Source organism: Manis pentadactyla, chromosome 3 (genome assembly GCF_030020395.1).
Source record: "Manis pentadactyla isolate mManPen7 chromosome 3, mManPen7.hap1, whole genome shotgun sequence".
Lineage (NCBI taxonomy): Eukaryota > Metazoa > Chordata > Mammalia > Pholidota > Manidae > Manis > Manis pentadactyla.
This window is the reverse complement of record NC_080021.1, coordinates 191,099,340-191,243,518: the sequence shown is the minus strand read 5'-3', so window position 1 is coordinate 191,243,518 and position 144,179 is coordinate 191,099,340. Positions and strand designations below refer to the sequence as shown.

Sequence of the window (144,179 nt, the reverse complement as noted above, 5' to 3'; positions counted from 1 at the left end):
ATAGGACATTGACCCAGGCCCTGTTCCTTTATCTACATGTTGTTCCTAAGAGACTTCAAGGCATCCTGTGGCTTTGGAAACCATCGAAATTCCAAGACTACCACATCTTTCTTGCAAACCTCACCTCTCCCCAGGAGTCCAGATTTGTAATCCAAGTTACCACTTGGAGCAGGGCAGCAAGTAGGATCCCCTTTACCAAATATAGACTTACCTAAGCCTGGTTTTGTCTGAATGTATTACCTGTTGAATTAGTCTATTTTTGAATTGTTCTGTGCTCCCCATGTGTGCTGATGAGGTAGCATCCGATGAAGGTGAGGATGCAGTTGACAGAGTAGGCCACCATCTCCTTTATGCATTTATTCTTTCATCCAAATATAGCTATTGGCCTAACCTAGAATGTGCCTGTTGCCATGCCAGTCCCCAAGGTGGGTAAGACATGTTTTATTATGTGCATCTAATAGATATCTCAGACTCCACAGACACTTGGGGACCCCTGATTTCCTCACCTCATCCCACATCAGCATGTCCCTATTCCCCCCAAAAAATCACTCTGCTCCTTTGCTCATCTCAGTAAACTGCACTGTCATGTACCCAGGTGCTCACATGAAAAACCTAAGAGCTTACCTTGCCTTCATTCCTCTTTTCCACACTCCACACAAATCCTATAAGGAGAAGCAAACCCTATCAGATGTATCTTCAAAACACACCCAGATGCATCGACATCTCCCCTGTTCTGCGTCCTCTGCAATCCAAGCCTCTGGCCTCTCCCACATGGAATACTGAGACCACTTCCAATGATCTAGTCCCCACACACCTACCAGAAGTACATTTTAAAATGTAAATTAGACCATGTCACTCCCCTGCGTAACACCCATCAATGTCACCTTGGTGCACTTAGAATGAAAGTCAACCTGGCTTTCAGAAACCTTCCCACTCCCTAACTCTCCATCCTTGTCCCACGGTTGGCTTGCTGTGTGCCAGCCATGCTGGCCTTCTTTTCAACATGCCAATCTCCATTTTATATTAGGGCATTTCCACCAGCTTTCTTCTCTCCCTAAAACTCTCTCCCTCATCTTCTTTCTCAACCCTTTAGGTCTCATCTCAAGTGTCACCTCCTCAGGGAGGGTTTCCTGACCACTGTATATAAAATAGTCATCCAATCATTCCCCCAAAAGATATATTTTAATTCTTTGCATAGCATATATTCCTATATAATATTTTTCCTATTAGCTTATTCTGCTCCATGCCCAACCCCAGGAGAACATAATACTCATGACAGTAGGGACTTGTCCTTTTCACTGCTGTGTGCCCAAATCGATGTGTGCCCAAATCATTGAAAACTGCCTAGGTGTTCAACAAATACTTGTTGTATCAGTGAAACTTTTCTCCAAGACTGTCATTGCTGCTCTAATCTAGTCATTACTACAAGATGTTTCACTGTGATTATTCTTATCAAGCAGCATGATGTCTGATTGCCCTTTGTTACTTTTCTGTCTCCTCTATTGTCTTTGAAAATAAGGATTATGAGACTGGTGCTGTGGCGATACACTCCGGCCAGTTAATCACTGTATCTTAATGAATAACTAGATCAACCGACCAATGAGTCAATTAACAAATCCACAAATCAAAGAATGAATTCGTGAATGAATGAAAGAGGACAGTAGCCCAGCTCTGTCACTGCATTCTTACTGTATCCTCAGGTGTTGCCTCTCCACACATGAGGGGCACATAAAGATGCAAAAAAAATTAACTGGTAGCAAATTCAAACAAAACTAGGCCTAGTGAAGCCTGCAAGATGTAACAGGGCTGCTTAAATGAGTCTGGTGTTCACCATGGTCCGTGCCCAGTCATGCAGGGGCCTCCTGAACTAGGTGTCAATGTAGGGCAACACACTAAGAATTCTTGCTTAGGACTGTGGGGGATTCCCAAACCCTCATTTTGTAATGAGATACAGCTCACTAACTATACTAATATACTGAAAGCCCTAAAAAATACCAAGTGGATTCTGATATGTCTCATTTCACTATGAAACTAATAATAATATAATTGCATTATCATCTGTACAGCACACATTTATGGAGAACTTACTAGCATCCAGAAACTTTGCTAAGAGCTTTACCTGAGGTGTGCTAGTATCAGTTTGAGAAACACAAGCTCGCTCAGTTACTAAGGATATAAACCTGGCAATCTGACTCGTGAATTAACCAAATTAATTAAGCCTGAATTAACCAAAGCAGGGCCAGGGACTGGCCAGACTTTCTCAGACGATTCTCTGTTAACCCTCTTCTGAATGGCTTAGCATGTGGGCTCCCATCCCACCTAGCCTGCCCTCTGCTGGGATGTCTGGAAGTCTTATGTTTATTTCAGGGCTCTTACTAGAAAGACTTGAGTTTCTGCTTACGTTACTTACTCACATTCTACTGGCTTTGCTTCCCTCCCACAGGTTCTGGGTCACACTGTGCACGGCTTCTCGGCGCCAGGACTCCCTGGCTCTCCAAACCGAATGCGCTCTTGGCTCTGACGTTCCCTACGCTGTAGTGGAGCTCTGGCAACAGCATCACATATTTCAAAGGTCCCTTGACAGGAAGGTATGTATCTGCTTGAAACAGAAAGTTGAAATGACTCCTTCATTAGACAGAAACATGGAGGAAATGACATTCCCCACAAAACACTATTTAACAAGCCCACATAAAATGTTTAACTGCTTCACACTCAGTTTTGTACAGGTTATTCTAGGATACTCTGACAGGAGTTGGGCTTTTTAATCCCATTTGGTAGATTCAGCATTTCCACCCTGCAGCCCACAGTTGTACCTGCCCTCCAGCTAATGCTCCCTTGGCACTCAGGCCGTATCGTCACGCACTTGTCTTTCTATAATGCTTTTTTGCTTTGGCATTTGGCCTTTTACCCCAAAGGAGGTGAAGATGACATGGATAAAAGACTGAAATGTGTAGCTCTGCTACCTTTTTTCCAACCAAAAAAAAAAGTAAAAGGCACATGGTCTCTACATCATATGTCTGCTTAGCGCTCACATTACGGGGGCATTCAGGAGAGCCTGGGAGAAACCTGACCAAATTGGAAAGGAAAAGGCACCAAGGTGGTCAGCTCTTGGTCATACTTTCAAGTTGATATCAGCATATCTTTTAAAACCAAATAACATGAATAAGGAGTATACTGAAAAGCTCAAAAAGTGCATCTACATCTTAACTGCTAAAATCTCCTGCTTTGTCAAATCCAACAGTTAAACTTCAAAATGGGGGCCGTGTGGCTTTAAGAAAATTAAAGTCCTAAACATAGTAGAAACATAGCCAATCATAAATATCAAAAATAATTCACATCTATGTTGCTTTGTGCACAAGACATCGCTTATACAGACAAAGAAGTATTAGGGCTTTGTGGCATTGCAGCTCCTCACAGCTGACAAAAGCCCGTTTCCTTATCAGTCCTGCCGGAGTATAAAGACAACAGCCAGAGCAACTGTATTGAAAAACAAGTCATTTGTCTTCCCTTTCCACCACTTCTTCCACTCACGTAGTTAATCTGAACATGGCATCAGCTCCATCCTCAAAGCTTCTTCAAAAGGCAGAATAATAGGAAACATGTATCTGTTTCCCACTGTGGTTTGTGCAGGTTAAAGAAATAGTTGCTTTTATCTTGCAATTACATTACAAAATGCAAGTAATTTAGGTCTGGAATTTCAAAGCTCCTGGGATAGGGCAAGTTTTTGGAGAATAAAAAAATTATCTTCAGGGATTGAGGGAATCTGGGAAAACAGCTTATTCTCAGTGGTGTTCTGGAAAATGCTTAACAACAGGCTCTCTTGACAGAAAGCCCTGATTTGCAACATTTCCAATGTCTGCAGTGTAAATACTCCCACCGTGGCCGATGTCAGGATACCAAAGTGACATCACTGAACCCAGAGTTGAAAAGAGATGCACTGTAGGATGCCATGATACAGTGTTTCCACCACACATACCACAGATGTACATAATCTCAAGAACATAGATAACAGTAGAATGTAGTAGAACTAGGAAGAAGTTTTTACTATTACCTTTGCTTTTAATGTGATTTACTGAAGTCCTATGTAACTTAAATTTTTTTAATAACTATGTATTTGTCTTGCAGAATTCTTGAAAACAGTCATCTTTTATAACCCAGTACAAACTGACTCTGGCCACCACTACCTATGCCATATTATGGCTGGCACATTACTAGGAGTAACAAATAGCCATCTAGTTCTAACAACATTCATTTCTGCAACAATGGAATTTGGTCATTCTTTAAGAATTTTTCTGAGACCTATCTTTCCAGAATGATCTCCCTGAAGCCAGAAAAATGAGTAATCTAAGAACATGTTCATGTGTTGTTACTAAGACAATGAAAACCATACTTTTCATAACCATGACTGTTGAGACTGTACTTTGTAACCTTTTCGTCGTCAGGCATATATAACCAAATGCTCATAGGAAGTTTTGGTTGAGGTACCAAGACAATAAAGGTCACATCCCAAGTGAAATGCAAAGCTATGCTGAGGTCTTGCAAAAGAGGCGATCAAAAAATGTTACCTAAGACTCCTAGGAAGATGGAGTTGACCTATTTTTCCCTAGGCCTCCAAGTACAGCCAAAAACCCTGGACAGTATAGAACAAATGAAGGACTCTTAAATGATAAGGAGATGAGGAGACAGATCAGCTAGGGCATGACACAGTGGCGAGTCTCCTGGCTTTTACCTTTTTGCTCACAAATCCCAGAGAAGATGCTGAAAAAGGCAGACTACACAGCCCCCCAGAAGGCTGTGCTCTCCAGCCAAGGGACTTTGTGAGGATGGGACCACTCTGTACCCTGATGGTACTGATGTCAGCGTCCCGATTGTGATGTTCCACTGTAGTCTTGCCAGATATTACCATTGAGTGAAGATGGGTTAAGGGTACATGGGATTGCTCTGAATTATTTCTTACAACTGTATGTGAATTTATAACTATGTCAAAATTAATATTTTAATTTAGAAAAAACTACGTCTCCTACTCCCTCAGTTATATAGGATATAAAAGGATCCAAAGTCAGAGATTAGGAGATTTGGGGGAAGTTATTGGTGTATTAGAAGCCTAACCTCCCTCCCAAGGTAGTATGTTAATAATCGGGAACATTTCGCCGATTCCTGTAGGTCAAAATAGAGGGGCTTTAAGAAGACCACTTGGAGAGTTTGAAATTTGACCCCTAGAGATGGGGAGATATAGACAGACTTCCACCTGAAATATCTAGAAGGCAAGAAACCTAGCTAACTAGCAGCTGCCATAAAAAAGCAAACAAGCAGCGGCTGCTCGGGGCAGGCCAGTTCCCTGAGTTTGTGGCACAGAATATATGTGACTATTTTCTGTGGACCAGGTGGGGACCATGCACAAGATCTTGTCCAAGAGAGTCCCTTGAGGGGCAGAAGGACCTCAGCAGGAAAAAGCTAGAATACTTCTGAGTTCCTCAGGGAGTTTTCCTAAGCCTCCATTCAGAATAGAAATACCCATGTCAATGGAATGGTGCATTTTCTCTTCTGAGAGATCAAAAACCAAGGTCCCCAGTGTGGGGGAGAAAAAGCAAAAGTCCTAGATGGGAAAAGAACATGCAGCAGCAAACTCTGTATAATGTTTATACGTGGAGTTTTCTTGTGCTACCACAAGACAGCAAACATAAATTATTGGTTCTCAAACTGAGCAATCCTGAGGACTTTGGAAAATGAGGGCTCAGGTTCATTTCATTTTCAATCACCACCTAAACAGGTCAGGGTCTTCACTGCTGAAATGCATTTTGACATTGTTTTTGAATTAACATAATTATAAACAGCAAGGGTAAATTCATTAAATGATTCGATGGAATCATTTTTTTCCCTACACATATTCTCTGAGGTTGAAGTCTTCTACGAGAAGACGTACTTTAGGCTTCTCTCTTCCCTCCCGTGCCCACCTCACAACCTCTGCTCTGAACCCCACCCCCACCCCATTCTCTTCTACAAACAGGGGAAATTCTAATTACAGTCATACTCCAGGGCACAGATCATACCACATGTGCTAGTGGGTGGGCCACCATGTCTAAAAGGGTCAGCACATGAGTGTGCTCTCTCTCTTCTGTCTTGTTTATATGATGCTGAAGTGATGAGCTGACTCACATCTCCACCACTCACTCTTTTAGGGTGCTGAGATGACTCTCAAGAAATCTTAAGGGGGAAAAAAGGAGGTTGTAGGAAATTACTATAGTATGATAATAATACCGTGTTTCCTGTGTTTTCTATCCCATCTTTTTTTTAAGCATCTTAATATACTTTTTTATTTTGTAGCCAGTAACTATAGCATTCAAAATTCTGTACATTCTAATTCAGCTACTTGCTTTTTCTGGTGACTAACTCACATGGGTTGTCTCCTTGTGTGTTTTGGGCTTTCTGATTAAGAGCTCATGCTCCGTGGCGCTAGAGCTTCCCTCTGGGGCTGAGCTGAGGGGATGTGTGTGCTTCTCACGGATGCCCTGGGGCTCTTCCCAAATTAGGACTAACTTTCATATTAATCTCTTGGCTTGAGGATGCCTGGTTATGAATACCAATGCCCAACCTAAGCAAAAGAAGTTCTGTGATTATATATTCTCAAGAATACCCTTTTCCTGCCCAGAGGAACTGACACACACCAACTGCAATCACAACTCCCTTTGCAGGTGGGTTGATTTTTTTTTTTAGTTTACCCCTTCCTGGAGGTTCAGCAGTTCAAGGACCATGGCTTTATGCTGGGGTTTCATCCCACATGTCCGACATCCAGTGCTAGCTCTCGTTCCCATCACCAGAACCACTCAAACCGAAGCTCCTTGACTACAAGGACCAGCAAACTTCCTTAGGCAACTAATACTTCAGCACCCACTTTCTCCTCTGGTCTGTAGTTCTTGTCTTTTTGTTCCTTAGAATCTCTCTTTCTTTTGAGCTCAGTTCCACTTCAAATGGATATCTGTTATATTTTACCTACTTTCTTGGGCAGTCTGTGTCAGGAAGGCTTATGGTCCTCTAATCTCTAAATTGCCAGAAAGAGAAGTCCAGCATGTAGAAAACTAACTCAATTTGATGGCTATTATATAGTCTACTAGATCAATGCTTCTCCAACTTTTATATGCCTAAGAATGGGCTCAGGATCTTCGTAACATGCAAATTCTGATACTAGGTCTTGGATGGGGCCAAAGAATGTACATATCTAACAAGATCCCAGGTGATACCAATGATGTGGATCTGCAGACCACACACTGAATACCAGGTTTCTAGATGGTTGTATTTTTAAAGTAGTAATTATCTGTAGATTAAAATTGATTGAATCTTATCCTTTATACTTTTCCATGTTCTCTGAACTTATTTTAATGATCTGACAAACAATAATGTTATTTCCATGTTTAAGAAAACATATTCAGTTTATAATCAACTACTTTATGGTTTAGGATCTCATTATCCCACTAGATCTGCTTCATTCCTCCTGTATTAGTTTTGTTCATGACTGTGTTGTCATGTAGAAGAATATTATGACTTCCCTGGAGGGAAAGAACTATACCTGTTGTATCACTAGCCAGATCTTACATGCAACAGGCCATCAAAAATATTTGTAGAGAAAAAAACCACTCTGGCCCCCTTTTCAACCTCTAACTTGAAAGCTAACTATATAACAAGAGTATTTCCTCCATTTACTCATTCAAAAAATATTAAATGAGAAAATGCCTGGTGGACCTATCAGTCTCTACCCCTAAGGAGCTTTAGAGTTACATGTACATGTAGCGGTCCTGTCAAATAGTCAACATCACAACAACACTAATAAAAGCTAAACACTTACTTAACAACCATTGGGTGCCAAGCATTTGACATGTATTACTTCACTTAATCCTTCAACAACCATCTAAGGGAAGTACTATTATTATCCCCATTTTATAGATGAGAAAACCTGAGGTTTGTAGAGCGGTTGGTAACTTTCCGGTGGTAACTCTGCCGGTAGAATGAGAATTTAAAATCACGTCATCCTGACTCCAGATGCCAAACTCTTACCCACTAAGCTATATTATAGTCACACATAAATTTCAAAACACTCAGACTCAAGCACGAAGCAAAGGTAAAATCATACAGCCAAGGAGAGGAACTGGGCTGAAATTCAGAGTTTTCTCATCCACTTGGACATGAAAAAAGGACTGAGAGTAAATAACTGCTGCAAGAACCAGCCTCAGGGAAGACACACCCAAGGTCTCTGGTCTGAAGCAGTTTCATTCCAACTTTCATGAAATCGGGAGGCTGAGGCTGCTGCTTCCCCTGCCCCCATCTGAACAGGGTGCAGAGCAGGGACGGACCTGAGCTTTCGGAGGCCAGCTGCAGAATGCTGAGAGAGAAAATAAAGCTGGGAAATCTTAAGGCGGGCGCAGTCATGGAAGCACAGAAGCCAGTACGGTCACACTGAAGTTCCCTGATATGCTGAAGCCCACCATCTAGTGCACGCTCTTTATTAGGATGAAGAAACCAGGATTTTCACAACATGCTGCAGTATTTGCAAATGCCCCTTCATGGGTCTGTAGGGCACAGCTCTGTCAAACTCATATTTTCTGGATTTTAAACAGAAGACAAGTCCAGATGATGTGTCAAGTTGAAAACACAAGAAGCTAAGGCTAAAGGGCATGAGGGATGAGCTCCTGAGTGGTACTTTTAAGTTATTAAGTAGATAGATGATGAGTGCCTACAAACATCAAGGATGCTTGTGCCCACTTACTTGCAGATGTAACCTCCTCTTAAAAAAAAAGTGGTTATTTTCAAAAATGCAGACTAAATGGGATATAGGAAATTCTTACATCTGAATAGAATCTATTTTACAGTCTTGAAAATCTCATTTTAATTGTTTATACCACTGTTGGCCATTTATAAAAGTTCTACCTTTGAGAGAACAGTTGAGAGAAAAACTCTGTATGCATTCTTTAATAACAACCCATGATCTTGAGTATTATGGAAATAAGCATTCTGTAATTATTGAACTATTGGATTCTTGACTGAGGCTGATTAATCTCAGGAGCCTATCAGACAAGGTGTTAGTGAAGCCATGGAGGGGGCAGGGAGGTGGGAGGGTCTGTACTTCTGAAGGCTATTCACCGTCATCTCCCACCTGATCCCTCACCCCAGCTGGTGGCAAGGGGTGGGGAAGCACGGCAGAGGGAGCAAATGGCCTGCTGAGAGCAGACGAGTGGACTGCCTTACATAAAAAGGAAAGTGTATGATTAGGTCATGGCTGACCTTTCATAGGTAATTCACTCAAATGATGTACCATTTCATACCCTGTAATTTGATGTGATTCTCCTTTTAATAGCACACTAAGCAGATGCACATCTCCCATTTACATTCCAAATCACAGCAAATTCACTTTCTACCACTACGGCTCTTCTGAACGAGGCGCTATGAGATGTGCACACAAAGAAACCACACAGACGCCTGGCTTTCGCTGCTTGGCACATTATCACTCTGCCTTCACCTGCCCCTTCACCTCTACGAGCCTATTTCACCCCCACACTGAGACTTTGCCTGCTCTCCTTTCCACTTTAGAACTACTATCCCCTGGACCATTTCTCAGGAAACTTTACTTTACAAAGACAGACCCAAGCTCCCTTAAAAAAAGACAGATGAGGGTGTGAGGAGGGGACTCAATGTATATTTATACGGATGATCTCCAAGATATGTTAGGTGAAAGCCAAGTACAGAACAGAGAGATTCTGTGTACAAAATCGAGATATATACAGTTAAATGTGTTTGCTTGTAAATGTCTAAAATACCCCTAGAAACAGATGACACAGATTGTCCCCACGGAAGGGAACTGGGTGGCTGAAGGAACCTGGACAAGAAGACTTCTTCCTATAGTCCCTTTTATATCCTCCAAATTTCTGTTGTTTTCTCTTCCAATCCCTTTACATGTGAATGCACTCACCACTCGACACAGATGCATGATAAACAGATGGATTCTAACATTAACAATCTGAAGAGATCACCCAATTCTCCCTGCCTCTCACTGTCACTCCTGTCTTCACCCAACCATCCACGACAGGATGGTTGTGAGGCTGAAGTGCACTTTAAGTCTAAGAGAAGTATGCTAGACTGAATAACTAGCTCCCTTCTCTGCCCCCATTTCCTTGCCTCACCTACCCCCACTTTACACAAAGCCTTCCTCTTCTTAAAAATACATTTTGAAAAAAGCTCTTGAGGGATGTTGATTGTTAAACTGACCTTTAAAACATTTGTAAAAGACTGTGGAAACATACCCTTTGTTCCCATGGCTTCTCATCTTTATATGAAAACCACCAGTAATACTTAGCCACCTAAAGTTTTAACTTTCAAGACCAAGTTGAAAGTCTTTCTAGTCTTGTTTTGGAATATAAAAGACAGCAGTCTCCTGTTCAAACTGTCCCCCTTCCACCAAGCATTTTTTAAAAGAAAATTAACACCCTCGATTTTGGTATAAAAAAGTGATTCAAAAGAGAAACAACTATGGCAGATACTGGTCCTCAAATTCTGGTGCAGCCTTAGAAACATTCTTCCTGAGTAACCCAAAACTGTCAGTCTAATACGAAAAAATCAGAACTCAGCCCTGCCATAGAAAAATGCAGCAAGAACTAATAGCTTGCCTTTCTGCAGAGCAGGGATTGAGAAAAAATTGCAGGTCAAATAAACGCACCACATTAAAATATGTGTCGATTGTGTGGTAGTTAATATTATTGTTGACAACTATTTGCTCCCTACAGTGCAAGAGAATTACACATCCACCTTGCTTGCCCGTGACTCCTGCAAGAGGGAGCACATCTCTCTGCCCACTGCCAGACTTGGCCATGGACTTGATTGGCCAATGAGTGTCAGCAAAAATGACAGGGTGCTTGCTTCAAGCAGGAGCTTATTTGAGAAGCCTGCTCTTGCTTTTTAATCTCTGCCTGAAGAAAATCACAACTTAGATGGACTGGTCCATTAGCTTGGATTCCAAAATGAAGACTCATAGAAAAGAGCCAAATTAAACAGAGCCCCAGCCACAGCTGCAACCACAGGCAGCCTACAGCAACAGGGGGATAGCTTCAGCCATCCACAGCAGACATGCAGGGAGACAAAGAAATCAGTCTTTGTTGGTTTTTGTCACTGAGATTTGGGGGTTGCTTTTTATGGCAGATTAGATGATTAATGCAACAAACACATCATGATGTGCTCATCCCAAGAATGGGAAAATAGGTTTCTGTGTTCTAGGAAAAAGAAAATAAATGAACATTTATAGAACATTTGCTCCAGGCCAGCTACTCTTCTAGGAGTTTTCATGAAATTGTCTAGCAACTTGATGCCTGAAAAAAACCTCTTGAGTCTCAGCTAGAAAATGAAAGGCTCAGTAAGTTTCTATGACCTTAAAGGAAGTTTCCACAGCTGGCATTCTATGAGTTCCTTATTGGAAACTTTCATCACTGCATAAATTACAGTCACCACATTTTTGAGGGAGTGGACATCTGGCCAAGATTAATCTCTATGTTTTTTGCACAATATGACTAATGTTTTAAATGTACCAAAGATCATTAGTACCATTTTCAGAGCTTCTTCCAGTTCACTAATGTTTGAGAGTTTTTATTTCAGAGAATAAACCCATTTTTATTTCCTATTTTCACCAACTTATTACTATCTATCTACCAAAAACCTTAAGATTCTTCCATTTTCAAGGACAATCTTCAATTAAAATTTAGCTTCCTCTTATAGTCATGAATTTCATTAAGATGCCTTTACAGGTAATGATATGAGTGTGAATCTGCCTAAAAATTTATTTTTCAAAAGCTTATATGATAATAGAGATAGCATCAAAAGATTACAATTCATCAGAGTCTATTATTATTAAAGCTCAATACTGTCAGCATTAATGACATGTAAGCATTGTCCTGGAAAGGGAAATACATCTAGAGTTTGATAAATGGATTTCAAATAAAGGAGAAGGGAAACAGTCTATCTGGGCTGAAAGAAAGCTTTTAAAAGCAGGCAAGTCAAATATAATATTCTGAAACAAAATTCTTCTATGCCTCTTCTGATTTGAAAGAAAAACATGTAGAAAGGTACCATACACATCTTTTAGTGATGTTGGTATTTTTAAATATTTTGTTTGACATTTTAACTATATACCTATTGCATAGAACAAGAAATCTATAAATATGCCAATCTTCTTAATTCTAAGCAAAGAATGATAAGATGATGGACTAGAACTGTTAGGCAGAAAAATAGATATGAGCAGGGTGGAAAGAGAATAAGGCCAGTAAAGCCCACTATAAGGGACTCAGAGAGTTAACCAGATAAAACTAGAGATCCAGAAAAGACTCACAGAGTTAATGAGTTAATCAGTTGAAGCTCCAAAGGCCAAAAGTAACTCGAAATATCTAGATATTCCCCAAATAAAGAAACGTACCACGGCACAGCCCATGTCTTCATTGTGTCAATTAGATCATGCCATTGTACGATTTAGTTTAGTCTACTAAAAGGCCCAGCTTATTCTTTAACTTATCCTATATGCTGTTTTTTCCTCCTCTAGCCCCTAATCAAGTAATATGCAACCTGGGCAGAAGACAGGCACCATGGTTAACTTTTCCTGCCTATGATGAACAAAGCCCAGAGATAACAGCATAGTAAGAACAGGAAAGATTCCATCTTAAAGCTAAGATTCCATTTTAAAAGCCAGGAAGTTAGGAGGTAAGATTCCTAACATATTCTTTAGCTAACAGACAATAACTCAGCCCACCATGGGGGCAGGGCAGACAGTCTCAATTTATGTTTCCAGAAGGAAGCTTCTATCCTGGGGGGGAACCAGATCAGGAAATTTTTTGTGTTAATTTTGCAGAATTACCTAGAGGACTGATAATAGAAGAAAAGAGACTTAATGTCTCTCACCAAAGACAAACATCTTGAGACCACTTTACAAGTCTACACCCTCTAGCCCTTTGTCACATTCCTGAAAGATCCTTAAAAGGGGGAACCACCAACCTTTCAGTGTGCCTCCTCTCTGAGGATGCCCACTTTCTCTCTCTTTAAGTGCATAACTTCAGATAAAATTTTTACTCTGCTTCACTACTGTGTCTCTGCCCTTCAATTCTTTGTTGTGGCAGGGATGAGAACCAAGGAAAATAAACCACCCTCTAACAGAACTAGAAACATGGTATTAGAAAAAAATACATGGAGACTACATTTTTCCAAAGTACATCATTAAAATTCACTGCTAAGAACACTCACTAAACATGCATTGTAATATCTGTATATGAAATACGGGCACAGTCTGGAAAATAAAAAAGGTAAGTTTAGAGAAGGGTATTAGATTATGGATCATGTTATATATATATAATACATATATATATATATGTTTTATTATTGTTATAATAATATTTTTAAAGTTATAAATAAATGCTGCTAGTAGTATCTCATTACATATACTAATTTTAATATTCTATTTGTATATGTTAATTTTATTAAATCTGAGCAATCCATGCTCTTTTCAGAAACATATATATCACAAGAAAGTTAAGAAGAAAACAAAAGTCTCCACAATCCCACAAAAATTCTGAATTTTTTGAGTTTTTTGTCTATGCATATGAACAGAGGGAAAAAATGGAATTCCACTTCCAGGAATGTATGGTGCATAATTTTAGAATAATCATCCTATTGATAACTAAAAGATGGACGCAATATTAAAAATATATGTTAGAAATACATGTTGGCCTTAAAAACTACCAACACAGTGAGAAGCTGTGGTACCAAGATTTTTGAGAGAAGGGAAACCAAGAGAGGTAATTCCAGGATTTAAGGCACTTTTCCCCTCAATGCCAACTGCCAGTCCTGAAAATGGAAATGACAAATGAGATGCTGAGAAGGTGAGCAAAATTTTCTTCATTAAATAAGAATAAAAATTTGAGTTCAAGACATCCAAAGAGAAGGGGCTCTGGTAAAAACCCCATACTTTCAGTGAGATTCTGAAAGGGTGTAAGGGTGAACCAGAAACAGTTTAGCCTTCACAAGAACTGAAGCTCAGCTTTAATCTGGTCTCCATCTCTGATGGCATTAGGTTGATCTAACCAGATGAGCTACCCACAGGAGCCAAAAGAAATCTTCCCTAGACAAGAAAACATCACCCAGAGCTTCAGATTATCTCTAAAATTTTTCATAATCAATACCTGGCACTTAATCAAAATAAAAACAGGCATATAAGAGGATAAGATTTACCTGAAAAGTAAGGGAAAAAAACACAAAAGAAACAAACTCAGAAGTGAAACAAATGTTTAAGTATCAAAGAAAGATAAACTATTATTACATCCAATCAACTAATTGAGAAGAGGGAGAATTTCAGCAGAGAACTGGGAAGCAGAAAATAAATGGAAAGTCTAGACCTGAAAAATAAAATATTGTAAATTGACAAAAGGAGATTACATACAACTGAAAAGACAGTGAAGTAGAACATCAGAAGAAAATATATAGGCTGGAACATGGGGAATCAAAATGAAAAAGTACAGAAATGAACATAAGAGACACATGGGATATGGTGAAAGTGTCCAAGAATAAGAGAATAAAGCAGAAGCATTGTTTGAAGAAATAATGGCAAAACATTTCCCCCCAAAATACACAAAAACACGGAGAATTGCTACAAACTCTAAGAAGAGTAAATACAAAGAAAACCACACCTAAGCACACCACAGCCAAACTGCTGAACAACAAAGAGAAAGAGAACAACCTTCAGATTCACCAGAGGAAAAGAGATATATTACCTTTAAAAGAACACTCAAACCATCAGCTGATTTCTCAACAGGAAATTTAAAAAGAAGGCAATGGGATGATATCTTCAAAGTGCTAAAAGAAAATACCTCCCAACAGAGAATTCTATATCCACCAAAAATATCCTTCGAAGTTGAAGGCAAAATACATTTGACACCAAAACTGAGGGAATTTGTGATGAGCTCAACTATACTAGTGGAAATACAAAAGGGAGTTTCTCAAAAGGAAGAAACACCAAGATGCAGAATAGAATGCAGAATGGGGAGGGCATGGTATTGCCAGTGCATCTACACAGCAGCTGCAAAATAACAGTCAGGATGTCAGATGGAGTTTAAAATATATCACCAACATCCTTGGTACTTGTAGCACACAAGGCAGGAAGGGGCTGCTCTCCAATCTTTGCATTATCTAGAACTAGTAAATGTAGGAATATATAAAATACTTTAATAAGCATTTGATTGACTAAAAAGAAGGCAAGAAAGGACAGGGAAAAAAAGCATATAGACTCATAAGACAAGTCAGGATTCAGATGAAAGGCTTACAAGATATGGAAGCAACCCAAGTGTCCATCAATAGATGAATGGATAAAGAAGAGGTGGCACATATACACAATGGAATACTATTCAGCCATAAAAAGAAAAAATCCTCCAATTTGCAACAATGTGGATGGAACTAGAGGATATTATACTGAGTGAAATAAGCCAAGCAGAGAAAGACAAATACCATATGATTTCACCTATTTGTGGAACATAAAAACAGAGCAAGGGACAAAACAGCAGTAGAATCACAGACACCAGAAAGGGACTAGTGGTTACCAAGTGGAAGGGGTTTGGGGGGTGGGTGGGAAGAAGGGATTAAGGGGCATTATAATTCATAGTCACAATACAGGTTGGTCACAGGGATGGTAGTATAGCACAGAGAATACAGTTAATGGTTCTGTAACATTTTACTATGTTGATGGACAGTGACCACACTGGAGGGGGTGAGGACTTGATAACATGGGTAAATGTTGAACCACTGTGTTGTGTATGAAACCAACATAAGACTGCTTATCAAAGATACTTTAATAAAAAAAAAAGATGAAAGACTTAAATTCAAACATATCAATGATACAGTGAAAGTGAATACTGTAGATCAAATACATAATTAAAAGTTGTCAGACTGTCAGATTAAAAATAAGCAACTCAATCACAGAAAAGATACACCATAAATAGATGAAGTTGAGAGTAAAAGGATGGAAAAAATGACATATTCCATGCAAACACGAACCATAAGAAAGCTGGTGTATCTTCACTGTAAGACAAAGCAGACTTTAAGGCAAAGAGTATTATTAGATAGATATAAATAGGGACAATTTATGATGATAAAAAGCAGACCTAAAGGGAATATATAATGTCTAAATTTGTATTTTGGTTCTAAGAACATTACCTCAAAATATATAAAGGAAAAACTGGCAGAAATAAAGTAAGAAACAGACAAATCCATATCATGGTCAGAGACTCTAACACATCCTTCCCAGTAACTGATAGAAAAAGCACATACACCATCAGTAAGGACACAGATTTGAACAAGATTAACAAAAGACAGATACGGCACAGTGCACCCAACTAGTGTCAAATATGCATCCTCTTCAAATACCATAGGATACTTACCAAATGTCCAAAGTCTAAGACAAAAATGAAGTTTCAACAAATTTCAGAAGATTTAAATGATACAGTAGAATTATGCTAATAACACCAAAAAGATAACTAAAAATTTGCCACAGGTTTGGAAATTAACCAGTACCCTTCTAAACAGCTCATGGGTTAAAAAAGATAATGAAAGTGAGAAATATTTGAGATGAATGACGATATTTTTTTAACTACCTGTCCATTTTTACAGATAAAGAACTAAAGCCACATTTAAAAGAATTTATGGCATACATTTATGGCCTTAAATATGCATATTAGAAAAACAAGAACGGCTAAAAATCAACGATGTCAGGACTCAAGTCAGAAAGAGAAAAGAACGCAAAGAAAACTGAAGAGAGGAAAGAATAAAGATCAGATCAGAAATTGATTAAATTAAAAAACAGCTGTGAGAGACCATCAACAAGGCAAACATCTGGTTCCTAAATATCTAATAAAATTAACAAATCCCGGCCAAAACCAAGGAGAAAGGCAAAAGAAACAGAAATAAAACAGGACACCACCATGGTGTCTACAGACATTAGCTTATAACAAGTGGATATTAACAGATTTATACCAACCAATTTGAAACGATAAATGGACTCATTCCTAGAAAAACATAACAAAGTATCAGAGAATCTGAATAGTCCTGCATGGATTAGAGATACTGAATACAGCCTGATTTTTTTTTTTCAAACGGCAACATAGTATAAACATTTCCTTATGTCATCAAAATATATTTGTTCAGTGATAGAGAACATTTATTATAGAAGTTAGTTAAGACTGGGGTTTCACTTAAGCTTTACTAATTCCTAATCATGCAGCCTCTGATAAATTATATAACCTCCTTAAGTCACAGTTTTTTGTTTCTTAAATACTGACCTCCTGTGGGATATCACAGTTACTCAGGACAAAGCCTCGTGTGGAGTAAGTGTTTGATAGGGATGGCAATGAGTATGTTTAATGACTGCACTGTAGCCTATTTTCCCCTTTTATAAATGCCACAAGAAAATCCTTGTTTATCTACCTTTACATAAATCCCTAATTTCCTCAGGATAAAATCCTGAAACTAAAATTGATGGATCAAAAGAGATACATGATGCCGAGGGCCCAGCTGTCCTACAGAAAAGCTGAATCAGCTTCTGGGTCCACAAACAGTAGAAAAACAGTCATTTTCCTACACCCTTGCCCACCTGGGTATTATCCTTTTATGTTTTTGCCAACTTGGTAGGACCAAGTGCCAGATCAGTATTATACTTATTTTGGATTTTATTTATTATTTAGTTAGTAGGGACATTTATTCAATCTACTGGCCCCTGTACGCATGCTTTCATGAACTGCCCTTTCCTATCTTCTACCACGGCAGAGGGAGGAAAACTGGTGCACATCACGAAGTCTTGGCAGGCGAGGGATCCCAAGGCAAATACTTGTTGGTTTGCAAACCGGCCTCAGTACATGGAGGGCAGAGAGAGACCCAAGAAAGAGGCAGGCCAGTGCAGACTGGTTTGAAAAGTAAGCAAACTGAGGCTCGTCTTGGACAGCTGCAAGAGGAGTGGATCTCCTCGCCGCCTGCGAGAATCTTAAGTTTATGCGGACGCCTTAACGGAGTTCAGTCCAATGTACCATTCAGAGGGGCTCCAGGACACATTGCTCTCCGAGGATACATGCTTGAAAATGGCTCCTGTGGTGGGAACAGTGGGCAGAGCCCACACTCCAAGGCCAGGGGAGGAGCCTCCGGTTGCCCGGTCAACCTGCAGTCATGTTCTCTTGATGATCTTCTCCAGCAATATTATATACAAATTTTTTAGCTAGTCTTCCCTTTCTGGGGCCTCAAAAATTGTTTGCACGTGAGCCATCCTCACAGCCCTTCTTTCACCCATTTTCCTCCTGGATTCCCTTTGTTTTTTCATAGATTTGTAAGAGCTCTTTGGAGTTTGTCTACCTTTTAATTCTGCTTAAATTTACTTACTTTCTCATTTAATGATGAAAGTAGTAAGGCCACAGTTTTGTCTCCGATTGCAATTTTGGTCATATTCTATGGCTCCTTATGGGGAGTTTTCTCATTATTACCCTCTCAATTTTTGCATCCGCAACTCGTTTTTCAGATACTCTGGATTTAATACCTGAACATATAAGAGAAGACAAAATCAGGACAGTACAATTACCAGCTCTCATCTCTTGCTAGGTTTTGATTCTTAAATAATTATAGAATATTAAACAAAGCACATAAAACTATACCATGAGAATAACCTCCATTCGAGTAGTTGAGGTTTTATCCAATTCAAAAGCTAAAGAAAATATATGGCAGCAAGGAGAGAATATAGATTCTAAACGGCAAAAATTATATATCTTAACTGTCAGAAGTTGTATGTAGTTGAAATGATATTGCACCCATTATCACTAATGTTTTAACATAACAGATGTGATCAATAGTGCTCGGGTCTCAGGAAATGAGATAATTAAAATGCCAGGCTGTGGACAGGCACCAGCTGTAGTTGAGTCTTCAGTGATCTCAAGAGAAAAGCACATCACCACAACAAACTTCCCTAGGGTCTGTTTTACTGGGACTAGAAATTACTGCCATGATCAACAACGTATGTGCATTGTTTATATTGCAGTGTTGACAGTTTAGAAATTGTTGACATTTCCAGAAGAGCCATCTGATAAGAGATTTTGAAATGATTTGAACTGAGGACAGCCCACAGCTTCTTGCCAAATTAAGCCCCTACTAAATGCCTAGCAAGACAGGGCATGAGGAAGCCCAGAAACTGGCTTGCAGCAGCAAATTTAATGGACTGATGCTGATGCACTGACTAAACCACAGTGTTTACTGAACTTTTACATTACACCTTTACGGGTAAATGCAGCATGTAAAATCTGTGCAATATATGAGAAAACCAGGCAACCCTAATCCTGCTTAATCATGTTTGTCAATGTTTGTTAAAAAGATCAAAGTGTGCCCCATCCAGTGAGATACTGTCATCCTCCCTTATCTGTAGGGAATACGTCCAAAGACCCCCAGAGGATGCTTGAACTCACAGATAGTACCGAACCCTATAGATACTAAGTTTTATCCTACACATACATACCTTCTGTTACTTTATATATAAACAGTTGATCATTATTATTCTTAGATTTTATATTTGCAAATTTGTCTATTTGGCAAATTTGTCACCCCAAAAAGCAGGGGAAACTTTGATTCGCCCAAAGCTCATATTCTCAGCTGAGATTAAACAAGGTGACATTCTGCCTTCTTGTTTCAGCACTCCTATCTTAAACAAATGGCCTTTTCATGGTTTATTTGGTGCCACGTTTTTCACATTTATGCGTTTTGTTGGTCATTTTACATGGACCCCAAGCGCAGAGCTGAAGTGCCATCTAGTGTCCCCAAGTGCAAGAAGGCTGCCATGTGCCCGGCAGAAAAAATACATGTGTTAGATAAGCTCTACTCAGGCATGAGTTATAACCCCACAGGCTATGAGTTCAATATTAATAAACCAATAATGATATTTAATAAAGTGTCTTTAAATAAAACACACATAAAACAAGGTTATACAATGATCAGTAATAAAAATATTTTATCCAGAGGCTCACAGGAACCTATGCCTCTGTTTTCTGTAGGAGCTAATTTAGTATATACTAATTTAGTGTTTAAGGCAACTTCACAGAATATAACTACCAGCAAATAACAAGAAAGTCAGAGACACTTAAAAAACTTTAAGTTTTTAAGCTGAGGAAATGAGCCTGAATGAGAGCCATCCATTTTTTCCAGTTAACAATTATACACTGAGTTCTCCTGTGTGCTGGGTACAAAGTGGTACACAAATATAGATATTGTCCTGAATCTCTGGAACTTTGTGGCCTAGCAGACCAGGGCTACCATTCACACGTGCTGCACGATGCACAGCCTGAGTGGGAAAAAAAATCACATGAATGAATGAATGACCACAAACTTGGGTAAAGTGCTCTGTAAAAAAAAAAAAGCATATGGCTCTCTAACAAAACGTCACCCAGTTTGGGAGGTGGGGGCTGGGGAACATATTCCCAATCAGAAAACAGAGTCTGGGCAAAGGCTAGTAGCAGGAGGGAGTGTGGGATTCTCTAGAAACAGAGAAGAACACTGTGCCTGAAGCAAATGAAAGAAAGAAAATGGTCCAAAATAAAACTGGAGAGACAGGCAGTGGGTGAAATCATCCAAGCCTGCAAGCCAAGCTAAAAAACTGTTGATTATATTCTGAGTGTACCAGGAAACCACTGATGAGGGGTAATTACTTACCTTAAAAAAAAATCACTCTGGCTACAGTGTAGAGAACGGAGGAGATGGGTGGTCATAATCAATGTGGGGAGATGATCTAAACTTCCATAACTCCTCTCAAATGTCTCTTACAGTATAATTATAGCCTAACAAATACATGGTTATAGCTGTACAGACTGGACCTTATGCAGAGGAAAGAATGATGAGAAAGATCAGCATGGCCGCAGCCATAAGTTTTACACATCTCATTCTAAAAGTTATGAACCATGGGAATACTGTGACTTCTTTTCAATTATATACCTGAAGTTCCTTTCGGGTGCATCCTGAGCTTCTTTACTATGACTTTACTTACTTTCCAAAGGCATACTTGCATCTCTATTCAAATGTCTGTTCCACTTGTCTGTCATTATTCCCCCATTTTCACACAGTCTGCTTGTCACTTTTTGAATGCATACTTGAAGTATTCTTATGACTACAGAGACTTCCCTCCTCTGTAGATCCCAGAACAATCTCTGGAAAGAATGGAGATGGCAGGGAACCTTGGGTTATTCCCATGAATGAAAAGTAACCTGTAAAAGTCATGACTTAAGACATCTGGCATTTGAATGTGCCCCTTGCTTTTTTCTGTATGCAGACTTTGAAATAAATGGTAACAGTTGTATTTCAAAAGAGGAGGTGAGGAAGGAGAAAGGAAGCTGGAGAAGCTGAAACAGGAGGAGAAGGGTAAAAAGGCGAAGGTCTCTCCTGCCCACGTGACCTTGTCTGGTCCTCATTCAACCAGTGATGGTAAACAGACATTTTTGAGACATGCAGGGAAATTTGAGTAAGGACTGTGTATTAGGTGATACAGAGACATTTTGTTAGGTGTGGTAATGCCATGGTGGGGTGTAAAAAATATATATTTCAAAGTCTTTATCAATTAGAAATGTGTACTGAAGCATTTATGAGTAAAATGACAGTGATGTCTAGGATTAACTTTTCATAATGCTCCAGAAAAGGGATAAATGGAATGTGACTGACAAAATATTAATAATTGTTGAGGCTGGATGATGGGACATAGCAGTACATTATACTTTTTTCTTACCTTTGGGATGTTCTTGAAATCTGAGGCAAAGGTAACAGAAGCCAAACTGCAATAGGCTGAGGAATAACCAGGAAACACTTTGTGGTTTTGCTGTCTCCAAGTCTCCAGTACATTTTTAGTAAACGGTAAGCCTTTTTCTAACTTGGATTTGAGGAATTAAGAAAGTGAATGTGTTCATAGTTGGGAGGGGATATTACGTAGCCTCATTTCTCAGGAGACCATGGCCCAGGAATGACAGGCGGTGGCCACCAGCAGGGCAAGGGCACAGAGCTGTCCCTGGTGGGACACCAAGCACCAGCCAGGAGCCCGACCATCCTGGAGGGGCAGACAAAGGTGATAAGTAAAACCACCATGGATTTGTAGAAATTGTAACAATTCCTCTGAAGCCCCAGAAATGACATGGGGAACTAAATCCGGTAAACAACTGCAGTTCCAATGTTCAGCGGGATGAATGCACAGACTCAGTATCTGGGCTTCAAAGGGAAAGGTGATGCCTCAAGGCTGGACAATGGGAAGCACAGCACACCCACAATCACACACAAAGACACGCCGACACTTAACAGGGCATTCACCCTGAGCCCTGAACTCTCCCAGGCTCTTTACGTATATGCTCCTGTCATCCTCTCAACAGCTGCAAATAGATATTATATTATTACTTATAAATGCAGAAACTGAAGGACAAAGAGATTCTATAGTTTGCCCTACCCAGCTCTTGAGTGGAAGAGCTGGAATTCTAACCAGATGTGACTGAATACAACTTCCTGTTGCTCCACGCTAGTTTGCTTTTAAAGAAATAAAATAATTCTATGCACATTACTCCACACCTACCCTTTTTCTTTTAACAAAAAGCATGGATACCTCATAAGGCATTGGTAAAGGTCAGTTTTCTGTGTTCTAGTATTTTTGTGCATATATACATAGATCTATGTGTGATTTCACATGCTACGGTAGTAGAGATGTTATTTTTTTCACTTCTGGCTTTTCCATTTTACCATGAGCAAATTAAAACCTTAATGCCTCATTTTTCTCATCTGTAGAATAAAGTTAATTTTGTGAGTTTATTTAGTTAAGGTACACAATGTATTTAGAACTATACGAGGCATACTAAACACTACAAAATATTATTAGTGTAGGGAAAATTGTTAAAGACATTGAAATGGACCACAGTGATTACTGAACGTCCCACGTAGCACACCCTTCCAGGTTATCAACCTTTCACTGTAACTGAGTTATTTCATGACTCTAAAGTTGTAGAAAAGGGGGAATAAAGTGAATTATCCTTGTCCATAAAAATGCAAGTCAATTGTGTTTAGCAGAATATGGCTGAGTATGGCCTTGTGGGTAGGTTTGTTTAGAATCTATTTGTAAATTCATTCCAGGATTCCTTACTTGCCTATATAACATGTGGTTCTTTGAATTTCCCTTGGAACCAATTGTAACATCTTACGGTTCTCTCATTAATCAAAGAGTTAAATAAAATCTTTGACACATGTTCACTTTGTATTTGTCTGAGTCATGACTCCACTTTCTTTAAAAGTATCCTTCAACATTATAATTATAGTGATTTTTTTTTCAAGAACACCAATGTAAGTCAAAAATATTATGCCCACTTTTTATATAGGAAAACAACATAAAGGTATTCTCACACATACAAGGGCACAGATATATATATATATATATATATATATATATATATATATATATATAAAATATAGAACATGCATACCTTAATTTAAAAATGTTTGAAGAAATCAGCATACTGAAGTATGAATCAACAAGAACTCTAGAATAACAAAGAAGTTAGACATTGAAATTCCTTAAATATAAATCATACAAATAAATACAGGTAGAGGTAGCAAATAAGAAAAAGAATGTCTTGAAAATAACATAATATTTTAAAGACAGATTTAACCCCAAAAATGTGAAGAGGATTCTGGGAAGATCTAAGTATATGATTCTGACATATACTAAGCCTCCCGTGTCCCATTCCTTTCTTAGGTAGATGGGAAATCCTATTCCATAACTACCTTGGGATACAAAGAAGAGCTTCTCCTACAGGCCTGAAAAACTTTCTGCAAAGAAGGTACAGTTGAGAGGTGGGTGGAGAGCCTACCTGTGCTGCTCTCCACCAAAACTCATAAACTAAGAATTTTCCCTTCTGGTAGCTCCTTTCTGTAGACCTCGCCAAAAACATACCCTCCCACTGGGCCACAGCAATCATCTGCCTAAACTAAAGGGTCTATGGAGGGCCAGCTAATCTCTTATCTGTGTTTGCTTAAAAATAGTTACCTTGGTTCTGATTTGCCTGTTTTTCTAAGCATAAGAACATTAAGAAACTGTAAGGAATACCCACAATCTTTACTCAAAATGTTTTGTCAGGAAGTGATCTGTAGAAAATGTATTTTACTGTTTAAAACTTGAAAAATGATCTCACATGATATTCAGACTCAACAATGTGTGAGCACTTAAAATCTCATTGTGTAGGGGAGCAAAATTTGCCACATCAAAATGTGTCTCTTTGGCATGTGGATTATTTTAGGCTGTTTTTTTTAAAAATAATAAACAGAGGACTGAGTACGTTTTTCTTTTTTGCTTCCCCCACTAACAGCCTGAAAATTTAGATAGAGGACCTATTCCAGGAAAGAAGTAACCACCATAGAGAACTATAGTATAATATGAAGTCAGTGTGGTGGGCAGGAAGGAACCTAGCAAGACCTATTTATTCAAAGTCCTCTCTACATCCCATTGTTTCTCAACTGTCCAGCCGACATTGTTTAGTGAGACTTACTCTTTCCATTCTTCTTGGGAATTGCCCTCCTTCCCTTTGAAGCCCCAAACCTGCCCCTTCTTCCTAGTCCAGAGTGACATATATACCTCATTTTGCCTGTCTTTGGAATCTCTCATGTTTATTGGATTTCCCATATATACATCATTAATTTTTATTTTCTCCTGTTAATCTGTCTCATGTCAATTTAAATCTTAGACCAGCCAAAAGAACCTTGAAGGATAGAGGCAATTTTTTCCTTCCCAGCATAAGCCACACCATCCATGCCGAGAATATTTCTTCAATGAGAGGCAAATAGCTATAGGCCTTCAGTTGGCCTCTTGACAAATGAAGTAATTAGTATAACAGTGACTTACTAGGCCTGCTATGGGAAAGCATGCTAAAAAACTAGAAGGAATTTACATGATGTATCCCATATTTTCCACTAAAAAAAGATATAGCACACTTAAGTGGGTAATTCCTAAAATGAATTAATAAATAAAATTCTAACTTATATGGATGTAACTTCTAAAGAACTTCAAGTAATCTGCATCATTTCTATCCAGAAATTTGCTTCTTGGGAAAAAAAAAACAGGCCTTTCTCCAAAAGGTCAAATCACAACTTTTTATGAAAGGTCAGCTAAATACCTAACCAGATAGTAAAGCTTCTAAAAAGCTGACGTTCCTCTAGACCAAATGTCCCCCAATTTTGTCTTAAAGGGCCAGATAGTAAATATTTTTGACTTTGCAAGCCACATGGTCTCTATCACAACTATTCATATGGGTATGGCTGGATTCCAGTTAATATTTTTTATTGGAATATAGTCATATACAATATTATATTGGTTTCACATGTACAATAGAGTGATTCAATACTTACATATATTACTAAATGCTCACCACAGGTTCCAGTTAAATTCATTTACAAAAACTGGCACAGAGCCATGTTTGGCCCTAGGGCCACAGTTTTCTGACCCCTTGCTCTAGACCTTTCCTTAATGAAGAACAAAGTGTGGGGAGAGCAGCTGTAAATACACCCCTCCCTCCACATCCCTATTTGCACATGAATCAGAGTTCAGGGAGCTCATGCTCTCTCTAGAACTGCTGTCTAAACAGCACAACCGCCCCTCAGCCAAGCAGATGAGAATCTCTCCTTTGTCTTGCTTGTTAATATTCCAGACTGTTCCTCAGAGTCAGCGAAGAAGCAAAGCCACAGAGGTTATTCTCAGAAAAACCGTTTGGAATATGTGCCTCAATCTCACTTCAAAGGGATCCTCTTCTGGCTCAGAAAGTCTTTTTAACCTTAAGCCCCACTTCTTTCTTGGCTGAAATCAAGTACCAGAATGTCTTAGCCTGCCATCTTGTAGCAGATTGGAGTATGAAAAGGGAAAGTGTTGGACCAAGACAACCACAACATATTGGAATGTCTGTTTTGTTAACGTGCTTAATACACGCACTATACGGGAGCCAAAAAGCCACAGTCCCTTGTCCTCAAGGATCTTACAATCTGTAGTAGAGGAGATAGCACAAATTTGTACAAACATATGTAAAATTACAGCTATGCAAAATGGCCTGAAGGAGCCTTACAGGATGCTCTGAAAGGAAATAAAAGGGATTCGACTTAGGCAGGGAAAGTGGAGAAAGCTTCCCAGAGGACCAGAGGACTAAACTGAGGCCTGACAGTGAGCAGGGATTTGCCAGGTGAAAAAGTGAGGGAAGATGATTTCAGAGGAAGGGAACCCAGGAGCCTACAGAGAAGGACACATCCCATCTAAAGACAAACTCCTTTTCCTTCCTCCGGCAGTGTCTCTCCAGTGCCATCTACTGACAAAGTTTAGTATTGTGCCAGCTGGCAAAGGAAAAACAGTGGAAGGATGTGGCAGAGCAGGCAATGCACAACGGATCTGAAGCTCAGAGGCGATGAACTGACAGCCAGCACACGTTGGCCTCTATGTGAATTCCCTTCTACAAGAGGAATAGACCAGGGAGGAAGTATTTAAGTAGTCCAGGAGAGAGAGAAGCAAGTGGTAATAACCTATAAAGTGCTGGACAGAATACACTAGCAAGTTCCCCATGGACACTGGAAGGACGCCAAATAGCATGGCCTGTATCCCTGTGTTCACTGGACTGTGGAAGAGCTGCCCTGGAGGGCGTGGTTAAGGCAGGAAAGAGGGTCAGCTGCCGTGGGTTCTAGGACAGGAGACTGGCAGCACCAGCTGCACTGAGGCAATTCTTCATACACTAAAGGCACAGAGACAGCATTGTTCCCGAGAGACAGACTTGCCAGGCTTAACAAACACACCAGGTGCAATCAAAGCTACACCCAATCCATGCAAACACTACCACAGCCAGGCTTGCAAGAAAAGAACTTTGGGTCTAAAAAGTTACTAGAGAGAAGTGAGCATGATTTGTGACAAACTGTAATTCCTATTTTTAAAAAGCTTTTAAATGATTGGCCACATATGTGTGTGTGTATATACATATATATTACATATACACACACACACACACACACACACATATGTACACACACACAGAGCAAGCCTAGCCTTCTGGTGCTTCATAAAGGCCCTCAATTTACCTGCTGTCTCAAGATCATCAGTGGGGCAGGTCCAGGGGGTGGGTAATATGCCACTGCTTATCTGTAAAGAGTCACCCCTCATTTCTCCAAAACATTAATATTACTAGGTGACAGAATTTGGGCACCAACTGAGAAGCCAGGGTTGAAGTAAATTTGTCAACAACTGAAATTTACTACTTAAACACAAAAGCAAACAAGAGTATATAATACTTCCCTCTGGGCAGTGGAACCAAGGAAGGGGAGAGGAGTGGGACTGTGAATTCTTTAATAAATTCTTCTATGTGACTTGATATTTTTTTTGACAAGGCCTAAAATGGTTAAAATAGCTTTCAAATGGGCAACACTAAGTTGTTACATCATTACGACACTGGACTGGAATTTTAATTACTCAAAGATCACTCTTGGGTTTGAAAGTGACTTGAGGCTAAAATCTTCTTGAATCCACCATCCTGCCCATAAAGAAGATATAAAAGGGCAAGAATAGAGTTGGGAAGGGGGTGGATGGAGGATTTCTTGGCGAGCCCTACTGATCCTCCAACCGAAGGTAGTGGGTGTGAGAGGCCTACCTCCAACCTCAAGCTCAGAGAAGGGCACTTCAGCAGGCCCACCCAAAAAGCTTCGCAATTCTGAAGTCACAGTTGAATGCTGACGGACGCCCGCCTGGGAAATGCCGAGAGCGATGTCGGCTTGCACATTGCCACATTCTCGGGGATGGTTTTTCTTGTGAGCACTTTCAGGAGTTCCCCAAGAAATGCCTCTCCTCCACCAGGTCTCAACAGTACCTCCAACGTTTGCAGCTCTTGCCGCTCTGCTGAGGTCTCCTCCTCTGAGGCCCTAAGGTCTCTTCTAGAGAGTTCTCTTCCAGGTGACCACAGCTCCTACCACAGGCCCACTTGCACAGAGAAAACTGTCATCACAGCCCTTCTCTCATTAGAACTTCAGCTTGTTCCCAAATCTACTGCGAGCCATGGAAAGAAACTTCCCTCGTCCCATTCGCACAGCTTTGACTTGGCCACCAAGCAGTAACAGTTCAAAGAGAGAGAATATCGGTACTTCGACAACAAAAAACAAATTCAAATTTCTGGTTTGCGTGGGTGGGGCTGCAAAATAGTCCATCATCTGTACATAACTGTATTTTTAACTAACGGATACCGATTAGTTGACCGGTAAATTGCAACCGATATTTTTAAACACAAATTCTAGGAATCGAACCGCCGAGCCGCGAGAGCGCAGAACTGGGATTCTACCGCGGACGGCAGGGAAGGGCGGGGAGGGGCGGGGAGCAGGCCCCGGCGCCTGCGCACTGGAGCGGGTTCCTTCGCTCCTGCACAGCCCGGACGTCACCCAGCCTGTGCTTGGCTCACCATGTCCCCCGTTCCTGAACCTCCTTTGGGAAATGCAGTCTTACCTCCTCCTGCTCCTTCGGAACCTCTCTCAAGATAATTACGGGTGGCTTCTGGAATTGCCCAATCCTAAAGAGCACGACCCTCTAGGGCTCGCCCGCCCAGAAGCTTGCGCTCACCAGCCTACCTGGAGCCTGGGCGGGGCTGCGAGAGAACTGTCAGAGTCGAGGCCCCGCCCCCTTCGCTCCACCTGCCCTGGACAGTTGAGGTGGCATTCTACTTAAGATTTGCTGTGAGGGTTAGGGGAAGTACTAAAACTTCCTGATGCTTAAAGAGCATAAGTAAGTTTAGCTATTGTTGCTTCCACGTCTACTCATTTTCCTCACAGTAGTAATTTGGAGCTGCCTCTCCAGCATTAACGTTGTGCACTCCATCAGATTTCACCTCAGTAACCTCTACCTAGATGTCACTCCTGTGCCCTTCACTTTATACTTTTCTAACTGGACCGGCTCCTTCAGCCTGCCTTCCCCATCATTTGTGCACAAATATCCTATTGTCTTAGCTCCTCGGTGCTTATCTACCTCTCCTAGTCGCTCTTCCTGTCTCATGAAAACTGAAAAAGGTTACTTCATCCATCTCTTCTTCGCCCCTCTCACCCCATTTACTTCACTGGAATCTGGCTTCTACCCACGTCACTAAAACAGTCCCCAGCAAAGTCTTCAGTGGCAGTGTCACTAACCCCCACGAACACTTTTCTGTGCTGCATTCCCTCCAGCACAACACACGTGCCTGTGACCGCTGTAAACCCTCTGCAGCTCCCTCTGGTTTCCGTATTGCTCACACTCCTTTCTATCTGATTACTCCATCTGCTAGGAGTTTGTCTTCCTTCTCCTCCCTCTGCTGGTTCCCAGATCGCACTAGTCTTCAGTTTTATTCACTCTCCACACTCTGAGCTCTTTTATGTCATTTTTGGTGTGCCAATGACTCCCAAGTCCATACCTCTAGCCCAGATCTTTCTTCCGGGCTTCAGGCTCTTGGCCATCCCACAGGAAGCTCAAACTTAACACCTTCAAAAAATCTCTTTTCCAGCAAACCTACTTGAACTTCCGCACATTATTTTTCTCTTGCTTTCATCTCTTTGGTTGGCTTCATGTGCTGTCTCAATGAGGCAGGTAATGGAGGGAGGCAGGCAGAGTTTAGGGACCCTGTAGGTTTCAAGAAGCTTCAGGGCCCTTGTAAGTTTAAAAAAGCTCCAATCAAACTCAGCCATTCAGAAGAATAGTTAGACCTCAGCTCTGATTGGTTATGCCTCATGCAAATGAAGCATTGTACTTTCAGCCAATCAAGAGAGGGTTGTGATGTCATCAGTTCAGTTCTCTATGGGAGGCGGGGGTGGAGGCGGTGGGGGGGGGAACTTCCTCCTATCAGGAGGCAATATAAACCCCAGACACCACAGCCCTGATAGCATCCTCTCTTGGAGCCCCTCCTGAGTGGCAGGAGGTCTTTCCTTTTCATTCTTCTTTGAAAAAGCTTTGCTGGTTGCTCCGTTCTCTTGTCTACTGGCTTCATTCTTCATTGCCTCCAAAGCACAGTCCTGGGAAAAACAGCATCTTAGCGGGTAACAGACAGAAATCAAGGAGCTTGGACACCTCCCTCTCCCTCACACCCAGTTGGGGTCAGGTTCCCTTGGAAATAGACTCTGAGACTTGGGTGCAGGTGTTTGGGGTGGGGGGTACGTGGCTCTCAGGAACAGCACCTGTGAGGGCTGAGGGAGGGAGATTAGGGTGGGTAGGAGTTGAACAGCTGGTGCAGTTTGAGTAGTGGCCTCAGCCAGTGCTATGGCAAACTCTGGACCTGGAATGGCCCTTCCGAATTGTTCCACACTGAGGCAAGGGGAGGGACAGATACCCCCCAATTAACCTGTCACTGGATGTGGGCTGCTCTTAGGATGGGGCATGACCTTAGGTGATGTAGCTCTCTTTGCTGAAGGCAATTCCTGTAGCTGCACTAGGCTGAGGTTCCCAACATCTAGAGGGATGAGTGCCTAGCCTGTAACAGAGAACCTGGGCACCACACCATAGTACCCACTCTACCCTCATACTCAAGAGTTAGTCACCAGTTGTTTTACCTGTTTCCCTTTTTAACCTTCAAATAAGACCCCTTTCTTCAGACTACTACTTTATTCGAAAGAATATCTGAGAGTCTAAAGGCACTGTGGCAGGGCTACAGAGGGACGGACCATGCAGACACAGTTCCAGCTTTCCAGATGCTTACAGTCTAGTTGGGCAGTGAATAATCATCCAAGTACATACTTTAAAACTATGACAAGTATTTTGAGGAAAAATTCAAAGTGCAGAATGAGATCCTATACAAGGGAGGTTTGTCCCACCAGAGAGTGGGGCAGAGGGAGGGAAAGCTTCTCCAAAGCGTCTTTTGAGCCAGAGTCTGAAAGATGAGTGGTCATTAACTAGGTGTGCGCTCGGCTGTTGAGGTGGGGTGGGAGTGGGAGAAATGTGGGCAGGCTGAGGAAACTGCCTATGCAAAGGTCCTGAGATAGGTGGGACAAGGTGCTGGAGGACCTGAGAGAAGCCAGCATGTCCACAAGGCAGAAACTGAGGGGGAAGAGTAGTAAGAGATGATGAAGAGACAGGCAGGAGTCAGATCCCACAGAGCTAAGTATTTTTCCTAAAAGTAATGAAAGCCACTAAACAGCTTTAATCTCTATGTTGTATAAATCATGTATAAAACATATAAACAATAATATGTTGTATTAACTTCATTAAGCAGAATATTCAGTTATCCTAAATCACTGCAGATAAAATGGATTATATATACAAAATGATTGAAAGTTAAATTCTGCTAATGCAAAAAAAGTTTTTTAATGCATATACTATCATTACCACAATAGCCAGCTTCTCTACCTCTAATGGCTACTTACGGATTCTCTGAACAATAACACCTAGCTATTACTGCTTACTAAATGCTAGCATGTCAAGTGCTTTGCATAAATTACCTTAAGGCATCTCTTTAATCCACCTTTACCTTTATGCATCTTTAAAACATCCTTATGAAGTGGGTACTATTTAGAAACTGATAGAGTGCAACTTGTCCAGGTTTCCACATCAATAAATGGCAGAATAAGCTGTGACATCAGATGTCGAGTTTAAAGCTAAAGATCTTGACTGCAACACTGAAATATCCACCTAAGCTTTAGAAAACACCCAACCTCACCTGACTTTGAGTCAGTGAATTTCCTTGCTGCCTCGAACTTCTATTGTATCCTATTCATGAGATTAGATTCCTTTGAAAGTGGGTGTCAACCTGACTCAAGGCCAGACTTGGAACACTCACACTCTTATAGACACCACACAACAAACCACTGAGTACTTTTTGAGGACTACCGTTAGAACCAGAGCACTTTTTCCTAGTTGATTCCACTGGTCCTGACTTATTCTCCCCTTACTGGCCCATGATTTCAATGTCCCTATCTTCTGACAGCTAATCCCACCAGTTTAAACAAGTATTTGTTAGAGAAATGCAAGCTCACCTGAGCAAAAAACTACAAGCCAAAAAAAAAGGAAGGCAACCCTACTGTAATCTTCTGTAACATTGTGACTGGTTTATCATCCTGTTTGTGATTTTGCTGTAAATCTCTATTCCTACTCGAGTTGTTTTGTTTCAAACTCACGTTTACAAACAATTACAAAAATATCCGCTGGATGTCAGTCTTGAGCTTCAGTGGACGTCTGGGACATGGCGAAGGAGTGTTCCTGGAGAGAGCCTGAAATGGAAATTGTTTGGAGTTTGGGTGATTTCTGTGGATAAAATGAGAGTTCCTGTGGCCAGGATTCTCACCTGGCCGTGGTTGACTAGTTCACTGCACACCTGTAGGCAATATATGGCTGTTGACTCTATATAAAGAGCTCCGCCCAGTGCTCTGAGCATGACACGGTAGCATGGCTGCAAAGCTGCAGGAGAGCAGAGCAGAGGCTGGAGTGGTGGCAGCACTGAGGACACAGGCCCAGAGGATGGCTGTGCGGACGACTGTGCAAGAGAGGCCCAGAGGACGGCTGTGTGGGACAGTTGTGCAGGCAGAGAGGCCCAGAGGTCGAAACTGGCTTGCTGCATACAGACTCACTCTGAAGGAACGGGATTTTAGTGACTGACCATCTGGAAATAAAGTTGGGTATAACCCTTTCACCCCAAGAACGTTTTGCTGTCAATTTCTTTGGTCACATTGAATCCATAGTGAACTTGCCCAGGGCTGAAACCCATTGGCAAGACATTTCCTTTGCAGTGTGAACTAAAACAGTAACTGCAAATTAACTTTTTGTGTGAACACAGTGGCTTTTTCATTAAGTATAAATAATTAGATCAATAAATTAGATGATGTCACTCCTCTGCTCAGCAAGCTCCAGTGTGTCCCCTTCTCATTCAAAGTAAAAACCAAACTTACCACAGCCTACAGCAGCCCACTCCCACCCGTCATCCTCACCCACTTCAGCCGCAGTGCTGAACACACCTGAAACTCTTCCCAGAAATACCTGCATGGTTGATTCTCTTTAGATTCAGGCATTGTGGCCACCTTCTTTCCGAGAGCCATTCCTGGACACCCTTTGTAAAATGGCACCCAGCCTTCACCACCCCACCCGTAAGGCCCTACTCCCTTAACATTGACTTATTTTTATTCATAACATCATCACATGACGTATTATATTTACTTACTGATTGTTAGTCTCTCTCTGGAATGATAGCTCTCTGAAAGCAGGGACTTTATTGTTCACTACTTTATATCCAGAGCCTAGGACAATACCAGGCTTGTAGATGGTGCTCAATAATACCAAGTAAGTAAATGGCCTTAATTCAAAGATATTCAGAAAAGAGGCCATACACTTCAAGGAGTCATTCATTCCCATTCATAAATACTTATTAAATACCCAATGTAAGAAGGCATTGAATTACAGGAGGTTCATTTTTATTGATGAGAAGCACAATAAGTCTCTTACTCTTAACTCATAAAATCTGAGTGAACACAATATTTTAGGTTTTACAAATTATATGAATATGACAATCATAGCTTTCCACTGTAAGGGGATTTTATAAAAAGAGCTACATGAATGTGACAATCAGGGCTGCCCATTGTGAAAAACTATTGAACACCAAAAGTATGATGCATGCATTCATCCCCAAACACTTCATTTACTAGCCTGCCTCCAAATAGAAGATTGTTTATTCAACTCTTAAACCCTCACTGGAAGATGTTTCTGCAGAGTAGGGATCTTTCTTTGTGATAACTTGATTCCTTCCCTTCCCCAGCATTTGAAACCCATTTATTTTGCTTTGTCCTCAATGACAATGGAAACCACCCAGTTACCCTTCTCCAGATTCCTCAACATGCACTATTTAAAGCTGTTCCTGGTTTTGATCTTTCATTCCCAGCTAAGAGAACTATATATATTTTTTTGCCTAGAAAACTCATTGTTTCATGCCTTCCAAGTCCATTCTCCCCATTCCTACACCTTATGCCCTGGGAAGAAATGCAATATTCATTGTCCTTTCTGGACAAAATATTAAAAGACAGTCAAGAAAAATAATCTACCATATGCTCTTGGCCTGGCTTTCATCAAACCACAGCAGTAAATTCGGCTTCTTTGGGACCCTAACCAATTTATTTAGCCTCTTCCCAGCCCCTATACCTTCACAGATGCTGTCATGGGGCTGAGGGGAGTAATGGGGGAGGGGGAAGGAGATGCTTAAACAGATTATGACTGGAGGATTTTTTTTTTTTTTTAGGAATAGGGGAGAATAACTAATACATCTTAAGTGGTTTTACTCTCCAACACAGGTTTGCCTGTTCAGTGGTGATTTCGTTTTAAGATGTATGCATCTCAGGTAGAGAATATTTTGGTGCACTTTCCTTATGGACCTACAAACTATGGTCTACCTGGATATTTTCTCTCCTGGTGAAGAAAATGTAGTCCTATTTCTTTACAGTTGACAAGCATATGAATGTTTCCCTCTGAAATCTTTTCCATTGCTTTGAACTAGAGCCAAACACATGCCATGCAATATTCTGTTAATTTATTTCTTCTCCTATGGAAATGTTCCAAATAAATGTAGCCACTTGAAAGGTACTAATACAATTAAAGTGATAAACTCATTTCAGTGGATCTTATTTTACTATAAAACAACATATCTACATAGCCAGTTTGTTGAGAATTTAAAGCTTATTCAGATAATAGTCCTAGTGATACTTGATAAGTTATGAATATTAGCCCATGAGATTATAAGGATAATCTGGCTGCTTTACAATATTATGCCAGAGGCAAACTTCAGCCAAGAGTAATACTTTAATGGACTCACAGTGAGAAATTGAACCAAACCCTCCAGACTGTTGTGTTCACTGTAGTTCTAAATTTAAGCTTAGAACACTATTTATTGTTTGTCTTATTTTGAAGCAGATTGTATCAAGGGAGGTTTGTAAACTAGACAGCAGAGGATGGAGAATTCTTGCCTTAGAAAGGTAATGATAGCCACAGACTGATCAGGAGAAAATTCTTCTTGAAATGAGAGCCCAAGAGAATTGTTCAGAAGAATAACCTTACCCAGTCCTTCCCTCAAACTGCCCCAGTTTTCTCACAAAAACTCATTTCCCCCTTTCTGTACTTCAACTGACAAGTATGTTCTCCAGCCTCTCCTCTGGGCTGTAGTCTGTAATATCCTCTTTCCAGCCCTCCACTTGGTCCTCACTGAAGATTAGCACCTCAATTCAATGTGTCCCAAGTAGGCCTCAGAAGAGTAGTACCCACCACCTTCATAAGACTGTTTCACTCTGCTCAACATCACAAACCAGGCTGTGCCTTCAAATTGGACCCTACGTGCTAGTGTAGTGGGTTTTCTGGTCCAGAGTTCCAGCCTCTCTGCCTCCCATCTCCTTACTGCCGTCCCACCTTAACTGCGTTACTCACAGGGGAGGTCCTCCATTTCTGCCGCCCCCCACCAGGGACTGAGTACCTGAGGCAGGCTTGCAGGCTTCACTGCCAGCTGATGAAATGAACTCCGCTTCTGCTCCACAAACCTCACTCATCCTACATACGCCAGAGCATGCAGGTGAGGGTGTATCTCCTGTCTCCGTTCTAAGGCATATTCACAATAGCATCAATGGATACTCTACATTTGGGGGATTTATTGGACATTTGCCCACCAGTATAAAGATAACAACTTGGTCTCCATTTTCTTGGTGATCCTTACCTCAACTTTTCCATCACCCAGAACCTTGGAGAAAAAAAATGGGTTGCATCAAGCCCCATCTTCGAACCCCTAATACATCTGACTCAGATCTAATGCAACAGACACCAAGGAATGAAATCAAGGCTCTTGCTACAGCCATAGCAGCTGGTATAGTAGCCACATGAACCTGGGCAACTGCCTCAGCCATGTACCCGGTTACAGCAGCTTGTACTGCCGTGCAGCTTCAGCTGACATTAGGAGGAAAAAAAAAAACAAATTAGAAAAACAATGACTCCATTCTAACAATCAGGAGTAGCTTCTTTTTGGACCACACAATAATAAGCAGAAATCTGGCCTTGAGCACAGATGGGAGAGAACCTCTCACAATGGCCTTAGACCTAAAAGGCCACACTGTTCCTCAAGGACTTTGGGGTCCTGGTGGAGAGGGCAAGGCACTTTTCAGAGCCAAGAAAGAATCACTTCAAATCAGGCTTTGTGTGAAGCATGAGTGAGAGCTGTGACAGCCGGACGCAGACCCCCAGTGTGGGAGCTTTCCGAGTACAGGCACAGCTCGTTTCTCAGGCTACACCAAGGGACAAGCAGCCAAGGCTGCCCAAGCATTGAGTAAAAGGAAAATTGGGACAGTGTTGTTTCAGAATCCCAGGATGAAATGTCCTGCTTCCCATTTCAGTGAACAGCACAGCCACTTGCCCAGGTCAGAAATCTGGGCTATCATTTGCTCCCCATCCCAACCCACATCCGAGTTTATCCTGTTCATGCTTCAGTCAGGTGCTACTCTCTAACCTGGAAAAATGCAAGGCCTGAATAACGGGGCTCTGCCACTCGTACATTAACAGAGCATCCTTTCATAAACATCAATCACGGCTCTCAACAGCTTAAAATCCCTCAATGGCTGTCTATAGCCTTTGACATAAAACCCAAAACACCTTCACACAACCTCTCTTGCTGCAAATTGCCTTGAATACTGTTATTTAGCCGACACTTGATTGGTCTTGAAATGCCAACTTCAGCATCATTTTCTCTAGCTTTCCCTGGCAGCCTCTCCCCAGCTTAAGAGCTTCCTCTGTGCTCCCATATCCTTTCTTAAATCTGAGGATGTAGTCACATAGTGCAATGATGCTGTGTTACCTATCTCCCCTCCAGGGGAAAAGTTCCTTAAGGGAAGAGACCATGTCTTTCATCTCTGGATTCAGAAGGCTAGCACATGGGAGGCTCCCCAAGCACTAGTGACCCAAAAGACAGTTCCTGCCCTTGAGAAGCTCAGTCTCGTTCAGAAAACAGTAACACAAATAAACTAGAAAACAATGGGCTAAATAGATGTATGATTAAAATTCTATATAAACACCTTCCATCTGTATGGTTCCATCGTCTCTCACACAGCACTAGACACATTACCAAATTTCTACTTGACAGTTTCCCAAAACACTGGGAGCCCGAGATAAGGGTTGGAAAAGGATGGGGGAAGGGGGGGGTGGGGGTGGGGAGGACTGAGTTCTGTTCATCTTTGAATCCTCAGTGTCTAACATAGACCCTGGCAAATACAGGTGATAGAGATACTTAATAAATGGAGTAATCAATCATGCCCTTCAAAGGGGGTGGGAGGGGGACTAAGCTAAAATGAGGAAACTGACCTTATCACTGAACCTGAAAGTCATATCCCAGAGACAAATGGCATGAGCAAAGGCATCAGGTGGCACAGACGTCTGGGAGGACCGTTGACAAGCACAGCTGATTTTAGGAAGATGCTGAAGGAAATTCAAAGCCTGAGGATATGCTGCCTCTCCAGGCTATCCTCCTGGGGATCCTTGGATGTCCTAGAGACACACGGTGAAGAGGGATTCACCATCTCTATGCCATTAAAAATACATTAAGGATTCTGACTGGCAAGGACAGCTATAAATCCTCAGACACAGCCTAACTCAGAGGTGGTCCACAAGAACCACACACACAATTCAGCACCAAGGTGTCTGCACTGGTTATTCCCTGGAGACCAGGTACTAGCACACCCTACTTAAAACAGAATTGAGGATGGAAACAGTGATTGGTACCCCTAGTCTTGAATCAAATGTGCCGGAGCAATTTATTTGGGGACCATAATCTGTACTGTTTTCGTAGGGTTCAGTACAGTAAGATAAAAAAAAAAAAAAGGCCCAGGAATTTCCTGGAGTGGAATTGCAGTTAGTAATGATTCTGTGAATTATTTCACACAACATGACACATGCTCTTTAGGTGATGGAATCACAATGGACTTCAGGCTTTGTTCTAAACCCATCCCTTAAATACGCACTGAAGGCAAAGAATGAAGTCACAATGAAAACACTGTATTTTGGTTTGTTATTTTTAATTTATGAAAACTTCTTCAAGGGTGTTCACACACACCACAAACACATCTCAGCAAGCTGAATTTTCATGCTCCTCTTATGGCCATTTCACATCTGGCCTGTTCCTCTGACTTGCCAGGAGCAGAGCAGCACTTCCCTCCTCTATTGTGTATTCTGCAGAGGCGCTTGGAGCGGGCTCCATGCCCTCAGAGTCTATGGATGCTGAATTGTTCTGCCTCATACAAAAGAGCTTAAGTCCTACTTATGGTTTTATTTGAATAAAATGATTAATATCTAACACATACAATTTCAAAAGCACAGAAGAGTAAAATAAGCAGAAAATTAGTTGTGTTGTCTGCAACTATCAAAACTTGCATTAAATGGCAAATGTGTTGAGTTTCCAGCTTGTTACAAATTGATATTCTTTATATTAAGAAAACAGGGTAGAAAGAGTAAGAAAAATGATAAATGTGGACTTGAGGAATGCCCTAAATATGGGGAACATTTTCAAGAGACAGACATGACATGGAAAGAAAAATCCTAGTTCCAAGAAAGCACTATAAGGTTACAATGAACTTTGGGGAACATAAAATTGTTTTAGTGTTTCTGGGGGTTGAACAAAGTCCTCTATAAAGAAGAGCTGACCAGATTCTAATACCTTCCACATCAAAATTCAAACCTATCGATATGGGAAATGTTCCAGAACATGCCAAGTCTGGCTCTATACCAGATCAGGAAGCAGGGACTTCACAAAAATTCCTTGACAGTAATATTTGCAGAAAAAGATTTTACCCCAATTGAAATGTACTGTGTGTAGGGCTAGGAAAAAGAAAAAGCTTATAATTCCTTTGCATTCTTAACCTAGAGACATAGCTACTATGAGAAGGATTACTGTATCAAATTCATACCATTTTGTTTGTATTATTAGTAAAAAGCATTTACAAATAGGACACTGACATCAAACTTATTCAAATATATTATGGTTTTAAGGAAATATGTGATTAAGCATGCAAACTCTTTCTAAACTATAACATTTTAAGTTATTTTCAAAATATTGCTCCACGTTGTATATTCTATATTCAATATAATAAGGTAACAAGATGAACAATTCATGATTTCCTGTATTCATACAGAGTAAATAGGAAATGATGCTGGATCAAACTCCCAAACCAAAATACCTGAGTAACTGCCAAATATTTTAAAGCTGATTTGTGTTTTTCATGTGTGTCTCTGCGTATGTGCACATTTATTATGAATTTTAACTACATGAGCATCCAAAACTGATCTGAAAGCTGCTTGTCCAAACTCTTCAAATTCAACAATTCCATTATTTCTTCCATATTACAAAACTAGAAGATATAAGCATACCAGAAGTACAGAACCAGTATGAACATTTCTCTTTCTTTAGCAACAGTACCTAACTTCCAGATTAGCTACATGTAAAGCTCACAGGTAAGTGGAATCTGGCTACCTCCCAAAGAACTCCTATGGACACTGTTCTGGACAGCTGGGCCCTGAGGAGTTTGCTCTGGAAAACAGAAATATCTGAGGTCATTTCCAAACCCATGCACCAGGGCTGACTTTCAAAAGGCCTGTGAAGACATAGCCACAGTTTTATGCTTCACGCTGCCCAAACAAATGTTGCTCTAGTCCAACCGATCTAAGTAAGTAGAAAAGGATTTTCCAAGAAACATTTTAAGATTCAATTTAAACCCAAGGCCTGGTTTTACAGTTTGAAAAAAAAAAAAAAAAAACCAGTCACCTACACATTTATTTTTCCTCCTTGATTCTGTAAAAAGGCTTCTGAAGACCAACTTTAGTTTCTGTTCAACTTAGGTCCTCACTGCTTGGGGCTCAGGGCTTTTCCAGAAGGTGTAATTATTTAGATTGTTTTTGAGGAATGAGTGGGGTTTGTTTTCTCTAGATGTGCTTCGTATACCCCTACAGGTTGTAACATTCCTTTGACCTTCACAACAGTTCTCTGTGATGGGCAGGTTGGGCAATCCATTTTACCGATTAGCTTATTAGCAGATGACTTGCAAGTGGCTCACTATAAGCAAAGCTGTGATGCCAGAACCAAATGCTCAAGTCCAGACCTTCCATTTTATATGCAGAAACACCAAAAAGGAGTGTGACGGCTAATTTACTGATGAACCTGTTCATCTGAACAAATGGATGATATAATTTACACATGAGTTTTTCTCATTTGAGCTTAGGCACATTAACCTAGACCAAAGCTGAGAGCTCACTTGCAAATGATGGGCACAAATTTATCCTTCATTTGTTTTAGACTACCAAACACCTGAACAGCCCTCACTCACACAAACAATTTTTCTGGCGGGCAAGAGAAGGGCACTTACAAATCCACAGCTGCCATAAGAGTCCCATGAGAGAGAAAGCTGATAGAATCATATAATCCCAGGGGAGGAAAAAATAGAATTCCCAAGGAAGTTGTAAGGAAAGGTGTATAATATTTGTATTATCTTTTAAGATTTTAAACCTAAGAAATGAAACAGCCATACCATTTATGTGTTCCTTTATGGCATATAAATGTAAATGACTATACTATTTAAACTAGAACTATGTGATTATGGAGATTTATGCTTATATTATACTTAGTGCCTCTTTATGATTACTGCTTTAAATCTAGCAGAAGAGACTCGTCATCCCCTACTTTCACTTGGGGTTTAAAAGTTACTTTTAAAGGCTCGGGGGTGGAGATTTCCCCTTGTTCTTGGGGAGGATACACTGCGCTGGCCTCCTCACCGTCTGTTCCACTGAGCTCATCAGTGCAGAGCTCACCCATGGGGACCAGAGACTCACTCCTGGCAATGATGTCCACACCCATCTCCCTGACCTCTTCTGGACCTTCCACCACAGTTCGCTCTTTAGCTTTCCGCAGGCTCCGCATCTTAAAAGCTTCCCTTGAGGGAGCAGCACTGGAAATAGATTTCTTAAACCTTTCCCCTGACTGTTTCAGCCTCTCCCCTGACTGCCTCAACCTTTCTCCCGACTGTCTTAACCTCTCTCCCGACTGTCTTAACCTCTCTCTCCTCTCCGGGGTCACTATTCTAGTTCTAATTCTGTTCACTTTCTTGTCAAAATTCTGCCGTGTTTTCTCCATGTTTTCTTTAGAAAATGCCTTTTTGATATTATCAATGCGCTCCTTGCCTGACTTTCTAAGCCTGGCAGATCTGCTTTCTTCAACGTAATATTCTTCATCTGAAGACAGGTCTACTGGGGGGTCAAGGACATCGTCATCTGCCTCTTGATTCTCAGTTAGGTTTCTGTCTTTAACAATAGACAGGGATGTCGGACACCGAAGCTCCTCCTGAAGGACAGAAAAGGAAAGCATGTTAGAGATCGGTTCTCTTACCTCCTGGCCATGCCTTTTCAGTCTCCATGGGCTACTGATCCTCTGGCCTCTCAAATGCTGGTGTTTTTCAGGGTTTTCCTCACCTTGGTCCTTTTTTCTTCATCTCCCAAGCTCACCCTAAGCAACCTTTCCACTCCTGTGCCTTCAGATCCAATTGGAAAAAAAAAAAAAATCACAAATATTTTATCTTCACCTCTCCCCTTCTCCTATGATGAAAACATGTCTCTTTGCCACCCAGATGTAACACAAGCAACCTCAAACTTTGCATGTCCAAAAATCAAGGCTCATCCAGCATCATCTCCACAGCGACTTCTTTTCCCGGATCTCTCAACACCAATACCCATCCAAGTGCCCATCCAGATAAAAACTTCAGAATCATTATCCCAAATATTTCCTGTCCTTCTCAACCCATATCCAACTGGTCACCAAGGGCTGTCCTTACAGTGCTTGATAACCCCTCTGTTCCCTCCTCCTTGCCTCTGCCATGCCCTGATTCAAGTCCTTGTCATCTCAGGCTTGAACTGTGCAACACTTCTACCTCCAAAATGTCACCTAAGAGTTTCCTGAGAAATACTTCTAATGCAGAGCTCGGATCACATCCTTTCTTTAATTTAAAACTTTTGGAAGCTCATCAATACCCAAAGGAGAGAGTTCAAGTTCTTTAGTATGATTAGAAGACTCTTTAGTTTGAGCTAAACTACTTTCCCACTCCTCCAGCCCAGCAACTCACAGCCACTCCCAGTTCCTCAAATATATTTTCACCCCTCCATGCCTTTGTATATGTGGTTTTTGCTACCTTCAATGCCCCTTCACTCTCTTTTTAGCTTTGTGAACAAAATCCTTCTTCAAGAATAAATTCATACATCCTCAACTTCCCCAAGAGGCTAATTCTGTCTCCAATTAATACCAAAGTAACATTTGTTATATTTATAACGTTTATCACATTTTGGATGAATTGGAACTTACTTAAACACATCTCCATGAGACCTTCACTAAATAATAGTTTCCATGAAAGCAGAGATGTATTTTATTTATGTTTTATGCCTAGCACCTATCAGAGTGCCTTGTGCATAGTGGGCATAACTCAATAAATTAATGCTGGAGTAGAGGCATATGTCTTCATTCAACCTATAGTTACTAAGCACCTACCATGCACCAGTCAATGTTCTAGAAACTGAGCTCCTGTGAAGAAAAAAAAGAGTAAAAGAACTCATATTCTTGCAGAGAGAAATAAACAAGTTAAATACATAGCATATTGGATGGTGGTAAGTGCTTAGATGAAAAATAAAGCCAGGAAGGGGGATACAGTGTGACTGGGGAGGATCCTCCATGAGGCTTCACTAATAAGGGGACAACCTAACCTTGACCTGAAGGTAATGCATACATCTGGGAGGAGAGGCAAAAGAGCAACAAGGGAGGTGTGGCTGGAGTAGAGTGGTCAAGTGGCAAGAAAAGGGGGAAAGAGAGTGAGAGGACGGCAGGGGGCCAGCTCATGCAGGGCTCTGTGACCAATAATAAGGACCACACCTCTTATTCTGTGTGTGATGGAGAGCCTTTTAAAAAGTTTTGAGAGAAGAGTGACATGATTTGACCCATGTTGTAAAAGAACCAATCACTGTTGAAAGAGGGCATGGAGGCAAGATAAGAAGCAGAGCGAGCAGCTGGAGACCACTGAGGTAAGTCAGGTGGGAGATGAATCGGGTGTCGGCAGAGGTGGCAGGGAGATGTGGATTTGACTCCAGATGTACTTTGAAGGCAGGTGCAAACAGGATTTGCTGCTAGATTTGGATGTGAACTGTTAGCATGGAGGGTGATTTTCAAGCACATGGCCGGAGCAACTGAAGGACAGATTTGCCATTAACTGAGATGGCAAAGACGGCAGGGGGAACAGACTGGAGGGGAAGGCTGGGATCTGAACATGTGGACTTTGAGATGCCCACAGGACAGCCAAGCAGAGACGTCAAGTAGGAAGCTGAGTACATAGGAGGGGAGTTCAGGACAGAGGTCTACACTAGAGATATAAAAGTAAGAGTTATAATAGTAAGATGAATTAAAAATCATGACTGACGAAAGAGATCACAAGAGGCTGAGTGAATGGGTCTACACGCCATCATTAAGACTCCCCGGGGCAAAGGCACGTTTCAGAATTCAGAATATTTCAGATTTGAGGAAAATAATATGACACATAACATACCATTACCAGTGAGATTTGGTGGAAAAAAAATTTTGTGGCAAAAATATGAATATTCACTCTTTTATAAAATGGGAAAAAGCATATAAAGCCTCATGCCACCTCACGTCAGGTTTTGCCAGCAAATGAGTTCAGGTCGAGCCCAGGTTTTGCTACCAGGTATGATATAAAAAAAAATCACCTTTAGAAATGTTTGAATTTTGGCATTATGGATAGATAAGTGGATTTTGGATTATAGATAAGAATAAAGAGACTAAAAAGAACCAAAAGGGAGAAATACCAGCCAGTGAAGCAGGAGGAAATCCAAGAGAGCACAGCACCCCCAGAAGCCAACAGGAAAGAAGTTCAAGAGAAGGTGGGACCCACTATGTGCCCAAAGGATGTAGGTCAAACCTGGCAAAGGGTGAGGATGAGGATTGGATTCGGGAACATGGCGAACACTGGGAACCTTGAGAACTGACCTAGGAACACAGTTGCTGAAAACACCCAACTCACTATTAGGGATTATTTCTAAAATTAAACAGGCAAAAACTTATAAAGATTATGAGATTTTTAAATGAACAAATTTCTAAAAGAAACTGCTCCTACTTGAGTTCCAGATTCAATCAGTTTCAATCAACGATGTTTTATAAATATGTAAGAAATACATTTATGCTATTCCCAAAACCTTCAGCCTGATGACAGTCAAGAAGATGTTCCTGAAACCTTATTTCTTAGATATTTATTTAGAATTAAATTCTTTAGCTAAAGGATTGGAATATCTGAGAGCTATTAAAAAAAAAAAGGTAGGGTGGGTGTCTCTCATAGCTCTCTGATGAATCAGAAGCAGCAAAATTATTTCTCTCCTTTCCTGACACCTGCTACAGGGAGTAGCTTCAGCAACACTGAGTGGGCTGGTATGGCCTGAGAAGGTATAATTAGAAAAGGAAAGAGCCAAAGAATAATTACCACTTGGTAGGAGGGAAAACCCTCACAATCCTGGTGTGAAGAAATTAGGCACAGCTTAACTCAGAAATCACATACCCTTCTTCGATTGCACAACAAATTATACAAAATCAGGTTTAAAAATAAAACAAAACAGAGGTAATCAGAGAAAGTACTTGTTGTGTGGATCTATTTGTTCTAACTCCTATGACTCAAGAGATGTCATGAGTTAAGTGAACATACTGTAATAATAACTGAAGATTACACTGTTGAATTATAGTTGATTTCCAAATACAATTATTATGTATCTTTTTATGTGAAAGTCCAAGTAAAAACATGATTTTTGTAAGAAAACAAGATCTCTGGGTTAGAGTACAAAGTAATAGCTAGAGGAACTTTGGATATACAAGTCTGTGACTTATCACTGGGGACAGCCAAATAGCTCATTGGTAACCACAGACCTATGGTTGGTAAGCACAATTGTGAGATAAAGTAAGACTCCCGGCTTGCACAATGAGAAAGTCATCAAGATGAAAGGAGAGAAATCATAATTGTATGAAAAACAGAAGATGATTTTTTTAAATGCCAATGTCCATGATTAAGTGAAAGCTTAGCCATGCACAACTGTGAGAGATAAAATGCCAGTAACACCAAAAGACATATCCAGGGAAAACTTTGTGAGGAAAAACCCAAATGGAAATGAAAGTGTACTATATACCTGAATTACTCAGCTTCAAGTCAATTTTAGTAGAAGGGGAGATCTCAACATAACCAGTTATATTTATTAATTATGAGAATTATAAGAACTCATTTTAACTGCTATGAATAACCAATTGAACACTGTACACAGTGTTCTAACATCTAATGAATCACCAAGTTCATAGTCACTTGCCTTTATCTTTTCTCTACAAGCTTTCCCCTTATAAAAGCTAGCAAATGCTTATTAAACTCTGAACTTGGCTTACTCTGAACATAATTTCACAGTCTTCATAGCATTGTATCTTACAGAGAAAGGGATCTGACTTAAACTAGCGCTCCTAGTTGCTTTTTCATACTATCTTCTGTTCATTCAAGTAACTATAGGGACTCAAAGGAAAAAATAAATTTAGGGAATGAACAGGTGAATATGGAAACAACTTTTAAGAGAAAGGATTATGTCAATAGACAAGAGTCAATCAGAACTTTTCAGAAACTTCGTTCTGGCCTTTGTAAATCCTGATTGGTACTTGGTCCACCCCTTGCACAAAGATTCTCAGGAGAAATGCTGGATACTGAGAACATTTTTAAGCATATGCTGCAAATCAAGTGGAGGGTGAGGTATACTCATTACTGCTAGTTGTCCTTGGAAAGTGAATTGTAGATTGGATACTACTTTCTCCAATATCAAATCTAGATCTCCATTACACAGACTAACACTAGAACTGGCCTCTGAGAGTAAGGCGACTGATTTTTTTCAAACTTTTAAGTCTAGAGAAGGACTTCCAGGGACCTGGAAGAAAAGGAAAAAAACAGTAAAGGACTTCAAACAGCTTAGTCCAACTTGTCCCCCTTTGAAATAAGCAACTCTTCTCCCTTCTCCCTAAATCACTAACAGGCTCTTAAAAACACATCCAAAATACCACTCTGCCATGCCAGTAACTTTATCAGTCAACAGAGAGCTATGGAGAATTGACTAATGTATAAAGAATGCTGTGGGGAGTTATGGCCCACATCCCTAGTATTTCACAAATACCTGCCTACATAATCCAATTCTGTTCCTGTTTCATTTTGCTTTTATTCTTCTAGGTTTTTTCCTATACATATGGGCATTGATCCATTTTAAATATACAGTGTGGTAACACTGTATATATGCATCAGTGAACATCCCTGAACACATTCCTGATTTTGTGCTAAGAACAAAAAAACTGACATGAAATTTCTGGGCCAAAAGGTTTGTGAATTTTCAAGGTTCTTAATACAAACTACCAAAACTGCCCTCCAAAAATGTTGTACCAATTAATACTGCCCCCAGCAGAATATGAAATTGCTTGGCTTTTTTCTACCCTTAAATTGAGTACATGTTTTAGTAACTGCAAATACTTAAGTACGTAAAAGTGAAATTCTGCACATTTATTTTGCTTTTGTGAACAGTCTGATGACGACTTTCCCATTCTTCCACAATAGGAGATGATAAAAGTAAGCAACTCAAATGTTCCTTTTGATTTGTAAGAGTTTTAAAATGTATTACAGATATTAAGCATTTGACATAGGTACATTCCTATTTCAAAAATCATGAGCGCCAGGCAAAGATTAATAGGAACTTAGCTCAAAGCACATTGCCACACCAAAATTATTATATCAGCAAAGTCAAAAGACTTTGTAATCAAATAAAAGGAAATTACTTATGTGACTCCTAGATTTCTATAACTGTAAGAAAAATGAAAACTTCCTGATTGTTCATTAATAGACAGTTTTTCTTAGTACTGTAATCCACATATTATATGTAAAAATTCCAACAGACAAATCATATTCTGAAAAGTTTACACTTTTGCACTTTGTTGTTTTGGGCTTTCCTCTCCCTAATAAGGAAAAAAACACTGTGGAGCTACTGGTCCTGTTTCTTTTCTTGTATACAACAAAGAGGTGTTTTAAACTAGAGGCTTCTTAGATCTCTTCTAGTTCTAATATTCTCAGAGTCTATGAGAGGGCATCATGCTAATATGGCTAATATACTGAAAGAGCCTTATCCATATTAAGTTTCAAAGGCAAGAAATAGCCTCAGCTGTGATCCACAGTTCATATTTCATGAAATGGTTGAGAGGCTCAAAACACTGATATGATAGTACATTAGTTAACACAGACGTGGCTTTATGCTGCTTTCTCTGCTGACACAGAACTCCTACAATATACACAGCTACGATGTGGCACTGGAAACCTCTGACAGGACTCGGCAACTGAAGGATGCACCAGCCTGCAGTGATCAATCCGAACAAAAATGCCAGCTTACCTGGAATATGACCACACGAAATTTATTTTTCTTCATTATTTCTTCTTGCTTGGTTTCAACACTTTTAACGTGAATTTGTTGTCTCTCCACCCGGGCCTTCACATCTTTAATGTGAGCGCTGACTTTTCGGGTTTTCTCAAACAACTTGTTAATGACATAGCCCGTATTACTGTGTGACTGTGAAAGCTTCAACAGGTCAATCTGGACGGATTTTATGGCATTTTCCATCTCTCTGTGTCGCTCTTCTATTCTCTTCTGGCTTGCCTGCACACCGTCCACGATGGTGGCTACTTTGTCCAGAACAGTCACAATGGTAAGAGCAGCGTCTTGGTCTTCGTCTTCAGTACCACCTGACAGGTGATTCTGGTGGATTTTATCAGCATTTGAAGCAGACCCATCAGGCTCCATTTTATTTATTGCTCAGTGGAAGATGTCCTACCACAATCAATTCTGGCACTAAGAGCAAAAAGTTAGCTTGATAACAGGCAACAGGGTTGTTTAAAGGGTTGGAAACCCCACCCCTGGAGACTGGTCAAGTATTTATAACTACAAATACCCACATGTGACTGTTCTGCAATAAGAACCCTTGCAAAGCACTGGGTACTATTCCAAGCATGCTTGGTGACTGACTAAGGGACTCAAATAAGACTGTGTGGGTAGAAGAGGAAAGCTTTTTAAAAAAAAGTTCCCAAAAGCCACCATGTTATTAATATTAAGCTGAGAAGCCAAAAATATCAAAAAAAAGTAAACTCCAAATTTTGGGTAAAGCTTTAGCCTTTAGATAACTTCAAGCAGTATTTGTAAAAGCAAAGGGGAATTTTTAATGAAAAATCTTCTCTGTTAATTTCACATATTAAGTGTACTAACATATTAATATTAAAAATGTAATAAATAAACACACCAGAGGCCATATAGTGAAAACATTATATTATAACATGCTTTTCCAAACCAAATATTAAAATTAATATTTAATTTTGAACATATTAAGTTCTACATGCATACTTCTGAATATCTAAACTACATGTTAAACAGCTGAATACATTCTACTCACACTTCAGATCTTTAAACACCAATAATCTATATAGCTATTACTACAGGACAAATTTGACTAGAGGTCTTAGATCATTTTTAAGCTCACTTTGAAAGCACCAATCATTAACATTTTTGCATTTTATTCACAAACACTGATACAATTTGTTTATTTATGTTAAAACAAATATTTTCTTAAAAATGAATGTGTATTAAAGTAGTTGAACTGATAAAGTAGGCTTTATTCCAGTCTGTTCATTAAACAGACTATTTCCACAATATCTAAGTCTACTTTTCAGCGATCTGTTCCATCCTTGCTACCAGATACTTTTTCAAATTATCAGAATTATTTTTTCAAAGAGAGGAATAATCAAATTCCAACCCGTACATCTTATAAATGTTTTACATCTAACACACACAACTTTACAGTTCATGCGATAGGCAGTATCTAAAAAATCAGTTACTAAATCTCAAAAACATTTAAATGTCTATTTAAACACAGTGTCTTCTAAATTTTTTTTTTGTAAGAAAAGTAATCTGTAAACATCTTTACCTTTAGTTCATGCTTCATCATTTGCTGTGGTCATTGTGAAAGAACTGGGTATGACTTTATAACCATTTGTGAAGTGGTCCATCTTTGCAAAAATATTACATTTCATGGGTAAAGAACAAGTCTTAGAATTACCATGTGGTACAAATTTGTGAAATCAATTTCTGTATTTAAAAACATAAAACAAAGACTACTGAACAGTCCAAAACTGCTGTAGCTGAATATTCTAAATACGAGCCAACAGGACTACACTAAAAATGTCCAAAAATAAGGCCTCTGAAATAAATATTTCCATTCTTTAAAAAAAGACATAATAAATGTACATCACATGGTCAGTGTACATATAAAAGTCCTCCTCAGTTTAAACCATTCTGGATGATGTATCTGAAGTAAAATGACCGAGGTTTTGCTTCTGTCGTCGACCTCTGTTGTTTTTAGGGCATTTTCTGTTGAGTTAAAAAAAGAAAAGAAAAATGTCATTTTGTTTAGAATCTTTCAAATGTTTCCAAAGTAGCACACATTTCACACATAAAGCCATCCTGCATGTGATGTGATCACATGAAAGGGAGACAGGATGCTCCTTGATGCAAGACATGGTGAGGACCAACATTTCAGACTGCTAACTCCCTACAAAACTGGGAGGTGAGAGGGTTAGGTGTGTTCATCAAGTCTCTACTGCTGCATGTGCATCCCTGAGACAAATCTCACCTTGCCTCTGGCCTCACAGTTCCCCAGCCACACTGACTGATAACATATAAACCTGTGAGGGCAGAAAGGGTCCTGGCCTATGTCTTTACCCTGGGCTTTGACACCCCCAAAATAACAAGGACAGTTTAGATGAAGAAGAAATCAGGAAAAAGTATGCTTATTAACCACAGATCTGAAACCAGAGGAAAAGTCTAGAGATTTCAGACAACGACTCAGAAGTCACTCTACACTGTGTTCGGGCAAACCAGAGAAACCACTAAAAAATGCCATGGTGGGAACAAGGGCTATCCCATGACTGTGCCCTCATATTATCACAAGTTGTTTCTCCACGGCGGAAGAACCCTCACTGTGTTGTGACTGCTTTTGTGTCTGGCCACTAGAATGCAAACATGAGCTTGTACAATGCATGAGGTGCTGTGCTACACAATGTGCACAAGGGACGGGGATGAATTCTGGTGATTTTGAGTTAGGGCTCTGCCAGAAACTAGCTACACAACCTCTTCTTTCTATATAAATATTAAGAGCTGGGCTCACCTCAAAAATCTCCACCTGCAAGAATTTGTAATCTGATGGAAAGTCTTGCAACGATGAGTGTACTACTCAAAAGTTCCATGTTTTCATTCAGCTTCAGAGAGCACTGTCTTGCCTTGGCTTAAAAGCCTTGATGGTAACACTTCCATTTTATGTACTGCTTTTCACAAATTTTATCTCACCAATACTCATAAAAACACTTGGAGGTAGACAATGCTGGAATCATCTCTATTTCATAAATGGGAAACTGACAGAGAGGTCTCACACCCCCATGACCTTGACTGTCACTACCTCCCATGACCTTGGGAAAGTTTCAACTTCCCAGGGACACGGTTCTTCATCTATAAAATAAGGGGATTTGGTGAGGATGATATTTCAGGGTCCCTAACAGTCTGTCACTCTCTAAGTCTAAAACCACGAAAGAAGATTCCAGGCATAAAAGAAAATCTTACTCATGCACTCTTGGTAAGTCGGTCAATGGAAACATCCTTTTAAAGGAAGATTCCTCACATGGAAACAGCCACTGTGGGATAAGCGGAACAGCTGTCCCACAGTGGACTGTGTGGGAGAGGCACTCCTTAATAATTCAATGGATATAATTCTGAGGACATAATTACAATATTCTAAATCTGAGAGAGAGGGACATTAAAGGGGAGAAAATACCACCAACAAAAGACTACCAGGAAGACCTATGATACATTCAGTGAGATGACCCTTCAGTCATAGAGACAGTGGGCAGTGAACACACTATAACACAGTTAAAAATACACTGTGGTGACCCCAAGAAGGGACCAGTGGTTACCAAAGGGAAAGGGGATGAGGAGGGTGAGCAGGAAGGTAGGGAGAAGGTGACTAAGAGGTATTACCAACAGCACACATAATGTAGGGAGGGCAGGGGGAAGGCAGTATAGCACAAAGAAGACAAGTAGTGACTCTATAGCATCTTATCATGCAGATGGACAGTGACTGTAATGTGGAATGTAGGGGAGACTTGATAATAGGGGGAAATGTAGTAACCACACGTTGCTCATGTGAAACCTTCATAAGATTGTGTATCAATGATAACTTAATTATATATATATATGGAAACTAAAATTAGAATCACACTGTATATACTATTTTTAACCTTTTTTTTCATTTAACAATATATCATAACATTTGAAAAAAAAATACTCTGTGACGTCTAAATGTCTGTGAAGGCAGCAAAGGGATTGGGGGTATAAACTGGAGGGTACTACCTTGAAAACTACCTGTCAGATAAATTTTTTTTTTGGTATCATTAATCTACAATTACACGAAAGACATTATGTTCACCAAGTCCCCCCCACATACCCCTTCACAGTCACTGTCCATCAGCGTAGTAAGAAGCTGTAAAATCACTACTTGTCTTCTCTGTGTTGTGCAGCCCTCCCCGTGCCCCCCACGCACTATACATGCTAATCGTAATGCCCCCTTTCTTTTTCCCCACCCTTGTCCCTCCCTTCCCACCCATCCTCCCCAGTCCCTTTCCCTTTGGTAACTGTTAGTCCATTCTTGGGTTCTGTGATTCTGCTGCTGTTTTGTTCCTTCAGTTTCCCTTTTTTCTTATACTCCCTTGGTACTTGTCTTTCTCTGCCTGGCTTATTTCACCGAGCATAATACCCTCTAGCTCCATTCATGTTGTTGCAAATGGTAGGATCTGTTTTTTTCTTATAGCTGAGTAATATTCCATTGTGTATATGTACCACATCTTCTTTATCCATTCACCTACTGATGGACATTTAGGTTGCTTCCATATCTTCTGCCAGATAATTTTAATTTAGTAGTTGAGGATTATGGCACGCTGAGATCAGAAGCCCAGAGCAGAATAGAAGGGTGGTAAGAATTGTAAAAGGGCTTAACTATCTCGATGGCCTTGAGTAAGGTACTTCCGAGCCCAGGGCTTCCGCTTCCTCCCTCCTCTAAGTCAGCTTCCCACTGACTCTAACGTCCTCTGATTTTCTTAAAGAAGGCATTATCATCTGGCCTCAAAATTTTCCCTTATTTTTTAACTCCTTTCTTTTTTTCACCTTCCCAGTCATTTGTTACTCCACTCCTGCTTTACTCTATAATAATGTCCTAAATGATCTCCCCCAACCTCACATTTTCTCTCCTCCAGTGAATTCTGCAAATGACATTCACATTAATGCTCTGAAAAAATGGTTCATACCAAGTGTCTCCCCCGTTCAAAAACTGAACCACAACGAAATGAAGTTGAAACCTTGCTCCTATGCTATGGTCATACTTGGCAAATATATTTCCCAAGATGACTGAACATGGACCCTCCTCTTGAAGGGTCAGGGGAAAGTCGATGAGAATTAGGCAGCATGAACCCAAATCCCAGCACTTTCACTCACTAGCTGGATAACCACAGTTGGATAAATCACTTAACCTCTAAGCCTATATTAAATGGCCACAGGCAGCCCTGCTCTTACATGATTTTATTTTTCTATCTTCTCTTTCTGTTGTCATTATTTTTTATATCATTATGTCCCTACTTTAATCTACTGCACAATTTTATACTCAGTAGTCTTGCTTAAGGGCACATTATCCATTCTATGGGGAAAAAAATTCTACTGACTTTACTGCCTAAATTTTATGAAAAATATCTGTTATGGAGAGAGCTTTTTTTTTTTTATTACCTCTAGATTTATCATTTCAGCTCCAGATGGCTGAGAGTACTTAAGGTCTGGCTTTTATCCAGACCTTGGACAGAAGAGCCATAAATCCATTTTGGCCTGCCAATATCTGGACTTAATGTGCTCCAATCCTCAGCCCAGAATAATGCAGAAAAGTATATGGGACTTCCAAACTAAACCTTCAACTAAACCTTAAGGGTAGAAAGAGGGAAGCCAGAAGAAAAGATAGAGACTTGGAAACATAAAGACAATATGAACTTGATCTGCTTTGACTTTCTTAGGTCCAACTTAATTCTGACTTATGTATCTCCATTCAGCTTGGAAAACACCCACTTTAAACAAGTTGCACTGCAAATATGTCCATCACTTTGGTGTTTAGTTATGACAAACTCTAATGGTTTTAGCTATGACAGAGAATTCTACAGTTTATTACTTATGACTATTCCAGAAAATAAAGTAGTATTAAGACAATGATATAATAAGAAACACAGTATTCTTTAACCTCTGACTTCTTCCTTATTATATTTACTATGGATAAAGGGTATTATTAGGCATAAAACACCTTGCAGTTCTGCAGGGCTAAAAAAATTTCTGCATGGCTCTTCTGTGCACGTGTAAACCATTCTGCATTACAATTATCGCCCAGAGTGGAGTGCTTAGAATTGGCACACAGTTCTAAGATTCCTAAATTCCTCATGCTGTTAAATATTGCCATGCTTCTTCTGCCTGCAGCCCAGATATACCTGTAACTGTGAGAATGAGTTCTTGTCTATTACTCTAAAGAAGCAAAATAGGAAGAGATCATGCCTACATGGAAACCCTAGGGAACTGATCCGAGGACTTTTTCCTAATAAACTGGAGGACTTAAAGCCCCTGTCATTTGAGTGTGCTTCAAGATTCTTCTTTAACAACCACCCACCTCTAATTTAAAGTTGGCATTTCCAAGATCATTACCAACCTTGTTATGCACATGACAATTGCTACTATAATGGCGATCTGTACAGCTCCAATAATAGCTGCAATAAGAACATGAGTGAGCTTTTGCCTACTTGGCACTACATAAAGAATACTAAAGTCTGTCTTTTCACAGTGCTGTCCAGTATAGCCAGATTCACACCTGAAGGGAAGGAAAAAAAAAAAGGATTATGTTGAGAACTGCAAATTTCAATAGTTCTAGATTTTAAAATCGAGACACACAAAAGAATGATACATTTAAGCAGGAATCGCAAATCAGGCACTCTCCTACCAACTCAAAAAAAAAAACCATTTGTGTATTTCTTTATACTCTTTTGATATGTCTGTTTCACACACTGCTTCTTTCACCTGTTATTACCTCACATTAATTTTAAAGTTATTTAGTAGTTTTTATTAGTGTAATTTAAAAACATATATAATATTCCATTCAGTAGCTACAGTAGAGCTAATTTACCTATTCCTCACTCTAAGACATGAGTTATTTTACATTTTTCACAATTATGAATTAGGTATGATAAAAATTTTGGTGAGTGTGCATTTTTCTTATATTTAGTATTACTCCTTAGCTTAGATACTTGGAAATGGGATTATTGAATAAACAGGTCTAAACATTTACAGTTCTCTGAACACAGCACCAAATTATATTCAAGACACTTTTCAGTGTACATAATATAGTCATTTAAGATGCAGAGGGGAAATGAAAATAAGTTATTAATGACAGAAACAGAGCCAAGCAGTCAAGTAGGTGCTAATCTAAGAAATTAATCTGAATTCAAATTAAAAGCAACGACACCAGCTGGGGAAACATTTGAGATATCAGAAAATTCACATTTTTCAGCTGACACTAGTGAAATGTATAAATTAGCCAGTTTTCAGTTAGAACTGATTAGTAAAACATCTGAAGTGTAAGGATACTGCTTTTAATGTGTCACACTTCATTACAAAAAAAAGATATTTTAATAAAGCATACATAACAACAAAGAAACCTGGGATTTGGTTAACAGGGGAAGCCAGGGATGATGTGAGTCCACCAACCCCATCCCTGAGGTTCCTAGACACCTGCCAGAAGGTTGCTCATTGGGCTCTAAGCTTCCTAGCAGACAAAAAAAAAAAAATAGTAAGGCAAATAAACAGATCATGGAATAGAAATGAGAGCCCAGAAATACACCCATACATCTATGGCCAACGATTTTTGACAGGAGTGTGTCTAGGACAATCCAATGGGAAAAAGTCTCTTCAACAAATAGTCCTGGAACAACTAAACATCCACATGCAAAGGAATGAAGTGGAAGCTTTGCCTCAAAACATATACAAAATTTAACTCAAAATGGATCAGAGACCTAAATGTAAGAGCTGAAGTTACAAAACTCAGGGGGAAAAAAAGTACATCTTCATGTACTTAGATGAGGCAATGATTTCTTACATAGGACACCAAAAGCACAAGCAACAACAGAAGTTCAACCGAACTAAATCAAAGTCTTTTGTGCATAAGGACATTATCAAGAAAGTGAACAGATAACCCACAGAATGGGAAAAAATGTTTGCAAATTATATATCTGATAACTACTAAATCTAGAATATATTTTTAAAAACTATTAAAACTCATTAACAAAAAGAAAAAAAACTACAAAATGGGCAAGAGATCTGAATAGACATTTTTCCAAACAAAATATTCAAATGGCAAATAAGCACATAAAAGATACTAAAATCACCAGGTATCATGAAAATGCAAATCAAAACTATAATAAAATACCACTTTATACCCAGTAGGATGGCCAGAATCAAAGTCACATAATAACAAGTGTCAGCAAGTAGGAAGCATAAAACTACAGCCACTTTTGAAAAGTCTGACAGTTCCTCAAAAAGTTAAACCCAGAGTTACCATTCAGCCCAGCAATTCCATGACTAGGCATTTACCCAGGTAAGATTCAAACTCATGTCCACACAAAATCTTGCAACCAATTTTCAGGGCAGCCAAAAAAGTAGAAACAATCCAAATATTTATTACTGGTAAGTGAATTTGAATTTTTTTAAATGTGGTATTATCCATTAAATGGAATTTTATTCAGGCACATAAAGGAACAATGTACTGATATATGTTACAACATGAATAAACCTGGAAAACATTATGCTAAGCAAAAGAAGCCAGACACTGAAGGCCATATATTATAGGAGTCCTCTTACAGGGAATGTCCACAATAGGCAAATCTACAGAGACAAAACAGGCAAGTGGTTGTCTAAGGCAGGGCAGAATGGGGAGATTAGGGAGTAATAGCTAAAGATTTCTTCTTGAGATGATGAAATGTGCTCAAATTGACTGGTGATTGAATATCAGATTAAACTCTATGAATATACTAAAAACTACTGGACTACTGAAAGTAAGAAATGAGAAAGAATGAAAGAAAGTAGTAAGGTCACTGACAAAAAAAACATCTCCACAAAATAAAATCAAACCAGGTGTTCAAAAGAAACAGTTACTATTGTTCATAACTCAAAGAGAACTTTACCTCATTGGTCCTCATTTAAAGAGGGCACTTTCCATTACAGAGAACATCAACCTCGACAAGGCAGCTGCAATAAGTTTGGTCATGTGATGAAGTCTACTAGGATTTTTTAAATAATGTCTTTCATGGTAGGCTAATGGCCAAAAGTCAAAGCTCAATAAAATAGAAACAGTTCCATAGGAGCTATAACAAGGTCCTACAGAGGAAGCCCTCTGATGGTTTAGCTTAATCCAAAGATTAAAATACAAATATCAAAAAGAATGTTTGGGCCATATAATATTCAGAAAATTTCTGTGGATATCATTTTCTGCAAATGACTTTTAGGTTAGACTCTCCAAATATCTGGAGTGTTAACTTCTTCTGTTATTGACTAAAGGCAGATCCAGGTGTTTGGTTCTTCATCCCACTCTCCCTCCATAGTATCTCATTCACTCCCACGGCCTCATGTGCAGATGCACCCACTCATCCAGTTTACATGTTTACTGAGCACCTGACATATGCCAAGTACTGTGGTGGGCATTTGGGAAACATCAAGGAGCAATGCAGATCAAGAACCTGGCCTGTTTACCCTCTAGCCAGGGGAGGGAGGGTCCACAAACATGAGAAGTAAATTACATGGTCAGGCTGGATGGTGACATGTACTACATGAAGAGATGAGAAGACACACAGTTAAGAGAAATTACAAGTGCCAGGTAGGGGGACCAGGAACAGAAGACTACAACTTTAAATAAGGTGGTCAGGGTAGGCTTCATAAGAAGGTGACATGTGAGTTAAGATGTGAAGGAGGTGAGAGGCTCTTCCATGTGGACAACTGGGAAGAGAGCACACCAGGCAAAGGGACAGCAGTGAGAAGATCCTGGGTGGGTGGAGCACGAGGGCCTGTGTCCCCAGGGAACCGCGATCATGGTGGCAGTGGAGTGGGCAAGAGGGAGGGAAGCAGGGGACCAACCCAGGAAAGAGAAGGGGCCAAACCATGCAGGGCTCCTGCTCAGTAAGATGGAGGAGCCCCTGGAGGGGGTTTAGCAGAGGAATGACATGGACTGACTTTTTATTTAAAAAGTCTCAGTCTGGCTGCTGTGTTGAATATGGACTATAGAGTGCAATCAGGGAGGCTACTGCAATAATGCCAGAGAGGAAAAAGGGTGGCCTGGACCTGGAAATGCAGTGGCAACGGTGAGGAATAATCAAACTCTGGGTATAATCTGAAATAATGCTCAGAATTTCCCACCTGCCTGGATATGAGAGAGAGAGAAAAGTCAAAGATGTATTGGAGTGTTTTGTCTGAGCCAATGAAAAGATGGAGTTGGCATCAGCTGAGATGGGGAAGGCTGAAGGTGGAACAGGCTTAGGGGAGGGGAAACAGATCAGGAGATTCACTTAGGTCCTGCTGAGCTTAAAGTGTCAAACATCTACGTGAAAATATCAAGGAAGGAGAGGGATCTATGAGTCTCAAGGAGAGAAGAGGTGTGGGGTTTATGTACATTAAGAGTCATCAGCATGTGTCACGTGAAGTTCTGAGCCTGGACGGAATCACTAAGGTGGAGAACCAGGACTAGACCGTTCCTGCCAACATCGGAAGGACAGCGAGCAAAAGAGGAGCCCAACCAAGAAGAACAAAGCAAACGGCCAGGAGGTCGGAGAAAGCCAAGAGAGAGGGTAGGTAGTCCCTGGGGCCAAGTGAAGAACAACTACACACCGGAGGGAGGGAGCAACTGTGTCAAATGCTACTGGTCATTCAAAAGTAATTTAAGACTAAGAACTGACCACTGAGTTTAGTAACAAGAAGAATCTCAGTGAAGTGTTGGGGGCAAAGCTTAGTGGAGTGGGTTCAAAAGACATGGGAAAAGTGAGGAATTGAAAAAGACTACAGACAACTCTTTTGAGTTCTTCTCCAAAGGAAAGGAGAGAAATGGAACAGTAGCTGGTAGGAGTGAGAACAAGAAAGAAATAAAATTGTACTTACAAATACATATTTAAAATATACAAGGATAAATGATATGGAGAAAAAGGGGGGAAACTGCGGGTAGGTGACAGTGAAGTCTGAAGGTTCTCTTCATATTGCTTCAACTTTCTCAGTGAACTTGGAAACAAGATCATCAGCCTAGAGTGAGGATGAGAGGGGGTACTGGCAATCCGAAAGGAAGGATGATTATAAAGCAGGCATCTAGGAGAGAAGACTGAATGGACTGCGGTTACAGATTGACGCCTCATGGCATGTAGGGCCCACCTGGAGTATAAACATCAGTGAGACAAGTAACCCAGCAGTGTGCCTTTTGACAACAGCCATGTTCAGCTGTGTGGCACAGGTACGCAGCAGGTGGGAAGCTGGAATGACCAGGATTCTAGTTTTGTCGAATGAGCATGATGAAGCAAGAGACAGACTACAGGGATGGACCATGGAATTTAACCTGAGTGAGGAGGGGACGAGGACATGCAGCAGGTGAGGGACCCTGAAAAGGTGACATCAATAAAATGGAGACCTAGTCAGGGAGAAGGACTGCTGGGTAGGAACAAGAAGGGATGTGCTAGAGGCGGAATGGCTCCCAGCCATACATCTTTAACCTGTGTCTCTCTCGTGAGTCCTAAAACCAACATACAGTCAGGGGTCTGCTAGACACTCTTAAAAGATAGCTCCCAGGCACCTGAGACCAACCGTATTAAACCAAATACATCCATTTCCCCCAAACCTCCTCCCTCTTTCCATTCTCTTTCCCCACTCGATTCTGCCTCAGCCAGAAACCCAGCAGACTCTCCTGATTCTTCCTTCCCATGACCCCCCACCAACCCCCATCCTCATACCCAGCTGGTCACCAAAACCTATGGATTCAACCATCTTATTTTTGCAATTCATCTACTTATCTTGGTCCCACTACAGTTCCTTTATTTCAGGCTCTTTATTTCATTTCTTACTACTACACTGTCTTCTCCTGACTTTCAGTCTTCTAACACATTTTGCACAAAGCCTCCAGGATGGTCTTCAGATCTGACCACATCTTTCTTACTTAAATTCTTAGGTGGCACCTCACTGCCTTTAAAATAAAGGACAAGCTCCTGGAATGAAACAAATGTTCCTGTAGGACCTGTTCCCCACCCCCTTCAGGCTCAATGCCTTGTCTTTAGTACCAAATCATCTCGTTTATACCTATGAATGAGAGCATATTTTTCATATTATATTTTAATTTATCACTTGTCAGTCTCTTCCACCATACTGTATTTTTTTTTTACCACAAGATCCCTGGATCCCTGCCATATCTGAATTGGAGACCCCAATGCCAGAGAGAATTTGGTACAAAGAAGCAATAAATAAACACACACATTAGTGGTAGGATAAAGCTAGAATATTTTAACCTAATAATAGGACTGGCTAAAGATTGTTCATCCCTACTAGTTACTGCTACACAAACACCCCCACCCATTCTGGAAGCTCCTGTGATGTTATAGCTGGATTCTTGTAGACACTGTAAATGCTTAGACAAAAAAAGATCAACCACATTTTAGGAGTTGTAAGTGTGTAGAGATTCTTTAAGCATTTAGGAAACACCTCTGGTCTGGAGAAAAGGGAAAAGTTGATCATCATCACATGTCCTTCAGAACATATCTACTGACTACCTACTGGGCTGGTTCGGCGCACTGGGAAGATAGTGGTTAGCAAAACAGAGTGCCTAACCTAATGGCAGTTACAGTCTAGTAATATCAATCACTGTTTATTAAACACATACTGTGTAGAGGTATTGTCCTAAGCACTTTGCATATAGTATCTCATTTACTCTTAATAAAAGTAGGAGATGGGTACTATTATAATTTTAGAAATGAGGAAAATGAGGCTTAAAAATATTAAGTAACTTCCAAAGGGTACAGCCAATAATTGGCCCATGTGGTATACCTGATTCCAAAGCCTTAAACCACCATACAATTCAATCTTTTTACCGTCAATTAGTAAAATACCACAGAGTGACTTGGTGTCATTTTATTATCAGGACACCATCCTCTCTCATCCCTCACTTTTAGGTATCTTGAAAGATGCCCCCTCCTCAGAGGACAACACAGTCTGAACTTCCATCAAGATATGTACCCCACTGTGGGACAAATATGGAAATTCACTGTACAATTTTTTTTTAATTGGCATGTGCTCTTTTGTACAGCTGCATTTTTTTTTAATGGTCAGGAAACAGAGGTGGTGGGGGTAAGGAGAGCTAGTTCCTTCCAAGACAAGGACAACTTTCAATCAGGAAGAAGCCAAAGGCTTAACAAAGAATTATTTAGTTTTTTTGTTTGTTTGTTTGTTTGTTTGTTTTTTTATTGAAGGGTAATTGACAACAGTATTACATTACATTAGTTTCAGGTGTACAACACAGTGATTCAACAAAGAATTATTTAGAAGTAACAGTTCATAGTGTTTCATTTTGTTGTTTTAAAGCAGGTGAGGAGGAAAGTAAGTCAGGAGAAGGGAGGTAAAGGAGTAAAGGGACCAGGAGACCTGATTTCAAATTGCTTTCTTTTACTTTTAGGAGAGAAAGATTTAATGTGTTTCTAGGTTACAGAACAAAAGGAAAGTATGTTTCTCCATGTTTAGACTAAGAAAGGAAAACAAGGATTCTGGCCAAACTGTAAGAAGCAGGAGTGAACAGAAGGACAGCAAGCTCCCCTTGTCTGTGGGACTATTACCTGGCTAACTGGACCAACCGGAGGTAAGGATGAGCAGCAAGTCATTACTGGGAGACTGACACAGACACAGCAAAAGCCCTGAGATCCTTAGGCTGAATATCGTGAAATCTGAAAGCTAGTTTTGCTGCTGCTGACCTTGAACCAAGTAACATAACCTCTCTGGAATCAGACATTTGGAAGATTTAAACCCTTTCCATTTCCACCTCTTACTTTATATGTGGTTCTACATCCCTATCCCTTTATTTTAAAAATTTTAATTTGAGTATATATTTTGAGTTACATGTTCCCTGTTCTTAACACATTCTTTAATCCCTCAACCACCTTGTGACAGATTGCCAAAAAACCAAAATAGTGTTAGGATATGGCATATTTTTTATATTAAAATATATATAACATAATATTAAAAAATCTTAAGTCCATACTCTTTAAAACACTAATACAGTATCTGTTTTTGTGTATTACTTTCCAATTTTTTCCAAATGATGCTGATAATTTATTTTTTGACTCAAAACTGCAAATAAATACTACGTTTTGACAATATTTAGTCCACCTTTGAGAGAGCAGTAATCACTGATGGAAAGTTTCTCACCTCTGATCAGGAGTTACTAACTTACCTACAAGAAGCCTTCTGAGTAGAATAGATGAATTCACATTTTCCATGGATGCAGTAACCATTGAGGTTTTCAGGACAAGGCATGTGGTTTCCAATATAAACATCTTCTCTTTGATCACTAGCATCTTAAAAGAACATAAATCAGTTCAATAAATAGTGGAAAGCAAATTGAAAAATACAGACTTTTCAAAGCTTCTGAGACAACACATATATGCACCCTGTGCTGTGTAATTTGGAAAGGAAAATTAATTAGATAGGAGGCTGGATAAGAGCCAAGGTTACATTAATGTCACAAACACAGCAGACAGACTGTTTAGAATCAAAGCATTTAAAAATATTTGCAGGATGTGACTACTATGAATTACTGTCTAAAAACAATCTTCCAAAACCAACTGAATAAACAGCTACATATCTTTGCTAAAGAAATAAATGCTTCTTCTAGAAGAAGACTCAGCTCAGTGACAGAGAGACGGTGTACACAACATTAGCTTTTGGAGAACTGGCTGCGCTACTCCTTCACCTGGGGGCTACAAAACCGGGGCCAAAGAACACCGGGATGGCAGAGGGCAAGTTATGAGACTCTGAAATTCTATGGTGGAAGGTTTATATTTGGAATGAAAGCATATCAAGCATATTGACTTCTTTCCAAGTGAAAATATCTTTAATGTTTTCTTCATACAGTTTTTCTTAGCATATGTTGTTTTAAAAACTTCAAATAATATAGGAAACAAATAAAAAAAGAAATTTACAATCACCTGAGATCCCTCTATCCAAAGAGAACTATTGTAAACATGTTGATGAACCTCTGCTCAGACTTTGGAATACTGACTTGAATGGAACTGAAGAAAATGGTAGTGTGGTGAGTAATTCCACTGTCAGAAATGGGAAAAGAGGAAGGAAAGACAGACAGGGACAGGAAGATGAAGACACGGGGACCTAGTCTTCAAAATCAATCAGATTCATGCATTTATTCTTTTTCTATTCCTCTCTCTCTCTTATATATTTACATATGCACATAATCGTTTTCATACCCACACATTTTGGAATGGATTTCTTTTTTACTGATCTTTCTGGCATATACACTAATACATTAATCCTCAGCTCTACAGACCCAGAGTTCCCCAATATTTAAAGACCTGTCCAGGTGTAGGGAAAATTCCCAGGCTTCCACAGGTTTCTTACAGTTTCAGCTCACAGATTCTGTGCATTATTAGCTGTGTGACGCTGAGCATAATACCCTTCCTAAGTCTGAGATTTCATATCTACAAAGCTAGGATCATAATAGGACCTCTACTCCATGTGGTTTTGCGAGGATAATGTGAGATAATTAATGCATGTACTAGGCCACGAAAATAACCAGCTATCTATATAGCACATCATGTAACAGCAATGGCTTATCTCCCCAAAATATAAGTAAAGGTGTTAATATAATTTGAAGAATGTTAATGGAAACAAACTAAGGAATGGAACAGGAGTATATATGTGGTTGTATATATGGCTATGTATGGGAAGGGGGAGAGCAAGGAAGTGGGAACAGAGGTGCCAAGTGTGAAGAAATCAAGAACTGAAAATGCAGATTTTCTGGAGATCAAAATTTACTTTTAAAAGGAAACATTTTTAGTGATTATTAAGCTCTATTAAGTTACATGTTAACTAGAGTAGAAAGATATGTCATCCCCTGGCAAGACCAAACTGATGCCATTTTGCCTCAAAATTTATGTGTTTATTGTACTGATTTATGCCTAAACAAAGAGGTGAACTAGAAGGTGAGGTCCAACATGTAAATTCTCAATATTAAGGGTATCTCTACTATTTTGTGACTTTGGTCAAATCACTTCCCTCTAAGGAAGTTGAATGAGATCAGCATTGTCCAAAAGAAGCATAATATAAGATATATATATAATATTTTTATTTTCTAGTAGCATATTTTGAAAAAGTAAAAAAAGGGTAATTTTAATCATGTATTTTATTTAACCTAATATAGCAAATAAATATCATTTCAACATATAACAAATGTAAAAAAATTGTGATATTTTACACTTGCTTTTCCTAAATGTCTCCAAAATTCCAGTGAGCACTTTACACTCACAGCACATCTCAAGACCAGCGAGCCACATTTCAAGTACTCCCTAGCCACATGCAGCTAGTAGCTACTACTACATATGGCAACACAGAATAGATGACTTACTCATTTATCATTTACTGATCACCTTCCACATGCCAAGCACTCTGGTAGGTGCTGGGGATAGACAAATATTAAGACACATCCTGTCTTCAAAAGGCTTACAAGGTCTCCACGAGCTCCCAAACTATAATTCTGTTGTGGCAAAATATATCAAGACCTCCTCTGGGCTGCTATAATCCTAAGCACCCACTTCTCTACTACCGTACTCATGATATTATCTCATAATTATTTGAGGTTTGTTAAATCAGTCTCTACCATGAGACTGTGAGCTCCTTGAGAATCTACACATTTGTATTATTCATTTCTGTATTACTCCTAACATTTAGACCATAGTACTTTTCTTCCTTTGGTTTCAAACTAAAAGTGCTGTTCCATGATCACAACCAAGCCATAAGTGACTTGAGGAATGCAACTGTCTCCCACAGCACTCATCACCCTGCAACTTCTCAGAACATGATACACCATGGAGCGCATAATACTGGGACTATAGAGTCTGAGGGTATGTACCAACCTATAACAATAAAGTCCTACAATGTACATAAAAATAGGACCATATAGGTATACAGAGGCTATGGTATAATCTGCCATAAGGAGGTCCTAGAAACAGCAGGAAATTTCAAGAGTAATGCAGAGCTAAAAACTAGCAGACAATTCCACTACACCACAGCAATAAGAAAAGGTACCTAAAGAACAGGGTTTCAAGAAATTAACAAAGTATAGCATTTACCAATAGCCTTTACTAAATGAATTAAAGAAAGGACATGGCATCCAGCTGTAGACTAAGCAAAGCCATATAAACATGGACATGTCCACCAACACTTTGAAGTCTGTGGCTATTAGAGTTTAAATTTAGCACTCTGCTCAATGTCAACACCATTCATTCCATTACACTTACATACTATTTCTGCGCATAGCCATGTGCTCAATGAAGCTACAGAAGACATAAAGAAAAGGCATACCTGGTCCCTGCCCTTAAGAAGATTATAATCAGTTTAGGGAATCAATATAAACATACAAAAGCTGAACAACACAAGGGAAGGGATCCCACAAAACAGTTTTACAATTAAATGTCAAAAGAAAGCTTTACAGTACTAGATGCTATGGAAGTTCAAGTTCAAAGGAGAACTAGTTGCAGGTGAAATTACTCAGGGAAGGATTCATAAAAAGGGCAGGACTCAGCTTAGATCTCAAAGCATAGACAGATTTAGACACAGGACTGCTAGAAGCCAAAAGGAAGGCATAATGCACCCAGGGCTCTCAAGGACGAGAAGTAGAAGAACTTAGCAAGGGCTGTATATTCACACTGGGAAGGGGAGCACATCAAAGTTGGAAAAATAAACTGAAATCACATTACAGAAAAATTTGAACTCCAGGTAAGAAATGTTTTCTTAAGCATACAGACAAGGAAGGTACTATAGGCCTCCTAGATGAAAAGCAACAGACTGAAAGCCATGTTACATAAATGACAGTGATTACCTTGGAGGATGGTGTTTAGGGAGAATAAGGAGTGACTATGGGTATGAGGTGCCTTTTTGGGGCAATGAAAATGGTCTAATATTAGATTACAATGTGATGCTTCTACAACTCTAAATATATATTTTTTTAACCACCTGAATTGCATACTTCAAACAGGTGAACTTAATGGTACATAAATAATATCTCAAAAAGATGTTAACAAGTTAATTGGGGAAAACAATTCCATTCACAATAGCATTAAAAAGAATAAAATACCTAGGAATAAACCTAACCAAGGAAGTGAAAGACCTTATACCCTGAAAACTACTAGACATTCTTAAGAGAAACTAAAGAGGACACTAACAAATGGAAACTCATTCCATGCTCCTGGCTAGGAAGAATTAATATCGTCAAAATGGCCATCCTGCCCAAAGCAATATACAGATGTGATGCAATCCCTATCAAATTACCAACAGCATTCTTCAACGAACTGGAATAAATAGTTCAAAAATTCATATGGAACCACCAAAGACCCCGAATAGCCAAAGCAATCCTGAGAAGGAAGAATAAAGTTGGGGGGATCTCACTCCCCAACTTCAAGCTCTACTACAAAGCCACAGTAATCAAGACAATTTGGTACTGGCACAAGAACAGAGCCACAGACCAATGGAACAGAATAGAGACTCCAAACATTAACCCAAACATATATGGTCAACTAATATTCGATAAAGGGGCCATGGACATACAATGGGGAAATGACAGTCTCTTCAACAGAAGGTGCTGGCAAAACTGGACAGCTACATGTAAGAGAATGAAACTGGATCACTGTCTAACCCCATACACAAAAGTAAATTCGAAATGGATCAAAGACCTGAATGTAAGTCATGAAACCATAAAACTCTTAGAAAAAAAATACAGGCAAAAATCTCATGGACATAAACATGAGTGACTTCTTCATGAACATATCTCCCCGGGCAAGGGAAACAAAAGCAAAAATGATCAGGTGGGACTATATCAAGCTGAAAAGCTTCTGTACAACAAAGGACACCATCAACAGAACAAAAAGGTATCCTACAGTATGGGAGAATATATTCATAAATGACAGATCCAATAAAGGGCTAACATCCAAAATATATAAAGAGCTCACACACCCCAACAAATGAAAAACAAATAATCCAATTAAAGAATGGGCAGAGAAGCTGAACAGACAGTTCTCCAAAGAAGAAATTCAGATGGCCAACAGACACATGAAAAGATGCTCCACATCGCTTGTCATCAGAGAAATGCAAATTAAAACCACAATGAGATATCATCTCACACCAGTAAGGATTGCCACCATCCAAAAGACAAACAACAAATGTTGGCAAGGATATGGAGAAAGGGGAACCCTCCTACACTCCTGGTGAGAATGCAAATCAGTTCAACCATTGTGGAAAGCAGTATGGAGGTTCCTCAAAATGCTTAAAATAGAAATACCATTTGACCCAGGAATTCCACTCCTAGGAATTTACCAAGAGAATGCAGCAGCCCACTTTGAAAAAGACCGATGCACCCCTTTATTTATCACAGCACTATTTACAATAGCCAAGAAATGGAAGCAACCTAAGTGTCCATCAGTAGATGAATGGATAAAGAAGATGTGGTACATATACACAATGGAATATTATTCAGCCATAAGAAGAAAACAAATCCTACCATTTGCAACAACATGGATGGAGCTAGAGGGTATTATGCTCAGTGAAATAAGCCAGGTGGAGAAAGACAAATACCAAATGATTTCACTCATATGTGGAGTATAAGAGCAAAGAAAAACTGAAGGAACAAAACAGCAGCCGAATCACAGAACTCACAAATGGACTAACAGTTACCAAAGGGAAAGGGACTGGGGAGGATAGGTGGGAAGGGAGGGTTAAGGGCTGGAAAAAGAAAGGGAGCATTACAACTAGCATGTATAATGTGGGGGGAGGCACGGGGTGCACTCTACAACACAGAGAAGACAAGTAGTGATTTTACAGCATCTTACTATGCTGATGGACAGTGACTGTGAAGGGGTATGTGGGGGGGACTTGGTGAAGGGGGAAGCCTAGTAAACATAATGTTCTTCATGTAATTGTAGATTAATGATACCAAAATTTTTTTTAAAAAGTTAATTAGGTATGAGCATGCAAGATAAAGGGGCAGGGGTGCTAGGATGATCAGGTGACCATTAGGAGTTTATTATGTAATTCAAATAGATATTAAAAATACAGAAAAAATAAATATGGCTTGAAGATGCTTTGGAAAGTAAATCAGAATCTCAGATCTGAAAGGGTACTTGGAGGCCAGCTGGTGTAATGAAGGAATCCCTTTAGTTGTAACCCCAAGATCCTGTTTCCACTTAAAAAAACAAAGAATTCAACATAATACAGTTAATTCCAGTATTATCAAGTTTTCCTTATGTTGAATAAACTATCTAATTCTGTGTAATTTCCCCATATCTATTCATCCCCTAACCCACTGCCCACAAAGTTTTCTTCTTAAGGTCAAACTTCTCCAGTCCTATCCTTTAGATAGTTCACAACAACCATCTTTTAAGACTTGTGCCCAGCACAAACCCTGGTTCATTCAAGCATTTAGTAGAACAGAACTGTCCTCTTTATTGAAGATGATCTTAATACAGAATTATGTAAAATGACTCTACTCTAAAAAAGTTATACACATGGTCATAAGCATATGAAAAGGTATTCAACAGACTACTACCCAAAAACCAGAAAGTAGCAAGTTTTGGCAAGGACATACAGAAATTGGAACCCTTGTGCACAGTTGGTGAGAATGTATAATGGTATAGCCACCATGGACAACAGTACAAAAAGTGGTTCCTCAAAACATTAAAAACAAAATTACCATATGATTCAGCAATTTCACTTCTGAGGTGTTTATCCAAAGGAACTGAAAGCAGGGTCTTGAAGAGATAGCTATATACCCATATTCACAGCAGCAGTATTCACAATAGCTGAAATGTGCAAACAGCCTAAGCATCCACACATAGGGTAAACACAATGTGTTATACACATACAGTGGAGTATTATTCAGCCTTAAAAAGGAAATTCTGATGCATGCTACAACATGGATGAACCCTGAGGACATGATGTTAGTTGAAATATACCAATCAAGAAAGAGAAATACTGTATGATCCCACTTACATGGGTACTTCATCAGAATCATAGAAACAACACAGCCAGGGCTGAGGGGAGGGGCAAGTGGAGGGTTCGTTAGTGGATATAGTTCCATTACACAAGATGCAAAGAGTTCTGGAAATGGATGGTGGTGATAGCTGCACAACACCATGAATGTACTTAATACCACTGAGCTGTACTCTTAAAAATGGTTAAGATGGTAAATTTTGTTATATATATTTCACCTCAATTTTTTAAAATTGGAAAAAAAATTACTCTAAATGTCAGCCTAAATAAGAGGTTCAGTGGAGAGAATACAGTCAAGCTGACTTCAAATGTAGACATCCAGTCATTCAAAAGTATTTATTAAATACCTATTATGTTCCAGGCACTGGCAATACAAATAAAATTAGTACAAAGACCCACTAGGTAACTGAATATATGGAACTAGTGCTTAGAGAAAGATTAAAGCTAGAAAACAAATGTTCACCAAGGTGATAGCTGAGAGAAGATTAAATTTCTGAAGGAAATTAAGAAAGCAAGCAAGGGAGCAGAACAGAATTCTGAAATGGCTGTAATACAAGGTTAAACAGCATCAGGGCACATGGGCAGAAAGTCTGAATTCTGGTCCTTGCTCTGCCATCCTACAATGAGCCACAAACTCTCACAGTTGCAGCTTCATCTGCAAAATGGGGATAACATGGTTGTGATGAGGTTTAAAACAAGTAAGTGAAAGCATCTGGCACATAAGAGGGTACTCGATTAGTAGCTGCTGACTGGATAAGTATCTTACTGGTGTCACTCACGACCCAGGTTAAACCTGCCATAGACAGGCCGACTCACCAATGGTGAGCAAATCCAGGCTACCAACAATGAAACTAGAAAACAAAGGTATTAACAATCCCCATCATAACATTGACAAGGAACTCAGTGATACAGCATTAATATTCATAGTAGTCCTAAGAAGTAGGCATCACTGCCTCAACATTGAGGCTCAGAGAAATCAGGCCACACAGCCTGTAAGTGTAGACCCAGTCTGACTCCAGAGAGCAAGCTCTTAGTTGTCACACTATTATTTCACCATGCTCACCCTGGGAGATGTATAGGGAGTAGATAGAAGTGCAACATCCAAGTACCTGCTCTTTAGGCCATGTAAATCGGATAACTTAAAAAAGGAAAGAAAAAGGCTTTAAAGATATAATAAAGCACAGTTTTGGAAACCATAGCAGAGATGTAGCCTCACACAGTAAGCAGTGGGCACATGATGGCCCTGTCTGAACAATGCCCTCAGGCAAGTGACGACACGCTCCATGAACAACAGCTGCAACTGCTAGTCCCTGAACAATGTGTGTGTGTGTGTGTGTGTGTGTGCAATATAATGTATACTGGGTCACCCAGTGGCTCCTTCCACCCACAGAGGCATTCAGAAACAAACCCAGTACGAGCGGCAGTGTTTTCAAACACAAAGGAGAGTGTGGTTCCAAGTGATGATGCTATAAGAAAAACCAGCACCAGATGGCTTATCTGCAAAGGCGTGTTCCACTGACTGTCCACCCTGGTGCACCGATGTGCAGTCCAAATACAGCATGAGAAGCTGCTATTAACAACCAAGACATGCACCAGGAAGGTCAACCACTGAGGCCACAACAACTACATCAGTACTACATCAGTATCTCTGGGGCTCATTATTCTACAAATCCCTACAGTTATTTAAAAAGTCAGTGTACTTTCTTGCTTCCCCTATACAGCCCTCCATCCCAAGTTTCATCACTTACATACCCCTCCACAGACCCTTCCCTAACCCCAGTCTCCTCGGTCCCAACAAAAAATCATCTCCCCTCCAACACCTCCCGCTCTCTCTCTCTAAAATCCTGTTGTTTTCCATACCAACCCTCACTCCTTTTCCTAGCCTTTCCTCCCTGCCCACAGTGAGATACCTTTTCTATGTGAATAAATGTATTCACCTCCTCAGCTATTCCCTTAGAAAGTACCCTTCCTCTTCCTGATAGACTTAGATCACACTCCTTCCTACCACCCATTTCTCTCCACCTGCCCTGCTGTGTTCACCACCTGTCACCTCCAGTCAGCATTCCACTCATTTCCCAGTGACCATCCTTGTGACGACTCTATCACATTTCACAACACACTGTCAGGCTTGCTTCGAGGATTTTAGCACCTGGCTCAGTCTTGCCTTTTAATGAGGCAATTTTACCAAGACTATTTAAAAAAAGAGCTGTGTTAAAATATATAAACAGCAGTCAGCAAGGAATAGAAACAACAATATCAATGTCTCTGGTATCCCTGGTCAGCAGAAGCAGAGACTATTGAAAAAACAAGGTCTAAGACTGGGTGAAGTTAAGCTCAGCAGCAATGAAATGAGAATGTCTGGGTAATAAACAAGTGTTATGGTTAGATTTTAGGCTTTATGACAATATCTTTGGATAAAACTAGCCACACTGAAACATCACACATCACAAAAGAACTTCCTGGGTAGATGGAAATGTTAGATAGCAATTAGGTATAGTGTACATAGGAGTGACTCCATCTGTCAAGATTGGCTGACATTTCTGGATTTCAGTATATGTAAATTATGCCAAAAAAAAAACCACCTGTAAAATAAGAATGATGATTAAATAGGTGGAGTTATGCAGCCAAAACAAGAATGACAGGTGCCAATAACTGCTGAAGGTGGGTACCGAGTACATAAAAGTTCATTATATCATTCTGTTTATGTATGTTTGAAATGTTCTGTAACCAAGTTTTTTTAATGTTGCATACCCTTCTCCCACACACCTCATGCTCAACCATCAGATCCTTTATGACTTCATCATCCACAACAAAGATTCTAACACTGCAGTTTCAATATTTACCACACATTTTCCAACAGCCCAAGAAAAGCACTAATTCAGCCAGCATGCCAGACATTCAGATGCTCCACTTCCTGAGTGCTCTTCTCCAAGAGCTCACCTCCGGAAGACCTTCATTACTGAGCACTGGCTTCCAGTTCTTCCAGCTGCCTGCCGATGCCATGACCTGCTTTCCACTTGAAGCACCCAGCTCTAGGGCTCTGCCTGTCTGCCCAGTCTTGATTGTGTATGGGGGACACAAATACTTACTAAAGGCCTCCTATAAATGCTTGTGAGAACAAGAACATTAAAGTGGGGAAAAAATACAAGATAGTTACCTTTTGACTTCTATTCATTACTATCAGAAAACTTCTTAACTCTTGCACAACTTGGATTTCATGTTCACAACTCTATACAAATTCCTTGGTTCAAGATTACCAAGGTTCCACTTGTCTTCAAATTCACGCTTGTCCTCCAATACCTTTATGCAGTATTTTTTTAAAATTTTTTAATTTTGATATCATTAATGTACAATTACTTGAACAACATTATGGTTACTAGACTCCCCCCATTAACAAGTCCCCCCCCCACATACCCCTTCACAGTCACTGTCCATCAGCATCATAGTAAGATGCTTTAGAATCATTACTTCTCTTCTCTGTATACACTGCCTTTCCGGTGTCCACCCCCTACATTATGTGTGCTAATCATAATGTCCCATTTTCCCCCTTATTCCTCCCTTCCCACCCACCCTTCCCACTCCCTTTCCCCTTGGTAACTGTTAGTCCATTCTTGGGTTCTGTGAGTCTGCTGCTGTTTTGTTCCTTCAGTTTTTCTTTGTTCTTATACTCCATAGATGAGTGAAATCATTTGGTACTTGTCTTTCTCCTCCTGGCTTATTTCACTGAGCATAATACCCTCTAGTTCCATCCATGTTGTTGCAAATGGTAGGATTTGTTTTCTTCTTATGGCTGAATAATATTCCATTGTGTATATGTACCAAATCTTCTTTATCCATTCATCTACTGATGGACACTTAGGTTGCTTCCATTTCTTGGCTATTGTAAATAGTGCTGCGATAAACATAGGGGTGCATCTGTCTTTTTCAAACTGGGCTGCTGCATTCTCTTGGTAAATCCCTAGGAGTGGAATTCCTGGGTCAAATGGTAGTTCTAGTTTTAGTTTTTTGAGGAACCTCCATACTGCTTTCCACAATGGCTGAACTAATTTACATTCCCACCAGCAGAGTAGGAGAGTTCCCCTTTCTCCACATTCTTGCCACCATTTGTTGTTGTTTGTCTTTTGGATGGTGGCCATCCTAGCTGGTATGAGGTGATATCTCACTGTGGTTTTAATTTGCATTTCTCTGATGATTAGCAATGTGGAGCATCTTTTCATGTGCCTGCTGGCCATCTGACTTTCTTCTTTGGAGAACTGTTCAGCTCCTTTGCCCATTTTTTAATTGTGTTATGTGCTTTTTGTTTGCTGAGGTGCATGAGCTCTTTATATAATTTGGATGTCAACCCCTTATCAGATATGTCATTTATGAATATATTCTCCCACACTGTAGGATGTCTTTTTGTTCTACTGATGGTATCCTTTGTTGTACAGAAGCTTTTTAGTTTGATATAGTCCCACTTGTTCATTTTTGCTTCTGTTTCCCTTGCCTGAGGAGATATGTTCATAAAGAAGTTGCTCATGTTTATGTCCAATGTCCAAGAGATTTTTGCCTGTATTTTTTTCTAAGAGTTTTATGGTTTCATGACTTACATTCAGGTCTTTGATCCATTTTGAGTTTACTTTTGTGTACGGGGTTAGACAGTGATCCAGTTTCATTCTCTTACATGTAGCTGTCCAGTTTTGCCAACGCCAGCTGTTGAAGAGGCTGTCATTTCCCCATTGTATATCCATGGCTCCTTTATCATATATTAATTGACCATATATGCTTGAGTTTATATCTGGACTCTCTACTCTGTTCCACTGGTCTATGGGCTTTATGCAGTATTTTAAAATACTAGCATATGGTAATAACAGCTACCACTTATCGAGCACTTATGAATATTTCTAAGTGTTCTAAGCACTTGAAATACATTATTTAATTTTTATGAAGCTATGAGATAGGCACTATTATTTTTTTTTTATGTATTTTTTAGAAATTAGACATAAAAGGGAGATCACACATCTAAAAAGAAAACTGTCCATTAGTATAACCAAACAAATGCATAGAAGAAGAGCATGTAAAAGAGCAATTATATCGCAGTCCCGATTTAGGAGTCTGAAGATCTAGGCTTCCATCAGTTCACTAGATATAACCTCATTGAGCCTCACGCTCCCACTGGTCCTTACCTCTCAGAGTAGTTGTAAGAATCAAATGGAATAATGGATATGAAAACAAGGAGTGAAAGACCCTTGGACTTGAGGTCATGTACCTGGAATCCAATCTCTGCTCTGACCTTTACTATGTGTATGAATTCATACAAGTAAATTCTACAGTATCTTTAAGCTGTATCCATTCTATTGATAACAACGGAGCACATACATATGTGCCAGACATATGTATGCCAGAGTGTTAGGGATAAAAAAGTGAACATGATAGATACAATCTCCTGTCCTTACAGAACTCAGAGCCTACAGAGGGATACGGATGAGTAAAAAGGACAATTAAAATTAGAGGAGGTTAAGTGCTTGGATAGAAGAGTGTTTAAGAGAAGCACTTTCCCTAGATTTAAGGGTCAAGGAATATTTCCCAAAGGGAAATGACTTCTAAACTGACACTTAAATGATGAATATTAGTCACAGAAGAGTTTCAGGCGGAATGAACAAGAGTCAAAGACCTGCACACAGAGGGCACGTGTTAATAGTATTTTCTAGAGAAGTAAAGATTTCAAAAAGCTAGTAAGAGGAATCTTTCTGTATGACTTCTTACAACTAATGGGAATCTACAATTATCTCAATAAAAATTTCAACTTAAAAAAAGCATATATGAGAGTACTTTGAGAAGAATCTCAGCTATTTTAGTTAATATTATTAATAACTATTTAGTTAATATTATTATTACTAATGATCAACAGCATACTGAATATTGCTACAGAGAACAAAGCTGGAAGGGTCATGATAATGGAAATAGAACTTCTAGGGACAGTTAGTGACCATATTTCAATAGTTGGTCAAAATTTGGAAAATCATGAGTCAATACCTTTTACATCTGGTCGATACTGTAATCCATCATCTTTCTTTCCCAACAAACTAGTGTCATCTGTGTCTGTAAGAGAAAACAGTTTCAAATTAAGATACATATGATGTTTAGGCCACACCATGAAACTCCCAAATACTCCAAATGCTCCAAGTCCTTCTCAACTCCCTGTTCACTTACCCTGCTCACATTTTCCACCAATCTTTTGATCTACTGTGCCATTTCTATCTTAGGCCTCAAGGCATCCCACATATATATGTGCTTTGCATGATGAACAGTCTAATTTCATTTAGACTTAGCTCAAATGTCATCTCCTTAAGAAGTCTTCCCCGTGCAAACTAAAATAACACATACCCTGAAGAGAAAAGATTAATCTTTTCTCCAAGGGACAATGATCTCAAGGTTTACCTTCTCCTGTCACTCACTGTTTCCCTGGAAACATATCAGATTAAGATAAATGTGTAATTCATGGTGTGGGAGATCACGGGGAGAATACTGTAGCACAGAGAAGGCACATAGTGAATCTCTGGTATCTTGCTGCACTGACGGGCAGTGATTGCATTGGGGTATGGGTGCGGACTTGATAATATGGGTAAATGTAGTAACCACATTGTTTTTTCATGTAAAACCTTCATAAGAGTGTATATCAATCATTCCTTAATAAAAAAATTTTTTTAAAAAAGATAAATGTGTAATCTCAGCTGTTCTATCAGACAAAATTTACTATAAAAATGACTCCTAACTTGTGAATTGCATTTGGACTGGGCTGTAAATGAACCATAAATACCTGCTTCAAGTTCCCAATACATAGTGGGGGAAGAACGATAAGGTGTAGTTAGGTGTGAATGGAAGTATTATAAAGGAAACCAAGATAAAAGTTAAGGACCAACTACTCCAAAGGATTCTAAATCTGCATGAATTTCAATGAACAAAATTCTTAAGCTTGGCCAATTGCTCAAATTTCAAATCCCAGATAGTATACCATTCAACCACACAACAGATCTTCAGAAAAGATACTTTCTCTAAGCTATCTTTCAACCTAGGCTCTAAATACCACCCCATGAAAGAAAAACTATACTCTGCTCTTCAAGATCAAAGCTAAGTAACTAACTACAAGGGGTCCCTCCAAAGTTTCCTCTACCATGCCCATCCCTGACCCTAACCAGAAATCCTCTGATGAGCTTCTTGGGCATTCTTTGGTATCTTAGACCAAGACTACTGAAATCAGTTGCGCATATTTTACAAATTATTTGTTGCCAATATAAAGTCCCAAACTTGGCTTACAACTTTTTTCCTTTAGCTCAAATAAAAACATGCCATTTTAATAAATCCAAAAAGAGAGACTGGTGAGACAGTGGTTACACTTAGCAAACAGGAAAGAGGTACAATCCTAGTCCATAAGAATGTTCCTGGTCCTTGGGTGTTACCAGGAAGAGATACATTATTCTAGCCCATGTGTGTATTACTAAGGAAAGAAGGCTGACAACTTCTGCCTTTAGTGACTGGATGTTTCTAGGAGGGATGGAAAACAAAAACTCATTCTTGGTTGGTATATGGCTTCTAAACTGTAACAAAAATCAAGAAGGGCAAAAATAATTTTAAACTGAAGGTAGTAATGTTTTTCTTACATTCTATAACTTCATACCAAATCTCTAACAGTAAATATTATGTAGGGGCAAAAACTACAGAGAGAATGTGAAAACTATTATGCTCCAGAAAAAAAGATTAAGAAATATATGGCAATACTTACAGTTTTCCTATAATTAAACTAAGTTGACTAATTCTTAAACAGCTATGATCATTACAAATTTGAGACAACTTTTAAGAACTACAGATATATGTACAAGTCCATATTAGGATTAGGTTAGTAACTAAACAACCAAGAAGCATGTTCTGTGTCTTGACAATGATAATAAATGAAAAAGAAAATCTCAGTTAGTAAAAAAATCGAAAATGTACAATAATGAAAAATAATAAGGCATCAAAGATTTCTTATTTTAAAAATCTAAAGCACCATAAAATGTAAAAATAAGATTGTAGATATATAATTAAGACAAGTCTCCGAATAAGTACAACAGGTTTTACCTGTGCAATGACCAAGATGCCTTATATCAATCTGTTCTTGCTTTATACAAGATGCTTCTCGAACAAAACAGGGATTGTTATAGGAACTCCCATCAGAAGCACACACAGGATTAAAACTGTATCCACTGCAATCTATATTACATACACACCTGTTGGAAAGAACAAAAATTATCTGTATTTTATAACAAAAATATTTCATTATGCTACATAGCAAAAAAGAGCAATTCTTCCTGTTTTCTGTAACAAGTCAATATATTGTTTTAAGTCCCTGATAAAAGTTTAAGTGAAAGGAACTCCCAGCTAAAGATTTCTTTCAGGTGAGAATTTCAGGGATATTTTCATGCAGATGCTATTAATCCGGTAGTTTCTCCAGAATTTTCATATGTAGTTATTACAGTAATCAAGAGATGTCACATGTCAACATTTAAAAAGCAACATGGTACCAATGGAAAAGACACAGAATTATGAGTCAAAAGTCATGAATCTAAATCTTAGCTCAAATAATGACCAGATTTGTCTCCAGATCCTTCCTCTGAGTCTTAGTTTACTTTATTTCACTGATCTATAAAAGTAATAACATACCTACCTCACCAAATAATTGTGAAGATTAAACACAGTCAATAAAGATGTAAAATGGAAGCCCTCAAAAGTGTTTTCTACCTGCATATCTAACTGAGTGGCTACTGGACACTGAGGCAGCACTGTACAGAAGGCCAAGGAGGCCCGAGTCATAGTTATTTCAAATAACTATGTAAGTTATTAAAAATAACAAACACACAGATTGTTCTGGTTTGGCAATATGATGGACTCAGAACCGATATCAATCCTCCTACTGAAAACAACAAAACATATTGGATGAAGTATTTTAAAACATTGCACTCATAAATTGGCAAGAAAGCAACAAATACTCAGGACGACTGTTAATGAAGACAGGAATGGAGAAAGGTCAACTGAGTTTGCTAAAGCTGATTTTCACCTGGAAGGTATTTGCCAAACTGGGTAAATTCAGTTATCAACTTTTTTAGCTTTGTAGGCCTTTGGGAACAGGAGATAAAGAATATTGACCTACCTAAGATGAAGTGTCTGAACACCCAAAAAAAGCTGGTACCTCAAAAAGCTACAACCCTCAGCATGATGGCAAACTAGCCATCAGTTGCCGTACTCCAAGGGGACCATTTCAAGGAGAAAATCCCTGAGCCATGGCACAGGAAGAAAAACATCTCCCCTGAGAACTCAAAAACACAAGCTAGCCCTCACACGGGTAACTACACCTCAAAATACTACTTGGATGTTCTTCTGAAAAACCTCAAGCCCAGAATTTATTTCAAGAGTCAAAGACTGGAAAGGGCCCTAAGCAACTGACAGAAGCAAATGCAATCTCTGAAGAAACAGATCCTAGACATCATTTTCCAAGATACAGTTCTGAAAAAAATAAGCAAATCATACATGCACTCACTCACATGCCCACCACAAACAAGGAAATAAAACACTATAAGCAGAACAAGCAGATCTGAAAGAGAACCAAACAGAACTCCTAATAAAGAATGTATTATTAGTAATAAAAAAATTCAATGGGCAGATTTAACAGCAGATCAGACAAACTAAATGTGAATTAGTGAACCAGAAAACAGAACAGAGGAAATTACCCAAACCACAGCAGAAAACCAGAGAAAAAACAAGATTGAAAAAAGATTAAGACAGGGAAGACAGAGTCACAAGACCTAATAAATACCTGATTGGAGTTCCAGAAGGAGTTAAAGGAATGAGCATGGGTAATATTCTCAGTAATTTCTCATTTAACTTCCTAAAACTACAGATACTAATTTAAACAACCAAGAAGCCTAATAAATTCCAAACAGGATTATTTAAAAAGGACCACTGAAGTATCACAGTGGAATGTTATAACAGCCAAAAAAAGAACACTGTAAAGGAAGCCAGAAAGAAGAGGAAGATTACCTTCAAAGAAATGAGAATAAATGCTCGCTTCAGGAGCACACATATCAAATTTGGAATGATACGGAGATTAGCATGGCCCCTGAGCAAAGATGCATGCAAAACTCATGAAGCATCCCATATTTTCCAAACTTCCAGTTACAAATTAAATAAGTCCCAGGGATGTAAAAGACAGCATAGGGAATAAAATCAACAGTATTATAATAACTATGTTTGGTGAAATATGGTGACTAGACTTATCATGATCATTTTGTAATGTACATGGATGATGAGTCACTATGTTGTACACCTGCAACTAATAATGTATATCAACTATACTTACATAATACTTACTTAAATAAACTATACTTACATGGTATACTTAAGCAAGTATAGAATACACAATTCTTAAGTAAGAATTGGTAAATTCTTGCCAATTTACGAGTGCATTATTTGGAGATGGGTGGTGGTGATGGTATGGCTGTATATAGTAGCAGACTCAGGGCTAAAAGACATTAAGTAAAACAAAAAAAAAATTTTTAATAAATACATTTTAAAAGGAAGCAAGAATAAGAGGTTCAAGTGTCTTCCAAAGCAATACTTCAGCCAAATTGTTAATTTATAGCCACACAGCAGTGAAATACCTGCAATGTGCTGAGATAAAAGAGAATTCTATATAAAGAGAAAAACCTTTCATGAATGAGGGTAAAATGAAGGTAATTTGGAAGAAGTAAAAACTTAAGTTTGTTACCGACTGTCAGCAAAGAAGGTTATAAAGGCAGTAGAAAAATGATCCCATAAGGAAGGCCTGAGATGTAAACACACATGGAGAAAGTGTAAATATGTAGGTAATATTAACAAAATACTATGTAAGACAATAATGCTTGTGCCCCTAAATTTTTTTTAAGTAGGAAATTAAAATGTATCATAATAATAACATACAAATCAGGAAGGACTGAAATCATAGTGTTCTAAGCACAGATATATCAAACTTTAGACTGGTAAGTTGAATATGCATTTTTAAATTGCTAAGAGTACCACTAGAATATTGAAACTAACAGAAAAAAAAACTGAAAGAAGGCAAGAAAGGAGAAAGAATGGAAGGACAAAAATACAAAACAAGGTAACAGGAAAAAAATCAAAATACCTCAGTATTTAAACTATATTTAAGTGAACTGAATTTTCCAGTTAAAAAGCAAAGATAGGCTCGATAAAAACACAAAAGCCATCTACATGCTGCTTATACAATGCATGTTAAAAAGCAATGATACAGGTTGTTGCCATGGGCTAGGAGAAATGGGGAATGGGAAGTCACTGTTAAATGGGTACAGAATTGGAGGGGGCGGAAGATGGCGGCGTGAGTAGAGCAGCGGAAATCTCCTCCCAAAACAACATATGTCTATGAAAATATAACAAAGACAACCCTTCCTAGAATAAAGACCAGAGGACACAGGACAATATCCAGACCACATCCACACCTGAGAGAACCCAGCGCCTCGCGAAGGGGGTAAGATACAAGCCCCGGCCCCGCGGGAGCCGAGCGCCCCTCCCCCCAGCTCCCGGCGGGAGAAGAGCAGGCAGAGCGGGAGGGAGACGGAGCCCAGGGCTGCCGAACACCCAGCCCCAGCCATCCGGGCCAGAGTGCAGGGCCCTCGATACTGGGAAAACAGGGCAGCAAAAACAGTGAGGAGGCACTGGAGGCTGGGCGACAGAGGACATAAGAAAAGCGCGCGACCATTTTTTTTTTTTTTTTGCTTTTTTGCTGCTTTATTTTGGCGAGCGCTTTTTGGAAGTCTTAAAGGGACAGGGACCCCAATATTAGGGAAACAGGGCAGAAAGACCGGTGAGCAGAGGCCTGAGGCTGGCACCGGAGAATAAAGAAAAACGAACGACCACCTTTTTTTTTTAATTAAAAAATTTTTTTTTTTAATTAAAAAAATTTTTTTTCTTCTTTTTTTTTGTGGTCGTTGTTTTGTTTTGGTGGGTGCTTTTTGGAAGTCTTAAAGGGGCAGGGCGGGTCACTTAATCCAGAGGTAGGGAATCCGGGATCTCTGGGCACCCTAACCCCTGGGCTGCAGGGAGCAGGGAGGCCCCTTACGGAGATAAATAGCCTCCCAGCAGCTCCTGCTCCAACGCGACTCCACCATTTTGGAGTAGCTGCCCGAGCCAGGCCACGCCCACAGCAACAGCGGAGATTAACTCCATAGCAGCCGGGCAGGAAGCAGAAACCCTGTCTGCGCGCAGCTGCGCAGCACAAGCCACTAGAGGCCGCTGTTCTCCCAGGAGAGGAGGGCCACAAACCAACAAGAAAGGAAGTCCTTCCAGCCGTCACTCGTCCCAGTTCTGCCGACTATTCCTATCACCATGAAAAGGCAAAGCTACAGGCAGACAAAGATCACAGAGACAACACCAGAGAAGGAGACAGACCTAACCAGTCTTCCTGACAAAGAATTCAAAATAAGAATCATAAACATGCTGACAGAGATGCAGAGAAATACGCAAGAGAAATGGGATGAAGTCCGGAAAGAGATCACAGATGCCAGAAAGGAGATCGCAGAAATGAAACAAACTCTGGAAGGGTTTATAAGCAGAATGGATAGAATGCAAGAGGCCATTGATGGAATTGAAATCACAGAACAGGAACGCATAGAAGCTGACATAGAGAGAGACAAAAGGATCTCCAGGAATGAAACAATATTAAGAGAACTGTGTGACCAATCTAAAAGGAGCAATATCCGTATTATAGGGGTCCCAGAAGAAGAAGAGAGAGGCAAAGAGATGGAAAGTATCTTAGAAGAAATAATTGCTGAAAACTTCCCCACACTGGGGGAGGAAGTAATCAAAGAGACCACGGAAATACACAGAACCCCCAACAGAAAGGATCCAAGAAGGGCAACACCAAGACACATAATAATTAAAATGACAAAGATCAAGGACAAGGAAAGAGTGTTAAAGGCAGCTAGAGAGAAAAAGGTCACCTATAAAGGGAAACCCATCAGGCTAACGTCAGATTTCTCAACAGAAACCCTACAGGCCAGAAGAGAATGGCATGATATATTTAATACAATGAAACAGAAGGGCCTTGAACCAAGGATACTGTATCCAGCACGACTATCATTCAAATATGACGGTGGGATTAAACAATTCCCAGACAAACAAAAGCTGAGGGAATTTGCTTTCCACAAACCACCTCTACAGAACATCTTACAGGGACTGCTCTAGATGGGAGCACTCCTAGAAAGAGCACAGCACAAAACACCCAACATATGAAGAATCGAGGAGGAGGAACAAGAAGGGAGAGAAGAAAAGAATCTCCAGACAGTGTATATAACAGCTCAATAAGCGAGCTAAGTTAGGCAGTAAGATACTAAAGAGGCTAACCTTGAACCTTTGGTAACCACGAATTTAAAGCCTGCAATGGCAATAAGTACATATCTTTCAATAGTCACCCTAAATGTTAATGGGTTGAATGCACCAATCAAAAGACACAGAGTAACAGAATGGATAAAAAAGCAAGACCCATCTATATGCTGCTTACAAGAAACTCACCTCAAACCCAAAGACATGTACAGACTAAAAGTGAAGGGATGGAAAAACATATTTCAAGCAAACAACAGTGAGAAGAAAGCAGGGGTTGCAGTACTAATATCAGACAAAATAGACTTCAAAACAAAGAAAGTAACAAGAGATAAAGAAGGACACTACATAATGATAAAGGGCTCAGTCAAACAAGAGGATATAACCATTCTAAATATATATGCACCCAACACAGGAGCACCAGCATATGTGAAACAAATACTAACAGAACTAAAGGGGGATATAGACTGCAATGCATTCATTCTAGGAGACTTCAACACACCACTCACCCCAAAGGATAGATCCACTGGGCAGAAAATAAGTAAGGACACGGAAGCACTGAACAACACAGTAGAGCAGATGGACCTAATAGACATCTATAGAACTCTACATCCAAAAGCAGCGGGATATACATTCTTCTCAAGTGCACATGGAACATTCTCCAGAATAGACCACATACTAGGCCACAAAAAGAGCCTCAGAAAATTCCAAAAGATTGAAATCCTACCAACCAACTTTTCAGACCACAAAGGCATAAAACTAGAAATAAACTGTACAAAGAAAGCAAAGAGGCTCACAAACACATGGAGGCTTAACAACACGCTCCTAAATAATCAATGGATCAATGACCAAATCAAAATGGAGATCCAGCAATATATGGAAACAAAAGACAACAACAACACTAAGCCCCAACTTCTGTGGGACACAGCAAAAGCAGTCTTAAGAGGAAAGTATATAGCAATCCAAGCATATTTAAAAAAGGAAGAGCAATCCCAAATGAATGGTCTAATGTCACAATTATCGAAATTGGAAAAAGAAGAACAGATGAGGCCTAAGGTCAGCAGAAGGAGGGACATAATAAAGATCAGAGAAGAAATAAATAAAATTGAGAAGAATAAAACAATAGCAAAAATCAATGAAACCAAGAGCTGGTTCTTCGAGAAAATAAACAAAATAGATAAGCCTCTAGCCAGACTTATTAAGAAGAAAAGAGAATCAACACAAATCAACAGTATCAGAAACGAGAAAGGAAAAATCACGACGGACCCCACAGAAATGCAAAGAATTATTGGAGAATACTATGAAAACCTATATGCTAACAAGCTGGGAAACCTAGGAGAAATGGACAACTTCCTAGAAAAATATAACCTTCCAAGATTGACCCAGGAAGAAACAGAAAATCTAAACAGACCAATTACCAGCAACGAAATTGAAGAGGTAATCAAAAAACTACCAAAGAACAAAACCCCCGGGCCAGATGGATTTACCTCGGAATTTTATCAGACATACAGGGAAGACATAATACCCATTCTTCATAAAGTTTTCCAAAAAATAGAGGAGGAGGGGATACTCCCAAACTCATTCTATGAAGCTAACATCACCCTAATACCAAAACCAGGCAAAGACCCCACCAAAAAAGAAAACTACAGACCAATATCCCTGATGAACGTAGATGCAAAAATACTCAACAAAATATTAGCAAACCGAATTCAAAAATACATCAAAAGGATCATACACCATGACCAAGTGGGATTCATTCCAGGGATGCAAGGATGGTACAACATTCGAAAGTCCATCAACATCATCCACCACATCAACAAAAAGAAAGACAAAAACCACATGATCATCTCCATAGATGCTGAAAAAGCATTTGACAAAGTTCAACATCCATTCATGTTAAAAACTCTCAGCAAAATGGGAATAGAGGGCAAGTACCTCAACATAATAAAGGCCATCTATGATAAACCCACAGCCAACATTATATTGAACAGCGAGAAGCTGAAAGCATTTCCTCTGAGATCGGGAACTAGACAGGGATGCCCACTCTCTCCACTGTTATTTAACACAGTACTGGAGGTCCTAGCCACGGCAATCAGACAAAATAAAGAAATACAAGGAATCCAGATTGGTAAAGAAGAAGTTAAACTGTCACTATTTGCAGATGACATGATACTGTACATAAAAAACCCTAAAGACTCCACCCCAAAACTACTAGAACTGATATCGGAATACAGCAAAGTTGCAGGATACAAAATCAACACACAGAAATCTGTGGCTTTCCTATATACTAACAATGAACCAACAGAGAGAGAAATCAGGAAAACAACTCCATTCACAATTGCATCAAAAAAAATAAAATACCTAGGAATAAACCTAACCAAAGAAGTGAAAGACTTATACTCTGAAAACTACAAGTCACTCTTAAGAGAAATCAAAGGGGACACTAACAGATGGAAACTCATCCCATGCTCGTGGCTAGGAAGAATTAATATCGTTAAAATGGCCATCCTGCCCAAAGCAATATACAGATTTGATGCAATCCCTATGAAACTACCAGCAACATTCTTCAATGAACTGGAACAAATAATTCAAAAATTCATATGGAAACACCAAAGACCCCGAATAGCCAAAGCAATCCTGAGAAAGAAGAATAAAGTAGGGGGGATCTCACTCCCCAACTTCAAGCTCTACTATAAAGCCATAGTAATCAAGACAATTTGGTACTGGCACAAGAGCAGAGCCACAGACCAATGGAACAGACTAGAGAATCCAGACATTAACCCAGACATATATGGTCAATTAATATTTGATAAAGGAGCCATGGACATACAATGGCGAAATGACAGTCTCTTCAACAGGTGGTGCTGGCAAAACTGGACAGCTACATGTAGGAGAATGAAACTGGACCATTGTCTAACCCCATATACAAAAGTAAACTCAAAATGGATCAAAGACCTGAATGTAAGCCATGAAACCATTAAACTCTTGGAAGAAAACATAGGCGAAAACCTCTTAGACATAAACATGAGTGACCTCTTCTTGAACATATCTCCCCGGGCAAGGAAAACAACAGCAAAAATGAGTAAGTGGGACTATATTAAGCTGAAAAGCTTCTGTACAGCAAAAGACACCATCAATAGAACAAGAAGGATCCTACAGTATGGGAGAATATATTTGAAAATGACACATCCGATAAAGGCTTGACGTCCAGCATATATAAGGAGCTCTCACGCCTCAACAAACAAAAAACAAATAACCCAATTAAAAAATGGGCAGAGGAACTGAACAGACAGTTCTCCAAAAAAGAAATACAGATGGCCAACAGACACATGAAAAGATGCTCCACATCGCTAATTATCAGAGAAATGCAAATTAAAACTGCAATGAGGTATCACCTCACACCAGTAAGGATGGCTGCCATCCAAAAGACAAACAACAACAAATGTTGGCGAGGCTGTGGAGAAAGGGGAACCCTCCTACACTGCTGGTGGGAATGTAAGTTAGTTCAACCATTGTGGAAAGCAGTATGGAGGTACATCAAAATGCTCAAAACAGACTTACCATTTGACCCAGGAATTGCACTCCTAGGAATTTACCCTAAGAATGCAGCAATCAAGTTTGAGAAAGACAGATGCACCCCTATGTTTATCGCAGCACTATTTACAATAGCCAAGAATTGGAAGCAACCTAAATGTCCATCAATAGATGAATGGATAAAGAAGATGTGGTACATATACACAATGGAATACTACTCAGCTATAAGAAAAGGGCTAATCCAATCATTTGCAGCAACATGGATGGAGCTGGAGGGTATTATGCTCAGTGAAACAAGCCAAGCGGAGAAAGAGAAATACCAAATGATTTCACTTATCTGTGGAATATAAGAACAAAGGAAAAACTGAAGGAACAAAACAGCAGCAGAATCACAGAACTCAAGAATGGACTAACAGGTACCAAAGGGAAAGGGACTGGGGAGGATGGGTGGGTAGGGAGGGATAAGGGGGGGAGAAAACTACAAGTCACTCTTAAGAGAAATTAAAGGGGACACTAACAGATGGAAACTCATCCCATGCTCGTGGCTAGGAAGAATTAATATCGTTAAAATGGCCATCCTGCCCAAAGCAATATACAGATTTGATGCAATCCCTATGAAACTACCAGCAACATTCTTCAATGAACTGGAACAAATAATTCAAAAATTCATATGGAAACACCAAAGACCCCGAATAGCCAAAGCAATCCTGAGAAAGAAGAATAAAGTAGGGGGGATCTCACTCCCCAACTTCAAGCTCTACTATAAAGCCATAGTAATCAAGACAATTTGGTACTGGCACAAGAACAGAGCCACAGACCAATGGAACAGACTAGAGAATCCAGACATTAACCCAGACATATATGGTCAATTAATATTTGATAAAGGAGCCATGGACATACAATGGCGAAATGACAGTCTCTTCAACAGGTGGTGCTGGCAAAACTGGACAGCTACATGTAGGAGAATGAAACTGGACCATTGTCTAACCCCATATACAAAAGTAAACTCAAAATGGATCAAAGACCTGAATGTAAGCCATGAAACCATTAAACTCTTGGAAGAAAACATAGGCGAAAACCTCTTAGACATAAACATGAGTGACCTCTTCTTGAACATATCTCCCCGGGCAAGGAAAACAACAGCAAAAATGAGTAAGTGGGACTATATTAAGCTGAAAAGCTTCTGTACAGCAAAAGACACCATCAATAGAACAAGAAGGATCCCTACAGTATGGGAGAATATATTTGAAAATGACACATCCGATAAAGGCTTGACGTCCAGAATATATAAGGAGCTCACACGCCTCAACAAACAAAAAACAAATAACCCAATTAAAAAATGGGCAGAGGAACTGAACAGACAGTTCTCCAAAAAAGAAATACAGATGGCCAACAGACACATGAAAAGATGCTCCACATCGCTAATTATCAGAGAAATGCAAATTAAAACTACAATGAGGTATCACCTCACACCAGTAAGGATGGCTGCCATCCAAAAGACAAACAACAACAAATGTTGGCGAGGCTGTGGAGAAAGGGGAACCCTCCTACACTGCTGGTGGGAATGTAAGTCAGTTCAACCATTGTGGAAAGCAGTATGGAGGTACATCAAAATGCTCAAAACAGACTTACCATTTGACCCAGGAATTCCACTCCTAGGAATTTACCCTAAGAACGCAGCAATCAAGTTTGAGAAAGACAGATGCACCCCTATGTTTATCGCAGCACTATTTACAATAGCCAAGAATTGGAAGCAACCTAAATGTCCATCAATAGATGAATGGATAAAGAAGATGTGGTACATATACACAATGGAATACTACTCAGCCATAAGAAAAGGGCAAATCCAATCATTTGCAGCAACATGGATGGAGCTGGAGGGTATTATGCTCAGTGAAACAAGCCAAGCGGAGAAAGAGAAATACCAAATGATTTCACTTATCTGTGGAATATAAGAACAAAGGAAAAACTGAAGGAACAAAACAGCAGCAGAATCACAGAACTCAAGAATGGACTAACAGGTACCAAAGGGAAAGGGACTGGGGAGGATGGGTGGGTAGGGAGGGATAAGGGGGGGAGAAGTAGGGGGGTATTAAGATTAACATGCATGGGGGGGTAGGAGAAAAGGGAGGGCTGTACAACACAGAGAAGGCAAGTAGTGATTCTACAACATTTTGCTATGCTGATGGACAGTGACTGTAAAGGGGTTTATAGGGGAGACCTGGTATAGGGGAGAGCCTAGTAAACATAATATTCGTCATGTAAGTGTAGATTAGTGATAGAAAAAAAAAAAAAAAAAAAAAAAGGGCAGTTCCTGTGTGGTAACCTCCAACGAGTTCTACACAAGGGTATAAAGGGCATATAAAAGTGTAGGCAAAGGGTCTGTTTGTGTTTATACAGAGGATCAAAGCCTAATTGGGCTACCCCAAAAATGAACTAAGATACGATATGAAAAAGAACTTCCAACATCTGCACTCTCTGGAAGACTCATGCCAGAAGATGATCATCAAAAAACCCCAACAAAGATCCACACACTGCTACAGCTGTAGATGCACTCATCCCACCAGTTCCTGGACTTGCAATGGGAATGAGGAAGGAGATATCTAAGCTGGCCTGTGCATACAGTAAAACAACAAAATTGGACTGGATCTATACTGTTGGAACTCAACCAAGAATTTGGAGAAGTGCAAATTGTAGCGCTCCAAAGTCTTACAACTACAAACTATTTATTGTTAAAAGAACATATGGCATGTGAACAGTCCCCAGGAATGGGTTGTTTTAATTTGTCTGATTTCTCTCAGACTGTTCAAGTTCATTTGGACAATATCCACCATATCATAGATAAGTTTTCACAAATGCCTAAGGTGCCTAACTGGTTTTCTTGGTTTCACTGCAGATGGCTGGTAATTACAGATATGCTTTGGTTATATAACTATACTCCTATTATGTTAATGTGTGTGTGCAATTTAAGTAGTAGCTTAAAACCTATACATGCTGAAGTTACTCTACAAGAAGATATATCAAAGAAATAATCAATCTCCCCATGTTTTCTTCCGCCTGCTACTTCTATAGCTTTTCTTCTTCCTTCCTAATTACAACCCTTAAATAGAATTCGTGCCTCATATCAAATTTACCGAGTATCATAATTCTTCCAAGTGGTAAAGATACCTCAAGACAAATGCTGGGCATAGAAGCCACAGGGCATAAATATGCAAAGAAGTAAAAAGCTAACTTTTTCAAACAATAAGGCTTCTCTCTCACTTACCAACTTCACATTTCCCTGTATGGCCCCGGAAGATGACTGGTTAGCCAGAGACGGGTAAGATTCCTCAAGGGAGGAACAACCTAAGACAGGCACAGTCGCAGGGGGGCCATCAGGTGAGAAATTGGGGATCAACAGAGGTGAAGCTTAGAACCTCACCCCCCCGTTCTGAGAGAAATCTTCTGCATACGTGGATGTTTTATTGCCCTTGTCTAGCTTGGATTAACACATAGTCTACAGGCACACACCTGATCATCTACATGTGCTCTCTTACAACACTAAACTATGTTTTCTACCTTTATCTTGTATCTACCTACCACTTCAGCATTTTATTAAAAATAATAATAATAAAGAGAGAAATGTGGTATCCACATATAAATCAAGTATAAAAACCAAATCAGTATTCATATTTGAACTGACTGTTTATAGTTCATAATGCATGAGCAAAACCGAAAGTTTCTGTGATGACTGCCCTTGTACTGTTCACTATGTAACTTATTCATTATGTAAGAATTTGTTCTACATGTAAAAACTTGTTTGTTATGCCTCAGAAGATTGGAGACTGACAAAAGTTAGGCTTGGGGTGGAATAATGATTGTGCATTGAGCATTGACTCCCCTATACAGAATTTTATTGTCGTTAACAACCATTTTATCAATAAATATGAGAGATGCCCTCACAAAAAAAAAAAAAAAAAAAAAAAGGACAGACTTCCAATGGTAAAATAAATTAGGAACCGGGATGTAATGTATAGCATAAGGAATATAGTCAAGATATTGTAACAGCCTGGTAGGGTGATAGCTGGAACCTAGAATTATGTATATAAATGTTCTACCACTGTGTTGTACACTTGAAACTCATGTAATGTAATACTGTGTGTCAACTACCCTTCAATAAAAAATAATTATTAAAAAAAAAAAAAAAAAAATGGGTACAGAATTTCAGTTTTACAAGATAAGAAGAGTTTTGGAGATGGGTGGTGGTGATGGCATGATTGTATCCAGTATCAGACTCAGCGCAAAAAGGTTATGCAAAGAAAAGAGGCCCCTTCATAATAATAGAAAATTTTATTCACCTGGAAGATATAGTAAATCTAAACATTTTTAAATAGCCTCAAAATCTGTAGAGCAAGAACTGATAAACCACAATAAGAAACAGCTAAATCCATCACAGATTTTTAACATGCCTCTCTGTAACTCATATATCAAGCAGATAAAATATCAGTAAAACTGAAATATTTACAGATGAAATGACACGATACTGGGATTTGCTTTAAAATAATTACCCTAAAAAGTAGGGAAGAAGAACAGAAACACAAAATGTGACTTTTTATAGAGGCTGAAGCTGAGTGATGGGTATATGGGGAGGGCTCCTCTCCATAATGTTTGAAGATTCCTTAATTCCTGGTGATTTAAAGACCTAAATGTAATAGGCAAAACTACAACAGACTTAGAAGATCAAACATAAAATAAATTTAACTTTAAAATAAAGAACATACCATAAAGAAAATAAGACAACTAGCTACAAACAAAAAAGTTACAGTCCATATAACCAACAAATAATCAATATTTAGAATACATAAACAAAAATCAATTTTAAAAAAGATACGTAAGATATATAACTTGGAAGCATACAAGAACAATAAATGTGAAGAGATGTTTAACCTACTCAATGATCAGGAAAATGCAACCACAATGAGATACCATCACATTCAGTAAATAGGCAAAAATTGAGAAAGAGGAGCAAAAGGAAGTCTCACCCTGTCCTGGTGGGAGAGTTTACTGATATAACCACTTTGGAAAACAGGCAATACCATGAAAAGCAAGTTTTGGACATGCCCAGCAATTTCACTACTAGGTAAGGCTCTTGAAATCTCTTACCCATGTGCATCAGGAGAGTTAAGAATGTTCACAGCAGCATTACCCATGAAAGCAAAAGCTTGGAAACAATCTAAGTGTCCACCAACAGTAAAACGGACTATAAAAGCATGTGGTACAGTCAAACAATTAAATTTAATAAGCAGTGGAACTGAATGAACTACCGTTATGTGCATTAATATGAATCAGTCTCAGAAACAATGCTGAGTCAAAGAAGGTCCACACAGATGCAATTGGAGCAGGACATGGGACAGGGCAGCCCTGAAGTACGGATAATAACCTACTTCTGTATAAGGAGGTAGGATTCACAACGTTTGTTTCATTTTTGTGCATTAAACCAAACGTGCAAGTTTTCATACACTTGAATATAAGCTCTATTTCACAATTTTAAAAGGCACCAGAAAAAATTAAACATTCATAAGAATTACTAACTTAACTCAAAAATGGTTTTTACATTTTTAAACAAGATGGGAAGGGGGAAAAAAAGAATATATGACGGAGACCATATGTGGCCTGCAAAGTGATTTACCATGTGGCCCTTGGTAACACGTTGACAGAGCAACTCTGCCAACGCTGGGGGCTTAAGGGACACATGTGGGCAGAGTTGGAATGACAATAAAATAGAAGCACGGCTCATGGGAGAGCGTTTCGAGACTAAGAAAAGGCTCAGCAGCAGAGGCAAGACGCCCTAGCAATCCCGTAAGGAGCAACGCATGCCTGAGCAGTGGGCACTACAGCTGCACCAGGAGGCCCCCGACCGAGGGAAGGCCATGCCCTCAGGCTCTTCCACTGCGTGTAAGAACAAGAACCGTGAGAACAAACCATTACTACTGTTTGCAGTGGCACAAAGGGAAAAAATAAACTTATCATCTCAAGGGAAGTCCAGCACAGAGAAGCAATGAGCAGAGGAAGAAAATATGAGATAGACTTGAGAGGCCACTGACATTACCGATTACAGAGATAACAGGTGTTTGCAGACTGGCAGCGGTAGCAGAGGGCAGGATGCCCAAAGCTCAGGAGTTTGCACTAACATAGAAAGAAATCACTTCAGTAAATATGCCAAATTCAAAACATTTAACAACGATTTTCTCTGCACCTACTGTGCGGGTGTGGTCACATTACCCTGACTTAATCCTGACAACAAATGACGAATAGGGAAAATGAATATGAAAAAAGTTAAAAAGCCCAAGGTCACAAAACGAATGATTAGCTGAGACTGTGTCCTCTCTGCTCACTATAGCTGTTATGTAAACCAGATAATTTTTCGCAGAAAGTGACAAATGAAAGGAGGTAAGTAGTTATTTTCCACATTTATATCATAAAAAAAAACCTTCTCACTAAACTGGCCTCTCTTTTTCCTGAAACCCCCAGAGACATTCCTGAGTGAGGGCTCGCCCTCTCCCTGGAACCCTTTTTCCCCAGATATCCCCCTAGGTAGATCCCTTCTTTCCTCAAGCTCTTTCTCACATCTTAGAAGAATGGCCAAAAATTAAATCACTAAGCATCAATTTAAGAAGTTAGAAAAAGAACAATGGAATAAATTCAATGAAAACAAAAAAGGGAAAAAATAGCTGATACAGATATTATGAATTGGATAGATAGATATATCTCAATAGAAACAGAAAACAAAAAGCTACAACAGAGAAGATCAATAAAGCCAAAAGTTGGTTCTTTGAAAAGACTTCAAACTGACAAAGGAGGATAAACATAGAAAGAAAAAGAATGAGAGAAAGAAGTAAGCAATTATTAGGAATGATATTAAAGACCATAAGTTCAATGGAAATCATGGCTTAAAAGATAATAAAAGGTCTTTATAAACAATTTCATGCCAATATCCTGGGAGTCATTTTAGCAAATTATCGAATCCAAAGGAGGTCATGGAACCTCCAAACTAGTAGTATGCTGGGCAGAAACGCAGGGGACCTTATTTGCAGCTGGTGTCTAAAGTGGAGGCAGTTTTGTGGGTCTGACCCTTTAACCAGTGGGGTCTGTGCTAAGTCCAAGGACAGACTGTCAGAATTGAATTGAACTGTAAGACATCCAGCCAGTGTAGGAAATAGAGGATTGATTGTTATTGGAAAAGACACAGCAGCAAAGGAAGAACCCAGGATAACAGCTATACACAGATGCAGAGGCGATGAGTCCCACTGAACGGTTTTACTCTGTAGCTAGTCATGCTGGGGGCTGCCACTGCCAAGATGAGGAGAGAACGCCCAGGTAAGCCTGGTCCAGTCTCATCTATACTTGGTGTCTTGACTATACAATGATGAAGTTCCTGTTCTCCCCTTCATGTCCTACTGTCTGAACCAAATAAGCACATTCACTTGTTTAACTGATCTACTTCTGAGACCTGGAGATCAGCTATAGTGAAATTAGAAGTAGAAAACATAGAGCAGTCCACTTTCTGAGCACATTTCTGCAGTCATCCATACCTGGTGGCACTAGAATCCTGCCAGATGTCTCAACTGTGGAGAGCCCCGTGTTCCCCAGGACTCCTTCATGGTCTTGAACACTGACTTCTCCAGAAGGAAATCTTGTAACTTTCTAGGAAGCCAAAAGCCAGACTCTGAGTCAGTCTGTTCAGTGTGTCTTCTTCTGTAAGCCATCATGAACAGTGGCACGACTGCCCTTTCCTCCCACAGCTGGGCTAATGCTTAGTACTGGTAGTATAGCACCAGTCTATTTTTTACCCTATGTGTTAGGTACAAATAGGTGTAGTATTCTTTAAATTGCATGTGTGTGTTTGAAAATTTTTGTATGCAGATGTACATTTTACAATAGAAGTTTTAAATAAAGTGTAGGACAGTATGTATAGTGTTCTGTCAATAGTTTTTAAAAAGCAAAGAGAACACAAATACATATTTGCTTGTACATGCATAAAGTATCGCTGGGAGATTAAATAAACAACACAGTGACTGCCTCTAGTGAAGACAACTGGGTGGCTAGGGAACAGGGATGGGAAACAGACCTTTTTACCGTAAAGCCTTTTAAAGCTTTTGAATTTCTACCCCTGCAGATTTCAAAGGCATGAATGAATACATACATAAATAAGTAAATGAAGTCAATGACTTCTAAGATTTTGGCAAATCACAACTCTTGAGTCATTAAAATAGGGCTAATACTGCATAACACTGGTGACAGACCAAATAAGCTTTTATAAAAAAGCCCTTTGAAATCAAATACTATGTACAACTGAAAGTATTATTATTATTGAAGAATATTTACCCTTTCCCTTTCTTTCTCCTTTACCTCTACATAGAAAATGCCATTCCTTCTTGACAGGGTAAGTTTATTTGGAAGTTAGGAAAACACTGCCTTAAACTAATTCATGTGAAGTTATTTAAACAAACACCTATTGAAGCCTACAAGTTCAGTACAATACTAGTTTTTAATTTATTAATATATTTTATAACATGTTCTAAACATATTTTCACATACTAAATCCTTATTTAAAACATGTTTTAACATACTAAATCCTTACAATGACCCTATGCACAACTGTAACTGAATAATGAAGCCTAGTGTGAATTACCATGAGATCAACAAAGACAGCAACCTCAGATACCCAAACCTGGGTAAGTTCATCCAATATAGAAATCAGCAAAACAAAGTTCCTGTTGTCAGGGAGCCCACAGACTGCTAGTGATCCCAACAGTGCAAGTGCTCTGCAGAGGGTATTTCTCATGACCAAGAAGGAACACAGAACAAGGTCACCCAACTCACAGGGGCTGTGGGTGACAGCAAGGGAGGCTTCCCAGCTGAGGTGCTCACTTCAGACCTAAGTCATGCTTCATCCAAGTCTACAAAGAAGAGTAGGAGTTAAACTAGTAGATAAACAGGGATGGATCTCCAGGAAGAAGGAATAACAGAGGTAAAGTATCAAAGAGTATCAGAGCATTCAGAAAACTCCAAGAGGTTATAGATACATGGTGTTTTCCATTTTAAAAACAAACCTCTCAAAGGAAACTTACACTGGCAGTTGTGTAGAACTACATAGGAAGATATTTCTGGACAAAGGAGCCTTTGCTAATATTCAGTTTATACCTTATATAAAATAAGTTTAATGGTGCTTATTTCCTGTTATCAGAAGATAAGGAACCTCATACAATTAACTTTCCATTATAATCTAAGGGGCCCAGTAGGCATTTATTAAACCTAAATAGTTTTAGAAGTCTAGTATTCAATATAGTAAGGAACTGCTAAATGATGGAAATTATTGCCATTTCTGATTAGGAGGAAGTAAGATTGGAAGAGTAGATAATGTTAGGAAAGGTACTCCTCTGGTTCTTTTTTTTAAAAAGTGTGCATGGCTTCCAGAAGGAAGGACGTAATGGAGGACACAGATGTTCAGCATTACTCTCCCTGTTTAAACAAGGGAAGATTTCACTGCAACCTCTGATGGACAGACTCTTCAGACTGTGATACTGACCAGCAGCATGTCAAACAGCAGTGTCAAAACAGAAAATGGTCCAACAAATAGAAAGATGGCCAGCAGGTGGATTAACGGCTTATCAATGCTGTCACACTGCACACCTACACTGATTCTGTGAGCAGATGAGACCTGCTACCACTTGGGGAAAAAATGGAAACAGCATCTCTAAAGAGACTGACATCAAAGAGGGAAAAACAGCAAGGACTGTTTCCACAGAATGCATCACACCCAAAGTTCAAAAGGAATAATTTGAGGAGTTTTATAACTCACCTGTACTGACATTATGCCTGATGATTCTACAGGCTCCTCAAATCATTCGTGGGCAGGGATTTGGGTCAGGTATACAAAAGGTACTGATGTGAAGAAGTTCTATGGTTATCTGGCCCCACTGTCCAGATAAACAGCTGATGGCTATCTTGTAGCAATAACTTCAGCCTTGGACAGATTAGAAATACTGTTTAGAAAAAGAGGCGGGGGGTGGTTGCTAAGCATATATGGTTTAAGAAATCTAATTTGCTATACAGCAGATACTGTTTCCAAGTTTGAAGACTAAATAGAAAGTACTTCATACTGTACTTCACAATGATCACAACGGATTACTGAACCATGACCTATGTGGGAGTCAATTTATTGGAAACTCAACAATCTAGCTCTAGGTATAGATTAAAAGGAAAGCATTAATGAAGACAGCCATCACAAACCCATGCAAGGCTCAGAACGTCACTGGAGAGACACAGGGCACTTCAGGAAGGAAGGGGGAAAAAGCCTCTCAGGAGCAAAAATAAATAATAAATAAAAGCTACCAAAGAGACAAAAGAGATAAAATTCATGCAATAAATAAAGTTCTCGTACTTCACTTAGAAGAATCTATGTACTCTGATTGTACCTTTAGAATTCATTTCTACACTAGATACAGTTCCTAAAAGCACTGATTCGTACTCCACGAAGAAGAGAAGCCAATTATAAGGGTCACCTACGGTCAGGGTCATTGGCAAGGCACACCGTCAGCATGCAGAAGCAGCAGCTAAGAGCCTGACATAGGAGAAGAAAAATCATTTTAAAGAACCCAAACACAAACAGAATAGAGCCTTAAGTGCAGGGGTGGAACAACCACCACTAATAAACATCATAGTATTACATGCGTGTGCACAACACAACAGATAAATCCCTTGTCCTAAAACCTGTGTTCTGGTTCTCCTGCTTAATCTCAAGCCATTCAGCCCCTTCTGAGCTCAGCTTCACCTACAAAATTAGGATACTACTTCCCTGTCACCATGTAGAACTGCCATAAAGAGGTGAAAAAATAATTTATATAATAATGTCTGAAAACTGTCACACACTGTACAGTATGTAACACTAAAAGTATGCTAGAATACATGTTCTGTAAACTGTTTAAGAGGAACAATATATCTAAATCACTTTCCACTTAAATGGTTGAATAAAAAATTAGCATTTCTCATAATAGAAAATTAATTTACATGGCACTATTTATCCCCTCCCCACAAATGCCAGATTTTTTTTAACTGTTAGTAAGAAAAAGAGAGCTTTAAAGCAAGAGAAAGATTTTAACTGCCTTTGGAAACCAGATAGGTTATATATAGCATTTCTTCTAAGAGGTAAGAATTTAAAAATGAGACAAGATAAACAAGACAAGGATGCCCACTCTCCCCGTTATTCAACATAGTACTGGAGGTCCTAGCCACAGCAATTAGACAACACAAAGAAATAAAAGGCATCCAGACTGATAAGGAAGAAGTCAAACTGTCACTATTTGCAGATGACATATTATACATAAAAACCCCTAAAGAATCTACTCCAAAACTACTAGATCTAATATCTGAATTCAGCAAAGTTGCAGGATACAAAATTAATACACAGAAATCTGTTACATTCCTATACACTACCGATGAACTAGCAGAAAGAGAAATCAGGAAAACAATTCCATTCACAATTGCATCAAAAAGAGTAAAATACCTAAAAATAAAGTTAAACAAGGAAATGAAAGACCCTTTTTACCCTGAAAACTACAAGACACTCTTAAGAGAAATTAAAGAGGACACTAATAAATGGGAATTCATCCCATGCTCTTGGCTGGGAAGAATTAATATTGTCAAAATGGCCATCCTGCCTAAAGCAATCTACAGATTCAATGTAATCCCTATCAAAATACCGACAGCATTCTTCAATGAACTGGAACAAATAGTTCTAAAATTCATATGGAACAACAAAAGACCCCAAATAGCCAAAGCAATCCTGAGAAAGAAGAATAAAGCAGGGGGATCTCACTTCCTAACTTCAAGCTCTACTACAAAGCCACAGTAATCAAGACAATTTGGTACTGGCACAAGAACAGACCCATAGACCAGTGGAATAGAATAGAGAGTCCAGATACTAACCCAAGCACATATGGTCAATTAATATATGATAAAGGAGCCATGGATATACAATGGGGAAATGACAGCCTCTTCAACAGCTGGTGTTGGCAAAATTGGATAGCTACATGTAAGAGAATGAAACTGGATTACTGGCTAACTCCATACACAAAAGTAAACTCAAAATGGATCAAAGACATGAATGTATGTCACAAAACCACAAAACTCTTAGAAGAAAACATAGGCAAAACTCTCTTGAATATAAACATGAACAACTTCTTCATGAACATATCTCCACTGGCAAGGGAAACAAAAGCAAAAATGAATAAGTGGGATTTATCAAACTAAAAAGCTTCTGTACAGCAAAAGACACCATCAGTAGAACAAAAAGACATCCTACAGTATGAAAGAATATATTCATAAATGACATATCTGATAAGGGGTTGACATCCAAAATACACAAGAGCTCACGCACCTCAACAAACAAAAAGCAAATAACCCAATTAAAAAATGGGCAAAGGAGCTGAACAGACACTTCTCCGAAGAAGAAATTCAGATGGCCAACAGGCACATGAAAAGATGCTCCACATCACTAATCATCAGAGAAATGCAAATTAAAACCACAATGAGATAGCACCTCACACCAGTTAGGATGGCCACCACTCAAAAGGCTAACAACAACAAATGTTAGCGAGGTTGTGGAGAAAGGGGAATCCTCCTATACTGCTGATGGGAATGTAAATTAGTTCAACCATTGTGGAAAGCATATGAAGTTTCCTCAAAAAACTCAAAATAGAAATACCATTTGACCCAGGAATTCCACTCCTAGGAATTTACCCTAAGAATGCAGCAGCCCAGTTTGAAAAAGACAGATGCACCTCTATGTTTATCACAGCACGATATACAATAGCCAAGAAATGGAAGCAACCTAAGTGTCCATCAGTAGATGAATGGATAAAGAAGATGTGGTACATATACACAATGGAGTATTATTCAGCCATAAGAAGAATACAAATCCTACCATTTGCAACAACATGGATGGAGCTAGAGGGTATTATGCTCAGTGAAATAAGCCAGGTGGAGAAAGACAAGTATCAAATGATTTCACTCATCTGTGGAGTATAAGAACAAAGAAAAAACTGAAGGAACAAAACAGCAGCAGACTCACAGAACCCAAGAATGGACTAACAGTTACCAAAGGGAAAGGGACTGGGGAGGATGGGTAGGAAGGGAGGGTTAGGGGAAAAAGGGGCATTATGATTGGCACACACAATGTGTGTGGGGGTTGGGGGGCAAAGGGAAGGCAGTATAGCACAGAGAAAACAAGTAGTGATTCTATAGCATCTTACTATGCTGATGGACAGTGACTATAATGGGGTATGTGGTGGGGACTTGATAATGGGGTAATCTAGTAACTACAATGTTGCTTATGTAAGTGTATATGTAAGTGTATATTAATGATAAATAAAATTTAAAAAATGAATTAAAATTACAATAAAAAAAAGAGATAAGTTAAAGTATTTTTAAATGAATACCCATAACCCAAAAGTGTACATAAAATATAATGTCTATTATAGTTATAGAGCAATATTTTCAAACTGTAGGTCATAATCACTAGTAGATTGTAAAGCCAATTTAGTGGGCCACCACCAGCATTTTTAAAAATAGGATAGAAAGTATTAAGAGTACATTACAATTACATTTAATTGATTTAATTGCATTGTTTTGTAGATTTGTTTTAGTTAGTATGTGTTATTACCATTTATATACATACTTATGGGCTAGGACACAGTGAAAATGAGTATCTTACAAGTAGTTTTTAAAAAAAGTCCAGAAGTCACTGATAAGAAAACCGATAAACAGGCATGTGGTGTCCTAGATGGCAGCAAAGGAGTAAACAAAGAATTTAAGAGCAGCTAGTACCCAGAGTGACCAGGAAACAATGAAGGCATAAAGAAGTCACAGCCAGGACCAAGCTGAAGACAGGGCAATGTTCTTTAAAAAGTCACCAAGCAGCAGTCCTTGAAATAGGAAAAAGATAACAGCATTCCTTCTAGGAATAAAATAGACTAATATAGGGAGCCAGATGGTAAGAAAAACACAGCACTAGGACTTAGCAGAATCCGCCCCATATAACCTTCTAACTTCAGTCTTTCATTTTCTCATTTGTAAAGTAAGAGATATTATTATATTAGAAGATAAATGCTAAGATCCTACTCAACCTCAACATTCTCTGATTCTGGGGTAGTTTACAATTAAGCTTAACATGAGTAATTGGTTTGTAACTAAGACCTTCTGTATTTAATGACTAAAACTGTATCTTTTAATTTATAAAGTACATAACATCTTCTTAATAAATAATATTTGTTTAATAAAAATCAACACAATGACTAATGCCACATTTGGGCACCTCTCAGTTTTCCATACTGGAAAGGTCTAGCTTAGACAAACGTGTTATTATTCACCTGACAGTAACCTTGAAAAGTGGTACCTTGAGGGAATTAAATAACCTCCATACAGCTTTCCTGGCACCACAGCCCACTTAGAAACATTTTTTTTTTTAACTATGGTAACGATTGAGATATGTTTAAATATTAAACTCAACTGCAATCAGTAACAAGTGCTGTTAACTACAAGATCAGATGTCCCCAAAATTTCCTTTTGTCTTCTTCCATAACAGGATCAACCATTTTAGCTTAATCATACATTTCTAAGTAAGGGTACACGTGGCTTCCTTAATGTTTTCCTATTATTGCATCAATTTCCTGGCCTGAACTTGGCTGCCTATCCCAGTCTACATGCTCCTAGCTGGCTTCCTCGGCCTGCATGCTCCTCGTATTGTAAGACCTTCCCTGGTCTGTGCCTACTGCTTTATGCTTAGAGCCTGCATCTGCAAGAGAATGCCTGCAAGCTCTCAAATAAATAGAAACATGCACAAAATGAATTTAGTACATACAACAGAGTTGCTCTGACTGGGCAAGGCTACATATTATGTCATGTGGAGGTATTCAAAGAAAGATGTACATTTTACATAGAGATGTCATATTTGAGGCTGCCTCTGAGACTAGATGGACTCTGGTCTACTTCTAAGCAAAAGATCTCTCTCCCAATTAAGATATGAAAAATGATATAGAAATGTACAAAATAGATGAAAGGTCAAAGGAAAAAAAATACAGATTAATAGACCAAGCCTGTAAGTCACAGGCAGCTATTTTGAAAAGAACACTTAAAAGAAATAAATCTCTACACACACACACAATGGTGTTCCATCGTGCTACACAGGAAGACAACATGGCATGTATCATCTTCTCTCTCTACAAGTCCATATTGTTCATCATTCCTCTCTTGATCTACAGACCAGTATCTTTGGAAAACATGTTGTTCCAAATCAAGCCTCTTTGATCAAAATGGATGGATACAGGTCAATTCAAGTGACCAACATACATAATTAAAGCAAATTTGGGTTTTGCTGAATTTACTTTTTACTGAACTTGTCCTTTGCCAATCCTCACCTACTTTGAAATATGTACCAAGGAAACAATCAGACATTAATTTTACCAAGTGCCATCCAAATGGATGATTTTGAACCATAATACTGAAAACGGTCTGATCTTGATTTGTAAAACTTTGGGCATCAATGCAAATTAAACTACTGTTCAGTGAAAGGATCAAATGTTCATTTAAGGGCTGAATAAAACATAGGATCAGAAAATGCACAGTGCAAATATGTATGGATGTAAGTACAAATCTCTATAAAATAAATTTTTTTAAATATGCACCATGGGGAAATTTAGGAAGTGAAGATTCATTTGTGCTGTAAGGTCCTGAAGTCAGCATTAAAGCTTTTAGCAAGCACCACAGGGAAATGGAAGAAGGTTGAGACTGGGAAAAAACAAACAGGAATCTGATAAAAGGAAGAAACAAACATGCCTGTGTTGATGATATCTATATTGTTACTACTCCACTAAACAAAACCTTTTCTTACAGAGAGGAAATGGAAGACTGGATAGACAATGCTGTCCAGCTATGAAACCCACCTGAGTGCTGGCTGAACATTTGAGTGAGAAAATAAAATATCACAGTCTGGGCAACTGGGATTTTACAAAATAATTTTTAATTATTACATAATATGTACTTATCTAAAATTTTGAAGTTTGGATTCTTAATACACTGAAATATATGAAAAGTTTTGTGTATAAATGCAAGTTAGAAATTTTGTTTTTGATACCAGTTGAACATGTAACAGTAGGATAATTTAGAATAAGAGTATTTCTGATGAATAAAATTAGCCCTGGTATAAACTATGTAAGATTATCAATTTAAAAGGGAGAAGTAAAGTCAAAAAAATTATAAATGGAATCTCATCGTAAAGTATAACACTTTAAACTGACTTAAGTAGCTATAGCATTATGTCAATTTAAAAGTCCACAGACTAGCATTAAACAACAAAATACAAAAGGCATACATGAAATATACATGACCAGGTTAATGATACCTTTCTACAATACAATAATGCTGATGATTAAGCTTCAAGTTTATCCCTTTCCCTCAGTCAACTCACCCAACATTCTCTGCATCTTCATCACACTCAGCTTTGTATTTGCAAGGTCCACACTTGGAGTGTTTTCTGTGAACTTCTGCCCCTGACCCTTCCTCTTCTGTTCGAAAAGAAAATTTAAATTTTCAACCAAAAGTTGGAATCCTTTCCAGATATGCTTTATGTTTTCAGCAGCCTTATCCTATATCTGGGGGGAAGTACTCTAACCCTTGAAAACAATCACTTTCAAAATCTATCAATGCTTGAGTCCAAAAATGTGGCTAATACTGAGTACAACATATTCTGTGAGGAAAACAAGTACTAATGCTAGCAAAATAATCCCTTAGCCTATGTACAAAACACAGTATAGTCGTTTTCGATAATTAGTTTCCTTTAAAAGAATTACGATGTAACATTAAATAGAGATGAGGGTGTGGGAGAATTACCAATAAATTGGGTCCAGTGATTACCCTACTGAAATAAACCACTGCAATGCTGGTTAGCAAATAAGAGGTTAAACACAGTCTAGTATAACCATCACCTTTTCCTCACATTTGTTTCACACTTGCCTTTCTAACCATAACAACTAATTCTAGAATTTTTTTTTTTTAATTTACAAATTTTAAAAAGGTAAGGTGTCTCTTTACAAAGGAGTTACCCCTTTTTCTACTTGGCCACTTAGCCTAACACTACCAAAAATACCCAGAATGCAGAAGAGTGTAGGTATTCCATGATCCAGCACAAAAACTAGCCCCGAACTCAGCTCTATTCTCACATTTAAAAGGACCCTACATTTGTGTGTCTCAATCCTATCCTGATCTCAAATCTCAAACTGGGCAGGAAGATCAATTCTGAGGCCAACATAGGAATAACAGTTTATTCAAAGGATTTCCCCTTCAGTTTGGAAAAGGCCATCTTATTCAGGGAATGTCAGTGAGTAAAGAAGGTGTTAAAAGTACACCCTTATGTCCCTGTTTGGTAATACTTCCAATCTTGCAATTTTTAGTGTCTGCCTGCACTCTAAGGAAAAATCCTCCCCAAATTCTCATGAACATTCCCAAACAGATTCCAGGGATCATAATCCTAAGCATTCCTGAGACCTCAGAAACATCATGAGATCAAAAAATCATGCAGCCACCATGAGCTCACTAAAGTTTGTGTAGTAATCTGAGCAAACCCCTTAGCCTTTCTAACTTATACTCCCTAAAAAAAAAAGTCAACCTACATCCTCAGAGCAAGACTCCCAACATTTGTGCTACATAAGAAAATCCTGAGATAAAATTCCAGTTCTTTTAATAGGAACAATGGCAGGTTTCCTAACTGAATATCTGACCACAGGGACTAGACCACAAGATCTCTTAAAATCCTTTCCAGCTGCAGGACCTAGAATTTATGATCTGATCTTTTACTCATGATCATCAAGCTTTGGCTTAAACATATACATTTAAATCAAATTCTATTGTTGGACAGCTTGACTCTCTGTTTTCCTTTGCTGAAAACTATCATCCCTGAACTTCTTCCTCAAAACAGTTCCTCTATTCTCTAGGTGACCTTTAAAGACCCCTTCAACTCTGAAATTTTAGGATTCTATGAAACGTGGTAGTCTGGAGTAAGATTTCAGATAGTGTTAAAAGGATCATAACTGTAGTTTTCATTGTATTCATGTGAATTTTCCCAGAGTAAGTTTTCTTTTAGTATATCCCCCGAGTACTCAAACATTATTTCACATACTGTGGATACTCACAAAGAATCATACTCTGATTAGACTATGAAGTAGTCATTCTCAGTTCTGATCATTTAAACTCTGGTATATGCTATTATCAAATACTAGTTTTTAAATGCAGAAATAATTCAAATAGTTGTAAAATAAAATGAAAGCCATAAACAGGAAAATTTTAATAGCTTAAAATCTGTATGCCACCAGAGTTGTTCTGCAAGCCTTCCTTTGCTGTGTACAACTCCAGAGTTTTTATACCCCATACCCTGAAAATTCCTTAGGAGCAAAAATTTGTGTGCAAGGGATGGGAGAGAGTTACAAATACTCTGGTCTAAGCCAAACATCACTTATGTGCATGAATTTGAAGAGAAGGCCCTTTGGTGCAACCTCAATTTAACAAGGGCTACGACATTTCCCCTTTGTCTGACAGCAAAATTAGTGAAAATCCATTGCATGACACAGAGAGTGCCTAGGATTAAGGAGGACAGAAGGGTTAGGGGTGATGGCCAAGGGTGCAGGGATTGTTTCTGGAATAATGAAAATGTTCTATAATACAAGTATCATTTAAGGGGTACTTAAAACTTACCTCCTTCTCCAGAGCCAGAGCCATTATCTGAGAAGAAAAACAAAGAATGAATCTGAATGCTTTTCCTGGAAATATTGTTTTATCAAACAGTAAAATTTATTATCAAAACTCAAGCTGTGGTATCAATTCTCAGGTAGCCCTTTTCTCATTTTTTTTGGTATGTAACAATTTGTTCTCATACGCCTACTTTGTGCCTTTCCCCAAACACAAATCTCTTAGACACATAATAATTAAATCTATACCTCATACATCTATGTAGCCCATTCAGGAAATATCCAGGTGTCTTCCACAGAGTACAGACCACTAAATACCATAAAGTAAATGACTAAATAGAAATAATTTTAATTAACTCACTTAAAGGTAGAAAGAAATTTTAATTTTGTTAAACCTTGAGAGAAATAATGAATAAGCTGCTTTTATTAGAAAGAGGGGAAAAGAGCTTTGAGTCTTGCTCTAAAAATCTTCTTAATGAAATCTGTGGATAAAGGCCAAAAACTACAAGGTAAGGAAAGCCCCCAGGTTTAGGAGGAAAGACCTCAGGATTGGGGTTTTCATATTACTGATGAAATGAATGTCCTCTAGGAAGGAATCTCACTGAGGTAAAGGTGGCACACTTGTTACTAATGAAACTCAAGAGCCTCCCTCAAAATTACCAACAAGAAGTCAGACTAAAATATAATTAATGCAAAATATTTATTTCATAATCCTAAAGGAACCAAGTACGGCACAGAGCATGTTGAAAAGAAGATAATATACAGTATCATCAGCATGGAGCCATGAAAAAGCAGAGATGGCAAGTGAAGAACCTGACCCTTTGTCAGCACTTTCTAGTGGGGAGGATATCCTAGCGAACCCACTCCAGTTCTTCAAACAGTTCTCCAGAGGGAGAACCACACCCTTAGCAATACTGCTCCCTTCCCTTCAATGTCCTTTGGACAACAATCAAATCCCCAAACACAGAAGAAACAGGAAGAGCCCAGAAAATATATATTTTATGTAGTACCCACTGCAGAATCTCCACAGCATTTAACAGAAAATCTTAAATTGGGTGTTCAATTTTGATGAATTAACTATACAAAAATACAGCTTCTCTGAGTGAGTGAAAGAGCAAAAAAAGACAGGGAAGATGGGAACTCAATAGAAAATTGTTTTTAGTACCCAACTTTTCTTAGAAAAACACTCCCTTTTCCCGTCTATCCCACAGACACTGACTGAGTACATTTTATGTGCTGAGGCAACATGGTAAATTCTAGAAACAGATGGATAAGTAAGACTGTTCCATTGTATAAGATACTAACTCCCAACCTTCTTTCAACCCATGTCCAATTTTAATAGATACAGTATTTCACACCTTCCCCCCTTAGTGCCATTTAATATACTGAAATAAATTAAACATTAGGACTATTCTGTTAATGAGACAGAGTTCTTCTTTCAGATTCCATATGCCTTTTAAGATTATATTTTCACTGTATATACCCCTTTCCCTGCCCACACAACTGGGATTATGACACACCTCCCAAGGTAGGGCATACTGCCTTCCTGTAAAGAAATCACTGATCTGGCTGGAGACAGGTGTCAGGTAAATGAAATACAGTACAATATATACATTGAGAAAGGCACAAAGTGTGAATGAAGGCCAGGAGATGCCTCCAAGAAAATATTTCCCTAAGGAGAAAAAGCTTAAACTCAGTATTAAAGCACGAGAGTTTCAAGTAAGCAAGAGATCATGTTATTACTAGCACAGGGAATAACACCAGTAGAAGACCAGATGATATGAACACACTGGCTCACCCAGCAAGTAACAAGATCAGTGTAGCACCTCAGAGCTTAGCTCATTCAGTTCTCCTTTAATAACCCTGGGGGATGATATCCATTTAACAACTTAGGCAGCTGGGCTCAGAGTGGCTAAGTGACTTGTCCAAGGTCATAAGAGTAAATAAGAGCTGCAGTTACTTCACAGTCAGGTCTTTTAATCCTAGTGTGGTGCTTTTTCCAATCTACCGTGCTGCCTTCTAATGTTTAATAATCACTTTCTATCAAAGCAGTTGCTGTCTTAAACACATGCTCCTCATAAATGATGTGCAATTAATTTGAGATTGTAAAGAATTCCATATGCCTTTTAAGTTTCTAAATCAAGTCTGTGAAACACTATGTACTTAGGTAAGTACACGAGAACCACACCAAATGATAGTCTATTAGCCTAAGAACATAATAATTTCACCAAGCACCTAATTATTTAGCGTACAGAAAAGAATTCAGTCTTATCCAAAGAAAGGTCTAGCCTTTGCCCTCAGTTTCTGGAAGGTAATCTTCTGATAAACAAGTCCCTCTGATAACAGTGTCTTGGTTAGGGAGGATGCTGACCACCTCAGATCTCAGGGTGGAGCTCGCTACACCAGGAAGACCAACCATGTAATTCAGACGTGGCAGCACTGAGTCATGTGGTATTCCTGGACCTGGAGTTCAACATCGACCACAGGGACAATCAATCAATCATGCTTATGTAATGGAGCCCTAGCAAAACCTCTGAACACAGGTACTGCATTACATGGGAAAGGAAGGAAATGGAGTACATCATATAAGAACAGTCTCCACCCTTAGTGCTAACCTTCATACAGTAATTCTAATTACAATAATTCAGCCTGTATCCCGGATCCCAAATACAAATGCAAGTAAGAAACTAACATTAATGCTTTCCAAAATTAACCATTACCAATTCAGGGAGTAAAAGGGAGAGTAAATACAAACAACCAGGGGGAGGTGAGTGACAAAGATTGGCAGACAGAAAAGGGAAGATATAAAAAGAGACAAATTTGGAAAGAGACACATCCTGAGATGCCACTAATGGCTTTTTATGGATATTTCCTACCCTTCCCCTTCCCCCAAAAATAAAAATCAACAAAATGGATACATAATTTCCTACTTTAAAATCTTATTCTAATATTCAAAATGGATATAACATTTCCCATTTCAAATCTTATTCTAATATTCAAAACATAGGCAAAAGATATTCAAAGCCCCCACAAATAGAGACATTAAACATTAACAGTGTACTAAGAAGCAACATAGTCAGAACAAGACCAACTGGGGTTAAAAAGCAAGAACATGAAAGCGGGGATGAAAAACAGCCCCCATTCCACACACAATCACCACCAATCCATACAACAGTTTTGGGAATACACCTCTGCCTTTTAGAAAATATGGCAAAACCATTTTAACACTTACTCACAGGAATATCACACATACCAGAGTAGCATGGTCCTCTTGCTACTACTGTTATCTCTTTCTGGTGCTTACAAGCAGCCCTTCTGAGAAAACACTCATTTTGATAAGTGTCCCCATTTGATCCACAGACGGGAATGTAATTTGTATGGCACTGTGAAAGAAAAAATAAATAAATCTCAGACCTAGGCATGAATATTAGTAGTTTACTTTTATATTCATGAATGCAATACCACAGTATTATGACATAACTTACACTACAGAATATCCGTTCTTTTATTTGGTTTAAAAAAAAAGTTATGCTACTTTCTTACATCTTTTTCACATTCATAATGAAAATAACTATCAACTATCATAAAAATGAGAATGAAAACCCCTATGCTACCTACTTCATCTGCTTGCTATAAAGGTCCAGTGAGATAATTTAAGAGGGAATTCTTGGCAATGTTTGTAATGAGCATTATGTAATGTCATTTTATTATTATCAAAATTCATTTTTTTCAATACCTCTAGTACACATTTCAAGGTAAACGTCATAGGAAACACAAAGAAAACATGATCTGAGTCCACCATCCATGTGACTGTGGACTAGAACTAGCACCATTTTCCCCATATGTAAAATGGTAATTATAATAGCATCTACCTAATGAAGTTGTTATGAGGATTAAATAAGAGAAATCCATCTTTAGTATTTATATCTGGTCATGGTAAATTCTCAATAAACATTAGCTGGTTTTGCTATTGCTATTATCATTTCTGAACGTTAGGTAGTTAAGCTAGTAAGTTAAGGTCAGAGCTAGTAAGTCGAAGACCTAGGATTCCTCACAACTGATGTACTCTACCCATTACACACTCAAGGTATTCAGCAGGATCTCACTATATGTTACCTGGTGGTAGTGAGCAGGGCCTTAATTAACATCATGCAGGCAATATCCTTGAATTCACTCTAAGAAGCACATACCTAGGAGGGAGCATGAGATGGGAGTAGATATGCTACCCCTTGGTCAGTCTGTAGCCAGGGGTCTCTTGTAGGAGCCACTCATTATGCTATGGACAAACTAAGGGATTTAGGCAATTTTAACACCATGCAACTTCTGACTTAGGCACTGACTCGGACCTAAGGTTCACCTCCTCTGACTGCCACACCTGCTCAGTGAAAGAACTCTACCCTACACCTTCCCTGTAGCTGGAAGAATATGACTTGAAGTCATTTAGAAAGGTGCAGTGGTGTACAACTCTGGAGCCACATCCATCCAAGCATTTACTGTGTACCTACTGTGTGTCAGACTGTGCTGAATACAATAAATAAGAAAATAATCACAAGGTTGTAATGGTTAATTTTAATGCCCAGGGTGCCCAGATCAAACATTATTTCTGGATGTGTTTGTGAGGGTGCCTCCCAATGAGATTAGCATTTGAATCAGTGGACTGCGTAAAAGCCCTCTCCACTGGGGGTGTATCATCCAAGCCACTAAGGGCCTGAAGGAACAAAAAGGTGGAGAAAGGGAGAATTTGAAGTCTCTGCCTGACTGAACTGAGACATTGGATTTCTGGTTCTTCAGCCTTTGGACTCAGACCAGGACTTAGCATCATCAGCTCCCTGAATTCTCAGGACATTGGGCTTGGACTGGACCTACACTGCCTGCTTCCCTGGGACTCCAGCTTGCAGACAACAGATCTTGGGACTTCTCAACCTCCATAATCAGGCAAACCAATTCCTTACAGTAAATCTCTCCCCTCTCTCTTCTCTTTCAGCCAATATATTCTATTCCATTTCTTTGAAGAACCCAAATACAAAGTTCTAATAAAAAGGCATGACACCTAGCAAGAACAGACACTAATAAATTCAGGAAGTAAACACAGTATAGAGAATTCCAGAGAGAAGAACAAAGAAAAGAAAGAAGATTGTAAAAACGTCATAGGTAGCCCTCTTTGTATATTACCATAGTCTTAATGGAAAGATGAAATACTGATCATTTTTCTTTGTAGAATATTAATAAAAGTAACTCTGTTTACAAAATGTGTCATTATAATAGCTCTTAATAGCAGACTGAAAATAAACAATTTTAGACTTTATTTAAAATCCTATTATCTGTTAAAATGTGCTTAAATTATATCCCAGAGAGCTCATATTAACACTGAAAGCATGCTGAATCATAAGCAAGTTTTTTTTAATGAATTGAAAGATACTGCTAAAATATCCAACAGAGGAGTGTTTAGTGGGCATATGAGGTAACTGTTCTTCAACTGGCAATAACCTAAGTCTAACTTGAACAGATTTATAAGCTTAAAAGGAGGAGGAGTCACAGGAAGGTTCAGTCAGCAGCCAGGATCAAATAATGCTGTAAGCCCTCAGGCAGTTTGCTCCTACAAGGCAAGCAACTTATCTTTAAACATCTTTATATCCTCGGCATATATCCTCAGGATCCTGTCCAGCACCTTGCACAAAGCAAGCACTGAATAAAATGACTACTGATCTCAACCCCTAACTTTTACTTCCCTTTCCTGCTTTGCCACGAGGTATAAAAGGAATTCAGACAGATCATGACAAATTTTTGAGCTGTTCAAGTATGTTAAAAAGGTCAAAAGGGCTATTTCATTAACATCTTAATGAGTTGCACGGAAAGATTTTCAATTAACAAAAAGCATAATCATAAAAACAAGGATAAATATAACATGAATATTTAAAACTTTTCTTAAGGAATTTACTATTTAAAAGAGAAATTAAAAACACCTTTGTGGAGGGGGCAGAAGATGGCGGCGTGAGTAGAGCAGCGGAAATCTCCTCCCAAAACAACATATATCTATGAAAATATAACAAAGACAACCCTTCCTAGAATAAAGACCAGAGGACACAGGACAATATCCAGACCACATCCACACCTGCGAGAACCCAGCGCCTCGCGAAGGGGGTAAGATACAAGCCCCGGCCCGGCGGGAGCCGAGCGCCCCTCCCCCCAGCTCCCGGCGGGAGAAGAGCAGGCAGAGCGGGAAGGAGACGGAGCCCAGGACTGCCGAACACCCAGCCCCCGCCATCCGGGCCAGAGTGCAGACACAGTACGTGCGCAGGGGGCCCTGGATACTAGGAAAACAGGGCAGCAAAAACAGTGAGCGGGCACCGGAGGCCGGGCGCCGGAGGACATAAGAAAAGCGAGCGACCAATTTTTTTTTTTTTTGCTGTTTGGTTTTGCCGAGCGCTTTTTGGAAGTCTTAAAGGGATAGGGACCCCAATACTAGGGAAACAGGGCAGCAAGACCGGTGAGCAGATGCCTGAGGCTGGCACTGGAGAATAAAGAAAAACGAGGGGCCACCTTTTTTCTTTTTTTTTTAAATTTAAAAAAAAAATTTTTTTTTAATTTAAATTTTTTTTTTTTTTTTTTTGTGGTCGTTGTTTTGTTTTGGCGGGTGCTTTTTGGAAGTCTTAAAGGGGCAGGGCGGGACACTTAATCCAGAGGTAGGGAATCCGGGGATCTCTGGGCACCCTAACCCCTGGGCTGCAGGGAGCAGGGAGGCCCCTTATGGAGATAAATAGCCTCCAGGCCGCTCCCCCTCCAACGCGACTGCACCACTTTGGAGTAGCTGCCCGAGCCAGGCCACGCCCACAGCAACAGCGGAGATAAACTCCATAGCAGCCGGGCAGGAAGCAGAAACCCTGTCTGCACGCAGCTGAGCAGCACAAGCCACTAGAGGTCGCTGTTCTCCCAGGAGAGGAGGGCCACAAACCAACAAGAAGGGAAGTTCTTCCAGCCGTCACTCATCCCAGCTCTGCAAACTATTCCTATCACCATGAAAAGGCAAAGCTACAGGCAAACAAAGATCACAGAGACAACACCAGAGAAGGAGACAGACCTAACCAGTCTTCCTGAAAAAGAATTTAAAATAAGAATCATAAACATGCTGACAGAGATGCAGAGAAATACGCAAGAGAAATGGGATGAAGTCTGGAGGGTGATCACAGATGCCAGAAAGGAGATCGCAGAAATGAAACAAACTCTGGAAGGGTTTATAAGCAGAATGGATAGGATGCAAGAGGCCATTGATGGAATTGAAACCAGAGAACAGGAACGCATAGAAGCTGACATAGAGAGAGACAAAAGGATCTCCAGGAATGAAACAATATTAAGAGAACTGTGTGACCAATCCAAAAGGAACAATATCCGTATTATAGGGGTTCCAGAAGAAGAAGAGAGAGGAAAAGAGACGGAGAGTATCTTAGAAGAAATAATTGCTGAAAACTTCCCCAAACTGGGGGAGGAAATCATCGAACAGAACACGGAAATACACAGAACCCCCAACAGAAAGGATCCAAGGAGGACAACACCAAGACACATAATAATTAAAATGGCAAAGATCAAGGACAAGGAAACAGTTTTAAAGGCAGCTAGAGAGAAAAAGGTCACCTATAAAGGAAAACCCATCAGGCTAACATCAGACTTCTCGACAGAAACCCTACAGGCCAGAAGAGAATGGCATGATATATTTAATACAATGAAACAGAAGGGCCTTGAACCAAGGATACTGTATCCAGCACGACTATCATTCAATTATGATGGTGGGATTAAACAATTCCCAGACAAACAAAAGCTGAGGGAATTTGCTTTCCACAAACCACCTCTACAGAACATCTTACAGGGACTGCTCTAGATGGGAGCACTCGGAGAATGAGCACAGCACAAAACACCCAACACATGAAGAATCGAGGAGGAGGAATAAGAAGGGAGAGAAGAAAAGAATCTCCAGACAGTGTATATAACAGCTCAATAAGCGAGCTAAGTTAGAAGTAAGATACTAAAGAGGCTAACCTTGAACCTTTGGTAACCACGAATTTAAAGCCTGCAATGGCAATAAGTACATATCTTTCAATAGTCACCCTAAATGTTACTGGGCTGAATGCACCAATCAAAAGACATAGAGTAACAGAATGGATAAAAAAACAAGACCCATCTATATGCTGCTTACAAGAAACTCACCTCAAACCCAAAGACATGTACAGACTAAAAGTCAAGGGATGGAAAAACATATTTCAAGCAAACAACAGCGAGAAGAAAGCAGGGGTTGCAGTACTAATATCAGACAAAATAGACTTCAAAACAAAGAAAGTAACAAGAGATAAAGAAGGACACTACATAATGATAAAGGGCACAGTCCAACAAGAGGATATAACCATTCTAAATATGTATGCACCCAACACAGGAGCACCAGCATATGTGAAACAAATACTAACAGAACTAAAGAGGGAAATAGACTGCAATGCATTCATTCTTGGAGACTTCAACACACCACCCACCCCAAAGGATAGATCCACCGGGCAGAAAATAAGTAAGGACACGGAAGCACTGAACAACACAGTAGAGCAGATGGACCTAATAGACATCCATAGAACTCTACATCCAAAAGCAGCGGGATATACATTCTTCTCAAGTGCACATGGAACATTCTCCAGAATAGACCACATACTAGGCCACAAAAAGAGCCTCAGAAAATTCCAAAAGATTGAAATCCTACCAACCAACTTTTCAGACCACAAAGGCATAAAACTAGAAATAAACTGTACAAAGAAAGCAAAGAGGCTCACAAACACATGGAGGCTTAACAACACGCTCCTAAATAATCAATGGATCAATGACCAAATCAAAATGGAGATCCAGCAATATATGGAAACAAAAGACAACAACAACACTAAGCCCCAACTTCTGTGGGACACAGCAAAAGCAGTCTTAAGAGGAAAGTATATAGCAATCCAAGCATATTTAAAAAAGGAAGAGCAATCCCAAATGAATGGTCTAATGTCACAATTATCGAAATTGGAAAAAGAAGAACAGATGAGGCCTAAGGTCAGCAGAAGGAGGGACATAATAAAGATCAGAGAAGAAATAAATAAAATTGAGAAGAATAAAACAATAGCAAAAATCAATGAAACCAAGAGCTGGTTCTTCGAGAAAATGAACAAAATAGATAAGCCTCTAGCCAGACTTATTAAGAAGAAAAGAGAGTCAACACAAATCAACAGTATCAGAAACGAGAAAGGAAAAATCACGACGGACCCCACAGAAATACAAAGAATTATTAGAGAATGCTATGAAAACCTATATGCTAACAAGCTGGGATACCTACGAGAAATGAACAACTTCCTAGAAAAATACAACCTTCCAAGATTGACCTAGAAAGAAACAGAAAATCTAAACAGACCAATTACCAGCAACGACATTGAAGGAGTAATCAAAAAACTACCAAAGAACAAAACCCCCGGGCCAGATGGATTTACCTCGGGATTTTATCAGACATACAGGGAAGACATAATACCCATTCTCCTTAGAGTTTTCCAAAAAATAGAGGAGGAGGGGATACTCCCAAACTCATTCTATGAAGCTAACATCACCCTAATACCAAAACCAGGCAAAGACCCCACCAAAAAAGAAAACTACAGACCAATATCCCTGATGAACGTAGATGCAAAAATACTCAACAAAATATTAGCAAACCGAATTCAAAAATACATCAAAAGGATCATACACCATGACCAAGTGGGATTCATCCCAGGGATGCAAGGATGGTACAACATTCAAAAGTCCATCAACATCATCCACCACATTAACAAAAAGAAAGACAAAAATCACATGATCATCTCCATAGATGCTGAAAAAGCATTTGACAAAGTTCAACATCCATTCATGATAAAAACTCTCAGCAAAATGGGAATAGAGGGCAAGTACCTCAGCATAATAAAGGTCATCTATGATAAACCCACAGCCAACATTATATTGAACAGCGAGAAGCTGACAGCATTTCCTCTGAGATCAGGAACTAGACAGGGATGCCCACTCTCCCCACTGTTATTTAACATAGTACTGGAGGTCCTAGCCACGGCAATCAGACAAAACAAAGAAATACAAGGAATCCAGATTGGTAAAGAAGAAGTTAAACTGTCACTATTTGCAGATGACATGATACTGTACATAAAAAACCCTAAAGACTCTACCCCAAAACTACTAGAACTGATATCGGAATACAGCAAAGTCGCAGGATACAAAATCAACACACAGAAATCTGTGGCTTTCTTATACACTAACAATGAACCAACAGAAAGAGAAATCAGGAAAACAACTCCATTCACAATTGCATCAAAAAAAATAACATACCTAGGAATAAACCTAACCAAAGAAGTGAAAGACTTATACTCTGAAAACTACAAGTCACTCTTAAGAGAAATTAAAGGGGACACTAACAGATGGAAACTCATCCCATGCTCGTGGCTAGGAAGAATTAATATCGTCAAAATGGCCATCCTGCCCAAAGCAATATACAGATTTGATGCAATCCCTATAAAAATACCAGCAACATTCTTCAATGAACTGGAACAAATAAATCAAAAATTCATATGGAAACACCAAAGACCCCGAATAGCCAAAGCAATCCTGAGAAAGAAGAATAAAGTAGGGGGGATCTCACTCCCCAACTTCAAGCTCTACTATAAAGCCATAGTAATCAAGACAATTTGGTACTGGCACAAGAGCAGAGCCACAGACCAATGGAACAGACTAGAGAATCCAGACATTAACCCAGACATATATGGTCAATTAATATTTGATAAAGGAGCCATGGACATACAATGGCGAAATGACAGTCTCTTCAACAGATGGTGCTGGCAAAACTGGACAGCTACATGTAGGAGAATGAAACTGGACCGTTGTCTAACCCCATATACAAAAGTAAACTCAAAATGGATCAAAGACCTGAATGTAAGTCATGAAACCATTAAACTCTTGGAAGAAAACATAGGCAAAAACCTCTTAGACATAAACATGAGTGACCTCTTCTTGAACATTTCTCCCCGGGCAAGGAAAACAACAGCAAAAATGAGTAAGTGGGACTATATTAAGCTGAAAAGCTTCTGTACAGCAAAAGACACCATCAATAGAACAAAAAGGATCCCTACAGTATGGGAGAATATATTTGAAAATGACACATCCGATAAAGGCTTGACGTCCAGAATATATAAAGAGCTCACACGCCTCAACAAACAAAAAACAAATAACCCAATTAAAAAATGGGCAGAGGAACTGAACAGACAGTTCTCCAAAAAAGAAATACGGATGGCCAACAGACACATGAAAAGATGCTCCACATCGCTAATTATCAGAGAAATGCAAATTAAAACTACAATGAGGTATCACCTCACAGTAGTAAGGATGGCTGCCATCCAAAAGACAAACAACAACAAATGTTGGCGAGGCTGTGGAGAAAGGGGAACCCTCCTACACTGCTGGTGGGAATGTAAGTTAGTTCAACCATTGTGGAAAGCAGTATGGAGGTACATCAAAATGCTCAAAACAGACTTACCATTTGACCCAGGAATTGCACTCCTAGGAATTTACCCTAAGAATGCAGCAATCAAGTATGAGAAAGATCAGTGCACCCCTATGTTTATCGCAGCACTATTTACAATAGCCAAGAACTGGAAGCAACCTAAATGTCCATCAATAGATGAATGGATAAAGAAGATGTGGTACATATACACAATGGAATACTACTCAGCCATAAGAAAAGGGCAAATCCAACCATTTGCAGCAACATGGATGGAGCTGGAGGGTATTATGCTCAGTGAAACAAGCCAAGCGGAGAAAGAGAAATACCAAATGATTTCACTTATCTGTGGAATATAAGAACAAAGGAAAAACTGAAGGAACAAAACAGCAGCAGAATCACAGAACTCAAGAATGGACTAACAGGTACCAAAGGGAAAGGGACTGGGGAGGATGGGTGGGTAGGGAGGGATAAGGGGGGTATTAAGATTAGCATGCATGGGGGGGTAGGAGAAAAGGGAGGGCTGTACAACACAGAGAAGGCAAGTATTGATTCTACAACATTTTGCTATGCTGATGGACAGTGACTGTAAAGGGGTTTATAGGGGGGACCTGGTATAGGGGAGAGCCTAGTAAACATAATATTCGTCATGTAAGTGTAGATTAGTGATACCAAAAAAAAAAAAAAAAAAAAAAGGGCAGTTGCTGTGTGGTAACCTCCAATGAGTTCTACACAAGGGTATAAAGGGCATATGAAAGTGTAGGCAAAGGGTCTGTTTGTGTTTATACAGAGGATCAAAGCCTAATTGGGCTACCCCAAAAATGAACTAAGATACAATATGAAAAAGAACTTCCAACATCAGCACTCTCTGGAAGACTCATGCCAGAAGATGATCATCAAAAAACCCCAACAAAGATCCACGTGCTGCTACAGCTGTAGATGCACTCATCCCACCAGTTCCTGGACTTGCCATAGGAATGAAGAAGGAGATATCTAAACTGGCCTGTGCACACAGTAAAACAACAAATTTGACTGGATCTATACTGTTGGAACTCAAACAAGAATTAGGAGAAGTGCAAATTGTATCGCTCCAAAATCTTACAACTACAGACTATTTACTGTTAAAAGAACATAAGGGATGTGAACATTCCCCAGGAATGGGTTGTTTTAATTTGTCTGATTTCTCTCAGACTGTTCAAGTTCAGTTGGACAATATCTACCATATCATAGATAAGTTTTCACAAATGCCTAAGGTGCCTAACTAGTTTTCTTGGTTTCACTGAAGATGGCTGGTAATTACAGATATGCTTTGGTTATGTAACTATATTCCTATTATGTTAATGTGTGTGCACAATTTAATTAGTAGTTTAAAACCTATCCATGCTGAAGTTACTCTACAAGAAGATATGTCAAAGAAATAATCAATCTTCCCAGGTCTTCTGCCTGCTACTTCTATAGCTTTTCTTCTTCCTACCTAATCACAACCTTTAAATAGAACTCGTGCCACATGTCGAATTTACCGAGTATCATAATTCTTCCAAGTGGTAAAGATACCTCAAGACAAATGCTGGGCATAGAAGCTACAGGGCATAAATATGCAAAGAAATAAAAAGCTAACCATTTGAAACCATAAGGCTTCTCTCTCACTTACCAACTTCACATTTCCCTGTATGGCCCTGGAAGATGACTGGTTAGCCAGAGACGGGTAAGATTCCTCAAGGGAGGAACAACCTAAGACAGGCACAGTCGCAGGGGGGCCATCAGGTGAGAAATTGGGGATCAACAGAGGTGAGGCTTAGAACCTCACCCCCCCTGTTCTGAGAGAAATCTTCTGCATACGTGGATGTTTTATTGCCCTTGTCTAGCTTGGATTAACACATAGTCTACAGGCACACACCTGATCATCTACATTTGCTCTCTTACAACACTAAACTATGTTTTCTACCTTTATCTTGTATCTACCTACCACTTCAGCATTTTATTAAAAATAATAATAGTAAAGAGAGAAATGTGGTATCCACATATAAATCAAGTATAAAAATCAAATGAGTATTCATATTTGAACTGACTGTTTAGAGTTCATAATGCATGAGCAAAACCGAAAGTTTCTGTGATGACTGCCCTTGTACTGTTCACTATGTAACTTATTCACTATGTAAGAATTTGTTCTCCATGTAAGAACTTGTTTGTTATGCCTCAGAAGATTGGAGACTGATGAAAATTAGGCTTGGGGTGGATTAATGATTGTGCATTGAGCATTGACTCCCCTAGACAGAATTTTATTGTTGTCAACAACCATTTGATCAATAAATATGAGAGATGCCCTCACAGAAAAAAAAAAAAAAAAGTACACACTTCCAATGGTAAAATAAATAAGTAACCGGGATGTAATGTATAGCATAAGGAATATAGTCAAGATATTGTAACAGCTTGGTATTGTGATAGCTGGTACCTAGAATTGTCATGTATATAAATGTTGAATCACTATGTTGTACACCTGAAACTAATGTAATGTAATACTGTGTGTCAACTACCCTTCAATAAAAAAAACACCTTTGTTTTTGTATAACACAATATTTCTAGAAGGAAATACAAGAATTAATGTCTCTGAGAAGGGCAACTCATAGTCTAGAGTGGAAGGATGACATTTTTTAATTATGTGTCTTCTTATACATTGTTCAAGTTGTTTACTATGGGCATATATAACTCTTTTAAAAAGTATATCAAAAAGTACCTACATCATAGGTTCTCATGAGAGTTTAAGAGTTATATAAAGTTTTATATATTTTATATTTATCTATTTATGTAGAAATACACACATATATAAAATATTTAGAACCACTAATGGACATGAAATGCTCAGTAGAGTAAGCAATATATAAGTACTCAGTGTAGTATACATAGTGTATACACATATACATATTATATACATATGTGTCTTTACAGATCAACACAAGGGAAAAAGAAAATACTCCCCAAAATGGGCAAAAACATATGAAATATTAACTTTCCAAAAAAAGATCAATAAGTATATAGCACATTATCAATTTCTCTAGTAATCAAATGAAAAACAGTCATTTTTTTTGCCTTTCAGATTTATAAAATTTAAAAGGACTGACCAAATCCACTACCAAGAGGATGAGGGGATACAAGCAGTCAGATACACTGCTATTGGAGAGAAAGTTATCTATACAGAATAATTCCATTGGCCCAAAATTTCCACATCAGGGAATTTAATCTAAGGAAATATAAGACAGTTAGAAGAGGGACAGCCCCAGCTTCCTCATACAGGGTAGCTAACCACCAATAAAAAACCTGCAAACTTTCTTGGCTTAAAGAACTGAAGGAGAGAGGCTCCAGGAAAAGAGCCACTGGAAAGAGAGAAAACCCCAGGAGTAGGTCAGAGGGGAGTCCCAGATTCTGTATATAAACTCAGACCAAATTTCTGCTGACTCCTGAACCACCCACAGGGCAGTCTCTAAGTAGCCCAGCTAAGGCTAAAAAAAATGAACTGATATATGTGTTGCTGCCCACAGGGGAAAACAGAGTCAGCAGTTAGAATTCACCCAATTTGTTTCAAAAACAATAATACTCTTCAGAGGAACATCTCAGAATTCAAATGTTCTAAAATATCACTCACAATATGTTGGATAAGTTCAAAATTAATACAAAGAAACAAGAAAACACAATCATTCTTAAATAAAAAGACACTCAACAGAGAGGATCCCTGAGATGTCCCAAATGTTGAAATTAGCAAAGATTTTAAAGCAGCAATATCTATGCTCAAAGGAAAATATGATTGTAATGAATGAAAAGACAGGAAATCTCAGCAGACACATAGAAACTGAATTCTAGAAATTAAATATCTGAAATTAAAAACTCACTGGGCAGGCAGAACGGAAATGACAGAAGAAAGGATTAGTGAACCTGAAATAAGATCAATAAAAATTATCCAATGTGAAGAACAGAAAGAAGTAAAAGTTCATGAGAGCTTGGTTTCACCCTGTACACCAACACCTTGTTTTAAGGGGAGAAGCCCACTTTAGTTGCTGTACTTTTTAAGATGGTTTGAGGAGTGGGCAGAGCAGCCAGACACGACATATTGGCCAGACCAATGCATAAGTAACTATGTAGGGGTGGGCACAAGGTTAACTAAGCCATTTCACAAGTAGCAACTGTGAACAGTGGATTGTAAAATCCCTTTTGACCATAAAGAACCTCTTCAGCTGGACAAGAGTTTCCTCTACCCTTCCTCCTTTATTAGAACTTTCCAGTTATTTTAATGAAAAATAAACATAATTGTTCATAGTTTTAAAGAGGTTTCATATGCAACCTCTCTTTCTGATTTTAATTCTCATTACAACACAAGACAAGGTAGGAAATAGGTCTTTTCTTTTTTCAAATGATCATCAAACTTGCCTGAGATCAGGCCAGGGTTGCTGGAAATACTGACTCTTGAATGCTTTTATCCCTTATCTCTATATCCTTTCCTCCCTTTAAAATCCAAAACAATGGGTGTGATTATGAGTGAAACAAGATCATGAATGAAAAAAAACTCTAGTTCCTTCTTTGTCTCACCTCAAACCCTGAATCAAGAACCATTTTGTGAGCATTCTGAAGACAATTATAATTTAATCACAGTAAATAAACAAAAAGGAAGAACTGAATGCAACATATTTCACTTCCCTTCTTTTTACTTTTTTTTAGACAATAGAATCACAACTAAACAGCCTCTGAAGGCAAAGATCTTAGTTTGAGGTTCCCCTTTCTAGTTTACCTCTAACCCTCACCTATCCTGAAGCACCAAGTTTTGGCTCAAAAAGATGACACAGCAACAAATATGAATGGAAGAGAAAGAGACTAGAAAGAGAAACTTTCTACAGCAACCTGTACCTATTTCCTTTCAGCGACATTAGATCTTACATTTGAATAAAACTTGAACACGTTTTTCAAAGCATTTTCACATTATTGCCAGTCTGTCCTCTTAATTTAAGGAAAAATAATAATCACACTTCATGTGACAAAAACTGTGAACCCAACTTCCTCATGGGCTTCAAGGTGATTTAAGCTTTTTAATTTGGAGGATGTATTATTGTAAAATAGAAAAATGTAAAAATTCTTTGAAACAGGTTTGGTCTCCTCACCTGAAACTGACATGCACATTTCAAACCATCTCCATCTTCTTTACAGACGCCTCCATATTTACATGATGATTCATCACAAACTCTTACATCAGACTCCCTCACATTTAATTCTGCAAAAGAGGAAAAACTGTTACACACATATACATATCTTTTTGTATCCAAGTGTACATATATAAATAAAATTAAAAAACCCTAAAATGTGTTGATCACCTCATTCACAAGTATAATAAGACAATACACAAAAAGCAAGTTCTTCAGGTCACAAAATGTTCAGGAATTCCCCAAGGAGAATCTAGCATAACAATAAAATAAAACACAAAATTTCAGGATTTCACGTAATTCCCAAAGGTAAATCTACAGACTTTTTCTATTTAGTCTCCCAAGAGCTTAACATAGTCTTCTTACTATTGTCCTAATATCTTAGATTATTTTTCTATTGATTTACTTTTAAGGATAATGAGCAAGAATAACTAAAAGGAATCTTAATTCTTTGGGTACCCAGAACAAAAATCAGGTGACCATTATTTATTCTAGACAAATAAGTTATTACAAAAGAAATATAAAACAAACTTTAATTTCACACCACAGATCTACGTACACAGAATTAAAGAGATTCTTACTCTTAAAATTTTTTAATGATTGGTTAATTTTACTCTACTACAGGGAGCAGAGCCAATCAACAATACTAGCATACTGTGGTCATTTTCCTCCTGCTCCAAGACTGTCAGTCAGTCTTACTCTAGAACTATTAAAACAAGCTTTCTAGAAAACCTAACACATTTGCTCCAAATTTAGTGCTAAACTGCCAATCCTGTGGAATTGGGTGAAAAACCACTACACAGTCACGTCCTTTTCCTCCCTATTGGGAATGAGAGATATAACAAATGCACTTATACAACTGTACAATAAACAAATGATTGTTTAAAAAAATCCATCTCTGTTTTGTTGCCCTTGTCTAGCTTAGACTAATACTTAGTCTATAGGCACACACCTGATCATCTACATTTGCCCTCTTACAGCACTAAACTATGTTTTCTACCTTTATCTTGCATCTACCTACCACTTCAGCATTTTATTAAAAATAATAATAATAATAATAATAATAAGGGAGAAATGTGGGATTCATATATAAACCAAGTATAAAAATCAAATGAATAATCATAATTGACCTGATTGTTTATAGTTCATGATGCGTGATCAAAACCGAAAGTTTCTGTGATGACTGCCCTTGTACTGTTCACCATGTAAGAACTTATTCACTATGTAAGAACTTGTTCACCATGTAAAAACTTGTTCGTTATGCTTCAGAAGATTGGAGACTGTTGAGAATTAGGCATGGGGTTGATTAATGATTGTGCATTGAGTCCCCTATACAGAATTTTATTGTTGTTAACAACCATATGATCAATAAATATGAGAGATGCCCTCACCAAAAAAAAAAAAAAAAAATCCATCTCACTGCAGGATGAACACATGAATTTGAGAGCAGAGAGGTCTAGGTTAGCTTCTGAGTCTGTCACTCAATAGCTGAGGACTCTGGGGAGAGCACAATGTCTCCTGGCAGCTCTAGATCATGATGCGGTCTTGGCAAACAGATTTCAGAGAGCATTTCTCCAGCAATCTCCCATCCCTGGTTGTTTTCTATTTCTAGATTTCAAAGCAGGACTCAGCAGCCTGAGTCAACGAGGTTCTATATCTAGTAAACATCTGTCCTGGTGACATTTCCTTGCTTCTCTTAGCTCCATTTGTTTTCACTGCTGTGCAATGGTGTCTTGATTCCCCTATTCCTAGCAGACCCTCCATGGAGCTAGCAGCCAAGTACCTAAATGTCTAAGGATTTCACAGTCAACAGTACTTAATTTGAGTACCCACTCTGAATGAAGCCCTGAACTAGAGTAAGTATACATCTATGTAACTATAGGTTACAATTTTTTTTTCATTTCCTTAAATGCATCTCAGATGGACAGAATTGGATTACTCTAAAGTTTAAGAATATGTGTTTAAAAAAATAATAAAGACATGAAGAAACTTAAAACAACAGAAACTAATACAGCTGCTCTATTGTTCTCACTGTTTCACAAACACCTGCAGGCACAGATGACCATTTTCTGATTCTTTTCACCTTGGCTATAGAGGTTTTATGTTCTTGGTTCTCATCATCTCCCAATTTTTGCTCATTCATCCCCTTTCTCCCTGACTACTTGTATTACCTTGAGCCTCGATGTTAATTGTGGGGTTTGCTATTTTTCAGTCTGCCTACATTCCTATGGGGAACTTGCCTGAGGTACAGTTCCAATTACTGTCTAATGTACATCTTGGAAACCAAGAGAGATAATTAAATGAAGAACTGCTCTGTAAAAAGGGTAAGAATGCACGGTATCTCCACTCAACTACAGTTTAATCAATTTTAGGGACCATAGAAATAAAAACAATTGCACAAACTGAGAAATAAAATAAAGCCCATTTCTTTTCTCTCTTTTCTTTGTAGCCTTAAAAGTTCACACTGGGTTCTAATATAATCAATTAAAACAAGAATAAGTAAAGTTACTGCTTTGTCTGGGGGTCAAGATCATGCTCTGAGTTGCTCTGACTTGCTACCTGGGCTTGAGATTCTTTGAGTTGCAATATATTTTACCTGTAGTATTCCAAAAGTACAATGGGATTGCAATCTAGAACCTAAACCATCCCTGACACTAAGATTCACACGTCTGGAGACTGAGCATTGTTCAGGTATCTGTTTGCATGAGGGACGAAGGAATATTTGGGGGAAATAACCATCCTTACTATAAAGAGAGACAGAAAAGCTTAGCCCAGTAAACAAAGCTTGGACCAGAGGAACAGACCTAAACACAGGGTGGTGTCTATCACTTGCACTGCTGCTCCCCCAGTCCAGCCGCAAGAGCTAATCAAAACAGGGACAGAAAGGTTAAAATGAGAAACTAAAGAAGGGGTCTCAGCAAAAGCTCTGAGGCAACAAGATACAAAGAGCTCTGTTCTGATGCCCACATGATAAGGTGGAACAGCAAGGGAGAAAAAGAGGCTGGAACCTCAACAGCCCCCAGCATATTAGCAGCACACCTGGAAGGACAAGCAGAGGGATTGGAAGTGTCAGGCACACAAGTACACCTCTGACATCCAGGGGGAGGTACCAGTATTCAACTTTAGGGCAGCAAACATGGCAGGGAGGAAAAGATAGGCCATGTGGCAGTGGCCAGATACGTTAGCGAGCCCACATGATATGCCCTTTAGTGCCCACATGATATGCCCTTTAGTGACTCCAAAAATAAACTTGGTGGGAGCATTCTGGGGAAGGTAGAGGTCCTACATTAATAGGTAAGGGTAAAAGTCATGAAATTCTGATTACACTCATTATTAGCCATGTTTTATTTTATGCCTATCTTGCTATCAAATTCAAGCTTTTTTTATACATGTTAATGGGTTAAATGTGATTTTGATCAGGAAGCAATTAAACATCACTATGTAGTATTAATGCAATGCTAAGAATTTGGAACACAAAAAAATACGTAACAGGGAGCTTATGATATTGCTAACATATCAAACAATTAGTGATGAATTCAATATGGTCTAATGAAGGGGAAAATTGCATTGCATGGGCTATGATTACTCTAGGAGTTTCAAGGAGGAAATAAAAATGGCTTTGAAACACAGGGTACAATGTCAAAGAAAGCAGGACTTACACTGACCTTGAAAAATTAATAAATTTTTTTCTTACTATAAAACTAATATAGAATCATCATATACAGTTGAGAAATGACACTTTAAAATAATATTTTAATTGCCCACATGTGACTAATATGAAAAAAGGGGAAAAAAGAGAATCTTATCTGGGAAAACAGTGTAAGTGAAAGTAAAGATACAAGCAATTTGGTAGTACACGTAACTATTAAGATCAGTGGTTCCCAAAACATGTTCCTTAGGAACACTGATGTCCTAGACTAGAATGTACTTTCATTAAAATCAGATGTGAATTTCATTATCTCATTTGCAAGGGAAAAAACTCAATGGAAAAAAATCTCCTCACTTTAAGAGTTTTTTCCACCTCTATTTCTTGAACTTTCAATATCTGAGATTACTTCCTTGTTAGCTATCAACAATACTAATGTTCAACAAATAAAGAAATATTAATAGGAAAAATTCCAGCAGTGTTTGATGACAACACAAGATCATGAATGTCATAAGCTCATGAATGTTCATTTTAAATTGTTTTATAATTGTGGCAATCACTGTTAATTGTCTACTTCAGATCTATTCTCCCCTTCCTAGTAAAGGAGCCCCAATTTTGTTCAGGAAAACAAAGTATCCAGTTAAATAATATGTATTTCCCACATTCCCTTGCTCTGTACTAGAGTTCATATATAAGCACTGTCCCTTCCTCCTCCATGCTTCCATTCTTTGTCCTGCCTGGAGAACGAACCTCTTGCCTGAGGTTGTAGCAGCCTTCTTACATGCATGAAGATAAAAGCTACAAGCTAAAGATGGCAGACCAGAAAGACAGGAGCAAGAGCATAGAAAGAAAGCAGAATTTTGGAATCACCACACCTACCCTGGATTACATCCCTCCAGATCTACTGTTGTAGGAAATAAACACATAAATAAAGCTCTTTTTAAGCCACTATTGTTCAGGTCACTCAAACATGTAGTTAAACACAATCCTGACATAAGGATGGCACATAAATTAAGATAAACATTTTCAAGCTAATGACTTGAATTTAGAGCTACAGCATAGTCTACCTGATAAAATTAATTTTAATTTTTCAAAAGCATCTGACTTCCTGGTACTCTGACTCCTCATAAATTTGAGAACCAATGCCTTAGCTCAAACTCAGTACAGAAGGAATTCCATTTTGGAATCTTCCTCTGAATGTTATTTTCAAGTATTCTGTACAGTACCATGCATCAGGAGGGCACTCTACCTGTTGATGATGATTACCAACCTGCCTTTCTGAGCCCAAAATGGAAATTTGGCAAAGTGGATGAGCCATTACAAAGGCCCTCAAAAATCAATTCTCCAAATAGAAATATTTTACACAAAGTAGCATTCAAAAGAGTGGCTCAAAGCAAAGCTATTTTGCTCTGGTTGCAAATGTGCCCATCACACAATTCTCTAAATGTAACACTTGTCTCAATTTTCATTAACATTTCAAAGTTTGGAAACAATCCATGATTGGGGAAGGAACCCTACCTACTACAAACCTGAGCTGCCCAAATCCCCAACTTTGAGCAGAATTAATTAGGGTCAGGCTGCAATTCAAAATGAGAACCCATTAGCCCTCCAGAATGATAGGATTTTTCTATTACCCTACCATTAAACAGAAGGAGTTTCAGTGATCTTTTAAGATAGCTAACACATATGAAGAGCCAAAAGTGAATAAGCTTCCCAAGATGTTACTAGAATTCAGGGCTTCTCAACCTTTGTACTACTGACATTTTTTTTTTTTTTTGGTTTAGATGATTTTTTCGTTGTTGGAAGCAACCTTATTCACTGAAGGATGTCTGGTAACATCTCTGGCCCCTACTCACTAGATGCCAGTAGGATCATCCCAGGTCTAATAACCAAAAATTTCTGCAGACATTACCCTGGGAAGCAAAATGATCCCTGGTCTGAGAACTACTATAAAAGATCAAACAAAAGGCTTTACATTTAATACTCTAACACAATCACTATAAAGAAAATAAGTCAAATACGCAGCAATCTCCAAGATCTCTGCACATTACCACGGCTATTTTTCATTTCAATAGAAGCATCTAAATATATTGCCTCCAAGTTTATTTCAAGTCCTGGCTCAGAGTGGGGGTGCCCCTCCTTTAGTAATGCCTTAACCTCAACCTCCAGCAAGCCTGGCTCCCTCCCACTTTCTATCAAAACTCTATCAAAGTCAATATGACCCCCTATTCTAAAGATTCCATAACTTTTTTCTTAGTCTTCCAACTAGACTTTTCTGCAGCAGTTGATACTCCTGGCCTCCCCTTCTAACCTAACTATCTTGATTATCCCTATAACTCTGGCCATTTCTCATTCAGTCACTCTTTTTTCCTTCTACGGCTCAGTCCATGTCCATAACACACTTAGCATTTATCTCCGACTTATCAGCTCTTCAGATTAACTTAAGTGCTATTCTCTGTAAAACATACCAACTAGTGCCATGCACAACAAATCTTCAAGGCTACTAGGTCACTTGCTAGAACACTAACTATTTTAGCTCCAACCAAGGCAACTGCTGCTGTGCTTCATCCAGCCTGTGTATATCAACGGTATTTGTTATTGTAATTATGTGGTGTCAACACTGCATAAGAGTGAAAATAAGCTGTTCCTATGAAAACAAAATTGAATGCCACGAAAATACTTAAGGCAAGTTGCTTTTTAAAAACTGCTGTTGCATTAGGTGTAGGCAAGATAAAAATCTGGAAGTCTTCATCCCCAAGTCTAAGTTCCTTTCTAAGAAGATTAGAACTGGAATTTGTAATCAATGTATTATGAATGTGGTTTATTTAAGAAAGGGGAAACTGTAACTACTCTCAAAGAAAAATTCTGGGTCCTCTTTCAGAGTACTGCTTAATAAATATATATTTATACGTTTTTAAAATGCTACATGAATTTATGAATCATTTTTGTAACTCCCCTATTTAAATAACTTTCGTTAATCAAAAACTACCAGAATTTTAACACATTAAGACAAAAGACTCCTACTAAATACAAAAATATTCTGCCCTCAGCCATTACACTGGTCAACTCGGCTTGTTTCTTCTCTCAGTATTCTCACCCACCCCCCACTTCAAATCCTCAAACCTGGTTTTCACAACTTTATCAAAGCCATCTCATCTGCTTTTACCAGTGCTATTTCCAGTCTTTGGAGCAATGCTGGGCAAAAATCCTACAAGTTAATGTTCTCTACTTATCAACATGTGGAAATCTTTAGTTCATCTTTAGTTGACTCCTTATTGACTCCCCAAAGGCATGTTTAACCTTGTTCTTAAGAATAACCCAATTTCAATAGGTTCTGTACGCATTGTCTAGATGTTAACGGTATTTGGAAAACCTCCTTTTTTAAAAAAGCACATCAATCCCCTCTAACAGGGCCCCTGCTAGATGATTTCACTCCGAAACAAGCCCAACTTGTTACTGATTCCATATACAGCTGTCTATGAGACAGTTCCACACACTACACTGAAAACAGTGGCGATGTTTAAAATACCCCATACCAGGAAATGGGGTGATACACCCATGGAATATTATACAGCTATTTAAAAGATGGTGTATATTATGTGGCAATATGAAAATATGATGAATGTCAAGTAAGAAAGCAGAAGACAAAATTATACACATATGTACTATAATTATGTATAAAAACACATAGGAAAATCCAACCAGGAAAAAACAAAAATGGTAAGAGGGACTGTGTTTACACCAGCTGAACAATGGATGATTTTTCCCTCTTTTCAAGTTTCTATACTGGTTATATTTGATGGGGAAAAATGCTCAATGTGATTTCAAACACAACCCCAGAGACAGTTTGCGATGTAATGGGCAAAGCATTAGTTTGGGAGTCAATAAGGGCCAAGTTCACATGCTAGTTCTTTACTTTTTAGAAGAGCAACACCATCCCCAAATATTGTCATGATTAGATATCCACTAAAAAGCAATAGTGCCTAGAACAAGTAGGTTTACAATAAAGACCCACTTCTTTTCTTTCCCCCGGACCAATCTGAGGGACACCTTTAATGACACAAAAATCACTGAAAATACATTTCAAGGTATAAACAACAGAGTTAGTAAATGAGGATTTGAAGTGGGGGGTGGGTGAGAATACTGAGAGAAGGAACAAGCCGAGTTGATCAGTCCAAACAAATGAGATAAATCAGAAATTTTCTTCAACTTGTTTACTAAATTAACCATATTACAATAATGATCTTCTACTATAAAGATGAGAAGGAAAATAAACTGTACTCAATATTTAATAAAACCAGAAGTAGTTTACATCAGTATTAAAAAGCTCTAACAGCAGAGATGACTAAAACTTCTCTAAGATACATTTAACGAAAAAAATTTCACATATGCCACACAATTACCTAACAGATATTTTCATCCCATTCCACACTACTACTACCAAACTACCCTTTGTTAAACATCACTTTGATCAAGTCAATCTCCCACCCTAACACCTACAACCATTCCCTGCTGCCTACTTCAATTCTAAATGCCTTTGTCAGGTTGCTTCAGGCAAGGTGATAGGGAGAACAATCTACTGAAGAATCAGAAAGAAAAAAAGACCTAAATCCCAAGTGGGGTATTAAAGGTACCCAGGGTCTTTTTAGCCCCATCCCTAACCTAAGATCTTGAACAGAGACACTCTCTCCCCTAACCCTATTCCTAACTAGCTTGGCAAACCTGTGTGTTTCCCTCTCACAGATCCACAAACTGAATCTGTTATGTTGCAGTTATTAAAAAGAATGATAAAGAACCTCCACATTTCCTGACATGATACATTAAATGTTTGTTAAAGGTGGATTTTTAAAAACGTATAACACAACCCATTTTTCATGCCTATAAAAAAAATCTGAAAGGTATATACACCAAAATATGAACCATAATTCTCTTGGTAAAATTTCAACTTTATTATTTATTCTGTATATTTCTGAATTGTTTGAGTTTTACAATGAACTTATACTGATTTTAAAATCAGATTTAAAACAATTACATGGTATAGCATGTAAGAATCTTGAAAATATTAGGTAAGTAAAAGAAGCCAGGCACAAAAAGCCACATATTTTATTATTCCATTTATATGAAATGTCCAGAATAGGCAAATCCACAGAAAGACAGTTTCTATATGGTTGCCAAGGGCTGGAGCAAATAAGTATTGTGACTGACAGTTAGTAGGCACAGAATTTCCTTTTGGGGTGATAGAAATAGCTGCACAATATACTGAATATACAAGAAAACCGCTGAATTGTATACTTCAAAAGGTGAATTTATGTCATGTGAATTATGAACTAATAAAAATTTTTTTAAATCAGATAAAACAACCATTAAATTTTGTAAAAAAAAAAAGAACAGGCATTATAATTTGGTGTTTGAGGCAGACCCTAGAACCAGATCGCCTACATCAGTATCCTGGCCCTATCACGTATCTGCTGTGTGCCCGTAGTAATTTACCACTCTATGCCTCCATTCCCTCATCTATAAAATGGGGACAATAACAGTACGTATACCGTAATGTAGATGGAAGATTAAGTAAACATATAAAAAGCACTCAGATGTTCTACCACTGTGTTGTACACTTGAAACTAATGTAATGTAATACTGTGCGTCAACTACCCTTCAATAAAAAATAATTATTTAAAAAAAAAAAAAAAAAAAAGCACTCAGAGCAGTGCATGACACATCATAAGTGCTATATTAACTGTTAGCATTTTTTTGACACCAGCACTGAAAAAGGTATGAAAAAATGAGCACTCAAACCAACCATGAGTATAAACTGACAGAACCTCTCACAGAACAATGTGGCAATATATATTTAATTTTTAATTGTCTTTATCCTTAAGAATTCTATTTCTAGAAAATATGATAGGGATAGAAGAAAAAACATATAAAAATGTATGTACAAGATTGTCATGATCATTTGTAACAGCAAAGTAGAAAACCACCATTTGTTGGAAATTAAATAAATCATTAGTACAATACTGTGTGGCTATTAAAGTATGTGGTAGAAAGACATATGGAAAGACCAAGATCCACTGTGAAGTGAAAAAAAGCAGGTTATAAAAGTATATAGTTATAATCCAATTTATGTATTGCAACATATACATGTTTACATATGTATTTTAAGATTTTCCAAGTACATTCAATACAGTTTCTCCATTGAAATTAACTTTAAATATCAATAAATCTAAACACAAGCATATTACCTTCTGGCTCTATTTCTAACATTATTCCTTAGTGTTTGCAACCCAAAATGGATTAGGAGGTCACCAGAATCCAGGGAACTCACCCAAAAAGACAAAAACCTAAAGAACAACCCCCTCAAGTTGGCACTGGAGACCTGATATTAACAACTTTAAAAGGACTTCACAAAATTCTGGTGCTTTAGAAAGCGCTTGGAGTTCCAAGTATTTGATTAAGTAACTATATGATCTTGGCCAACCACTAAATCTGAGAAATCCTAGTTTCCTGGAGTAAAATACATGTACTAATCCCTCAAAGGCTTACCAGGACTAAATGAGATTTTTACAAAACAGCAATGGAAACTATAAAGAATACTTCTCCTCTTGGGTTGAAACAACCAAAACCAAAACTTAAAAAAAAAAAAACCACAACCTTAAACCCCAGCAAACTTGTAAAATACTTAAGAATTAAAAAAAGAAAACTAGGTCTAATTAAAAGGTAATTGGGAATGACTATGGTCTAAACTTAAAGAAGGAAAAAATGGGGGAAAACACAAATCCACCACCTAAAAAATATTTCAAACCAATTTAAAGAGGAAAAAACTGAAAAATACACACAGGACACTAAACAAAGACTAAGGTGGTTTGTGAATAGAATACAGAATCTAAATATACCGATTAGGCTATGAACAACAGAACTGACACAGAAATATCAGCAGTTCAGATTACTTGCAAAACAATATTAGATGAGAACTGACAAGGCAAAATAAAATGAACTTAAAAATCCCATAAGAGATCTGACCTGTGAATGACAGCAGCTCCAGGTTAAACAGAAAATGCCAAAGCAAACACCAACAGAAAAAAGTTCCAAATTGAAAAATTCTAGTATCAAATTAAATAATTTCAGCATAAACATTAAGATATTACAGAGAAAGGCAATCATCACAAGATTTCTTTGTATTTTTCCTATTCTTCAAATATTTTACATCGAATAAATACTGTTTTTATAACAAAGAAAAGTTGTGGATTTTTGGGGGTTTTTTTTAACCATGAAAAAGACTCAGAATTATTTTCACAAAAATGAGAGAAATGGAACTGTGGCTGAAAATGTTAATACCTGCCAAAGTTTCTAAAGGCAGAAGAGTGTGTTAAGAACTTTAGAACCTGAAATGGCAAAGAATGATGAAACAACTGAGCCATGAAAAATACATGACACTTGTAAAAAATAGGTATATTCAAATAGTAACAAAGGATTAATAGTAAATCATCTAATAAACTAAAATCAAATACTACAATAAACTAAAAGTGCATGAGAAAAGAAGTATGCGGACTCCTAAATGCCTCATTTCTCCCATGAGAGAAGCTAATAATGGAACTAATTGTAGGAAAAAAGAGGATATTTCTGTTAAAACAATGTTTCTAACTGTGAAAAAAAGAGAGAAGGAGGAAGATAAATGGGTTGATAATCTCCCAATTCATCTTAAAAGAAATTGAGATCTGAACTTCCACAGAACTTTCTTTCTGAACTAAAGAAACCACATATATAAGGAAAATGAAGGATAAGAAATATGAAGTTAAATGATGGCTGGTAGTAGCAAAAAAAAAAAAATAGCCAACTGTTGGCCAGGATGTGGAGAAACTGGAACTCTCATACATTGTTGGTAAAAATGTAAAATGGTACAGCAACTTTGGAAGTTTGGCAGTTCCACAAAATGTTAAACAGAGTTACAATGTGACCCAGCAGTTACACTCCTAAGTATATATCCAAGAGATCTGAAAACATATACCCATACAAAAACTTGTACATACATATGTTCAAAGCAGCATTATTCATAATAACCAAAAAAAGCAGACACACCCCAAATGTCCCTCAGCTGATGAATGATAAACAAAATGTGGTATGTATATAATGTGTGTATATATATATCTCCACACCATGGAGTACTATTTAGACATAAAAAGGATGAAATTCTGATACAAGCTACAACAAGGATGAACCCTAAAAACATTATACTAAATGAAAGAAGCCAATTATAAAAGGCCACATATTGTAGGATTCCATTTATATGAAATGTCCAGAATAGGCATATACATAGCAAAAGACAGTGGATTAGTGGTTGCCTAGGCCTAGAAGACTGCTGAAGAATATGAAGTTTCTTTTCGGAAGAATGAAATGTTCTAAAATTGATTGTGATGATGGCTGTACAAACATGTGGCTATAGGGAAAAGTAGTGAATTGTACACTTTGAAAAATGATGATGATAGAAAGGTAGCATAAATGTCCTAACTACTTCATTTAATGTAAACGGGTGAATGCCCATGAAAGGAGAATGATCTTTGTGTTGAGAAATGAACCCTAACACTTAAACACTAAGACAAACACAAATCCGGAAAAGGATGGGTATCATTATAACTTCAGAAGAGACTTTAGATCCAACACAAAAATAAAAAGTAAACAAATGAAAGAAAATAACATTATGTATATGTCCCAAATAGAATAACAAAAATATGTGAAAAATAAACCCGTATTATTGTAAATGGAGGCTTCAATATGTCATTATCAGGAAATGATGACACAAAGAATTAAAAGTACAAAACTGATATAAAGCATAAATTAAACCATTCCACTTAGACCTAACTTGGCAGAGGAAGGGGAGGGAAAATAAAAAAGATTTAGATAGATACAATCTTAACAATTGGGAAATCTGGGGACACTGTTGCAACTGAAAGTTTGAAATTAGTTCAAAAGCATTTTAAATTTTAATTTAAATTAGTAATTATATAACAGGGGACTAGGAAGCCAAGGAAATAACACTTTCTTTTCTGGGGCACAAGGCTCACAAAACTTATTCTCATATGTGAACACGAAGACATAACAAGTTTTAATACAGAAAGCTAGAAATTCTATGATGCATCCTGAGACCATAATGCAAAGGCACAAAACAAATCTAAATTCATACATTTTATAACAAAGATGAGAGGAATTTTACCAGAAATGCCTGAAGTAGTAAGGAAAAACAATAATGTTTCCTCCTAAAGAATTTAGAAAAAGAAAAAAAGGAAAAGTTGAAAAGGGGGAAGAACTAAAACTAAGATACACAATTAATATAGGAAAATGGATATGATAAAAACATTATTAGAGAGTGTTTTGAGGAAAATGGCATAATCAGAGACAGCAGAATAGTTTTCAAATATGAACCGGCAGGAGGTGGATTCAAGGAAAGGGTTGTGAGGTTAAAAACAAGAGTACAGTGGAAATTGCACGGAGTTCAGACGGGAAGGGCTGGGCACTGCATAAATAAGGATTTGCATCCAACTAAGTGATTGTGAATAACAAGAGTGAGGGAAGAAATACACACTAATTTGACTCTCCTCCAAGAAGGCTCTCCATCCCAAATGGAGAGAGCATCAACTCACCCTGCCCCACGCATCAAGAAATCCAGAAGCTAAAGGAGAAAAAGATCAGTGAAAGGCTAGCTGGCTGGGAACTGGCAAAGCGAAGCAGTCATGTCCTACTGGACAGCTCTAATTTTCACCACGTAGAAACAAGAGCCCAAGGTTGCCAATACTTCTAAGTATAGAAGGGAAGACCAAAATCCAGATATTTAAGTGAAACCTCCTAGTTTTTTTATGGTTACTAACCAATGCAATTTTTTTAGCACTGTGCATATGCCAAAAACCTTCTCCTCTCTCCCCATTTCCACTGTTGTTTTCTTTCACCATGCTCCCAGTCTCTTCCCGTCTCCCTTGAATCTCCACCAATTCCGGACTTGGCTTTCTAAAACCACAAGGTCACTCAACTCCTTTAAAAGTTTCCCTTTGTCTTCAGAGCAAGGGCCAAACCTACAGCTCAGCCTTCAAGGCTATTAAAGACTCATCTCCTGTCTTAATCCCCATATCCCAGTATCGTAAAATAATCCTTTCACTGCCCCATCTCTGTGCCTTTTCTAATGCCATTTCCTCAGCCTACAATACCCTTCTCAACTCTCCTCTATTTCTACATTCATTCAGTCATTACTTCATTCCACAAAGAAATACATAAGGGACACCTAATTTTGTGCCAGACACCAGTTCTAGGCACAGGTGATACAATAGTAAACAAAACAAAAATCCCTGCCCTTATGAAGCCACATAGAGGACAGAATGACATGTGTAATAGGTCACATGTTAAGGAAAAGGTGCTTTGGAGCCTGAAAAAAGTATAAAGGAAAGTACAAATGAGAGGGGCAGAGAGGATGAAAGGTGGAAAAGGCTGCAATTTTAGGGCTTCACTTTGCAAGTGACATTAAAGGGCTGAAGGAGCTGAGGAAATAAATAACTGGGACAAGAAGGTTCCAGGCAAAAGGCATATGAAAGGCAAAGGTCTCAGGCAAAAGGGTGCCTGGTGTTTAAAGGTAACATTCTACTCTGCCTAGAAAGCCAAGCTGAGTGCTACTTGGAGAAACCGGTTCTAATTCCTTCAAATCAGAACTATTCATTCCTTGACCTGCATCTGTAGCTTCTTTATAGAGTACAACGTAAGGTGGAAACCCTCTTCTCAACCATATTCAAGAGTGATCAATGATCAATTAATCAAAAAAGTCAGGTAATGCAAGAAATCATTTAAAAGTGATACATATTCTAAACATTTTTAACTTCAAACATACAAAAACGTATACTCATTTCTCCATGTAGCACCAAGATCTTTTCTTTGAGTTGGGTCTGCCAAATAATCCATTATCCACAATGTCCATTTTCCTTTCCTTTAAAGTAAAATGGAGACTTAAAACACTTGAAAGGTTTTCTAGGAGCAGAATCCTTCCACGGATTTAGTTTCCCCAGTCCGTTTCAATTGTCTTGACCACAATCTTCATTGAAGGGCAATTCTTTCCACCTCTTACCTTATCGTCTTTCCAAAGCATTTCATAGAAACAACTCTCTTTGCATTCATATTCCATCAATGTGAGTAATACCTATTCAATTTATACTCACAGGAACCACTGATACAAGTAAGTTTGAGAACAAACAAACCTGATTCTTTCTCGGTAAGCAGAGAAATCAAATGACACACAGGCAAACGAGAGCTAACCTATCAATTTGAGCATGTGTGCTGTGGGAAGTGGTTCATATGGTTCACTAAGGGAATGTTTAATCTGAAATGTTAAAATAAAGCCTAGCAAAGGATTTGAAAAGACATTTGTCCAAACAAGGTAAAAAAATGTCCAAAAAGTACATGGAAATGTGCTCAACATCACTAGTCATTAGGGAAATGCAAATCAAAACCACCCTGGTGTACAGAACTCCACATCCACTGGATGACTATAATCAAAAAGACAGTTACAAGGGCTGGAAAGAATATGGAGAAATTGGAACCCTCATACATTGCTGATGAAAAGGTAACATAGTGCAGCTGCTTTGGAAAGGAGTTTAGCAGTTCCCCAAAATGTTAAACATAGAGTTACCATGTGACCCAGGAATTCTACTCCTACACATATACCCAAAGGAATTGAAAACATATGTCCACACAAAAATGTATACATGAATATTCACAGCAGCACTACTCATAAATGCTGAAAAGTGGAAACCCAAAAGTCCATCAACTGATGAATGGATAAACAAAATGTAGTGTGTAACCATTCAGTGGAATATTACTAACCCATTAAAAGAGGTTCTGATACAAGCTATAATGTAGATGAACCTGAAAATATTATGCTAAGTGAAGAAGCCAATCACAAAAGGCCATGTCTTATGACTACTTATATGCAATGTCCTAAACAGGCAAATCTATAGAGACAGAAAATAAATTAGTAGTTGCCCAGCATTGGGGGTAAAGAAGAACATGGAGTGACTATTAATAGATATGGGGTTTCTTTTTGGAATGATGAAAATGTTTTGGTATTAGACACTAGCGATGGTTATGCAAATTTGTGAATATACTAAAAACCATTTAACTGTACACATTAAAAAAAATCCAGTGCTGTCAGTGTTCAATAAACATTTATTAAGGGAGGGGGGAGCCCAGATGTATTAAATAGAAATATCCTTGTATATATTTATAAGAGGCTAACTAACCACCTCTGTTAAAATATAAAGCTGTGAAGGCAAGAATGCCTCTCATATATCTCCCTTATGATCTAGTATATTAGATTACACTAAACAGGTATTCAGTCAAGGTTCACAAAATACCCACATATCACACACCAGTGATCTAGAAGTGCTCTGATCAAGAGTCCACACAAATTATGAAAAACTCACATTTTATTCCTCAAAATCCTGAAGTGCAACTAACATGGCACTTAATTAAGTTTACATCATCCATTCATACCAACCCACCACATCACAATCCAGAGTACCCATTTCTCACTTCGTGACATTTTTAAAACCTAGTTCAAATTCTCCATCTTATTAATGCCACTTACTGGTTTCTCAATATATTTTTCTACCTCTTAACCACATTCCCCAAGATAGAAATATCTCACGTATTTAGCCTCATTTTTCCCTAGAGCCAAAAAGAACCACCAACACTATCTTCAGGCTACAAATGAAAAAAAAATAATGTCTCATCTAAGATCACCTGGTCTCTTGGGTTCAACGTTCATCTTTCCTCACATAAATCATATATTTTTAAAATATTTTCTCTTTGGATGAACAGGGAACTTTCGAATAAGTTAGATTTTAAAAGAAAAAGTACAAATACAAAAATTATAAAGTCAAAGCATTACATATAAAATCCAGAATGACTGGAGAGCTGAAGCAAGAGGACAATGAAAGTCTTGTTTAGAACAAGAAGAGATAAACAAAGGGCCCAGTGCTCAGGGAAGATGTGACACTGAGATGACAGGAACAAATGCAGACCCATTCAGCTTCTCCTTGGCCCTGGTAACCTGCATCATGGAACATGATCCTCAAAGTGTGAAGGGAGGAACTGTGATGAAAGGAAGCTAACATCTAAGCGACATGAAGAGTGGAAAGAACAGACTACAGAGCTGGTTCAAAAGAATCTGCTTTCTGATCCAAACGTATCTCACTCCATAATACTGAAAAAACGTTCGATCTGACTGCAGATTATCTAAGCTACCTTGACAAGGTGCCAAAAGAACAGAAATGTTAGAATGCATTCTCAAATTTCAAAAAAGGAGAAATGCAAATCCAGAAAAACACCTATGGGTAAATTTGCCATGTATTCCGTGAAAAATTCAGGAATGGATAAGTTTTTCAACACAATAAGAGCCATCATGGACTCTCTATTAAGTCAAGATACACAACATTTGCTTTTTATAGGATTACTATAATGGAAAAAGGGAGGCTGATACAGACATAGACATAATTGATTCTAACAAGATGATCTGACAGAATCTTTTAATGATAGGCTGGTGAACAAAATGGGAAAATGTTGAACAGCAGAAGATTGAAAACCTTCTAAACTCTACTAGGAGGATGCATAGCTAGTTGAACATCTGGTTGATTAATGTATCAACATCAACCAATTTAGAAGGAAGTCTCTTCCACAATCTAGACAACTTCAATTAATTTAATAAAGCCATAAATGTGCCTCATATTTGCAAGAGCCACAAAGTTGTAAGTGATCCAACACACACACAGCCTTACAGAATCAGGCTCCTGAAAGGTCAGAGTAGGCTGAAAATGATCTAAAACAAAAAATAAAAATCAACAAGGAGTCAAGGCCAGTATTTAGATTTTAAAACTCAATTATATTAGGGAATAAACTTCAGTTTATGTGAGAAATATCTGGATAATAAAAGCTCCAAAAAAATAATCTACATACAATCTCAAGATGCACTGATACGTATGTCCAGAATGGATTCCTATAATTCTCTAATTAATCAATTTTTAAAAATATTTTCTCCATATGAAACATTCTCAGATCTTCATCCTAGAAAGTTATAAGAATCTACAAATATCATTTAGTTAAAACTCTACTTCAGACCCAAAGTTATTCAAGTCTATCTCAGTATTGGAAAAACATTTTCTTTGATGAGTCTAATTCATTAACATTTATATCAATACAACAATGCATCCTTGAAAGAAGGCTCAGTTATTATTAAATCTAAGTCCCTCTTTCAGGAGAAAAGGAAACTAAGAAAAATTAACTAACTTGCTACAAATAACTCTTTAGCCAAGGCTATGATCCCCAAATCAGTTCCTTTTTTCCACACTACATGTGTTTCCAGCACGCTATGTCCTTTTTTCAAACTTGTACTATGTACTAAAGAGTTACCACACACACAGAACACCCTCATCAGCACACACTGTATTTTGTCAAGGACAACTTAGCTTAGCAAGAGTAAACAACCACAGCATATTAATCCGTAAAATATTTTGACATATTATGATCACTTACAAGTTTGATAACCAATATTTCTTTTTTTAAAAAAGGCACTCCAACATAAAAGTCCTACTTATTCTTAACCACCAATGTGTGATTATTTAGTAAAGCATTATCCCATATCCCATTTAACTTTAGAAAAATTAAGTAAAACTTACTACATGGATGGAAAAGTTTTTAATGGACATGCTATTTGTTTATTGTGCTCAAACTCCCCCTATCCCATCATAGATAGCATTGCAGAAATTATTAAAGATTCTAAACTTTCAAACCCAAACAGCAGGCCAGGTTTTCTTCATTTAGGGTAGCATAAACATCTGTGCTGAGGCCCTCTTGCTCCTTTCTCACTCCCCCAGAAACAATGCCCCTTCAATAGCCCAAAGATACAAAGGTTGTCTGGCAGGCTGGCCAGTGGATCCCCTGTGGCTTGATGTCCATCTTCCCCTTCCCTTCTCCCTCCCCAACCTCACCCCAAGCCTCCTCTCCTACCCCGAGGTTTAAAGAAGTCAAGTGGAGAACTGACAATTGAAAAAGGGGCAACTCAGCAAGGCTGTGGCTTATGACCACTAGCACCTGCAAGGCCATCTCCAGAACCCACCCACCTCTCAAAGAGATCTGGATGCCTCTCCTTGCCCCAGGGCTCCTGTGGGACCCCTTTTGAAAGGAAGACGGAACTTTACTGCCCGGATACCCTCCTCCCCAGTCGCATCCATTAGAGCAGCAAGCTCTTTGTTTCAACAGCTGGAGGTGGGGGGTTGTTGGGAGGAGAGAGGCCTTGGAGAGAGGGGAGAGGTCACTCCCTTGCTCCCGCTGCTGCCAATCTTCAGGCCCTCCCCCAAAACATGCAAACACCGCACAGGATCATGACCTCTTCCCACACCACCTTAATAATCCTGGGTCACACCTAGCTACACAGAGGCACTCCTTGAGACCTAATTACCTCTTTCTATTACCCAAACCCTACACAAAATGATTCCCTAGCTCCCACCCTCTGAATCGACACAAACGGGGTTCACTCCAGGACACCCATCCTTCCTCCTCAATGCATACACACCCCAGGCATATTCCGGAACACCATGCTCTACACTCAAAAACAGAGGGTCACTTCTGGGGCCCCAGGACTTTTCCCTGCTCACATCCACAGACCCGGGGTCACTTCCAGCGCCCACCTCTGAACCCAACATACATACATACACACACATACACACACGCATCGCCAGTTCGCATCGTGGGGCCACCCGTTCCCTTTACCCACACCACCCCACCGAGATCCCAGCGCCCTAAAGAAAAACCTTCCCAGCACATGGTCACTCCCCTGGCGCTCGGCCTCGGGCCCCCCAGGCCCTCACCGTCAAACACACACACACCGCAGTCCCTCCCTGAGCCTTCACAACACAAACACGAGCCCCCGCGTGCACACCCTCGATCACACCAGGAGCCCTGGCCAGCTTCCTCCGCCTCGCCGGCTCGCTGCCTCAGCGAATCCCAGCGCGCCGGAGCGCTGTCGCCCAGCCACTCGACACACACGGACGCACGCACCGCCACTTCCCAGCCCCAACGCCGGCCCCAAGCCGACAACGCGCGCTCGCGCCCTGCCCTCAGCCCTTGCGCACCCGCGAGCCCCGCCGCCCGGGACCCGCTCGCAGGGGCCTCGGCCAGCCCGGCCGCGGGGAGAGGAGGGCGGAGACGGCGGAGGGAGGGGCCGCGGGGCGTGCTCCGGCCGGTCCTACCTGAGCAGTTGATGCTCTTGCCTTTGCCGCCGGGACAGTCCCCGCCGCCGCCGCTGCCGCCACCCGGGGGCTGGTTGGACGCGCGGCTCCCGGGCAGAGAGAAGGCGAAGAGCAGAAGCACCGACGTGTAGCAGCAGAAGGCGAGCGGGGGTGCGGCAGGCAGCCGGAGCGGCGCCTCAGCGGCCGCGGCGCCCATGGCTGGCGCCCCTGGACGGCGGGAAGAGCCGGGAGCCGCAGGCCCGGGGCATCCAGCCCCGCGCCGGGAGCCCCACCGCTGCCTCGGCGCCTCCTAGCAGCCGCGCCGCTGCGCCCGGGAGCAGCCCCGCAGCATCCCCTCCCCACCCGCAGCGCCCGCCAGGCCCCGGCCCGCCGCGCTCGGGACGGAGTCGGAAGGTCCGGGCGCGAGCGAGGGTCGCGGGCGCGCGCGAGGGTGCGAGCCGCGTGGGGGAGATCGACGCCGGGCGCGGGCGGCCGCGCGCGCGGCGGGCTGGGGGCGCGGGGCGGGGGCAGGCCCAGCCCCTCACTGGCCTCCGCGCCTTCCCTTTGTGTCCGCGGCCGTCGCCACCGCGTCACAAAGACCCCGGCCCGCCCGGTGAGGGGCGCGTGACAGAGCCGCCGGCGGGAGGGGTGGCTGCGACCCCGCCCCGCGCACACCCCCAGCTCCCGCGCCGACAGCTCCGCCCCCGCCCGCGGCCAGCGCCGCCTCCAGGGGAGCTATTGTTCCAGCGGCGGGATGCGAGCGCGGAGGGCGGGGGTCGCGGCCGCCCCGAGGTCCCGCCGGGCGCCGACGATGCTCCGTAGGCATTACCCCACCAGACAGGTTTGCCGCCCTTTGTAAGCGTTTATAAAGCGGATCCATGGCCCAGCAGCCGGGATGGGAGGGAACAGCAGGTGATGTATTTTGTATGTTTTCTAGGTGAAGAAACTGAGCCTTGGAGGGATGAAGGTGACTTGTCCAAGGTCACATACCAAGAAATGGGCACGACCAGAATTGGAACCTAAGCTCTGACTCCAGCTATGCAGTTCTTGGAGATGGGGGTAAATAGCTAAATTTCTAGGATCCTCACGCCCACCCTATTCCTACATACTGAATTGAAAATACTGTTTTAAAAATTCTATATAGCCCTCTCCTGCTAATAATAGCTAAAAGAGACAGGATTTGCCATGTGCAAGACCAGTTTGAAGCTCATTATGTGCATTCTTGCCAGTTCTTTTTTACAGCCCTAGGAGAGAGGTTTCATTCTCATCCCCATTCTACAGATGAGGAAGTTGGGACCCAGAGAGGTAAAGTGATTCTGACTCCCAGTCTAGTGCTCTTCCTATCATATCATATGTGAGACCCAGCCATAGGTACTACGATTATGGACTGAATTGTTGGAAAGTCCTCTGCCTTTTTTCATTCTATTATACTACCTCTCATCTCAGGGAATTTTTTAATCTCATTGAAAAACTATTAAATTTGACTTACAAAGTTTTGAAATGTGAAAATCCACAACTAAAGTCACATTCAGGGAAATATTTTCAATGTAAATACGAGACAGTATACTTAATAAGAAGTAATATAAAACAAGAAGGAAAAGTTGACATAAAAAAAATGAGAAGCCGCCTTCTCATTCACATACAACACAATAAATATATGGAAAGATATTTAAACCCACTAGTAATAAAAGGCAGATTAAAGCTACAAGATTTTTTTTTCCTGTAGATAGTTAATACAATCGTTAAAAGAACTGACAAAACCTAGCACTATTAATTTATACATTTTGGGAGGACAATTCAATTACGTATCAAAAATCTTTTAAAATATGTTTACCCTTTAAGTCTAGCAATTCCATATATTGGAATTTAACCTAAAGAAATAATTGGACAAGCACACAAAACTGGATATATGGATGTCCATCACAGACTTTTATAGTAAATATAATCTAAATGTCCATCTGTGGGAAATAAGTATGGTGCCTCTTTGTACAGTGGGGTATTATTCAGCTTTAACAATGATGATTAGGTTAGTGTTTACTGCCACAGAAAAAAGCAGGATGCTAATATGTATGTATAAGAAAATTCTGTTCTTCTAAAATGTATGTGTGTGTGTATACATCCATAGGAAAAGGCCAAGAATATATAGCAATATATTAACAGTGATTACCTCTGAAAGGTGGGCTTATGAGTAATAGTTTCTTGTCCTTTATATTTTTCTGTATTAGCTGAATTTTTCTCAATGAGAATTTTTATTGTTATAATTTTAAAAGCTATTCCCTTTTAAATTATAGTTTCATTGTGCTTTTTTATGTAAATTCACGTTTTTAACATTTTACTAAGATTTGCTTCAAGCTATTAGCAGTGGCATGGCATTGTTACAACAAAAATTCAGCTCTGGCTTCAGAATCAGGTGTGATCCCAGGTTTCTGACTGCTAACCTATAGCTGAAGGCTCCTTCTCAGACAGACCAGTCCTTCAACAGCCTCCCTGCTAAGCTTGACTTTCCCTGTGCTGCTTTCCTGCCCTGAGTCTTGACCCTCCAAGCCCCAGGATTCTGCCTTTAATTTTCATTTGACTGCTAAGCACAGCAGAAATACTAAGAGAAGACATCTCAAATAAAAAGCAACAACCCTGGGGCCACAAATCACAAATTAATTTACAACTGCATCTTTTTCCAAATTAGGTAAGAAAAAGTAAATATGTATTTCTCATTGGAAAGGACTCTACTTCAGAAACAGGGTTTCTCTGACTTCAGTCTTCCAGTCTCAGGAAAAAAAGATCTTAGTGGTCATCTGATACAACCCCCATCACATGTTTTAATATTGGTGACCCCAATATATCAGATTGTAAAAGAATATGGGACTCACTACATAAAAACCACCCAAAGAATTTTATAAGGATGTAAATTTCTGAACACTCCCCACCCCAGACATTATGAGGGGAACTCAAGTACCCCTTCTTTATATTAAAATTCTCTAAGTAACTCAGATACAATGCCTGTTTGAGAACCTCTGGCCTAACCTTGCATCAGTCAGTAATAGCTCCATAACAAATAAGCAAAAAAATCTCAATAGTGTGCCACAAAAAAACATTCATTTCTCCTAAGCCTGGGGTTAACTAATCTAGGCGGAGCATGGCTGAATGGTTCTGCTTCAAGCTGCAGGTCCAGCTGGAGTGGTCCCTGTGTGCAGGTAAAGCTCTGCTCTTCTCCATTCCTGTTGGGGTACCCAGCTGACAGAGCAGTGACTATTCATGGGAACTCTTCTTGTGGAGATGGC

The 144,179-nt window shown here is 39.1% G+C and overlaps 2 protein-coding genes and 1 non-coding gene across 4 annotated transcripts; 1 reads left to right on the top strand and 2 right to left on the bottom strand.

Annotated features, from left to right (window-relative positions):
• Positions 1-38,062: 38,062 nt before the first annotated feature.
• CAVIN4 (caveolae associated protein 4) lies at positions 38,063-48,052 on the bottom strand. The gene is made up of 2 exons (XM_036888532.2): positions 47,537-48,052; positions 38,063-41,390 (listed from the first exon to the last, which is right to left on the bottom strand). Exons 1-2 carry the CDS (start codon positions 47,942-47,944, stop codon positions 40,692-40,694), a joined length of 1,107 nt encoding a protein of 368 aa, XP_036744427.2. The 5' UTR covers positions 47,945-48,052; the 3' UTR covers positions 38,063-40,691.
• Positions 48,053-48,448: 396 nt separating this feature from the next.
• TMEFF1 (transmembrane protein with EGF like and two follistatin like domains 1) lies at positions 48,449-141,470 on the bottom strand. 2 transcript variants are annotated; one of them, XM_036888428.2, is made up of 10 exons: positions 140,923-141,421; positions 120,964-121,073; positions 107,540-107,669; positions 104,294-104,320; positions 102,015-102,111; positions 76,688-76,836; positions 74,606-74,671; positions 61,770-61,893; positions 53,970-54,128; positions 48,449-49,561 (listed from the first exon to the last, which is right to left on the bottom strand). In XM_036888428.2, exons 1-10 carry the CDS (start codon positions 141,116-141,118, stop codon positions 49,477-49,479), a joined length of 1,143 nt encoding a protein of 380 aa, XP_036744323.1. In that variant the 5' UTR covers positions 141,119-141,421; the 3' UTR covers positions 48,449-49,476. The 2 variants fall into 2 exon arrangements, with proteins under 2 accessions (XP_036744323.1, XP_057354873.1); XM_057498890.1 differs by lacking the exons at positions 48,449-49,561; positions 53,970-54,128 and adding an exon at positions 58,183-58,654 and having other exon boundaries at positions 140,923-141,470.
• On the top strand, positions 78,664-78,767 carry LOC118914086 (U6 spliceosomal RNA). Its single transcript, XR_005025465.1, has one exon. It is a non-coding gene; the product is annotated as a U6 spliceosomal RNA (small nuclear RNA).
• Positions 141,471-144,179: the final 2,709 nt, after the last annotated feature.

What these genes read in the sequence shown, in the direction of transcription:
- CAVIN4 (XM_036888532.2), bottom strand. Translation starts at nt 47,944, where the DNA reads ATGGAGCCTGATGGGTCTGCTTCAAATGCTGATAAAATCCACCAGAAT. An exon ending in TTCGTGTGGTCATATTCCAG is followed by an intron (nt 41,391 to 47,536) that starts GTAAGCTGGCAT and finishes TCTGTCCTTCAG; the next exon opens with GAGGAGCTTCGGTGTCCGAC.
- TMEFF1 (XM_036888428.2), bottom strand. Translation starts at nt 141,118, where the DNA reads ATGGGCGCCGCGGCCGCTGAGGCGCCGCTCCGGCTGCCTGCCGCACCC. An exon ending in AATGTGCATGTCAGTTTCAG is followed by an intron (nt 107,670 to 120,963) that starts GTGAGGAGACCA and finishes TTTCTTTCACAG; the next exon opens with TGCCATACAAATTACATTCC. An exon ending in CTCTGGCTCTGGAGAAGGAG is followed by an intron (nt 102,112 to 104,293) that starts GTAAGTTTTAAG and finishes CTTTTCGAACAG; the next exon opens with AAGAGGAAGGGTCAGGGGCA.